This window comes from Hyaena hyaena, unplaced genomic scaffold (genome assembly GCF_003009895.1).
Source record: "Hyaena hyaena isolate Hyena2069 unplaced genomic scaffold, ASM300989v1 scaffold_1115, whole genome shotgun sequence".
Classification (NCBI taxonomy): Eukaryota; Metazoa; Chordata; class Mammalia; order Carnivora; family Hyaenidae; genus Hyaena; species Hyaena hyaena.
This window is the reverse complement of record NW_024081743.1, coordinates 310431-443184: the sequence shown is the minus strand read 5'-3', so window position 1 is coordinate 443184 and position 132754 is coordinate 310431. Positions and strand designations below refer to the sequence as shown.

At 37.6% G+C, this 132754-nt stretch overlaps 1 protein-coding gene across 2 annotated transcripts; it reads left to right on the top strand.

The window, feature by feature from the left end:
* Positions 1-36201: 36201 nt before the first annotated feature.
* On the top strand, positions 36202-98052 carry CHIC1 (cysteine rich hydrophobic domain 1). Of its 2 annotated transcripts, XM_039222355.1 has the most exons (6): positions 36202-36519; positions 53950-54004; positions 74176-74331; positions 95506-95562; positions 95815-95874; positions 97884-98052. In XM_039222355.1, exons 1-6 carry the CDS (start codon positions 36236-36238, stop codon positions 97932-97934), a joined length of 663 nt encoding a protein of 220 aa, XP_039078286.1. In that variant the 5' UTR covers positions 36202-36235; the 3' UTR covers positions 97935-98052. The 2 variants fall into 2 exon arrangements, with proteins under 2 accessions (XP_039078286.1, XP_039078287.1); XM_039222356.1 differs by lacking the exon at positions 95815-95874.
* Positions 98053-132754: the final 34702 nt, after the last annotated feature.

The following is a 132754-nucleotide window of genomic DNA, read 5'->3' as shown; positions in this document are numbered from 1 at the left end:
GGCAGAGAAGGACAAATATCATATGTTTGCACGTATAGGAGGATTAGGAGGAACTTGACAGAGGAACAAGGGGGAGAAGAAGGGGGGAAATGGTGGGGGAAAGGGAGAGAGGCAAACCATGAGAGACTCTTGAATGCTGACAAAAACTGAGGACTTATGGATGTTGGGGGTAGGGGGGATGGGCACGGAGGAGGACACTTGTGGGGATGAGCACTGAGTGTTATGTGGAAAGTAATTTGACAATAAACTATTTGTAAAAATAAATAAATATATAAAATAATAAAAATTTAAAAAAACAAAAGAAAAGATAAATCCCTATGATCCTGTTGATAGATGGAGAAAAAGAATTTGACAAAATATAGCATCCCTTCTTAATATAGACCCTTGAGAAAGTCGGGATAGAAGGAACTTACTTAAACATCATAAAAGCCATCTATGAGAAGCCCTCAGCTAACATCATCCTCAACGGGGAAAAACAGAGAGCTTTCCCCCTGAGATCAGGAACACGACAGGGATGTCCACTCACAACACTGTTGTTTAACAGAGTGCTGGACGTCCTAGCATCAGCCATCAGACAAAAAAAGGAAATAAAAGGCATGAGAATTGGCAACGAAGAATTCAAACTTTCACTTTTCGCAGAATACATGATACTCTACATAGAAAATCGGACAGACTCCACCAGAAGCCTACTAGAACTGATCTAAGAATTCTGCAAAGTTGTGGGGATAAAGTCAACGTGCAGAAATCGGTTGCATTCTTCTACACTAAAAATGAAGCAACAGAAAGAGAAATCAAGAAAATGATCCCATTCACAATTGCACAAAAAACCAAAAGGACCTGTGAATAAACCTAACCAAGGATATAAGACATCTGTATGATGAAAACTATAAAAACTTATAGAGGAAATTGAGGAAGACACAAAGAAATGGAAAAACATTCCATGCTCATGGATTGGAAGAATAAATATAGTTAAAATGACATTACTCCCCAAAGCACTCTACACATTCAATGCAATCCCAATCAAAATTGCACCAGCATTCTTCTCAAAACTAGAACAAATTATTCTAAAATTTGTATGGAACCACAAAAGACCCCGAATAGCCAAAGTCATAATGAAGAATAAAACCAAAACGGGAGGTATCACCATCCCAGACTTTAACCTCTACTGCAAAGCTTGTCATCATCAATACAGTATGGTATTGGCACAAAAACAGACACATAGACCAATCAACATAATTGAGAACTCAGAATTCAATACAAAAATATACATCCAACTAATCTTTCACAAAGCAGGAAAGAGTATCCAATGGAAAAAAGACAGCTTTTTTAACAGATGGTGCTGGGAGAACTGGACAGCAACATGCAGAAGAATGAAACTAGAATATTTTCTCACACCATACACAAAAATAAACTCAAAATGGATAAAGGACCTGAATGTGAGACAGGAATCCATCAAAACCCTAGAGGAGAAAGCAGGAAACAACCTCCTTGACCTCCACCGCAGCAATTTCTTACTTGACACTTTCACAAAAGCAAGGGAATCAAGAAGAAAAATAAACCTTTGGGAACACTTCAAGATGAAAACCTTCTGCAAGGCAAAGGAAACAATCCATAAAACTAATAGATAACCGACGGAATGAGAAAAGATAGTTGCAAATGACATATTAGACAAAGGGTTAATATCCAAAATCTTGAAGGAACTCCCCAAACTCCACACCCAAAAAACAAACAACCCAGTGAAGAAATGGGCAGAAGATATGAACAGACACTTCTCTAAAGAGGTCATCCAGATGGCCAACAGACACATGAAACGATGCTCAGCATTCCTCCTCTTTAGGGAAATACAAGTCAAAATCACACTGAGATACCACCTCACACCAGCCAGAGTGGCTAAAATGAGCAAATCAGAGGACTCTAGGTGCTGGTGAAGATGTGGAGAAAGAGGCACCCTCCTACACTTTTGGTGGGAATGTAAACTGGTGCAACCCCACTGGAAAACAGTGTGGAGGTTCCTCAGAAAGTTAACAATAGAACTCCCCTATGACCCAGCAATAGCACTGCTAGGAATTTACCCAAGGGATATAGAAATGCTGATGCATAGGAGCACATGGACCCCAATGTTCATAGCAGCACTCTCCACAATAGCCAAAACATGGAAAGAGCCTAAGTGTCCATCAACAGACGAATGGATCAAGAAGATGTGGTTTATCTATATGATGCAATACTACATGGCAATGAGAAAGAAAGAAATCTGGCCACGTGTAGCAACATGGATGGACCTTGAGGGTGTTACGCTGAGCGCAATAAGTCAGGGAGAGAAGGACAAATATCATATTTTTGCACATATAGTAGGTTTAGGAGGAACTTAATGGAGGACCAAGGGGGTGAAGAAGGGAGGAAATAGTGGGTTAGAGGGAGAGAGACAAACCATGAGAGACTCTTGAATGCTGAGAACAAACTGAGGAATGATGGGTGTGGGTGGGGAGGGGAGAGATGTGCATGGAGTAGGGCACTTGTGGGGATGAGCACTAGGTGTTATATGGAAACCAACTTGAGAAGAAACTATTTTAAAAAAGAAAGTTAAAATACATGCTACTAAGCAAAGAATGAGCCAACAAATAAATCACAGAAGAAATTCAAAAATCATGGGAACAAATGAAAATGAAAACACAACAGTCCAAAACCTTTCGGATGCAGCCAAAGGGTTTCTAAGAGGTAAGTTTACTGCAATATAGGCTTACCTCAAGAAGCAAGAAAGATCTAAAACAACTTAACCTCCCACATAAAGGAGCTAGAAAAAGAACAACAAATGAAACTCAAAACCACGAGAAGAAAGGAAATAACAAAGATTAGAGTAGAAGTAAATAATATAGAAATTAAAGAGATAATAGAACAGATTAATGAAAGCAAAAACTTTTTCCTTGGAAAGGCAAAGAAAATTGATGTGCCTTTAGTCACACCCATGAAAAGAGAGAGAGAGAGAGAGAGAGAGAGAGAGAGAGTAAGGACTGAAACAAAATCAGAAATGAAAGAGAAATAACAACCAACTTCATAGAAATGCAAACAATTTGAAGAGAGTATTTTGAAAAAGTGTATGCTAAAAAATTGAACAATCTAGAAATGCACAAATTCCTAGAAAAATATAACGTATCAAATCTGATGTAGAAGAAATGGAAAATTTGAATAGACTGGTTACCAGTCAGGACTTTGAATCAGTAATTGAATCACATCCAGGGGCAATTGGGTGATTCAGCCGGTTAAGTGTCCGACTTCGGCTCAGGTCATGATCTCACAGTTTGTGGTTTCGAGCCTTGCATTAGGCTTTGTGCTGACAGCTCAGAGCCTGGAGCCTACTTCAGATTCTCTGTCTCCCTTTCTCTCTCTGCCCCACCCCACTTGTGCTCTGTCTCTCTCTCAATGATAAATAAACATTAAAAAAAACACAACAACAACAACATCAAAAATTGTGGACCAGATGGCTTCACAGGGGAATTATACAAAACATTTAAAGAATTAACACCTATTCTTCTCAAACTACTCCACAAAATAGAAGAGGAAGTAAAACTTCCAATTTCATTCTTTGAGGTTATAGACACCAAAACCATATAAAGACACCACACACACACAAAAGACAACTACAAGCCTATATCTGTGTTCAACATAGATTCAAAAATCCTCAAAAAAAATTCTAGGAATCTGTATTATCCAACAATACATTAAAAAATCATTCACCAAAATCAAGTGAGATTTATTACCATGATGCAGCAGTGGTATAGTATTTGTAAATCAATGTGATACATCATATCAATAAGAGAAATAATAAAAACCACATAATCATTTCAATAGATGTAAAAAAGCATTTGACAGACTACAACATACATTCATGACAAAAATTCTCAACAAAGTAATGTTAGAGGAAATATATTTCAACATAGTAATTTCTTATATGAAAAACCCAAAGCAAACACCATACTCAAAGGGAAAAAACAGAGCTTTATCCCTAAAGTCAGGAAGAAGACAAGGATGTACACTGTCACCAATTTTATTCAACATAGCACTGGAAGTCCTAGCTCCCGCTATCAGACAGCAAAAAGAAATAAAAGACATGTAACTTGATAAGGAAGAAGTAAAACTTTTCCTATTTGCAGATGACATGATACTATGTTTAAAAAAACCAAAAGATTCCAACGAAAAATATTAGTACTGATAAATGAATTCACTAAAGTTACAGGATACAAAATCTATGTGCAGATATCATTGCTTTTCAGTATACTAACAATGAAGTGGCTGATAGAGAAATTCAGAAAATAATCCCATTTATAATGGCACCAAAAATAATGAACTACCTAGGAATAAACCTAACTAAAGAGGTGAAAGATCTGTATTCTGAAAACTATAAGACATTGATGAAAGAAATTGAAGATGACACAAAGAAATGGAGAGACATCCCATGCTCATGGAGTGGAAAAGTAAATATTGTTAAAATATCTATACTACCCAAAGCAATCTTCACATTTAATGCAATCCTTATCAAACTACCAATAGCATTTTTCACAGAACTAGAACAAAGAATTCTAAAATTTGTATGCAACCTCAAAAAAACCCAAATAGCCAAAAGAATCTTGAAAAAGAAAACAAACCTGGAGGCATAACAATTCCAGACTTCAAGTTATATTACAAAGCTGTTGTGATTAAAAAAGAATGATGCCAGTACAAAAATAGATATACAGGTCTATGAAACACAATTTAAAACAGAAATTAAACCACAATTATATGGTCACTTAATGTTTAACAAAGCAAGGAAGAATATCAAATGGAAAAATACAGTCTCTTCAATAAATCGTGCTGGGAAATATGGACAGCAAGAAGTAAAAGAATGATACTGGATCACTTTCTTACACCATACACAAAAATTAAATTCAAAATGGATGAAAGACCTATTTTTTCAAAACCCTAGAGGAGAACACAGGCAGTAACTTTTTGACATCAGCTGTGGCAATTTCTTACTAGGTACATCTCTGGAAGCAAGGGAAACAAAAGCAAAAATAAGCCATTGGAACCTAATCAAGATAAAAATCTTCTGCACAGCAAAGGGAACAAACAACAAAATTAAAAGGCAACCTACAGAATGGGAGAAGATATTTGCAAATAACGTATCTTATAAAGGGTTAGTATCCAAAATATATAGAGAACTTATCAATCTCAACACCCAAAAAACAATTAATCAAGTCAAGAAATGGGCAGAAGACATGAATAGACATTTTTCCAAAGGCATACAGATGACTAACAGATACATGAAAAGATGCTCAACATCACTCATCATCAGGGAAATGCAAATCAAAACTATAATGAGATATCATCTCACACCTTTCAGAATGGCTAAAATAAAAAATATAAGAAACAACAAGTGTTTGCAAGGATGTGGAGAAAAAGCAATCCTCATGCACTTTTGTTGGGAACACAAGTTAGTGCAGCCATTGTGGAAAACAGTATAGAGGTTCCTCAAAAAATTAAAAATATAACAACCCTACTGGGTATCTACCTCAAAAAAATGCTAATTCAAAGGGATATATCCACCCCTATGTTTATTACAGCATTATTTACCATTTGCAATGACACAGCTAGAGAGTATACTGCTAAACAAAATAACACTGTCAGAGAAAGATAAATATCATATGGTCTCACTCACATTTGGAATTTTAACTTCTTTTTAAGTTTAGTTATTTATTTTGAGAGAGAAAAAAACACAAGTGGGGGACAGGCAGAGAGAGAGAGAGAAAGAGAAACCCAAGCAGGCTCTGCACTGTCAGTATGGAGCCCTATATGGGGCTTGAACTCAGGAGCCATGAGATCATGACCTCAGCTGAAACCAAGAGTTGGACACTCAACTAACTGAGGCACTGAGGCACACAGGAATATTTTTTAAAACAAAGCAAGTGAACAAGGGAAAAAGAAGAGAGAGGGATAAAGCAAGAAACAGACTCTTAACTATAGAGAACAAACTGATGGTTACCAGAGGGAAGAGGGTCGGGGATGAGTGAAATAGCAGATTGGGAGTAAAGAGTATACTTATAATGATGAAGTAAAGTAAAGTAAAATAAAGTAAAATATAAAATAGAATAAAATAAAATAAAATAATAAAATAAAAATAAATCTTCATTTAAAAAAACACATCAATGAATGAAACAAAACCCAGAAACAATCCCCACATAAATAGTTAACTATTATTTGACAAGGGAGTCAAGTACACTTAAAATAAAGATGTTTCTAAGAAGTCTACTTGGTTGCTACATTGAGAACAGTATATCATCAATGAATGTGACAGCCACTGTGTAATCATGTTGAGGAGTTATTAAGAACATTTGTTAAAAACATGTTTGTAAGAGTGCCTTGCTGCATTTGGATCAGTGTTATATGAGTGATTGGATGAGACAGCTATGCTATAATTCGTGTAAAAACATGTTTAAGGACATCTGTAATAAGATGTTTCAAACCAGAAAAGACCCCGAATAGCCAAAGCAATCCTTATAAAAGAAAACCAAAGCAGGGGCATCACAATCCCAACTTCAAGATGTAGTACAAGGCTGTAATCATCAAGACAGTATGGTACTGGCACAAAAACAGAAACTTAGATCAATAGAACAGAATAGAGAACCCAGTAATGGACTCACAAATGTATGGCCAACTAAACTTTGACAAAGCAGGAAAGAATATCCAATGGAATAAAGACAGTGTCTTCAGCAAATGGTGCAAAGAAACTAAACAGCAACCTGCATAAAAATGAACCTGGACCACTTTCTTATACCATACACAAAAGTAAACACAAAATGGATGAAAGACCTAAAGATAAGACAGGAAGCTATCAAAATCCTCCAGGAGAAATCAGGCAAGAACTTCTTTGACCTCAGTCACAGCAATTTCTTACTCAACATGTCTCCAGAGAGGCAAGAGGAACAAAAGCAAAAATGAACTATTGGAACCTCATCAAAATAAAAAGCTTCTGCACAGCAAAGGAAACAATCAGCAAAATAAAAGGCAACCGAAGATATTTGCAAATGATATGTCAGATAAAGGGTTGATATCCAAAATCTATCATAAACTTATCAAACAACACCTAAAATAACAAATAATCCAGTGAAGAAATGGGCAAAAGACATGAATAGACAGTTCTCCAAAGAAGACAACCAGATGGCTAACAGACACATGAAATGCTGCTCAACGTCATTCATCATCAGGGAAATATAAATCAAACCACAATGAGCTACCACTTCATACAAGTCAGAATGGCTAAAATAAACAACTCAGGCAACAGCAGATGTTGGTGAGGATGCAGAGAAAGAGGATCTCTTTTGCACTGCTGGTAGGAATGCAAATTTGTGCGGCAACTCTGGAAAACCGTATGGAAGGTCTTCAAAAAATTAAAAAATAGAACTACCATATGACCCAGCAATTGCACTGCTAGGTATTTATCCAAGGTACACAGGTGTGCTATTTCAAAAGGGGCACATGCACCCCAATGTTTATAGCAGTGTTATTGACAATAGTTAAAGTATGGAAAAAGCCCAAATGTCCATCAACATGGACAAAGAAGATGTGGTATGTATATATAATGAAGTATTACCTGACAATCAAAAAGAACAAAATCTTGCCATTTGCAACTACATGAATGGAACTAGAGGGTATTATGCTAAGCCAAATTAGCCAATCAGAGAAAGACAAATATCATATGACTTCACTCATTGAGGAATTTAAGATACAAAACAGATGAACAGAAGAGATGGAAAGCAAAATTAATATAAAAGTAAGGAGTGGGACAAAACATAAGAGACTCTAAAATACAGAGAACAAACTGAGTGTTGCTGGAGGGTTTGTGGGTGGGGGAATGGACTAAATGGATAAGGGCCATTAGGGAGGACACTTGTTAGGATGAGCACTAGGTGTTATACATAGGGGATGAATCACTGAACTCTACTCCTGAAATCATTATAGCACTATATGCTAAGTAACTTGGATGTAAATTAAAAAAAAAAGACAACCTATGGAATGGGAGAAGATATTTGCAAATGACAGATCTCATGAAGGGTTAGTGTCCAAAATCTATACAGAACTTACAAACTCAATACCCCTAAAATAAATAATGCAGTTAAGAAATGGGCCGAAGACATGAACAGATATTTTTCTAGCAAAGACATGCATATGGGTAATAGACACATGAAAAGATGCTCAGCATCACTCATCATTAGTGAAATACAAATGAAAACCACATGAGATACCACCTCACCTGTCAGGCTAAAATTAACAACACAGGAAATAACAGATGCTGGCGAGGATGTGGAGAAAGGGGAGCCCTCTTAACCTGTTGGTTGGAATGAAAACTAGTGCTGCCACTCTGGGAAATACTATTGAGGTTTCTCAAAAAGTTAAAAATATAACTACCCTATGACCCAGCAATTTCACTACTAGATTCTTTCCCAAAGGATACAAAAATATAGACTTGATGGAGAACATGTCCCCAACGTTTATAGCAGCATTATCAACAAGAGCCAAACTATGGAAAGAGCCCAAATGTCCACTGACTGATGAATAGATAAAGAAGATGCAGTATGTATATACAATGGAATATTACTCAGCCATCAAAAAGAATGAAATATTGCCATTTGCAATGATGTAGAGGGTGCTAGGGTGTATTCTAAGCTAAATAAGTCAGAGATAGACAAACATCATATGATTTCAGTCATATGTGGAATTTGAGAAGAAAAACAGATAACTATAGGGGAAGGGAAAAAAGAGAGAAGCAAACCATAAGACACTCTTGAGGATAGAGAACAAACTGAGGGTTACAGGAGGGGAGGTGGATGGTGGGGTGGGTTAAATAGGTGATGGGTATTAAGAAGGGCACTTGTTGTGATGAGCTGTGGATGTTATATATAAGTGATGAATCATTAAATTCTGCTCCTGAAACCAATATTACACTATATGTTAAGTAGCTAGAATTTAAATAAAAATTGAAAAAAAGGTTTCAAAGAATGTTACTACCTACCTTGAAAATAGTGTTATATGAAAGAATTGAAGTGGAAACCATCTGTAATGCATGTAAAAAAAGAAGTGCTTAAAAACAGTTGTAATAAAGATGTTTCAAAGAACACTACTTCATTGCTACAATGAGAACAGTGTTAATGCAGTGAATGAATATGATGGGCATTTTGTAAGACATGGAAAAGTGTTTAAGAACACACGTAAAGAAGTTTTTGAAAGAGTGTTACTTATTTGATGCATTCAAACAGTGCTATATCAGGTGTATGAGACAGCCATTCTGTGATGCATGTAGAGAAGTGTTTAAGGAGTTGCAATACATATTGTTTTAAGATTACTACGTGATTACAGTCTTGAAACCAGTGTTATATCAGTAAATGGATGTATTAATGGTCCTGTATTGCATATACACAAGTTGAGACACATGTAAAAAACATGTTTGTTAAGAGCACTACTTGCTTCCTGCATTGAAATCAGTGTTATATCAGTGAATGGATGAGATGATCTATGTGTAATGCATTTAGACCGGTGTTAAAGAACAATTTATTATTTATGTACTTACGTATTTATTTATTTATTACAAACAGTTTATTGTCAAGTTGGTTTCCACATAACACCAGGTGTTCATCCCCACAAGTGCCCTCCTCCATGCCCATCTCCCCCCTCCCTCCACACACCCATCAGGCCTCAGTTTGTTCTCAGCATTCAAGAGTCTCTCATGGTTTGCCTCTCTCCCTCTCTCCCACTATTTCCCCCCTTATCCTCCCCCATGGTCCTCTGTTGAGATCCTCCTAATCCTCCTATACATGCAAACATATGGTATTTGTCCTTCTCTGTCTGACTTATTTCACTCAGCATAACACCCTCAAGTTCCATCCATGTTGCTACACAAGGCCAGATTTCATTTTTTCTCATTGCCATGTAGTATTCCATGCTATAGATAAACCACATCTTCATCCATTCATCCGTTGGTGGACACTTAGGCTCTTTCCATGTTTTGGCTATTGTTGAGAGTGCTGCTATGAACACTGGGGTACATGTGCTCCTATACATCAGCATTTCTATATCCCTTGGGTAAATTCCTAGCAGTGCTATTGCTGGGTCATAGGGGAATTCTATTGTTAGTTTCCTGAGGAACCTCCACACAGTTTTCCAGATGGGCTGTACCAGTTTACATTCCCACCAACAGTGTAGGAGGGTACCCGTTTCTCCACATCTTCGCCAGCATCTAGAGTTCTCTGATTTGCTCATTTTAGCCACTCTGACTGGCGTGAGGTGCTATCTCAGTGTGGTTTTGATTTGTATTTCCCTGATGAGGAGGGATGCTGAGCATCGTTTCATGTGTCTGTAGGCCATCTGTATGTCCTCTTTGGAGAAGCGTCTGTTCATCTCTTCTGCCCATTTCTTTCCTGGGTTGTTTGATTTTCGGGTATGGAGTTTGGTGAGTTCCTTACAGATTTTGGATATTAACCCTTTGTCTGATATATCATTTGCAACTATCTTTTGCCATTCCATCGGTTGCCTATTAGTTTTATGGATTATTTCCTTTGCCTTGCAGAAGTTTTTAATCTTGAAAAGGTCCCAATAGTTTATTTTGCTCTTGTTTCCATTGCTTTTGGAGATGTGTCAAGTTAGAAGTTGCTGCGGTGGAGGTCAAGGAGGTTGTTTCCTGCTTTCTCCTCTAGGGTTTTGATGGTTTCCTGTCTCACGTTCAGGTCCTTTTTCCATTTTGAGTTTATTTTGGTGTATGGTGTGAGAAATTGATTTAGTTTCATTCTTCTGCATGTTGCTGTCCAGTTCTCCCAACACCATCTGTTAAAGAGGCTATCTTTGTTCCATTGGATGTTCTTTCCTGCTTTGTCAAAGATTAGTTGGGTGGTAGACCTTTTAGTCCAGCTCTGAGTGCTCAATTCTGTTCCATTGGTCTATGTGTCTGTTTTTGTGCCAATATCATACTATCTTGATGATGACAGCTTTGTAGTAGAGGCTAAAGTCTGGGATGGTGATACCTCCCGTTTTGGTTTTCTTCTTCAATATTACTTTGGCTATTCGAGGTCTTTTGTGGTTTCATACAAATTTTAGGATAGTTTGTTCTAGTTTTGAGAAGTATACTGGTGCAATTTTGTTTGGGATTGCATTGAATGTGTAGATTGCTTTGGGTAGTAATGTCATTTTAACTCTATTTATTCTTCCTATCCATGAGCATGGAACGTTTTTCCATTTATTTGTGTCTTCTTCAATTTCTCTCATAAGTGTTCTATACTTTTCATCATACAGATCTCTTGTATCCTTGGTTAGGTTTATTCCTAGGTATTTTATGGTTTTTTGTGCAATTTTGAATGGGATCAGCTTCTTGATTTCTCTTTCTGTTGCTTCATTGTTGGTGTATAAGAATGCAACCGATATCTGTACATTGATTTTGACCCTGCAACTTTGCTGAATTCTTGGATCAGTTCTAGTCGGCTTATGGTGGAGTCTGCCAGGCTTTCTATATAGAGTATCATGTCGTCTGCGAAAAGTTAAAGTTTGACTTTTTCTTTGCCAATTCTGATGCCTGTGATTTCCTTTTGTTGTCTGATGGCTGATGCTAAGACTTCTCGCACTATGTTAAAAAGCAGTGGTGAGAATGGACATCCCTGTCATGTTCCTGATCTCATGGGGATAGCTCTCAGTTTTTCCCCATTGAGGATGATGTTAGTTAAAGGCTTCTCATAGATGGCTTTGATGATGTTTAAGTAGGTTCCTTCTATCCCGAGTTTCTCGAAGGTCTTTATTAAGAAGGGATGCTGTATTTTGTCAAATGCTTTTTCTGCATCTATTGACAGGATCATAGAGTTTTTATCTTTTCTTTTGCTGATGTGATGTATCACATGGATTGATTTGCGAATGTTGAACCAGCCCTCTAACCTGGGAATAAATCCCACTTGATCTTGGTGGATCATTCTTTTTATGTGTTGTTGGGTTCGATTGGCAAGAATCTTGTTGAGGATTTTTGCATCTGTATTCATCAAGGATATTGGCCTGTAGTTCTCTTTTTTTCTGGATCTCTGTCTGGCTTGGGAATCAGAGTGATGCTGGCTTCATAAAATGAGTCCGGGAGTTTTCTTTCGATTTCTGTTTTTTGGAATAGCTTGAGGAGAATTGGTATTAATTCTCTTTTAAACGTCTGGTAGACTTCCCCAGGGAAGCCATCAGGTCCAAGGCTCTTATTTGTTGGGAGATTTTTGATAACTGGCTCAATTTCTTCACTAGTTATGGGTCTGTTCAGATTTTCTATCTCTTCACGTGTGAATTTTGGTAGTGAGTGTGTGTTTAGGAATTTGTCCATTTCTTCTAAGTTGTCCCATTTGTTGGCATATAATTTTTCATGGTATTCCCTGATAATCCCTTGTATTTCTGAGGGGTTGGTTGTAATCAGTCCATTTTCATTCATGATTTTGTCTATTTGGGTGCTTTCTCTCCTCTTTTTGAGAAGCCTGGCTAGAGGTTTGTCAATTTTGTTCATTTTTTCAAAAAAAATGAACTCTTGGTTTCATGGATCTGTTCAGTTGTTTGTTTGTTCTCTATGTGGTTTATTTCTGCTCTGATTTTTACTATTTCTCTACTTCTGCTGGGTTTGAGGTGTTCTTGTTGCCCTGCCTCTAGTTCCTTTAGGTGAGCTGTTAGATTTTGGACTTGTGCTTTTTCTAATCTCTTGAAATAGGCCGGGAGTGCAATGTACTTTCCTCTCAGGACTGCCTTTGCCGCATCCCATAGATTTTGGATTGTTGTCTTTTCATTTTCATTTGTTTCCATATATTTATGAATTTCATCTGTAATTGCCTGATTGGCCCATTCGTTCTTTAGTAGGGTTTTCTTTAACCGTCATGTTTTTGGAGGTTTTCCAGACTTCTTCCTGTGATTAAATTCAAGTTTGAAAGCATTATGATCTGAGAGTGTGCATGGTAGGATCTTAATTCTTTTGTATTTATTGAAGGCTGCGTTATGTCCCAGTATGTGATCTATCTTGGAGAATGTGCCATGCACACTTGTGAAGAAAGTAAATTCCCTGGCCTCCGGATGTAGAGTTCTAAATATATCTGTCAGATCCATCTGGTCCAATGTGTCTTTCAAGTCCATTATTTTTTAAGTGATTTTCTGTCTGGTTGACCTATCCATTACTGTAAGTGGAGTATTAAAGTCCCCTGCTATTAGCACATTCTAATCTATAAACTTGTTTATGTTTGTGTTAATTGTTTTAAATATTTAGGTGCTTCCATATTCGGTGAATAGATATTTACGATTGTCAGTTCTTCCTGGTGGATAGACCCTGTAATTATTATGTAATGCCCTTCATCATCTCTTGTTATTGTCTTTAATTTAAAGTCATATTTGTCTGATATAAGTATAGCTACTCTGGCTTTTTTTTTTTTTATTTCCAATAGCATGATATATATTTCTCCATCCCCTTACTTTTAATCTGAAGGTATCTTCCAGTGTAAAATGAGGTTCTTGTAGACAGCATATAGATGGATTTTGTTTTTTTATCCATTCTGCTACCCTATATCTTTTGATTGAAACATTCAGCCCATTTACATTCAGTGTTATTATTGAAATATGTGGGTTTAGAGTCTTTGTGCCCTTTGTAGGGTTCATGTTTGTGGTGGTGTCTCTGGTATCTTTATTCTTTGCAACATTTCCTTCAGAGCGCCACCCTGAGGATTTCCTGTATGTCTGTCTTAGTGTTGACAAATTCTTTCAATTTCTGTTTATTTGGAAAGACTTTTATCTCTCCTTCTATGTTGAATGACAGGCTTGCTGGATAGAGGATTCTTGGCTGCATATTTTTTCTGTTCATCACATTGAAGATCTCCTGCCATTCTTTTCTGGCCTGCCAAGTTTCAGTAGATAGGTCTGTCACCACTCTGATAGGTTTCCCTTTGTATTTTAGGACCCTTTTCTCCCTAGCTGCTTTCAAAATTCTCTCTTTGTCCTTGTATTTTGCCATTTACTATGATATGCTGTGCCAAAGATCAATTCAAATTAAATCTGAGCGGAGTCCTCTGTGCCACTTGTATTTCAATGTTTACTTCCTTCCCCAGGTTGGGGAAGTTCTCTGCTATAATTTGTTCCAGGACTCCTTTAGCACCTTTCCCTCTCTCTTCCTCTTCTGGGATTCCTATGATACGGATATTGTTTCGTTTGACCATATTGCTGAGCTCTCAAACTCTTCTTTCATGTTCCTGGATCATTTTGTATCTTTTTTTCTCAGTTTCCTCTTTTTCTATAATGGTGTTTTGTAAGTCACTTATTTTCTTTCTGCCTCTTCAATCCGTGCATTGGAGGCCTCTAATTTATTATGTATCTCATTTACTGCATTTTTTTAATTCATCATGCTTATTCTTATTCTCCATGTTGTCTGTAGCTTAGTTTCTTTATTGTCCACTATGCTTTTTTTCAAGTCCAGCTATTAATTTTATGATTAATGTTCTAAAATCCTGTTCAGTTATGCTACTTATATCTGTTTTGAGCAGTTCATTAGCTGTCAGTCCTTCTTGGAAATCTTTGGAGGAGAGCTCTTTCATTTCCTTGTTTTAGTTAGCTTTCTGGCTTTGGTTAGTTTTAAAGACTTGTTATGCTCTCTGTACCTGTGAGCGCTGCTGTATCCAAGAAGGCTCTTTGACTGTCCAGGGCCTCTCCTTTCAGAGTTTTTTTGGAATGGTATCTTTTGGTCTCTCTTGTTGAGTCCTTGGTTATTTTATTTTCCTATTCGTAGTGATATTTGAAGACCTTGGTTATTTTATTTTCCTACTCGTAGTGATATTTGGAATTCTCCACCATGTGTACTTTGGCTTGTTTCTTGAGGTAGCCCTGCAAAAGAAAACAGACAGACAAACACACAGGGACCAGAGGCACACAAACATACAGACAAATCCAACTAACCTCTAAGCCAAGAAGGAAAATGCAAAAGTTAAGAGGAAAGAGGGAGGAGGTAAGATGAATAACAGAAAATAAAAAATACATAAAAAGGTTGAAAAGAAGAAAAGAAAAGGAAAAAAGAAGAAAACCAATGGACAAAGAATGGTTTAAAACATATAACCAGATTTCCCAGCTACAATTAAATAGCCGGGTGCATGCAGTGCTGGTTGAAGAGCATAGAGAAAGAGAGAAGACAGGTTGGGGATGAGCCAAAATTGGAAATAGAATGAACAGGCAGAAGGGATAAGATTTCTCCAAAGAGCTAAATGGTTGAATATGTTTGGATAGGTGAGAGAATGACGCTTGTGTTATCCAGAGAAACTATATAGTCTAATTACTCCTGAGAGACAGAGATGAAAAGTTCGATAGGTGTAGAATTTACATCTACAGAATGGACTAAATGTGACTGTTTAAGCAAGCCAGTGACAAGAGTCACTCAGGTCAGTGTTCCGGGAAAAAAAAAAGAAAAAGAAGAAAAAAAGAAAAAAAAAGTGGAGGGCAGCTCTGAAGCAGGGATGGGCGTGGTGTGATCCACTGAGTTAGGCGGGATTTCTGCCTTGTCGGTTGCGAGGAAAAGAGTGGCAGCACTCTAGTCCCTTCTTGAAGCAAGTGCTGCACCTCACTTTTTTGGGTGTGTAAACTCCCCTGGCCGGGGCGCAGCCTAAGTGGGTTGAGCTCTTTAACCCAAGCCAGGCCTAGTTTCCAAGTCCCAGTCCGCGTGCCCCACTGAAATTGCCGTAGACACAACCTCGCAGGCGATTCCCTCAGAGCAATTCCAAGCCTCTTGCCTAGCCCTGGAGGTGGAGCCAGAATCACTGCTACCTTCTCCTCTGGGTCGGGTTGGTGAGTATGGGCAGGGATCTGCCTGCGGTGTGCACCTGCCCACTGGAGAGAGAGAAACCAGGTCTCTCTGTGTCTCGTCACCCGAAACACGAATTCGTGAACAAATCTCCCAGTTTTTAAGCTCTTCGCCTTCCCTCCAGAGTTCTAGCCAGCCAGGAGTGTGGAAGCCTGGTACGCACGCTCCGCTCCTCCAGGAGTCCAGCCAGCCATGAGCACAATGGCCCGGAGGTGTGCAGCTCTTCTAAGGGTCTAGCCAGCCAGGAGCACAAAGAAGTGGTCAGCGAGCATTCCCTCCAGGATGAGTTGGCGCGCGGTGACCTGGTGCAGGGATATGGTGTGCACGGTCCTTCTGTGACCCGAGCAGAGGTTTCTCTGTTTCCTAGGGACAGGGACCGTGTCTTGAGCGGTTTCAGACTCTCTCTTTTTCCCCTCTCACTCCCCGCAGAGGGAGATCATCCCGGTCCCTGGAGTCTCCGATCCTGGCCCGATTTTATCTTCCCCAGTTCACACTCATGTTAGAAGTCTTTTTTGGTGGATTCTGCGTCCTTTTTCTCCCAATCTTTTGGGTTCTGTAAGGTTTCCTATGGCTTCAGATCTTTTCCGTGTGAGATATGTGGGCGAGTGCAATGTAGGGAGCTCCCTACTTCTCCGCCATCTTGCCCCACCCCAAGAACAATTTAAAGACAAAGATGTCCACAGTCATCACTTTTATTCGACATAGTATTGGAAGTCCTAGCCACAGAAATTAGGCAAGAAAAATAAGAGTCCTACAAATTGAAAAGGAAAGTCTCTACTCATGGATGACATTTGTAGATCACAATCCTACAGACTCCATATAAAAATGTTAGAACAAATAAACATATTTAATAATGGTACAGGACACAAAATCAACATACAAAATTAATAGTGTTTCTATTCATTAAAAATAAACTATTTGAAAAAAATTGAAAATCTTATTTAGAATAACAATAAAAAAATTATGGTGTTAGGAATAAATTTCACTGAAGAGGTAAAAGACCTTTATACTCACCCCTAAAATATATTGATAAAAAAAATTGAAGAAAACACAAATAGGGGTGCCTGAGTGGCTCAGTCAGTTAAATGTCCCACTTTTGCTCAGGTCTTCATCTCATGGTTTGTGAGTTCGTGCCCCCTGTTGGGCTCTGTGTTGACAAATTCTGTGTCTCCCTTTCTCTCTGCCCCTCCCATGCTCATGATCTCTCTCTCTCTCTCAATAATAAATAAAAAGCTTAAAAAAAGACACAAATAAATGGAAGGATACCCCATAGTCATAGATTGAAAGAATTAATATTGTTAAAATGTCTATACTACCCAAAGCCATATGTAGATTCAATATAATTCTTATCAAGATTCTAGTGGCACTTTTTACAGAAATAGAACAAACAATCCTAAAATTCACATGGAATCACAAACCCCAAGTAGCCAAACCAATTTTGAGAAGAACAAAGCTGGAGGCATTATACTTCATTATTTCAAACTACATTACAATGTTAAGTAATTAGTACAGTGTGATACTGCAATAAAAACAGACATGTAGACCAATGGAACAAAATTAAGAGCCCAGAAGTAAACCCATCCATATACGGTCAACTTATATCTGATGAGGAAGCCAAGAATACTTGATAGAAGAAAAAAAAAGATCTCTTCAATAAGTGGTATTCGGAAAATTGGGTATACAAAAGAAGGAAATTCACAACAATCTACTTGAAACAAATTGAAGACTTTAAATGTATGACCTGAGGGGCTCCTGCGTGGCTCAGTTGGTTGAACATTTGACTTTGACTCAGGTCATGATCTTGCAGTCCACAAGTTCGAGCTCTACACCGGGCTCTTTGAGAAGCTCAGAGCCTGGAGCTTGCTTCAGATTCTGTGTCTCCTTTTCTCTCTAGCCCTCCTTCCCCCACCCCTTCAAAATAATAAGGAAATATTAAAAAATTTTTTCTTTTAATTAAAAAAAAGTATGACCTGAAACCATAAAACTCCTAGAAAAAACAGGGAAAATATACTTGACATGGATCTTCACAATAGTTTCTTGGCTATGGTACCTAAAGCACACAGAACAAAAACCAAAAATAAACAAGTGGGAATATATCAAACTAAGAAGCTTCTTCACAGCAAAAAATAAAAAAAATCAATAAAATGTAAAAGCAAGCTATTCAATGGGGCAAAATATTGCAAACCTCATATCTGATAAAGGATTAATATCCAAAATATATAAGGAGCCCATGCAACTTAATAGCAACAAAAATTATCTGATTAAAAAATGTGCAAATGACATAGACCAATGGAATGGAATTGAGAACTCAGAGCTGGACCCAAATGTATACAGCCAACTAATCTGTGACAAAGCAGGAAAGAACATCCAATGGAACAAAGACAGCCTCTTTAACAGATGATGTTGGGAGAACTGGACAGCAACATGCAGAAGAATGAAACTAGATCAATTTCTCACACCATACACCAAAATAAACTCAAAATGGAAAGAGATCCTGAACGTGAGACAGGAAACCATCAAAACCCTAGAGGAGAAAGCAGGAAACAACCTCCTTGACCTCCACCGCAACAGTTTCTTACTTGACACATCCCTAAAAGCAAGGGAAACAAGAGCAAACATAAACTATTGGGACCTCATCAAGATTAAAAGCTTCTGCACGGCAAAGGAAACAATCCACAAAACTAACAGGCAACCGACGGAATGGGAAAAGATCGTTGCAAATGACATATCAGACAAAGGGTTAATATCCAAAATCTAGAAGGAACTCCCCAAACTCCACACCCGGAAAACAAACAACCCAGTAAAGAAATGGGCAGAAGAGATGAACAGACGCTTCTCCAAAGAGGACATCCAGATGGCCAACAAACACATGAAACGATGCTCAGCATCCCTCCTCATCAGGGAAATACAAATCAAAACCACACTGAGATAGCACCTCACGCCAGTCAGAGTGGCTAAAATGAGCAAATCAGAGAACTCTAGATGCTGGTGAGGATGTGGAGAAACGGGCATCCTCGTACACTGTTGGTGGTTATGTAAACTGGTGCAGCCCCTCTGGAAAACAGTGTGGAGATTCCTCAGGAAATTAACACTAGAACTCCCCTATGACCCAGCAATAACACTGCTGGGAATTTACCCAAGGGATACAGAAATGCTGAGGCATAGGAGCACATGTACCCCAATGTTCATAGCAGCACTCTCTACAATAGCTAAAACATGGAAAGAGCCTAAGTGTCCATCAACAGGCGAATGGATGAAGAAGATGTGGTTTATCTATATCATGGAATACTACATGGCAATGAGAAAGAATGAAATCTGGCCATGTGTAGCAACATGGATGGACCTTGAGGGTGTTATGCTGAGCGAAATAAGTCAGCAGAGAAGGACAAATATCTTATGTTTTCATGTATAGGAGGATTAGGAGGAACTCAACAGAGGACCATTGGGGAGAAGAAGGGGGGAAATGGTGGGGGAGAGGGAGAGAGGCAAACCATGAGAGACTCTTGAATGCTGAGAACAAACTGAGGCCTGATGGGTATGGGGGGAGAGGGGGGAGATAGGCATGGAGGAGGACACTTGTGCGGATGAGCACTGGGTGTTATATGGAATCCACCTTCGCAATAAACTCTTTGGGGAAAAAATGTGCGAATGACTTAATAAACATTTCTACTAAAAAGATGCAAATGGCCAATGGGTACATGAAAACATGCTAAACATTACGAATCATCTAGGAAATGCAAATCAAAACTAAAATGAGGTATCACCTCACAGCTATTAGAATGGCTACCATCAAAAAAAAAAATGAGAGCGATAACAAATGCTGGCAAGAGTATGAAGAAAAGGGAACTCTTGTACATTGTTGCTGGGAATGTAAATTGGTGTAGCCACCATGGAAAACAGTATAGAGGTTCCTCAAAAAAATTAAAAGTAGATTTACCATATGATCCAGCATCCCACTTCTGGATATATATTCAAAGGACACTAAATCAGTATCCTGAAGAGATATCTATATCTACATGTTCACTGCAACATTATTTACAATAGCCTAGGTTTGGAAACAATCTAAATATCCATTGATTGATGAATGGATAAAATATTGTGGTATACACAGAGGAATACTATTCAGCCATAAAAAGAAGGAAATATTGCCATTTGTGACAACATGGATGATCTCTGAAGGCATTACGCTTAAGTGAAATAAATCAGACAGAGAAAGACAAACACTGTATAATTCCCCTTATGTGTGAAATCTAAAAAACAAAAACAAAAAATTAAAATCCATAGATGTAGAAAAGAGATTCTTGGCTGCCAATGCAGGAATCATGGGTGGGAAGGTGAAGATGGTCAAAAGATACAAACTTCCACTCATAATATAAATAAGTTCTGGGAGTATAATGTACAACATGATGACTATAGTTAACAATACTGTATTGTATATTTGAATGTTGTTAAGAGAGAAGATCTTAAAAGTTCTCAACTGAAGGGAAAAATTCTAACTATGTGAGGTGATGAATGTTACCTAATTTTATTGTTGTAATAATTTTTCAACGTATACATATATTACAGCACTATATTGTATACCTTAAAATTGTACAATATTATGCATCAATTAAATCCCAATATAACTTTTAAAAATTAAAATGTATGTAACATCTTTTCATGATAAAAATCCTTCAACAAATTGGGTATAGACAGAATATATATCAACATAATAAAGGTCATGTCAACAAACGCACAACTAACATCATACTCAAAGGTGAAAGTTTATAATTTTTCCTTTAAGATCAGGAAGAAGACAAGGGTGCCCACTCTCACCACTCTTATTCAATATGGCACTGGAAGTCCTAGTTTGAGCAGTCTATCAAGATGAAGAAATAAAAGGCATCCAAAAGGAAAAGGAAAAGTGAAATTGTATTTTTGCAAATGATATAATCTTATATAGAGAAAATCTAAAGAATCAACCAAAGAAACCATTGGAAGTAACCAACAAATTCAGTGAATTTATAAAATATGAAATCAAAACAAAGAAATCACTTGTGTTTCTACCCATTAATAAGGAAATATCTTAACAAGAAATAAAGATGCTCAACTATAGGATTAAAAGTAAAATACTCAGAAATAAATTAACCATGAAAGTGAAAGATCTGTACATAGAAACAACAAGATTTTGATAAAAGAAATTGAAGAAGACAAAACAAATGAAAAGATATACTGTTTATAAATCAGAGGAATTAATATTGTTAAAATATCTGTACTGCCCAAAGCCATCTACCAGATTCAATGCAACCTTTTTCAAAATTCAAATGGTATTTTTTCACAGAAATAGAAAACAAAACCTTACAATTTATATGAAACCACAAAAGACCTAGAATAACCAAAACAATCCCAAGAAAGAACAAAACGGGAGGCATCAGACTTTCTGATATTAAACTATACTACAAATCTGTAGTAATCAAAATATTATGCTTGTGGCATAAAAATAGAACAATGGAATCAAGAACCCAGGAAGATGGGCGCCTGGGTGACTCAGTCGTTTAAGTGTCTGACTCCAGATTTCGGCCCAGGACATGATCTCACAGTTGTGAGATCAAGCCTTGTATCAGGCCCCACACTGGGCACGGGACCTGTTTAATATTCTCTCTCTTTCACCCCGCTGCCCTCTCAACACTCTCCCTCAAAAAAAAAGAAAGAAAGAAAGAAAGAAAGAAAGAAAGAAAGAAAGAAAGAAAGAAAGAAAGAAAGAAAGAAAAGAACTCAGGAATAAACCCCTACATATACGATCCACTAATATTTGACAAGGGAGCCAAAAATAATGTCGAAAAGATAATCTCTTCAATAAATTTTGTTACAAAAATTGGATAACCACATGCAGAAAAATGAAATTGAACTCCTATATTACACCGCTAACAAACATTGATCTGAAGTAGATTAAAGACATAAAAATGTAGGAGAGTGGAATTGTAATATTCCTAGAAGAAAAGAGAAACTCTCCTTGAGATTGGTCTTGGCAATAATTTTTTGGATATGACAGCAAAAGCACAAGCAACAAAAGCAAAAATAATTAAGGGCATCAGGAGAACTGGAAATGGCGGAGAAGTAGGGAGCTCTGAGCATTTCGCTTGCACCCATCTCTCAAACAGAGAAGGCCTGAAGCCATAGGACACTGAGCCACAGGAGTTTGGGAAGAGAAAGAGACAGAGTCCACTGGGAAGGAAACCTCATAAGTGCGTGAGTGCAAACTGGGGAAGATAAAAGCGGGACGGGACCAGAGATACGGACTGAGGGGAGTGAACCCCGCTGGTGGGCAGCCGTGGTGAGTTGAGGGGAAAAGAAAGAGTGGCTGAAATTCCTCATAGAACTGTTCCTTGAGAAGAGAAATACCTCGGCTTGGAAAGAGAGTGTTTTTAGTTCTAGCTGGGGTACTGACTTTGAACTGGGTGCTCCCGACCCAGATGGCACCAGGAAAAACTGCTCTCCTGCGCTACCTGCACAATCACTGGCAGCGTGGAAGCGGCAGGCCCCAGGCTGCATTCCCCAGACTTGATCCTCAGCAGCACAGAGGCGGATCTGAGGCCACTCGCCAACCACAACCACACCCGCCCCCCCTTTACCTCCCCTCGACCCCTGGCAGCAGGAAGCAGAGACCTGCAGGACTCTGTTTTGGGCGGTATCAATAAAGAACGTCAACTGCGGCCTGGAAAGGAGGCCTAGCGTGGGACATAGAACACAGCCCACCTTGGCTATGCCGCAGCACAGGGAGACTGGACCCAAAAAAGAGATTTGCAAGGCTTGGTTTGAAAAGGGACTGGGGCGCCACCATTTTTCTCTCCACAATCACCAAGGAGGGGCAGGACTCGTTGGAGGATAAGACCTGCCTACACCAAATCATGCCCATCCCTGACAGAGAGCTGTTTTTTTTTTGTTGTTGTTCGTTCGTTCGTTCGTTTGTTTGTTTGTTTTTTACCTGAGCCTGGGGCAAGACCAACATGGATACAGTGCCGTGACTAATTCTAGATCAATTCTTTCTATTCAGATGTATTCTCCCTTGTCTCATTCTTAACCCTCCATTCTGCTGTAAGGGGCACTCTGGTCACCGGTTTGCTTAAACAGACACATTTAATCCATTCTCTAGATGTACATTCTACACCTCCACCCCTAACTTTTTAACTCTCTATCTCTCTGGAGTAAACAGACTATACAGTTATTCTGAGTAACATTATCTTCATTTCTTTCGCGACGCCTCTAACCATATTCACTTCTTTCTCCTCTGCCTGGTCATTTCATCTCCAATTTCTCTTCCTCCCTACCCTGTCATTTCTCTTTGTATATGCTCTTCCATCAGCACTGCATACACCTGGCTCTTTATTTGTAGCTGGGAATTCTGGTTTTATGCTTGTAGACTGTCCTTTGTCTTTTGGATTTTTTTTTCTGTCCTTTTAAAATTTTTTTTATTATTTGTCTTCCCTCCTTCCACTTTTTTTTTTTTTTTTTTTTTTGCTTTTCGTCCCTTCCTTTTTTTCTTTTTCATTTTCCCTTTCGGTTTGCATGTTTGTTGAATTTGTCTGTGCGTTTGTGTGCCTCTGTTCCCTGCAAGTTTGTCTGCGTGTTTCCTTTTCCAGGGCTACCTCAAGAAACAAGCCAAAGTACACATGATGGAGAGTCCCAAATACCACTACGAGGAGTGAAATAAATAAACCAATGTCTCAGCAAGAGAAACAAACAGACACCATTCAAAGAACACTTCCTGAACAGATGGGCCTGTACAGTCAAAGAGCCCTCTTTGATATAGTAGCACTCGCAGGTGCAGACTGCATAACAAGCTTTCAAAACTAACAAGAGATAGAAAACTAATCAAAATGATAAAATGAAGAACTCTCCTCCAAAGAAATTCTAGGAAGAAATGATACCTAAAGAACTGCTGAAAACAGATATAAGCAACATAATTGAACAAGAATATAGAACAATAGTCATAAAATTAATCGCTGGGCTTGAAAAAGGCATGGAAGACATCAGAGAAACTATTGCTGCAAAAACTATGGAGCTTAAAATTAGTTGTGATGAATTTAAAAATACTATAAATGAGATACATAATAAAATGGAGCCATCCAATACACGGACTGAAGAGGCAGAAAGGAAAATAAATGATTTAGAACACATAATTATAGAAAAAGAGGAAGCTGACAAAAAGAGAAATAGACTGATCCAGGAACATGAAAGAAGAGTTCGAAAGCTCAGCCATACAATCAAATGGAATAATATCCGTATCATAGGAATCCAAGAAGAGGAAGAGAAAAGGAAAGGTGCTGAAGGAGTCCTGGAACAAATTAGAGCAGAGAACTTCCCTAACCTAGGGAGGGAAGTAGACGTTGAAATCCAGGAGGCACAGAGAACTCCCCTCAGACATAATTTGAATCGATCTTCTGGATGACATATCATGAAACTGGCAAAATATAAGGAAAAAGAGAATTCTGAAAGCACCCAGGGATCAAAGGGCCCTAACATACAAACGGAAACCTATCAGAGTGGTGACAGACCTATCTACAGAAACTTGGCAGACCAGAAAGTGATAGCAGGAAATCTTCAATGTGATGAACAGAAAAAATATTCATCCAAGAATCCTTTATCCAGCAAGCTTGTCATTCAGAATAGAAGGAGAGATAAAAGTCTTTCCAAATAAACAAAATTTGAAAGAATTTGTCACCGCTAAACCAGCCCTATAAGAAATCCTGAGGGGGGCTCTATGAGGGAAATGTCACAAGGAATGCAAGGTACCAGAGACACCACCACAAACATGAACCCTAAAAAGCACACAATGACTCTAAACCCATATATTTAAATAATAACACTGAATGTAAATGGGCTGAATGCTCCAATCAAAACACATAGGGTAGCAGAATGGATAAACAACCAAAACCCATCTATTTGCTGTCTATAAGAAACTCATTTTAGACTGGAGGACACATTGAGATTGAAAGTAAGGGGATGGAGAAATATATATCATGCTACTGAATCAAAAGAAAGTGGGAGTAGCTATACTTCTGTCAGACAAACTGGACTTTAAAGTAAAGACAGTAACAAGGGATGAAGAAGGGCATTATATAATAATTACAGGGTCTATCCTTCAGGAAGAGATAACAATTATACATGTCTTCGCACTGAATATGGGAGCACCCAAATACATAAAACAATCACAAACAGAAACAATCTTATCGATAAGAATGTGATAATAGCAGGGGATTTTAATACTCCACTTACAGCAATCGATAGATCAATCCGACAGAAAATCACTAAAGAAACAATGGACTTGAAAGACACATTGGACAAGATGGATCTGACAGATATATTTAGAACTCCACTTCCTAAGGCCATGGAATTCACTTTCTTCTCAAGTGTGCATGGCACTTTCTCCAAGATAGATCACATACTGGGACATAAAGCAGCCCTCAATAAATACAAAGGAATTGAGATCATACTCATGCACACTTTCAGATCACAATGCTATGAAACTTGAAATAAATCACAGGGAGAAGTCTGGAAAGCCTCCAAAAACATGGAAGTTAAAGAACACCCTACTAAAGAATGAATGGGCCAATCAGACAATTAGAGAAGAAATTAAAACATATATGGAAACTAATGAAAAGAAATATCCAACAATCCAACTTCTATGGGATGCGGCAAAGACAGTCCTAAGAGGAAAGTACATTGCACTCCAGGTCTAATTCAAGAAATTAGAAAACACACAAATACAAAATCTAACAGCACACCTAAAGGAACTAGGAGGAGAACAACAAGAGCACCCCAATCCCAGTAGGAGAAGAGAAATAATAAAAATCATGACACAAATAAAGAGTATAGACTCCCAGAAAACGTTGAACAGATCAATGAGACCAGGAGTTGTTTTTTTGAAAAAATGAACAAAATTGACAAACCACTAGCCAGGTTTCTCAAAAAGAAAAGAGAGAGCACCCAAATAGACAAAATCACGAATGAAAAAGGATTTATTACAACCAATCCCTCAGAAATACAAGCAATTACCAGGGAATACCATGAAAATTTATATGCTAACAAACTGGACAACTGAGTAGAAATGGACAAATTCTTAAACATGCACTCAATACCAAAATTCACATGGGAAGAGATAGAAAATCTGAACAAACCCATGACTAGTGAAGAAATTGTGTCAATTATCCAAAATCTCTCAACAAATAAGAGCCCTGATCCTAAGTGTCCATCAACAGACGAATGGATCAAGAAGATGTGGTTTATCTATACCATGGAATACTACATGGCAATGAGAAACAATGAAATCTGGCCATGTGTAGCAACATGGATGGACCTTGAGGGTGTTATGCTGAGCGAAATAAGTCAGGCAGAGAAGGACAAATACCATATGTTTGCACGTATAGGAGGATTAGGAGAGGAACTTGACGGAGGACCAAGGGGGAGAAGAAGGGCGGAAATGGTGGGGGAAAGGGAGAGAGGCAAACCATGAGAGACTCTTGAATGCTGACAAAAACTGAGGACTGATGGATGTGGGGGGGAGGGGGGGATGGGCATGAAGGAGGGCACTTTGGGGATGAGCACTGAGTGTTATGTAGAAACTAATTTGACAATAAACTATTTGTAAAAAAAAAAAAAAAAAAAGAGCCCTGATCCAGATGGCTTCCCTGGGGAATTCTACCAGACATTTAAATCAGACATAATACCCAGTCTTCTCAAGCTGTTCCAGAAAAATAGAAATGTAAGGAAAACTTCCAGACTCATTCCATGAAGCCAGCATCACTGTAATTCCCAAACCAGACAGAGACCCAGAAACAAAAGAGGACTACAGGCCAATATCCTTTGGGAATATTGATGCAAATATCCTCAACAAGATATTTGCAAATGGAATCCAACAAAACATAAAAAGAATTATCCACCATGATCAAGTGGGATTCATTCCTGGGTTATAGGGCTGGTTAAATATACGCAAATCAATCAATGGAATACATCACATTAACAAAAGAAAAGATAAAAACCAGATGATCCTGTCGATAGATGCACAAAAAGCATTTGACAAAATACAGCATCGCTTCTTCATAAAGACTCTAGAGAAAGTCGGGATAGAAGGAACTTACTTAAACATCATAAAAGCCATCTATGAGAAGCCTTCAGCTAACATCATCCTCAATGGGGAAAAACTGAGAGCTTTCCTCCTGAGATCAGGAACACGACAAGGATGTCCACTCTTACCACTGTTGTTTAACATATTGCTGGAAGTCCTAGCATTAGCAATCAGACAACAAAAGGAAATAAAAGACATCAGAATTGGTAAAGAAGAAGTAAAACTTTCACTTTTCGCAGACAACATGATACTCTACATCGAAAACTCAACAGACTCCACCAGAAGCATACTAGCAGTAGTCCATGAATTCAGCAAAGTTGCAGGATACAAAATCAATGTACAGAAATCGGTGGCATTTTGATGCACCAGCAATGAAGCAACAGAGAGAGAAATCAAGAAACTGATCCCACTCACAATTGCACCAAAAACCATAAAATACCTAGGGATAAACCTAACCAAATATATAAGAGATCTGTATAATGAAATATAGAAAACTTATGAAGGAAATTGAAGAAGACACAATGAAATGGAATAACATTCCATGCCCATGGGCCTGAAGAATAAATATTGTAAAAATGTCATTACTACCCAAAGAAGTCTACACATTCAATGCAATCCCAATCAAAATTGCACCAGCATTCTTCTCAAAGCTGGAATAAGCAATCCTAAAATTTGTATGAAGCCACAAAAGCCCCCGAATAACCAAAGTAATATTGAAGAAGAAAACCAAAATGGGAGGCATCAGAATCCCGGACTTTAGCCTCTACTACAAAGCTGTCATCATCAAGACAGTATGGTATTGGCACAAAAACAGACACATAGACCAATGGAATAGATTAGAGGACTCAGAATTAGGCCCACAAATGAATGGCCAACTAATCTTTGACAAAGCAGGAAAGAGTATCCAATGAAAAAAGACAACCTCTTTAACAGATGCTGCCGGGAGAACTGGACAGCAACATGCTGAAGAATGAAACTAGATCACTTTCTCACACCATACACAAAAATAAACTCAAAATGAGTAAGAACCTGAATGTGAGACAGGAAACCATCAAAACCCTAGAGGAGAAAGCAGGAAACAACCTCCTTGACCTCACCTACAGCTATTTCTTACCTGACACATCCCCAAAGGCAAGGGAATCAAGGGCAAACATGGTCTATTAGGACCTTATCAAGATAAAAAGCTTTTGCACGGCAAGGGATACAATCAATAAAACTAATAGGCAACCAATGGAATGGGAAAAGATAGTTGCAATGACATATCAGAGAAAGGGCTAGTATCCAAAATCTATAAGGAACTCACCAAACTCCACACCGGAGAAACAAAGAATCCAATAAAGGAATGGGCAGACATGATCAGACCCTTCTCCAAAGAGGACATCCAGATGGCCAACAGACACATGAAACGATGCTCAACATCCCTCCTCATCAGGGAAATACAAATCAAAACCACACTGAGATACCACCTCACGCCGTCCAGAGGGGCTAAACTGAACAAACCAGGAGACTATAGATGCTGGGAAGGATGTGGAGAAATGCCCCCCCCGCTACACTGTTGGTGGGAATGTAAACTGGTACAGCCCCTTTGGAGAACAGTGTGGAGGTTCCTCAAAAAATTAACACTAGAACTCCCCTATGACCCAGAAGTAGCACTGCTCAGAATTTACCCAAGGGATACAGGAGTGCTGATGCATAGGAGCACATGTACCCCAATGTTCATAGCAGCACTTTCAGTCATAGCCCAATCATGGAAAGATCAAGAAGATGTTGTTATCTATACAATAGAATACTACACGGCAATGAGAAAAAATGAAATCTGGCCATTTGTTGCAACGTGGATGGAACTTGAGGGTGTTATGCTGAGGGAAATAAGTCCAGCAGAGAATGACAGATACCATATGTTTTCACATATAGTTAGATTAGGTGGAACTTAACGGAAGACCATGGGTGAGGAGAAGGGAAAAGAATATTTGGGGAGAGGGAGGGAGGCAAACCTTGAGAGAATCTTGAATGCTGAGAACAAACTGAGGGCTGATGGGTGTGGGAAGAGGGGAAGGGGGTGATGGACATGGAGGAGGGCACTTGTGGGGATGAGCACTGGGTTTTATATGGAAGCCAACTTGACAATAAAGTATTAAAAAAATTTTAAATGTTTTTAAAAAAGCAAATCAAATCAACAAACAAACAAAGCTTTAAATACTGAGAAGAAATTGGTGTTTACCAGAGGTGAAGTTGATGGTTAATCTGTAAAATAGATAAAGGGGTACAAACTTCCAGCTCAAAATAAATAAGTCATGTAACTGAGAAGGATAGCATTATCATCAATAATATGGTAATAATGTATCATCAATCATATTGTAATAATGTATTGTATGGTGACTGATGGTTATTACATTTATAATGATGTATAATATATAGAATTGTGTAATCAATGTGTTATAGACCAGAACCTCATATAACATTGTTGTTAATTATACTTCAATAATAGATTTAAAAAATTGGGAAGGATGGGTAAAATAGATAAAGGGAATTAAGAGTACACTTATCTTACTTAGCGCTGAGAAATGTATAAATTGTTGAATCACTATATGGTATACCTAAAACTAATATAACAATGTGTGTTAACTATACTTGAATAAAAATTTTAAAAAACATATATACCATGCAAAGTGTAAGCAAAGAGGGTGAAGATGGCTATGCCAATAACAAAATAGGTTCTAAGTCAAACAATGTTGCAAAAGACAAAAAGGAAATTATATATTGCCAGTAGTCAATTTTCCAAGAAGATATAGCAATTAAAAACATATAAACACCAAATATCAGGGCTCAAAATCTATAAGGCAAATATTGACATAATTGAAAAAAAACAGACAGCCCTACTATAATAGTTGGAGATTTTAATAACCCAAACTCAGAATGCAGAGAATAATCAGACATTGTGGGGGCGCCTGGGTGGCTTAGTCGGTTAAGCGTCCGACTTTCGCTTAGGTCATGATCTTTCGGTTCGTGGGTTCGAGCCCCGCGTCGGGCTGTGTGCTGACTGCCAGCTCGGAGCCTGGAGCCTATTTCAGAGTCTGTATCTCCCTCTCTCTCTGACCCTCCCCTGCTCACGCTGTCTCTCTCTCTCTCTCCTAGAAATAAATAAAAATATTTTTTAAAAAAATCAGGCATTGTGTAAGTAAGGAGACAGAGGCTTGAACTGCACAATAAATCTACTAGACGTGGCATGTATATAACACTCCATGAAACAACAGCAGAACACATATTCTCATGTGCACATGGGAAATTTTCCAGGATAGATGACTTCTAAGTCCACAGAACAGTATTTTCCCATTTAAGAGAATTGAAATCATGCAAAGTATTATTCTGGTCACAAATGAATGGTAATAGAAACCAATAGCAAAAGAAAAAAACCCTGAAAAATTCTCTAATATATGGAACTTAAAAAACATTGAAATAATGGGTAAAAAAAGAGAACACAAGGAAAATTTTAAAAATATTTTGAGAGAATCAAAATAGAACACATGATACAAAAGCTTATAGAATGCAGTGAAAGCAGTATTCACTCACAGATTATGTAAATTTATATGTAGAAAATCTTAAGAATTTTACAGACACAGGCACAGATACATACAGACACACAGACACATACATTAGAACTAGCAAATGTGCTCAGGAATTAAGAGGCTACACATCAATACACAAAAATAAATTGTATTCCCATAAACTAACAATGTGCAACTCAAAAATGAAATTAATAATTCCATTAACAATAGTATCAAAAAGAAGAAAGACAAAAATAAATTTAACAAAAGAACTGCAAGTTTTGTGTGCTGGAAACTATAAAACATTGTTGAAGGAAATTTTAAAAGATTTAAATAAATGGAGAAATATCCCATGTTCAGGATCAGAAGACTTAACATCGTTAAGTTGGCAATATTTCCAAATATATCTACAGATTCAGTGTGATTCCTATCAAAATTCCAGCTGGTTTTTCTAAAGGAAATTGATGATATGATCCTAAAATTTATGCAGTAATGTGAAAGACTCAGGAGGTCAAAATAGTATTTAAAAAGAGCAAATTTGGTGGATTTACATATTCCAATTTAAAAACTTACTACAAAGCTATAGTATTCCTGATGGTGTGGTACTGACATGAAGATAGACCTAGATCAGTTGAATAGAATTAAGAGTCCAGAAACAAACCCATCCATACATTATGCTTAACTGATTTTCAACAGAGGTATCAAGGCATTTCAATTCAGAAAAAGGACAGTCTTCAACAAATGGTGCTGGGACAATTCAACAACCACATGCAAAAATATGAATTTAGACCCTTATACATACCATATACAAAAATTAACTCAAAATAAATCACAGACCTAAAAAAGTTTTAGCAGTAAACATAAGAGCAAACCTTTTTGATATTGTGTTAGGCAAAAATTTCTTAGATACATTATTAGAGGCACAAGCAAGGGTGCCTGGTGGCTCAGTTGATTACGTAAGTAATCTGACTTCAGCTCAGGTCACGATCTTGTGGTTCTGAGTTCGAGCACCATGTCAGGCTCTGTCTCAGATCCTGGAGCCTGTTTTGGATTCTGTGTCTCCCTCTCTCTCTCTGCTTGCTCGAGCTGTATCTCTCAAAAATAAATACACATTAAAAACAAGGCACAAGCAATAAAATTTGATGACTTGGATTTCATCAAAATTGAAAACTTTTTCAGTTCAAAAGACAGCATGAACAACATAAAAAGTGAAGCCACAGACTGGGAGGAAATGTTTGTACACCATATATCTAATAAAGGACTTCTATCTGGAACATGTAATGGGCAGTTTGTAACTCAACAAGTAGACAATCCAGTTTTTTTTTTTTTAATAAAAAAGCTGTACACAAACATTCCTGGCAATTTTATTTATAAAAGCCAAAATCTAGAAAAAAAACCCAGATATCTGTCAGTGGGTGAATTGCTAAACAAACTGTTGTACATCTGTGCTATGAATACCACATGGCAATAAAAAGGAATGGACCATGGATACACTCAGTAACGTAGATGATTCTCAAAAGTATGCTGGGTGAAAAAGGCCAACCCTCAAAGGTTACATACCATATGACACAACTTACATATCATTCGTGAAAGTGCAAAAATTATAGAACATGAACAGTTTAATGGTTCCCAGGGATGGAGGGAGGAATTGTTATAAAAAGATAACAGGAGGGGCGCCTGGGTGGCTCATTCAGTTAAGCCTCCACCTCTTGATTTCGGCTCACTTCATGAGTGCACAATTGAGTCCCAAGTCACTTGAGATTCTCTTTCTCCCTCTCTCTCTCTGCCTCTCCCCCTATGGCACTTTCTCTCTCTCTCTCTTTCTCTCTCTCTCTCCTTCTCTGTCTCCTTCTCTCAGAATAAATATTTTTTTAAACAGACAACAGAAGGAATCCTTGTAGTGATGTAAGTGTTCTTTGTCTATCGTTGTAGTCATATAAACCTACACCTATGCTAAAATTGCATAGAACTAAATTCACACACACACATGAATACATGAATGACTGAAACTTGGAGTAAGTTGAGTAGATTGTGTCATGTCAGTTTTGTGGTTGTAATAATGTACTATAGTTATGCAAGATGCTACCATTGACAAACACTGAGTAAAGGGTAAACAGGACCTCCCTGTATTATTTTCTACAATTATATATGAATCTCTAATTATTTTGAGAAAAAGCTTAAGTTAATAAATAAGACAAAATATTTGAACAGACATTTCATCAAAGAAGGTATATAAGTGAAAAACAAGCACATGAAAAGATGCTCCACATCATTAGTCATTAGGGAAATGCAGAATAAACCTACAATGTGAGATACTTCATACCCACAAAAATAGCTATAATAAAAAAGAAAATAACAAATGTTGGAGAGAATGTAGAGAAAATGGAACTCTCATACATTGCTGGTGGGAATGTAAACTGACTGATGTATCTTGAAAAACAGTTTGGCAATTGTCTTAAAATCAACAGTCTTACCATATGACCCAATAATTCCACTCATAGATATCTACCCTTAAGAAATTAAAACATTTTCACACAAGGACATGTATGTGAATTTTCGTAGAAGCATTTTCATAATTTCCATAATGTGGAAGCAGCCCAAATATCATCAATTAGTGAATGGGTAAACAAAATGTGATATATCCTTACAATGGCATACTATTTATCAATTAAAAGAAATGAAGTACTCATACAAGACACAATATAGATAAACCTCAAAAACACTGTACTAAGCAAAAGAAATTAAACAAAAGACCACATTTGTATTATCCAATTTATCTGAAATATCCAAGAAAAAAATCTATAGAGACAGAAAGTAGATTAATTATTGCCTGGAGCTAGGGGTCAGAATGGAGAATGAGTGAAAATGGGACAATGATTTCTTTTGGGTGTGACAGAAATGTTCTAAAATTAGCTTGTAGTGATAGTTGCACGACTGTAAATTTACTAAAATCACTGAACTGCACACTTTGACAGAGAGAGAAAAGGAAGTAAGTTACAGTTCTTTTCAGCTGTTCTATATTGAAACCCCCTCAGATGGCCTGTGACCTGTGACCTTTTGCCTCACATCCCCATTTAGACAGGGTAATTACCCCCATGCCCTGCTTACCTCATCAGACAGAAAGTTATAAGGCCTGCTTTCTTCTCTACCCACTCCTAGCTTTAGTATTTTTGATGGTTGCTAAAGTATCATTTAAGAAGCATGTTGCTCCTTGTGTTTACTGAAAAAATGTGTTTTTCTTGGCTTGCCCAATTCCAAATTCTCCTATAGTTTAGCAAAACAAATTGCTTCTGGAATTATATATGCATTTTCAGCACACTGCATATGCAAGAAAGCAGACAAGCAGATTTGTTCTTTTGATATCTGACTAAACGTCAGAGACCTGTTTCTGTTTTCACTGTGTAATTTCCCTCTCCCTCTCCTCTCCCATCCCCCACATCCATCATTTCTTCACTTTTACCAAAGTTCCCTTATCTCACTTGCACTTATCACCCCTTATATTCCTTTCCCTTTCTCTCCTTCAGATATTCCTTTCTAGCCTAATCCTGACTGGTGAAAAGGAGAAAGTACCATTTAAGTAGTAATCAGCAAAATACTTATCCCTAGAAAGTAATTTAGTGGAACTTTATGGATAATATAATATGTTTGGAAAATTTTTAGTATTTCCTATGGCTTTTTTTTTTGGTGTTTTTTCAATGTTTATTAATTTTTGAGAGAGAGAGAGAGAGAGAGAGAGAAAGAGAATGCACACAAGCAGGGGAGGGGCAGTGACAGAGAGAGAGAGGGAAAGAGTCTGAAGTAGCCTCCAGGTTGTCACTGCAGAGCCTGATGCTGGGTTTAAACCCACTAACTGTGAGATCCTGACCTTAGCTAAAGTCGGATGCTTAACCAACTGAACCACCCAGGTGCCCTAGCTTTTTTTGCTTTTTGAAAGGGAAGAACTGGTGTAAAATACTGATTCGATCTCAAGTCTGTTATTTCATTTCCATAAATGACACATGACACGTTTTTATTAATATTCAAGAAAAGCAGATATATTGTATCTGTCTTATCAGAAGGCAAAATTATTATAAAAAATTTTAGGCTAGCAGATTAAGTTCTCTATACTATGAAAACTAGATTTTATCGCTTATCGATAGTATTGCAACTTATTTTTAAAGTTTCTAAATAAACAAGGTATGGAATACAAAACATTTTCTTCACTTTAATAACACAAACTTGTTGATAATGATAATGGTTTGATCGATGCCTTTTGCAAACTAATTTCTTCCTCTTTCATACATCCTAAATGCTTTGTTCATATTGCTATACTGCTAATGTAATGCTCATCTTAAAGTGCAGCTATTTCTGTTTCCTCAGTCTTACTATCTAATTGGGATGGAGCTGTGGCAAAGCCCTCAGGATTTGTTTTCTTAATTAGCAGCTATGTGACTTTGCTGTCTTAATGATCCCTGAATTATGACATGGATTTCTGTGCTGCTGCTAAGTATTAAGTAGTTTGGGACATGGATTGGAAACTCAAAATATGTGATCTCTGCAATGTTTTAGCAGTTGTGGAGAAGATAGGAAACAATATTTGAATGGAAACTTTTGGACAAAATGTCACCACAGACCTTAACAAATTACTTAAACTTCCTGAAACTCAGTTTTGCCATCTATAAAATGGATATGATAATGCTTACCTCATAGGAGTGTTTAAGGGTTAACAGATATTGCATGTGAAAGAGTCTAGGTCAGTGTCTGGAAGATGGATGATATTAATTAATGTTTCTTTAAGTTGGAATGCTCCCTGCACCCCCTCCATGCCCCTCTCCCCTGTGAAACAAACAAAAACAAACACTCTCCAAACTTCAAACATCTTTCAAGAAACAAACCAAAAGGCAACACTCTATAAAGCCTTTCCAAACAACTTCAGACAGGGTAGCCCTTTGTTTAAGAGCACTGGGCTTTTGAAATCAGAAGAGATTCCCAAGTTTAAAACCAGGTCTGCAATTTAGGAACTCCATGACCTTGGGCACATTACTTATCCTCCCTGCAGCTAGGTTTCCCACCTGTAAGACGAGAACATCCTGGTACATAACCTCATTCAGTTGTGAAGTATTTAATGAGAGAGGCACAAAGAGTGCTTAGCACAGTCCCAAGTCCTCTATTAAGTATTACATAGTAGGAATAGAAGTAGTAATAGAAAATTTTCTCTTCAATGAAGTGTTTATAAAAATGCCTCCCAAGGTTGCAAAATTCTGATGCAAAAGTCTTTTAAACTCTAATGCTGAACAAACCTAAGGGATTGGTATATACCTTGTGATATTTAAAGCAAAGTTCTAACCTCACGTTATGGAATATGCATTCCCTGCACGGGAGGTGGGGGAGGAAATAATAGCTGCTACTAATTAATGGGAAATAAAACCAGAAAATACGTCCCAGGGCACGAGCAGCAGAAGCCCAAAGAACAGTATTAAGCACTGCACCCGCAAACCGGGCCTCAATAACTCCCTGGAATTCACCTCTAACGGCCCCCTTCCTTTCGAGCCGCGCAAGCGTACACAGATTTTGTTCCTTTCTCCCTCATGCCCCCGCCTCCAACACCCCTCATCTGCCTCAACACGCAGGCGCATCTCTTCAAATCCCGTCCCTTCCCCGTCTGCTTTCTCTTCATTTCGTTCCCCCTCCTCTTCCAGAACCTCCGCTGGTACAAACTCTTCTCCGCGAGGGTGGCGGCGATCGAGAGGTCACGTGATGAGCATCCTGCTGCCCAACATGGCGGAGTTCGACACCATCTCAGAACTAGAGGAGGAGGAAGAAGAAGCGGCAACGTCGTCGTCGTCGCCGTCGTCGTCGTCGTCGGTATCGGGGCCCGACGACGACCAGGAAGATGAGGAGGAGGACGAAGAAGAGGAGGAGGAAGAAGAGGAAGAAGAGGAGGAGGAGACGCCACCCCCACCTCGGGTAGTGAGTGAGGAGCATCTGCGGAGATGTGCCCCCGATCCTGTATTGGTGCGGGGAGCTGGCCACATCACAGTGTAAGCAAGAGGGGGGCATAGGGTTTGAAAACGCTGAGATTTGTCGACAGAGGCATGAGAAGGTGATCGAGGGGCCTGTGGAGTGGGGGGAGGGCTGACTGAGGCAGTTAGAAAAGGACACCTGGTCTAAATGGAGAAACCGAGGGAGATAGATACAAAGGAAGTGAGGAGATGCACTGACATCAGGTAAAGAGAGAGTATAAGATGGGGAAGCTAGAGGTTTGAGAGCCAGAGGGATAGGAGTAGAAGTGAGTCTCCTTGTTTCTGTGTATGCTGGCAAGTAAATAGTCTTTAAACTGCAGGATGTACCAGAGGATTCTTTACTGCTGAGATTGGTGTGTAGTGTAACACAGTGACTGCTGTGACATGTGACAAGACCTAGGCTTTCTTCAAAACAGAAACATGATATGTTTTGTGAATAATATTATAGAATATCCACCTACCCACATATTCATTCGTCCATTCTTCCTATCTAATCCGTGTATGAATGAATACAGTAATCCTTTCGATGGTTTAATAATTCCGCATTCTGACGTTCTGTAAATATCACAGGTAGAGGTTCAGATTAAGAGGCAGTTGTGAAAAGTAAAAGAGCAATGGATTGAGAGTAAGGACTCTTGGATGTTAGTCCCAGTTTTGCTTCTTACTGGCCCTGTGACCTTGCTCAGGTTGCTTTCTATTCCTGGGCCTTAAATTCTCCATCTGTAAAATGAAGGGTGAGGGTAGATGATTTCCAAAGCCTTTCAGTTCAGAAATAATTTAAGATACCTACAGGAGATTTTGTATGCCCAAATATAAATATGCAGACATTAAATACTTACAGAAATGAGTCTCCCAGGAGCTGAGGCTGATTTTTTGAAAACTTATGCAGAGTGACTTTAAAAAAAAATTGAAATCCTGGATCATATATAAGAAAATAAAAGTAGGAGAGACCTCATAGCATTGTGGTTGCAAAGCAAAAGAAAATTTTAATGCCTCTCTGGGCTTTAAAGAGTGCTTTTTCTTTTTTATGTGCTTGGGCTGTAAATACATGGAAGTTTGAGTGTGTGTCGCGTTCATCCTCTTAACTTTGCTGTCTTTTACTGCATTTTCCTGTCATTGCCTCTAATTTTGATAATGGCTCACCTGGTCCCTTTGACTTTCAATTGAGTTTGTCTTATCAGAAATCATATAATATGCAACACTTCCCCCCCATGTTAGCTTTTAATTTTAACATGTCAAATGTTTTGATTGTAATATACTTTAGTGATCTTTGCATGAAATATGTTAAGAAAGATTTTGAAATTGTGGAAGAGTATGGGGAGATTTTAGACGTGCTTTTTGTTAGGCAATTATTTTAACACAGTTTTTCTTGGTCCAAGAATTTTGCAGATAGACTACAATGATCAGATGCCAGCTTACTGCGCTGTTTTACTTTTATTCCTTTCATGACTAGGGAGACAATTTATTACTCAAACTAATTATGATTCTGGCACCAAAGGTTACTTTCATGTATATTATTTTACATGACTGAACAGAAAAAGGGTTTTTAATCCAGTCTATAATTTTATATTTCAACATTCCACCCCTTCTTATTTTCTAACATTCAGAAAACAGAGGAGGGGCAAGAAAACAGACTTTAAGTTACCAGAAACTTATTCGTGATTCCATTTTATTGTTTACACAATCATGGTGAAGCACTTATCAACCAACTTTCAAATAAAAGCAAAGCACTGACACTTGTCATATCCAGGCCCTTGTGACAGGTGTAATGTCCCTCCCAGCTTAAAAATTCTAGAATTGGGAGTGTGAAGTAGTGGTGCTGGTAGTAACTATTGGTATTAATGGAAGCCTGAAAAGCAGCAAACCAGTACTTGAATCACTAACCAATACATATAGTTTGGAAAGTTATTTGGCTGTATTCTATAAATTCTCTCAACTAAAAAGCACACTGGATGTTAAATGTGTGAGATTTGAAAAAATTAAATGTTTAGAAGAAAGTTCTACTGAATCTGAAGAACTCTCCTTTCTATGGTAATAAAACTTTCCTTACATCAGGTAAAGTAAGATCTTTATGAAAGTTAATCTAATTCTGAGATGTCTAAAATAATCAGCTTCTGTTAAATTTTTTCTGGCATGAGACAGTTGCCCTCTCTGAATGACGCTACCCCACCCCCTTTTCTTCCCATTTTCTGTGCAGTAGCCTAATCTCTAGAGGCCTTTGTTTCCTTTTCAAGGTTTAAAATTTGAGAACCATTGCTTTGAACTCAGTATATTTTTTTTTAAATATTTTTATTTATTTCTAGGAGAGAGAGCGAGCGAGCAGGGGAGTGTCAGAGAGATAGGGAGACACAGACTCTGAAATAGGCTCCTGGCTCCGAGCTGGCAGTCAGCACAGAGCCCGACGCGGGGCTCGAACCCACGAACCGCGAGATCATGACCTAAGCGAAAGTCGGACGCTCAACCGACTAAGCCACCCAGGCGCCCCTGAACTCAGTATGTTTTAAGCCATTATTTTCCCTCTGCACGTTGGCTGTGCATTCCAGTTGCCCCATTTCTGACTCTGATACCACTACTCTAATCTTCTGGGGTAGGTTTTCACATCCTTGAGTCATTTTAACTCTTCCTTCTCCTTGTCCAGTGCCACTCTGTCCCACAATTATGTCATTATATCTTTTTAAATGTCTATTAGATTTTTCATTTTCTCCATTTCTACTGGCACCACTCTAGGTTGCCATCATCTCCACAGTCTGCCACCTCTCGCCACTCCAATCCATCCTGCATGGTGTTCCAAACTAATTTTATTAAAATACAGTTTAATCATCTTACTTTCCTGCTGAAAAACCTCCTGTACTAGATCTTAATTCAGATCTGAATTGTTATGCTCTCTTCTTCCAGCCTCAGAGGTCAAGGAACTCCTTCACTTGTCCAGAGCTCACCACACCTCTTGTGCCTTCTATACCCTTCTCTTCCTGCCTCCTCCCAAATCTTGCTCCATCAGGCAGCCCCATCTTTCTAATATTACCTCTCTCTGCATCAGTCTATAAAAATACTCAGAGTCTCTTTCATTCTTTAAAAACAAAACAGAGGCACCTGGGTGGCTCAGTCGGTTAAGCATCTCAGGTCATGATCTCACAGTTCATGGGTTCAAGCCCTGGGTCAGGCTCTGTGCTGACAGCTAGCTCAGAGCCTGGAGCCTGCTTCAGATTCTGTGTCTCCCTCTCTCTCTGACCCTCCCCTGCTCTTTCTCTCTCTCTGTCTCAGAAATAAAACATGAAAAAAATAAATAAATAAAACAAAGCCTTCCTAGACCTATGGTCCCCTTTAGCTACTGTCTTGTCTTTCTTCCTTCCTTCTCCAAATTTCTTAATAGCTACATTCACCATATCTATTTCCTTTTCACCCCTCTCTAACCTGGATTCTGCCATCATGACCACAAATGGGGGGAACTAGCCTTGTTAAGATCACCACCATGATGACCCTTTGTTGCTACATTAGTGGGATTTTCTCATTCCCTGTCTTTCTGGTCCCCTCTGCTTTATATGATGCTTAAAATGACTCCCTCTTTTTTGGAGGCTTCTGTTCCAGGGGTCACAAACAAGCCTTCAGAGGTAAGACAGGTCACAGAAAATGGTGCAGCATTAATAATGATGGGGCTTTAGTTGAACTGGAAGGTGGTATATGTTTTGCCTAATGATATTCAGATTCTGCGTTTGTAAAAACGTTGTTGCAATCAAACAAACCTAGGAATTCCTTGGCCATTTTACTTTCCTGGGCTCCCTGTATTTTTCTGGCTATTCTTTAACTCTCTCATTCATGGGCTTCTCTTATTCTCTTGACCCTTGAATACCAGAGGTCTCTGAGGTTTTGTTCTCAACTTGCTATTCTCATCTCTGCCTAGATGATCTTATCTTGATTATCATGGTTTCAATTATCTGACATCTCCCAAACATGTATCACTGTGCCAGACTTTACTCAAAACTTCACCTGGGCTTCCTCACCTGACAGCCCACTATCATCCTAAATTCAACATATTCATAACAGAACTCATCCCCCTCACACCCCCTTATACCTCTATCCCAACCCTTTTTTTTTTTTATTTGGAGTTTATTTTATTTTATTTTATTTTTTTTTTTACAAATAGTTTATTGTCAAATTAGTTTCTACATAACACTCAGTGCTCATCCCCAAAGTGCCCTCCTCCATGCCCATCCCCCCCTCCCCCCCCCCTCCCTCCGTCCTCCGTTTTTGTCAGCATTCAAGAGTCTCTCATGGTTTGCCTCTCTCCCTTTCCCCCACCATTTCCGCCCTTCTTCTCCCCCTTGTTCCTCCGTCAAGTTCCTCCTAATCCTCCTATACATGCAAACATACGATATTTGTCCTTCTCTGCCTGACTTATTTCGCTCAGCATAACACCCTCAAGGTCCATCCATGTTGCTACACGTGGCCAGATTTCATTGTTTCTCATTGCCATGTAGTATTCCATGGTATAGATAAACCACATCTTCTTGATCCATTCATCTGTTGATGGACACTTAGGCTCTTTCCATGTTTTAGCTATTGTGGAGAGTGCTGCTATGAACATTGGGGTCCATGTGCTCCTATGCCTCAGCATTTCTGTATCCCTTTATCCCAACCCTTTTTAAAAAATCCCTCCTGTATCTGTTTTTTCCATCTCAGTTAAATGTACCTCCACCTATCCCATTATTTATCTTTGGTTCTTCTTCCTAACTTACACTTACCAGCAAGTAAAATAATATTGGACCTAAAAATTTCTTCTTTTCCTCCCTACTGGCACTTCCCTGATTTGGGCCCCTTTCACCACCCTAACTAATCAACTTGCCTTTATCGTCGTTACCTTCACATCCATTCCCCAGCCTGCTGCTAGATTAAGATACCACTGTACTGCTTAAGACTGTTCTGTGGTTTTCCGCTTACCTGCTGGACAGAATCCAAGCTCCATAACATGGCATATAGAACTGGACCTTGCCTATCTGTCAGCCTAATCTTCTGATATTTCCTCTATGGATCTTGTATTTTCCTGTTTTTAGCATGCTGTTTCTTTTTTTATGTTTATTTTGAGAGAGAAATAGAGCAAGGGATGGGCAGACAGAAAGGGAGAGAGAGAATTCTAAGCAGGCTCCACACTGTCCATGCAGAGCTCAGTGCATGGCTCAATCTCACAAACCATGAGATCACGACCCGAGCTGAAATCAAGAATTGGACTGTTAATTGACTGAGCCACCCAGGTACCCCTGTAGCATGCTGTTTCTTATCTCTTTGCCTCTCCTCCATCTAGAATTCCATTACCCACTACCCTTACCTCAGCTCTCCATATGTTACCATCTCCTGCAAGTCTTCTCTGCCCCCACTAAATTGTAAGCTGCAATGGCAGGAGCAAGTTTTAGTTCCCTCTGAATCTTCATTGCCTAGCATAGTGCTTGACCTGAAGTAGGCAATCAGTGAAAGTAAATTGAAGGAATATTGGTTCACTTTAGTAACACTCAATATGCCTACCATAATGCATGCTATATTACAGGCCCTCAACAAATACTAGTTACTTGACTCATGTGGTAGAGGATACTTGTGTTTCTGAGCAAAGATACTTATGGCTACAATAATATCACCAGTCCCAATGATGGGTGTTATGGTATGGCTTTACCTCTGAAATCTTTGTTAAGGTGTCAGAATACTCCTGTCTATTTTTATCATCTTAACATTTTGGATTTCTAATTAACGTAACAAGATACTAATCTTTTAACATGGAATTAATTATAATTTCTTAAGAAATAGAATGAACTAACCTTACTAATTGTAATTCCAGTTCTGAGAGGATGATGATGATGAATGGATATTTGGGTTTTTTTCCAATTAAAAAATTATATAACAAAATTAACTACACAGATTTGAGTTTATAGAAACAGATATAATGAAATGTCTCTTAGAAATAATACGTGTTTTAGAAATACTATATATCTGGGGGCTCTAACTTAGTACCTACCAGTTTTCTTCTTTATATTCTAAGATAAGTATTTGGATCCCATGTTTTGAAATATGAGGAAAATTCTATCCCATGAGATCTTTTATTTTTAGGCATTATCACAGTCTTTATATTACTTAAAACATAGAGATATTTGCCCTTGATAGTATATCTGTATAGAATTTAGTAGAGAGTTACCAATTCTCAGGGACTTATAAAATTGCCTTATAAAAATTAATCTATAAAAGCTAAAGTTATTGCATATAGAATTGAAAAAAGATGGCCATATTTGCCAAACAGTGCATTTCTGCAAAAACTTAGACAGCACTACAATTATTGGTACTTCTCAAATCAGTTAATGGAATGCCTTTTTGTAAACAACTGTCTTTGAGGAATTACAGTGATGCATTGTTAATATGTGTTTGTATAAAGTAAATATTTTATAAGATTTTAGGATTTCAGAATACTGAAATATGGTAACTTGCCATTTTGCAGTGTTGCAAGACATGATTATTTTCATACAAAAGATTAAAGAGATTTAACTGTAATGTTTTTGAAAATATCTTTGAATTTTATGGCATAGACTTTTTTTCATGGTATAGTAAATAAAGTTCAATGCACACATTTCAGAATTGTTACAATAAGTGCATAGTTTTCTAGTCAAACCATGTTTCTTGTTGGCAGAATTTTGCTAGTTTGATATGTTTTCTTAAATGACCTGAACACATAAAGTTTACATGAAAGTTTAATTTCTATAGGGTTTTCAAAGTTTGGTGTGTAGCAATTCCAAAAGGATTAAAAACAGTGAGGGGTATAGAGAGGGAGAGAAGAGGGAAGAGCAACTAAGAGGACCCATCCTTCTTTGCCTCAGTTTCCTTTACTCCAAAGAATCATACAAGAAATTAAAAATTTGAAGCATTGAAGACACTTAACAAATAAAATACAGTCATTAGGAACTATCAACTAGGACAGCTTCAAACACATAATAGGCTCTATATTTAATGAAGCTGATAAAATGGACAGTGTGAGAAGTTCCCAAGTGCCTATTTGTTTAATGCTGAAAAACTCCACATCTCAACTAATGCCTATCACTAATCAGTAATGGGTAGATGATCTTGTCTAACTTCTGTGGACTCACAGTTCTTAATAATTTGTTTATGAAATAGAGCTGAGGTGTTTATTCAGCAGCAGCTATTTCAATATTTTCCTAGTGGCTGTCAAGTGAAATGTTATGCCTAAGGTTATTTGAGTTAAGTATTCTTTTTAAGTGCCGAGTCTCTTAATGAGGAAAGATAAATTCCTGGTAGGCAGAAATAGTATTGCTACTGCCTTTTAGCCCAAATTATGAGAGTGTATCAGCCCTGGTTTGCCTATCTTTATACGTTTTGAAGTGTATATATATGTGTGTGTGTATATATGTACATGTATACACACACACACACACACACACACATATATGCCATAAAGGAATATTTTAAAAAGTAAAATTACACTTTCTTTACCATTTCTAATATGTGTTTTATATTTTAGAAAAGACAGTCCCTTTATATATTAAAGAAGAAAATTAGTAATATGAATATAGCAAGAATATATTGAGAACTTGGGCACTGGCCTAAGCACCATGGGGGAAAAAAACCCAAAAAATAAAGTACAAGCCATGCTTTACAAAACTAAAAGGAAAATTGCTTTTAAGATACTGATATAGAGCAGCAAAGAATAATGGAAAATATTTTATTAGCTGTTGAATTGTATAGTACAGATTTGAAGTGGCTGTGAGTATTCAGAGAAAGGGGGAATCCATGAAAGTTTGAACATTCAAGGCATTACAGCAGGGGTTGGGACTTGACTTGGTCCTTGAAGGTTGAATAGGATTTAAACTAGGGAGGGGAAGCAAGGGGAATCACCTGAGCAAAGATAGGAGCCAATATAGCAGTTGCAATGGAAAGGAAGGAATTGTTATGAGAATGATTTCAAAGGAACAAAGAACTTGGAGCCACCTCAGAGCAAGCAAGGTGGAAAAAATAGGAGAAGGAAGGTGCAAAACCAATACCAGGGTCTAGGTTGAAGAGAATCAATGTGCCACTGATAGAGACAAGAAATTTGAAAGGGGCTCTAGTTTCCATTGAAAAGATAATATTTAATTTTAGACATGAGTTTATGTGAGGTGGTATTATTTCAGCAAGATATCCAGATGGAAATTTTCAGTATGCAGTTAGAGATGAGGGACCAAAGAATGTTGGAAAATACAGAACTAGAGATATAATTTGATGATCATCAGCATAGAAGTGATGTCAAAGCTATTAAATATTAGATGAACTGTTAAAGCTCCTGTAGAAAGACAAGCAGTTGACTAAATGCTAAATTTTGGGAAAAGGCAAGAATGTTAGAGAGTAAAAGGGTGGGAGAGTGTAAAGCTGCAAAGTCAAGGGAAAAACTTCTAAGAAGAGGACATAAAATTGGCAATAAATAAGACACGATGAACTTGTCTTTCTGAATAAATTTACTCAGTAAGAGATTATTTTCAGTAAAATGACAGCATCATAAGGCAAATTCTGAATGGTTAATAAAGGAGGGAATATTAAAGAAATGGAAATAGGAAAGGAAAGTTCACTTGCCTGGTGACAAATGTAAAGAGAATAGCAAAGCTCAGAAGTTTTAAAATAATAAAAATATTCAATATACTTCAAGGGATACATCTGTCTATATATCCTCTACCTATTTGATATCTAGTAAAAGAATAGCAGCTTGGAAAAGCTGTAATGGCAGCAATCTCTAATGAGGTAGGAACGTATTTTTTTAATTGACATCTAATTACCATACATTGATATATTAGTTTCAGGTGTATAATACAATGATTTAATAGTTCTGTATATTCTCAGTACTTATCAAGATAAGTGTACTATTAATCCCCTATATTCATTTTACCCATTCCCCACCCACCTCCCCTTTAGCATCCAGCAGTTTCTTCTCTGTGTTTAACAGTCTGTTTTTGGTTTGTCTCTTTTTTTCTATATTCATTTATTATGTTTCTTAAATTCCACATATGAGGGAAAGTATATGGTATTCTGTCTTTGTATGACTGACCTATTTCACTTGGCATTATATCCTCTAGGTCTATTTATGCTGTTGCAAATGGCAAGATTTCATTCTTCTTTATGGCTGAGTAATATTCCTGAGTGTGTGTGTGTGTGTGTGTGTGTGTGTGTGTGTGTGTGTGTTAGAGAGAAAGAGAAAAAGAGAGGGAACTTCCTTAGCCATTCATCTATTGCTGGAAACTGGGTGCTTCCATATCTTGGCTCTTGTAAATAATGCTACAATAAACATAGGGTGCATTTATCTTTTCAAATTAGTGGTGGTTTTATTTTGTTTGGTCAAATACCTGCTAGTGGAATTACTGGATCATATGGTAATTCTATTTTTAATCTTGTGATGACCCTCCACACTGTATTCCACAATGGCTGCACCAATGTGCATTCCCACCAACAGTGCACAAGGATTCTTTTTTCTCCATATCCTTGCAGACACTTGTTATTTCTTATCACTTTGATTTTAGCCATTCTCACAAGTGTAAAATAATATTTCATTGTGGTTTTAATTTGTATTTCCCTGAAGATTAGTGATGTTAACCACCTTTTCATGTGTCTGTTGGCCATCTATACGTCTTCTTGGGAAAAATGTCTATTCAGGTCCTCTGCCTATTGTTAATCTGAGTATTTGTTTTTCTGGTGTTGAGTTGTATAAGTTCTCTACATATTTTGGATATTAACCCCTCATTGGATATATGATTTGCAAATATGTTCTCCCATTCAGTAGGTTGCCTTTTAGTTTTGTTGATAATTTCCTTCAATGTGCAAAAACTTGTTATTCTGGTATAGTCCCAAAAGTTTTTCTTTTGTTTCCCTTATCAGAAGAGATATATCTAGAAAACTGTTTCTAAGAGCAATGTCAAAGAAATTATCGCCAATGTTTTCTTCTAGGAATTTTATGATTTCAGGTCTCACATTTAGTTCTTTAATCCATTTTGAGTTTATTTTTATGTGTGGTATAAGTAAGTGATCTGGTTTCATTCTTTTGCATGTAGCTGTCTAGTTTTCCCAGCACCATTTCTCAGAGTCTTTTTCCCATTGTGTATTCTTGCCTCCTTTGTTGGAGATTAATTGACCATACAAGCATGGGTTTATTTCTGGACTCTTGTTCTTTTCCATTGATCTATGTGTCCGTTTTTGTGCCAGTGCCATACTGTTTTGATTACTGTAGCTTTGTAGTATATATTGAAATCTGGGATTGTGATGACTCCACTTTTGTTCTTTTTCAAGATTGCTTTGGCTATCCAGGGTCTTTTATGGTTCCAAACAAATTTTAAAATTAATTGTTCTAGTTCTGTGAAAAATGTTACTGCTATTTTGATAGAGATTGCATTAAATCTGTAGATTGCTTTGGGTACTATGGACATTTTAACCATATCGGTTCTTCCAAGCTGAGCATGAAATATCTTTCCATTTGTTTATATCGTCTTCAAATTTCTTTCATCAATGTATCAGTTTTCTGAGTACACGTCATTCACCTCCTGTGTTACGTTTATTCCTAGGTATTTTATTCTTTTTGATGTAATTGTAAATGGAATTATTTCCTTAATTTCTCCTTCTGTTACTTTCATTATTAGTATACACATGCAAAAGATGTCTGCTTATTAATTTTGTACCCAGTGACTTTATTGAATTCATTGAGCAGTTCTAATAGTTTTTTGGTGAAGTCTTTAGGGTTTCAGTATATATAGTATTGTATCATCTGCAATAGGGAAAGTTTTAAGTCTTCCTTACCAATTTGGATGCCTTTTATTTTTTATATGATTGCTGTGGGTAAAACTTCTAGTACTTTGTTGAATAATAATGGTAAGAGTGGGCCTTCTTGTATTGTTCCTGATCTTAGGGGAAAAGCTCTCAGTTTTTCACCATTGAGGATAATATTAGCTGTAGACCTTTCATATATGGCCTTTATTATATTGAGGTATGTTCCCTTTAAACCTACTTTGTTGAGAATTTTTATCATGAGGGTATGTTCTTCTTTATCAAATGCTTTTTCTTCATTTATTTAGATAATCATATAGTTTATCTGTTTCTCTTGCTGATGAGATGTATCACCTTGAGTGATTTGCAAATATTGAACCACACTTACATCCATGGAATAAATCCCAATTGATTGTGGTGAATGATTTTTTGAAGGTATTGTTAGATTCAGTTTGCTAATAATTTGTTGAGGATTTTTGCATAAATTTTCATCAAAGATACTGTTTTTTTTTTCTATTTTCTTTTTGTAGTGTCATTATCTGGTTTTGGTATTAGGGTAATGCTTGCCTTGTAGGATAAATTTGAAGACTGTCCTTCCTCTTCTATCCTTTGTAATACTTTGAGAAAATAGTATTAACTCTTCTTTAAATTTTTGGTAGAATTCACCTGTGAAATTCATCTGGTCCTAGACTTTAGTGTATTGGAGATTTTTTAATTACTAATTCAATTTCATTGCCGATAATTGGTCTGCCATATTTTGTATTTCTTCCTGCTTCAGTTATGGAGAGTTATATGTTTCTAAGAATTTATCCATTTACTCTAGGTTGTCCAATTTGTTGGCAAATAATCTTTCATAAATTCTCTTACAATCCTTTGTACTTCTGTGGTGTCAGTTATTTCTTCTCTTCATTTCTGCCTTTATTTAATTGTACCCTCTCTCTTCCTTTTTCAATGAGTATGACTAAAGCTTTATCAATTTTCTTGATCTTTTCAAAGAACCAACCCTTGATTTCAATGATCACTTCCATTATTTTCACAGACTCTATTTTTTTTTACTTCTGCTCTCCTCTTTATTATTTCCTTCCTTCTACCAACTTTGGCCTTTGTTTTTGTTTTTCCAGAATCTTTAGGTGTAAGATTATGTTGTTTATTTGAGATTTTCCTTATTTCTTGAGGTGGCCCTCTAATGGCTATAAACTTCCCTCTTAGAACATCCTTTGCTCCATCCCAAAGATTTTGGACCATTACATTTTCATTTTCATTTTCTGATTGTATGTTTTTAATTCCTTTTTGATTTCTTGGCTTCTTTTCTCTCTATTTTGTGTGTATCTATTATAGATGTTTGATTTGCGGTTACTGTTAGGTTCATATATAACATGCACATAGCAATCTATTAATTTGACATCTGCTTAAGTTTGAAGACATTTTAAAAGCACTAAATTTTTATTCCTCCCCCCATGTTTTATGTATATGATGTCGTATTTTAAATCCTTTGATTTTGTGAAACTTTTGACTGATTTTTATTGATAATATTGATTTTACTGTTTTTGTCCTTCAACCTCCATACTGGTTAAAACTGATTAATTGAATACTTTTATTATGTTGTATTTACCTGTGAAATTTTTCCATTCACAGTTTTCTTACTCTTGATAATTGCCTTTTCTTTCCATTCAAAGAATTCCCTTTAATGTTTCTTGTCAGGCTGGTTTCATTGTGATGAACACCTTTAACTTTTGTTTGTCTGGGAAACTGTCTCCTATTCTAAATGATACCCTTGTTGGGTAATGTATTCTTGGTTGCAGATTTTTTCCCTTCAGCACTTTGAATATATCATGCCACTACCTTCTGGCCTGCAAGTTTCTGCTGAAAAATCAGCTGATAGTTTATGGAGTTCCCCTTGTGTATAGCTCTTCTCTGTTTTTTTTTTTAATTCTTTTTATCACTAGTTTTTACCATTTTAATTATTATGTGTCTTGGTGTGCACCTCCTTTGGTTGATTTTGTTCAGGACTCTCTTTTCCTCCTGGATCTGGATATGTTTCCTTCCCTAGATTAAGGACATTTTCAGCTATTATTTCTTCAAATAAGTTTTCTGCCCCCTTATCTCTCTCTTCTTCTTCTGGAATCCCTGTAATGTAAATGTTATTATACTTGATGATGTCAATGAGTTCTCTTAACCTATTCTTGATAATTCTTTTTTCTTTTTGATGTTCACCTTGGTTGCTTCCCATTATTCTGTCTTCCAGGCTGCTGATAAATTCTTCTGTCTCTAATCTGCTATTGATTCCATCTAGTGTATTTTTGTTTCAGTTATTGAGCTTTTCATTTTTGATTGCTTGTTTTTTTATATTTTGTATCTGTTTGTTGAAGGTCTCACTGAGATCCTCCACTCTTTTCCCAAGTCCAATAGATACTTTTATGTCCATTACTTTGAACTGTTTATCAGGCTATTGCTTATCTCCTTTCATTTAGCTCTTTTGTGGTGTGTTTGTCCTGTTCTTTCATTTGGGACATATTCCTCTGTTTCCTCATTTTGTCTCTCTGTGTTTGTTTCTATGCATTAGGAAAGTCAGTTAGGTCTCCTGATCTTGAAAGCAGTGGTCTTATGATAAAGAGGTCCTATTGTGCCCTGTACCAATGTCCCCTGTTTACCAGAACCAGATACATCAGGGGTCTCTCGTATGTGGATTGCATGCAGCCTACTGTTGTTTGTGGCTGGATGGGCAGCATTTGCCTTCAGTCCACTTGGCCACAGTGGCCCACTTTGCCTGTTTTGGGCATGCACAGGGCAGGGTTTGGTCCCTATGCTGTTAAAGGGTCAGTCTGGAGCTACCCTGGGCTTATAGTTAGGTGGTGTCACGAGTCAGACCAGAAATCTGCCCTCCGCTTGTTTGTTGGTATTGTGATCACACCAAACTCCAGGACACTCTGCCTGTGTTATTCCTGGAGAGGCTTTTGTTGGTAGGCAGAGCCTTCATTCAAACCAAATGCCTGCTCCAGTCCATGTGTTGGGGCTGCAGTGACCACAAACTATAGGACCCTCTCTCTGTGCTGCCCCCTGAGGTTTTTGTTGGTGAGCGGGGCCTGGAATCAGATCAGATGCCTACCCCCAATTCATCTGCTGGGGCTACAGAGGCAGTGATCAACAGAGCACTCTGTCTTTCCTGCCAGTTATAAGGTTTGGCTGCTGGTGCTACATTTGAACTGGTGTGTGGTTATCTTTCCCTCTTCTCAAGTAGGAGTCATTTTGGAGTGTGGCTGGATCCTGCCAGGGCTGCTTACAGGATAAGATGTGGCAGGAGCTGCTTTGGGGAGTTCTCCACCTACCCCGCAGGTTGGATGGGGTAGATCCACAGGAGAACACAGGGGCAGGGTGCATGGTGTTAGTAAGGTAGGTGGAGGGTGTTCTCACTGATTTCCACAGGTCTCCTGCTATCTAGGGTGGGGGTGGGGATGATACCCACCAGCTCTTTTTTTCTTGGAAAGTCTCCTTTAGGAGACTTTAGATCCCTTCCCCAGATTAGTAAATAAATCTTCCCGTATATCACAGGTGCTTTTCAAACTTTTGTTTCAATGCTTTATCTCAGTGGGGTTGTTTGTTATGCTATGCTTGTCTCTTTAAGGGCAGGGAGTCAGTTTCCTGTTGCCTTTTGGCTCGCTCATAGCTAATCCTGCTGATTTTTAAAGTACCCAAAATTAAGCCTCACTGTATTTCAAAGCTAAATATTATGGGGACTTCTCTTCCCAGTGTAAGTCCCTGGGTCTGAGATATTTGGTAAGGGTCCTGCTCCTCTCACTTCTCAGTGCTTGTGGTGTCCTATCCATTTGCGGTTAGCTGCACCGGGAGTTTAGTTCCTGACCTGTCTCTGCCCTTCCTACCCTTTCCAAGTGTGGCCTCTTCTCTATAGTTAACTGTGAAAAGTCTGTTGTGCCAATCTTCTGGTCGTTTTCTGGGTTCATTGCACTGATATGGCTGTTATCTAGGTGTATCTGTAGGATGAGGTGGGATTCAGATCTTCCTACTCCACCATCTTCCCAGACTCTAAATCAGGAACATATTACTGACATCACATCTAAAAGTGTTCAGAGAAGATATGGAAATAGAGCTCTAGTTTAAAATGTATGTCTCCTTTAAAAAATGAAACCTATGGGGCGCCTGGGTGGCTTAGTCGGTTAAGCGTCCGACTTTTGCTTAGGTCATGATCTCGTGGTTCGTGGGTTCGAGCCCCGCGTCGGGCTCTGTGCTGACTGCCAGCTCAGAGCCTGGAGCCTGTTTCAGTCTGTGACTCCCTCTCTCTGACCCTCCCCTGCTCACGCTGTCTCTCTCTCTCTCTCTCCCCTAGAAATAAATAAAACATTAAAAAAAAAATAAAAAAAATTTAAAAAGACAGAAAGAACTTAAAGATCAGAATTTGAATTTTGGTCCTCCCCATCTTACTAGATACATGACTTGGGGCAAAGTCATTTAATTGGTTTTTGAAAAAAAAATCTTAGTGACAGCTTCCTTGTTTATAAGAGGGGGATGATTACCATTCTTGCAGGGTTGTAAACATTAGAAGTAATGTGTTTATCTAGCACAGTGTCTATCTAGCCCATGGTAAGTGGTAGCTAATGGTAACTGTCATCGTTATTGCCTGTTTCACCAAGAGTTCCCAGTAAATATTCCTGTTTTTTCATTTTTGCTTACAATCCATCATCCATTAATAATGTTACATTACATTACACTACACTACACTATACTTTATTTTTTTAATGTTTTATTTATTTCTGAGAGAGAGAGAGAGAAAGAGAGAGAGAGACAGAGTGAGCAGGGGAGGGTCAGAGGCAGAGGAAGATACAGATTCTGAAACAGGATCCAGGCTCTGAGCTGGCAGTCAGCACAGAGTCCGACGCGGGGCTTGAACCCGCGAACTGTGAGATCATGACCTGAGCTGAAGTCGATGCTTAACCGACTGAGCCACACAGGTGCCCCAACTATACTATACTTTAAAAGTATAGTCACTATGATATATCATCTAAGATGCAGAAAATGACCTTTGTTATCCCTACTGAAATCAACAACAAGTAGGTGATTAACGGGTAGTAAAATTCATCTTGAGTTCTTAAAACAGACTTCAGTGAGCTTACTTGAAGAGAGTCAGAGCTTTCAAGACTGAGACCTGTTTTCTGAAAACTAATTGAGTGTTTGTTTACATGAAAACCATCCATAAAGATCAAACTTTGAGTATCTGAATACTAATTGATCATAAGTTTTCAAACTATAGTTCCAAAGGTTATTCACTTTTATTAGGAAAATTTCATATATGCATAAAAGTAGATAGAATAGTATAATCCACTCCTACATACTACCAATCAGCCAGTTCTTTTTTTTTTTTTAGATTTTAGCTGTACAGTTTAATCAGTTTTGAGAAATATACACACCAATGTAACCAACACAACAATCAAGATAGAGAACACACCCATCAACCAAAAAGGTTACCTCATGCTACTTTCTGGTTAAGTTCAACCCACCGCAGCCAGGCACTGGTTTGATTTCTATCACCTCAGATTGGTTTTGTTTGTGATAGCATATCATATAAATGAGTTTGTTGATATGTGTTCTTTTGTGTGTGGCTTCTCTCACTTGCCAATGTTTTTGAGATCCATCAAGGTTATTATGTGTATAAATAGTTCATTCATTTTTATTGCTGATTTGTGCTCCATCATTTGTTTATGCATTGACCTGTTGGTGGACATCTAGGCTGTTTCCAGTTTGGAGCTATTATGAATAAAGCTGCTATAAGCATTCTTACATAAACTTTTTTGTAGACATATGTTTTCTTTTTGTTTTTTAAGTTGTTTATTATTATTATTATTATTATTTTGAGGGAGAGCGAGCAAGCATGTGCAGGTAAGGGCAGAGAGAGGAGAGAGAAAATCCCAAGCAGGCTCTGCACTGCTAGCACAGAGCCCAATGCAGGGACTCTATCCCACAAACCGTGGGATCATGACCTGAGCCAAGATCAAGAGTTGGATACTTAACCAAATGAGCCACCCAAGTGCCCCAACATATGTTTTCTTTCTCTTGGATGAGTACCCAAGAACAAGATTAATGGATCGTTGGGTGGATCTATGTATAACATTTTAAGAAGCTTCCCAACAGACTTCCAACATGGTTGTGTAATTTTATATTCCCAATTACTCCATAATCTCACTTGGTGGACCCACGCAAGTGTGAAACCTACTTAAAAAAGAAAAAGAAGAAAAAGAAACATATATAAAGAATAATAAAATTAGGTGAAAGATTTGAACAGAAACTACACTAAAATATATATATGAATAGTCAATAGACACCTTACAAGATACCAATCAGCCAGTTCTAATAGTTATCAACTGAAATGAGGTTTAACAGAAACATTTCAATCAAAAATTTTGGTTCCAGTTCTAATTTGTTATTGTTTAATCCCATATTGTGCCTTGACGTAGTTAGAATCCTTCTTTGAGATTTGCACCTTAAGTTTCTTTTACTGTTAATTCAGATTAATAGTTAAAGATTTATATTCTATAAATATTGTAAAGTTATTTTTAAGACATATTTTTAAATCACAGCATCAAAACAGAAGTGCATGGCTTTGTAACAGGAAAAGGGAGGGGGTAAAGAGTTAAATATGCTGAGTAGAATATATATTTTTTCTTTGTTTTTAAGGTTTGGCTTGAGCAACAAGTTTGATACTGAATTTCCCTCCATTCTAACAGGGAAGGTAAGTGAGAATTTGTTTTATAGCTGATTTAGTGTTATGACAAATGCTTTGACTCACTTGTAATGAAATCTAATAATGAGACCAGAGTTCCTGGAGGCTGTGTCATTAGTGACTGAAAGCTGTCACCATGACTCCTAGCCTATGACCATTTATCTTGTTCATTGTCCATTAATGCTGGCCATTAATTACTTAATTGTTCAGTTTTCTCAGTTTTGTCTTTAGTCTCAGCATTAGTAGCTATAATATTTTTCATTTATATCAATAATCCCAATGTTTTTATAGTTAACAAAGTTATCATTGTTTATCTTTTTATCACTCTATTTTTAAAGTGTCCTGCAGTATGATTTGTTATACATCAAAAGAATCAGATGTTTGGTTAGACATTTTTATGCCTTTTTAGATAGTTTGAGTTTCTAAAATTGGATTCACGGCAATAAATTATTACCTTTCTGTTCCCTGGCTTTTCTATATTCAGTAGTATGTTCAGCTTGAGGCTCAGTATTCAAAGATTTTCTAGGATTTAAACCTATGTTTGGAAAGTCCTCTTACAACAATAATGCTAACTTGTAGGTCCAAAGGAAAAGGCTCTAAGGCAAAAAGTTATTTTCACATTTGTAACTGGAGGAAATGTAGATGAAAGAGAAAGGCTATTATATTACAAAATACTTAATAATTTCCAAATGGTTAATAGCTGAATGCTTTTTGTATTTTGAAGCCTGGGATTTAATACTGTTCTGTTCAGTTTTAGTACTAGAACAATGCTATTTGTCAGTGTCAATTTGGGTCAGATTTTAAAATAATTCAATTCCCTAAAGGGCTTTTATGCTATTTTATTGTTAATTTTTCTCATATTGTTAGTGAGAAGAGCAAGGTGCAAATCGTATCTACAGTATGTGTAATAAAGGAGAGAAGTAAGCACATTAATAATTGTATAAAGAAATTCTAGAAGGGTACACAAAGAACTAAATAAAAGTGTCTAACCTTGATGGGAGAAAGGGAATGAGATGGATGGAGGCAAAGGTAAGGATCAGACCATTTTTCGAGTATATTTTAGTGTTGTTTTGATTTTTGAACTATGTTACTATATTACGTATTCAAACCTAAGTTTAATTTGTCCTCTCATTCTAAACTCTGAGAATGAGGTAAAATACATCTAATATTGGCTGTTTTTCTTCATGATACATTTTCCAGCTGCTTAATTTTCACTTTTGGCCAAATCCCACTCTTCTGCCCAGCTTTATTAGAAGGTGGTCGGGAAGGGGCGCCTGGGTGGCTTAGTCGGTTAAGCGTCCGACTTTCGCTTAGGTCATGATCTCGCGGTTCGTGGGTTCGAGCCCCGCGTCAGGCTCTGTGCTGGCTGCCAGCTCAGAGCCTGGAGCCTGCTTCAGTCTGTGACTCCCTCTTTCTCTGACCCTCCCCTGCTCACGCTGTCTCTCTCTATCTCTCCTAGAAATAAATAAAACATTAAAAAAAAAAAAAAAGAAGGTGGTCGGGAAGAGAAAAACAGCAGACCTATTTCTTTTTTCAAGGGTTATCACTAAAATTATAAGAAATTCTATTTCAGTTAACCCTGAGAGGTACTTTATACTTTATTTTCTTCCTTTACCCCCTGAAAAATGGGACCTAGCTAGAAATGGTATAGAGTGGTTAAACTTTGACATCAGTTCTGGGTTTTAATACAAGGTCTGTCACTTACTGGCTTTGTGGCCTTGGGCAAGCCACTTCTCTGAGCCTTAGTTCTTAATGTGAAAAATAGAGATGATGATGATAATAGTAACTCAGTTCTTGTCATAAGGATTAATTGAAAGAACATATATAAAACTTCTGGTATATTGTCAGGTACTTATTAGTTTCCCAGTATAAGCTTTTGGTTGTTTTTGACCAGTTTTCATCAGTGTATCCCAGTTTCATCCTCATTATTTATTTCTCCAATATTTTTCTTACCAATTTTCAATTTTTACCTGCTTTTGCTACTGTTACATTCTTTATTTAAGTAATAGTTTATTTACTGTTCCCACTAATAATCTGCCCTTTTAACTATTGATTTTTCTATCTCTCCTAAGGTTTAATATCAAATCAGTCCATAAAATTAAGCAGCTGGAAATAGTCCCTAGCTAAGTTAACAGAAAATATGTGTCCTTTTACCTTTTTAGGATAAAGGAGCCCTTTGGTTTGAGGTTTTGGCCTCACTCTCTAGAATGTTCTACCTTCCTATCCTGATCATTTAGAATAATTTGCCAATTGAAGCAGCAGTTAAAACTTACAATTGTTTTATATGAATTAATTATAAATCTGTTTTCTAAAAGAAAAATAGCTGCGGAAAAATCTCTTGAATAGTAATGTATTTGTGGAAAGATGACAAATTCAATATTAAAGAAAATGTGAATTAAAACATCTCCAATGGAAAACTTGTTCTTTATGTTTCTCTGGTATTGCTGCGTGTGTTGTCTGGGCAGTTGCATCCAGTTTTATTATTGGTTTGGTTTTTAAAACCTTGAATTATAAGTCCAAGGAATTCTAGAAAATGAATAATCAAAAATATTTCAGAGCATAGAGTTCCCAGGCACAAAATTTGTCCATCTTTGAAATTGGCCAGTTTTATATGCTCAAGCAATCTTCTAAATATTTGTTCACACTTCTTCATTTCTTTCCAGGCCTTCTAAAATTAAAAACTCCACCATCGCAAAAGATAGTATTGTTTTTTTTTTTTCTTGTTTTTTTTACAAATAGTTTCTTGTCAAATTAGTTTCTACATAACACTCAGTGCTCATCCCCAAAGTGCCCTCCTCCATGCCCATCCCCCCCTCCCCCCCACATCCATCAGTCCTCAGTTTTTGTCAGCATTCAAGAGTCTCTCATGGTTTGCCTCTCTCCCTTTCCCCCACCATTTCCGCCCTTCTTCTCCCCCTTGTTCCTCCGTCAAGTTCCTCCTAATCCTCCTATACGTGCAAACATATGATATTTGTCCTTCTCTGCCTGACTTATTTCGCTCAGCATAACACCCTCAAGGTCCATCCATGTTGCTACACATGGCCAGATTTCATTGTTTCTCATTGCCATGTAGTATTCCATGGTATAGATAAACCACATCTTCTTGATCCATTCATCTGTTGATGGACACTTAGGCTCTTTCCATGTTTTAGCTATTGTGGAGAGTGCTGCTATGAACATTGGGGTACATGTGCTCCTATGCCTCAGCATTTCTGTATCCCTTGGGTAAATTCCTAGCAGTGCTATTGCTGGGTCATAAGGGAGTTCTATTGTTAGTTTCCTGAGGAACCTCCACACTGTTTTCCAGAGGGGCTGTACCAGTTTACATTCCCACCAACAGTGTAGGAGGGTGCCCGTTTCTCCACATCCTCGCCAGCATCTAGAGTTCTCTGATTTGCTCATTTTAGCCACTCTGACTGGCGTGAGGTGGTATCTCAGTGTGGTTTTGATTTGTATTTCCCTGATGAGGAGGGATGCTGAGCATCGTTTCATGTGTCTGTTGGCCATCTGGATGTCCTCTTTGGAGAAGTGTCTGTTCATGTCTTCTGCCCATTTCTTCACTGGGTTGTTTGTTTTTCGGGCGTGTAGTTTGGTGAGTTCCTTATAGATTCTGGATATTAACCCTTTATCTGATATGTCATTTGCAACTATCTTTTCCCATTCCGTTGGTTGCCTATTAATTTTCTGGGTTGTTTCCTTGGCTGTGCAGAAGCTTTTAATCTTGATGAGGTCCCAACAGTTTATTTTTGCTCTTGATTCCCTTGCTTTTGGGGATGTGTCAAGTAAGAAGTTGCTGCGGTGGAGGTCAAGGAGGTTGTTTCCTGCTTTCTCCTCTAGGGTGTTGATAGTTTCCTGTCTCACGTTCAGGTCCTTTATCCATTTTGAGTTGATTTTTGTGCATGGTGTGAGAAAATGATCTAGTTTCATTCTTCTGCATGTTGCTGTCCAGTTCTCCCAACACCATCTGTTAAAAAGGCTGTCTTTTTTCCATTGGATATTCTTTCCTGCTTTGTCAAAGATCAGTTGGCTGTATACTTTTGGGTCCACTTCTGAGTTCTCAATTCTGTTCCATTGGTCTATGTGTCTGTTTTTGTGCCAATACCATACTGTCTTGAGGATGACAGCTTTGTAGTAGAGGCTGAAGTCTGGGATGGTGATACCTCCCGTTTTGGTTTTATTTTTCAGTATTACTTTGGCTATTCGGGGTCTTTTGTGGTTCCATACAAATTTTTGGATAGTTTGTTCTAGTTTTGAGAAGTATGCTGGTGCAATTTTGATTGGAATTGCATTGAATGTGTAGAGTGCTTTAGGTAGTAATGACATCTTAACTATATTTATTCTTCCTATCCATGAGCATGGAATGTTTTTCCATTTCTTTGTGTCTTCTTCAATTTCCTTCATAAGTTTTCTATAGTTTTCATCATACAGATCTCTTGTATCCTTGGTTAGGTTTATTCCGAGGTATTTTATGGTTTTTTGTGCAATTGTGAATGGGATCAGTTTCTTGATTTCTCTTTCTGTTGCTTCATTATTGGTGTATAAAAATGCAACCGATTTCTGTACGTTGATTTTGTACCCTGCAACTTGGCTGAATTCTTGGATCAGTTCTAGTAGGCTTCTGGTGGAGTCTGTCGGGTTTTCTATGTAGAGTATCATGTCATCTGCGAAGAGTGAAAGTTTGACTTCCTCTTTGCCAATTCTGATGCCTTTGATTTCCTTTTGTTGTCTGATGGCTGATGCTAGGACTTCCAGCACTATGTTAAACAACAGTGGTGAGAGTGGACATCCCTGTCGTGTTCCTGATCTCAGGGGGAAAGCTCTCAGTTTTTCCCCGTTGAGGATGATGTTAGCTGAAGGCTTCTCATAGATGGCTTTGATGATGTTTAAGTAGGTTCCTTCTATCCCAACTTTCTCGAGAGTCTTTATTAAGAAGGGATGCTGTATTTTGTCAAATGCTTTTTCTGCATCTATTGACAGGATCATATGGTTTTTATCTTTTCTTTTATTGATATGATGGATCACATTGATTGATTTGCGAATGTTGAACCAGCCCTGTAACCCAGGAATGAATCCCACTTGATCTTGGTGGATGATTCTTTTGATATGCTGCTGGATTCGATTTGCAAGGATCTTGTTGAGAATTTTTGCATCCGTATTCATCAAGGATATTGGCCTATAGTTCTCTTTTTTTGCTGGATCTCTGTCTGGCTTGGGAATCAGAGTGATGCTGGCTTCATAAAATGAGTCCGGGAGTTTTCCTTCGACTTCTATTTTTTGGAATAGCTTGAGAAGAATTGGGATTAATTCTGTTTTAAATGTCTGGTAGAATTCCCCAGGGAAACCATCAGGTCCAGGGCTCTTATTTGTTGGGAGATTTTTGATCACTGATTCGATTTCTTCACTCGTTATGGGTCTGTTCAGGTTTTCTATTTCTTCCCGTGTGAATTTTGGTAGTGAGTGTGTGTTTAGGAATTTGTCCATTTCTTCTAAGTTGTCCAATTTGTTGGCATATAATTTTTCATAGTATTCCCTGATAATTGCTTGTATTTCTGAGGGGTTGGTTGTAATAAGTCCATTTTCATTCATAATTTTGTCTATTTGGGTGCTCTCTCTTTTCTTTTTGATAAGCCTGGCTAGAGGTTTGTCAATTTTGTTTACTTTTTCAAAAAACCAACTCTTGGTTTCATTGATCTGTTCAATTGTTTCTTTGGTCTCTATGTTGTTTATTTCTGCTCTAATTTTTACTATTTCTCTTCTTCTACTGGGTTTAGGGCGTTCTTGTTGCTCTGCCTCTAGCTCCTTTAGGTGAGCTGTTAGATTTTGGACTTGTGCTTTTTCTAATCTCTTGAAATAGGCCTGGAGAGCAATGTACTTTCCTCTTAGGACTGCCTTGGCCGCATCCCATAGATTTTGAATTGTTGTGTTTTCATTTTCATTTGTTTCCATATATTTTTTAATTTCCTCTCTAATTGCCTGATTGGCCCATTCATTCTTTAGAAGGGTGTTCTTTAACCTCCATGTTTTTGGCGGTTTTCCAGACTTCTTCCTGTAATTGATTTCAAGTTTCAAAGCATTGTGATCTGACAGTGTGCATGGTATGATCTCTATTCTTTTATATTTATTGAGGGCTGCTTTATGTCCCAGTATGTGATCTATCTTGGAGAATGTGCCATGCGCACTTGAGAAGAAAGTAAATTCCCTGGCCTCAGGATGTAAAGTTCTAAATATATCCGTCAGATCCATCTGGTCCAATGTGTCTTTCAAGTCCATTATTTCTTTAGTGATTTTCTGTCTGGTTGACCTATCCATTGCTGTAAGCGGAGTATTAAAGTCCCCTGCTATTAGCACATTCTTATCTATAAGCTTGTTTCTGTTTGTGATTAATTGTTTTAGATATTTAGGTGCTCCCATATTCGGTGCGTAGACATTTATGATTGTTAGTTCTTCCTGATGGATGGACCCTGTAATTATTATGTAGTGCCCTTCTTCATCTCTTGTGATTGTCTTTAATTTAAAGTCCAGTTTGTCTGATATAAGTATCGCTACTCCGGCTTTCTTTTGATTTCCTGTAGCATGATATATATTTCTCCATCCCCTTACTTTTAATCTGAAGGTATCTTCCCGTCTAAAATGAGTTTCTTGTAGACAGCATATTGATGGATTTTGTTTTTTAATCCATTCTGCTACCCTATGTCTTTTGATTGGAGCATTCAGCCCATTTACATTCAGTGTTATTATTGAAATATGTGGGTTTAGAGTCTTTGTATCTTTTGTAGGGTTCATGTTTGTGGTGGTGTCTCTGGTATCTTTGTTCCTTGCAACCTTTCCTTCAGAGCATCCCCCTCAGGATTTCTTGTAGGGCTGGCTTCGTGGTGACAAATTCTTTCAATTTCTGTTTATTTGGAAAGGTTTTTATCTCTCCTTCTATTTTGAATGACAGGCTTGCTGGATAGAGGATTCTTGGCTGCATATTTTTACCGTTCATCACATTGAAGATTTCCTGCCATTCCTTTCTAGCCTGCCAAGTTTCAGTAGATAGGTCTGTCACCACTCTGATAGGTTTCCCTTTGTATGTTAGGGCCCTTTTCTCCCTAGCTGCTTTCAAAATTCTCTCTTTGTCCTTGTATTTGGCCATTTTCACTATGATATGTCGTGCAGAAGATCGATTCAGGTTACGTCTGAGGGGAGTCCTCTGAGCCTCTTGTACTTCCACATTTACTTCCTTCCCCAGGTCGGGGAAGTTCTCTGCTATAATTTGTTCCAGGACTCCTTCAGCACCTTTCCCTCTCTCTTCCTCTTCTGGGATTCCTATGATACGGATATTGTTGCGTTTGACCGTATCGCTGAGCTCTCGAATTCTTCTTTCCTGTTCCTATCAGTTTGTCTCTTTTTTTGTCAGCTTCTTGTTTTTCTATAATGGTGTCTTCTAAATCACTTATTCTCCTTTCTGCCTCTTCAGTCCGTGCATTGGATGCCTCCAGTTTACTATGTATCTCTTTTATCGCATTTTGTAATTCATCATAACTATTCTTAAGCTCAATGATGTTTATAGCCATAGTTTCTTTGATGTCCTTCATGCTTTTTTGAAACCCAGCTAGTAATTTTATGATTATTTTTCTAAATTCTTGTTCAGTGATGTTGTTTATATCTGTTTTGAGCACTTCTTTAGCTGTCATTTCTTCCTGGAATTTCTTTGGAGGAGAGCTCTTTCGTTTCATCATTTTGGTTAGCTTTCTATCTCTTGTTAGTTTTAGAAGCTTGTTATGCTCTCTGCACCTGTGAGCGTTGCTGTACCCAAGAAGGCTCCTTGACTGTCCATGGCCTATCCGTTCAGAATGTGTTCTTTGAATATATCTCTTGGTCTCTCTCGTTGAGACCGTGGTTATTTTATTTTCCTACTCATAGTGGTATTTGGGACTCTCCACCATGTGCACTTTGGCTTGTTTCTTGAGGTAGCCCTGGAGAAGAAAACAGACAGACAAACACACAGGGAACAAAGGCACACAAACTCACAGAGAAATCCAACAAACACGCAAACCAAAAGGGAAAATGAAAAAGTAAAGAGAAAAGAGGGAGGAGGGAAGGCAAATAATAAAAAAATAAAAAGACATAGAATAAAAAGAAGAAAAGAAAAGGAAAAAAAGAAGTATCCCAATAGACAAAGAACAGTTTAAAGCATATAACCAGATTTCCCAGCTACACATAACAGCCGGGTGTATGCCGTGCTGGTTGAAGAGCATAGAGAAAGAGAGAAATGACAGGGTGGGATGAGGCGAAATTGGAGATGAAATGAGCAGACAGAAGGAATAAGAAGCTTTTTTCAAAGAGCAAAAGAGTGGAATATGGTTGGAGAAGAAGAGAAAAAAATGCCGATGCTGTTATCCAGAGAAACTATATAGTCTAATTACTCCTGAGAGAAATAGCTGAAAATGTGAGTAGGTGTAGAATTTACATCTAGAGAATGGATTAAATGTGACTGTTTAAGCAGACTAGTGACCAGAATTAATCAGGGCAGTGCATCCATGTTGGTCTTGCCCCGGCTCCGGTTAAAAAAAGAAAAAAAAAAAAAAAAAAGGAAGAGGGCAGCTCTCTATCAGGGATGAGTGTGGTTTGATCCAATGCATCTGGCGAGAGTCCTGCCTTGGCGGTTGTGGAGAGAAGAGTGTCAGCGCTCCAGTCCCTTCTTCAACCAAGTGCTGCAACTCACTTTTTTGGGTTTGTAAACTCCCTGTGCCGGGGGCGCAGCCAAGGTGGGCCTGCTCTATATCCCAGGCCAGGCCTTTTTTCCAGATCCTAGTCTGCACGCCCCATTGAAGTTACCGGAGACATAAACTTCCAGGCCATCCCCTCAGGGCAGTCCCAAGCCTCTTGCCTTTCCCCTGGGGATTGAGCCAGAAGCTGCTGCTCCCGTCTCCTCCAGGTTTGGTTGGTGAGGGAGGAGCAGTTTCATCTCGGGGTCACCTAGGATGAGTGCATCCCGCCCAGGGTTAGCTGGAGAGCAGGAAACCGTGTCCCTCTGTGTCCCATTGCCCGAAACAAGAACTTACGGGCAAATCTCCCAGTTTTAAGCCCTTCGCCTCCTCTCTAGGGATCCCGCCAAGCCAGAAGCACAGAGGTGCGGCTGTAGAGCAGCCCCTGCAGGTGGCGCAGGCGAGCGGGGAGCAGTTTCCCCAGGCATTGCCTGGGATGAGTGAGACTCGCCTAGGGTCAGCTGGAGAGCATGAAACTGGATTCCTCTGTGTCCCGAGCGGAGATTTTTCTCTTCTCCAGGGACAGGGACAGTGTCTTGAGCAGTTTCGGCCACTCTCTTTCCCCTCTAGACTCCTTGAAGAGGGGGATCGCCCCCATCTCTCTGTGTCTCTGGTCCTGGCCCAATTTTATCTTCTCCAGTTCGCACTCACGCTATAAGGTTTTCTCAGCGGACTCTGTCTCCTCTTCCTCCCAAACTACTGATTCTGTAAGGGCTCCTATGGCTTCAGGCGTTCTCCGTGCGAGATATGGGGGCGAGTGCAATGTACGGAGTTCCCTACTTCTCCACCATCTTGCCCCCTCCTCCTCTAGTTTCTTGAAATACACCTGGAGAGCAATGTACTTTCCTCCTAGGACTTCCTTTGCCGCATCCCAAAGAGTTTGGATTGTTGTCTTTACATTTTCATTTGTTTATATATATATATATATATATATATATTTTATTTCTCCCCTAATTGCTTCATTGGCCCATTCATTCTTTAGTAGGGTGTTCTGTAACTTCCATGTTTTGAGGTTTTCCAGACTTTTTCCTGTGATTGATTTCAACTTTCATTGCATTGTGATTTGAAAGCATGCATAGTATGATCTCAAGTTTTTAATATTTATTGTGGGCTGCTTTATGACCCAGTATGTGATCTGTCTTTGAGAATGTACCATGTGCACATGAGATGAAAGTGAATTCCATGCCCTCAGGATATAGAGTTCTAAATACATCTGTCAAAACCATCAAGTCCAATGTGTCATTCAACTCCAGTGTGTCTTTAGTGATTTTCTGTCTAGTTGATCTATCCATTGCTGTAAGTGGAGTATTAAAATTCCATGCCATGAATCCCACAAAGGACACAATGACTCTAAACCCACATATTTCAATAATAACACTGAATGTATAAGGACTGAATGCTCCAATCAAAAGACATAGCAGAATGGATAAAAAAAAATGGATAAAAAAACCAAAATCCATCTATTTGCTGTCTACAAGAAGCATTTTAGACTGGAAGATCCCTTCAGATTAAAAGTAAGGGGATGGAGAAATATATATCATGCTGCTGGAATTCAAAAGAAAGCTGGAGTACCTATACTTCTATCAGACAAACTGGACTTTAAATTAAAGACAATAACAAAGGATGAAGAAGGGTGTTATATACTAATTACAGGGTCTATCCATCAGGAAGAACTAACAATTATAAATGTCTACGCACCAAATAGGGAGCACCTAAATACTTAAAACAATTAATGACAAACAGAAACAATCTTATAGATAAGAATGTGTTAACAGCAGGAGACTTTAATACTCCACTTACAGCAATGGATAGGTCAACCAGATAGAAAATCACTAAAGAGACAATGGACTTGAATGACACATTAGACCAGATGGATCTGACATATATATTTAGAACTCTACATCCTGAGGCCAGGGAATTTACTTTCTTCTCAAGTGTGCATGGCACATTCTCTAAGATAGATCACATACTGGGACATAAAGCAGCCCTCAATAAATATAAAAGAATTGAGATCGCACCAAGCACACCTTCAGATAACAATGCTTTGAAACTTGAAATAAATCACAGGAAGAAGTCTGGAAAACCTCCAAAATCATGGAGGTAAAAGAACACCCTACTAAAGAATAAATGGGCCAATCAGGCAATTAGAGAAAAAATGAAAAAATATAGGGAAACAAATCAAAACGAAAAAACAACAATCCAAACTCTATGGAAATCGGCAAAGGCAGTCCTAAGAGGAAAGTACATTGCACTCCAGGCCTATTTCAAGAAATTAGAAAAATTGCAAGTACAAAATCTAACAGCCTTCCTAAAGGAACTTGAGGGAGAGCAACAAGAGCACTCCAAACCCAGTAGAAGAGGAGAAATAATAAAAATCAGAGCAGAAGTAAACAACATAGAGACCAAAGAAACAATTGAACAGATCAATGAAACCAGGAGTCGGGTTTTTGAAAAAATAAACAACATTGACCAACCTGTAGCCAGGCTTCTCAAAAAGAAAAGGGAGAGCACTCAAATAGACAAAATCATGAAAGAAAATGGACTGATTACAGCCAAGCCCTCAGAAATACAAGCAATTATCAGGGAATACTATGAAAAATTATATGCCTTCAAATTGGAAAACTTAGAAGAAATGGACAAATGCCTAAACACACACTCACTACCAATATTCACACCGGAAGAGATAGAAAATCTGAACAGACCCATAACTAGTGACGAAATCGAATCAGTTATCAAAAATCTCCCAACAAATAAGAGCCCTGGGCCAGATGGCTTCCCTGGGGAATTCTACCAGACCTTTAAAACAGAATTAATACCCATTCTTCTCAAGATATTCCAAAAAATAGAAATCAAAGGAAAACTTCTGGACTCATTTTATGAAGCCAGCATCACTTTGATTCCCAAGCCAGACAGAGACCCAGCAAAAAAAAAGAGAACTACAGGCCAATATCCTTGATGAATACAGATGCAAAAATCCTCAACAAGATACTTGCAAATCGAATCCAACAGCACATAAAAAAAATTATCCACCAAGATCAAGTGAGATTCATTCCTGGGTTACAAGGCTGGTTCAATATTCTCAAATCAATCAAAGTGATTCATCACATCAACAAGGAAAAGATAAAAACCCTATGATCCTGTCGATAGATGCAGAAAAAGCATTTGACAAAATACAACATCCCTTCGTAATAAGGACTCTTGAGAAAGTCGGGATAGGAGGAACTTTCTTAAACATCATAAAAGCCGTCTATGAGAAGCCTTCAGCTAACATCATCCTCAATGGGGAGAAACTGAGAGCTTCCCCCTGAGATCAGGAACACAACAGGGATGTCCACTCTCACCACTGTTGTTTAACAGAGTGCTGGAAGTCCTAGTATCAGCCATCAGACAACAAAAGGAAATCACAGGCATCAGAATTGTCAAAGAGGAAGTCAAACTTTCACTTTTCACAGATGACATGATACTGTACATAGGAAACCCGGCCGACTCCACCAGAAGCCTACTAGAGCTGATCCATGAATTCAGCCAAGTTGCAGGGTACAAAATCAACGTACAGAAATCGGTTGCATTTTTATACACCAGCAATGAAGCAACAGAAAGAGAAATCAAGAAACTGATCCCATTCACAAAAACCATAAAATACCTAGGGATAAACCTAACCATAGATATAAGAGATCTGTATGATGAAAACTATAGAAAACTTATGAAGGAAATTGAAGAACACACAAAGAAATGGAAAACCATTCCATGCTCATGGATTGGAAGAATAAATATAGTTAAAATGTCATTACTACCCAAAGCAATATACACATTCAATGCAATCCCGATCAAAATTGCACCAGCATCCTTCTCAAAACTAGAACAAACTATCCTAAAATTTGTATGGAACCACAAAATACCCCGAATAGCCAAAGTAATATTGAAGAAGAAAGCGAAAATGGGAGGCATTACCATCCCAGACTTTAGCCTCTAGTACAAAACTGTCATCATCAAGACAGTATGATATTGGCACAAAACAGACACATAGACCAATGGAATAAAATAGAGAACTCAGAATTGGACCCAAAAGTATACAACCAATAATCTTTTACAAAACCGGAAAGAGTATCCAATGGAAAAAAGCCTCTTTAACAGATGTTGCTGGGAGAAAGGGACAACAACATGCAGAAGAATGAAACTAGATCATTTTTTCACATCATACACCAAAATAAAATCAAAATGGATAAAGGACTTGAATGTGAGACAGGAAACCATCAAAACCCAAAGGAGAAAGCAGGAAATAACCTCCTTGACCTCAAGCAATCTCTTACTTGACATATCCCCAAAGTCAAGGGAATCAATAGCAAAAATGAACTATTGGGACCTCATCAAGATTAAAAGCTTCTGCAAGACAAAGGAAACAATTCATAAAACTAATAGGCAACCAACGGAATGGGAAAAGATAGTTGCAAACGACATATCAGATAGAGTGCTAGTATCCAAAATCTATAAGAAACTCACCAAACTTCACACCCAAAAAGCAAACATTCCAGTGAAGAAATGGGCAGAAGAGATGAACAGACACTTCTGCAAGGAGGACATCCAGTTGGCCATCAGACACATGAAATAATGCTCAGCATCCCTCCTCATCAGGGAAATACAAATCAAAACCACACTGAGATACCACCTCACGCCAGTCAGGATGGCTAAAATGAGCAAATCAGAGGACTCTAAATGCTGGCAAGGATATGGAGAAACGGGAACCCTCCTACAGTGTTGGTGGGAATGTAAACTGATGCAGCCCCTCTGGAAAACAGCGTGGAAATTCCTTAGAAAATTAACAATAGAACTCTCCTATGACCAAGCAATAGCCCTGTAGGAATTTATCCAAGAGATAAAGGAGTGGTGATGCATAGGGGCACACGTACCCCAATGTTCATAGCAGCACTCTCAACAATAGCCAAAACATGGAAAGAGCCTATGTGTCCATCAACTGATGAATGGATCAAGAAGATATGGTTTATCAGTACAATGGAATAGTACATGGCAATGTGAAAGAATGAAATGTGGCCATGTGTAGCATCGTGGATGGACCTTGAGGGTGTTATGCTGAGCGAAATAAATCATGCAGAGAAGGACAGCTACCATATGTTTGCACGTATAGGAGGATTAGGAGGAACTTAACGAAGGACCATGGGGGAGAAGAAGGGGAAAAATAGTGGGAGAGATGGAGGGAGGCAAACCATGAGAGACTCTTGAATGCTGAGAACAAACTGAGGGCCGATGGTGGAGGGGGGAGTGGCAGGGGGGTGATGGGCATGGAGGAGGGCACTTGTGGGGATGAGCACTGGGTGTTATATGGAAACCAACTTGACAATAATCTGTTTAAAACTAATTTTAAAAAATGAATGAGGTCTGAGTATCTAATGTAAAACATAGTGACTATAGTTGGTAACACTCTCTTCTATAATGATATTTGCTAAGAGAGTAGAACATAAAAGTTCTCACCAAAAATAAAATTGAGGAGATGGATGTGTTAAGTAGTTAATTTGGTATCAAATCACCACATGTGCACTTTAAGTATCTTATAATTTTATGTGTTAATTATTCCTTAATAAAGCTGAAATAAACAGAAAAATAAAATTAATAAAATAAAATAAAATTCCCTGCTATTAGCACATTCTTATCAATAAGATTGTTTCTGTGGGGGGGAGGGGGGAGGGGCATGGAGGAGGGCACTTGTGGGAATGAGCACTGGGTGTTACGTGGAAACTAATTTGACAATAAACTCTTTGTAAAAAAAAAAACTTAGAATTATTAAAAAAAAATAAGATTGTCTCTGTGATTATTTGTTTTGTGTATTTGGGTGCTCCGAATTTGGTGCGTAGACATTTATAATTGTTAGCTCTTCCTGATTGATAGACCCTGTAGTTATTATGTATGCCCTTCGTCATCTCTTGTTACTGCCTTTACTTTGAAGTCCAGTTTGTCTGATAGAAGTATTTTTAATCCAGGTTTCTTTTGACCTCCAGTAGTATGATAGATATTTCTCCATCCCTTACTTTCAATCTGAAGGTGTCCTCCAGTCTAAAATGAGTTTCTTGTAGACAGCAAATAGATGGATTTTGGGTTTTTTTTAATCCATTCTGCTACCCTATGTCTTTTGATTGGAGCATTCAACCCATTTACATTCAGTGTTATTGAAAAACATGGGTTTAGAGTCATTTTGTACTCTGTAGGGTTCCTGCTTGTGGTGGTGCCTCTGGTACCTTGTGTTCCTTGCAACACTTCCCTCAGAGAGTTCCCCTCAGGATTTCTTGTAGGGCTGGTTTAGTGGTGACAAATTCTTTCAATTTTTGTTTATTTGGGAAAACCTTTGTCACTCCTTCTATTCTGAATGACAGGCTTGCTGTCATTCAGAAGGATTAGGATTCTTAGCTGCATATTTTTTCTGTTCATCAAATTGAAGATTTCCTGCCATTCTCTTCTGGCCTGCCAAGTTTCAGTAGATAGGTCTGTCACCACTCTGATAGGTTTCCCTTTGTATGGTAGGGTCCTTTTATCCCTAGCTGCTATCAGAATTCTCTCTTTGTCCTTATATTTTGCCAGTTTCACTATGATATGTCATTTAGAAGATCGATTCAAGTTATGTCTGAGGGGAGTTCTCTGTGCCTCTTGGATTTCAATGTCTGTTTCCTCCCCCAGATTGGGGAAGTTCTCAGCTATAATTTTCAAGTACCCTTTCAGTGCCTTTCCCTCTCTCTTCCTCTTCTGGAATTCCTATGATAGGAATATTGTTCTGTTTGATTGTATAACTCAATTCTCCGACTCTCCTTTCTTGCTCCTGGATCAGTTTCTCTTTCTTTTTCTCAGCTTCCTCTTTTTCTATAATTGTGTTTTCTGAATCACTTTGTCACCTTTCTGCCTCTTCTCATGCATTGGACGCCTCCATTTTATTATGTATCTCATTTATAGTATTTTTAAATTCATCACAACTATTTTTAAGCTCCATAGTCTTTGTAGCAATAGCTTGTTTGATGTCTTCCATGGCTTTTTCAAGCCCAGCGATTTATTTTATGACTATTGTTCTAAATTATTGTTCAGTTTTGTTGCTTATATCTGTTTTGAGCAGTTCTTTAGCTGTCATTTCTTCCTGGTATTTCTTTGGGGGAGATTTCTTCCGTTCCATCATTTTCGTTAGCTTTCTATGTCTTGTTAATTTTAAAAGCTTGTTATGCACTCTGCCCCTTTGAATGCTACTGTGTTAAAGAGGGCTCTTTGACTGTCCATGGCCTGTCTTTTCACGAAGTGTTCTTTGAATGGTGTCTCTTGTTGAGACTTTGGTTATTTTATTTCCCTACTTGTAATGGTATTAGGGACTCTCCACCCTGTGTACTTTGGCTTGTTGCCCTGGAAAGGAAAACAGACAAACAGGGAACAAAGCACACACATGCACAAACAAATTAAACCAGCAAACCAAAAGGAAAATAAGACAAAACAAAAACAAAACAGCAAAAGACAAAGGACAGTCTTAAAGCATAAAACCAGAAGTCCCTTCTACAAATAAAGAGTAGTGTGCTGATGGAGGAGCATATACAAAGAGAGAAATAACAGGGGTGGCAGGGTGGCTCAGTCAGTTAAGCGTCCAACTTTGATTCAGGTCATGATCTCACGGTTCATGGGTTCGAGACCCACATCGGGCTTTGTGCTGACAGCTTGCTCAGAGCCTGAAGCCTGTTTCAGATTCTGTATCTCCCTCTCTCTCTGACCCTCCCCTGCACATGCTGTCTCTCTCTCTCTCTCTCTTTCTCTCAGAAAAAAATAAAACATTAAAAAAAGAGAGAGAGAAATAACAGGGGTTGGGAGAAAGAGAATTAACATTGACCAGGCAGAGAGACTAAAAGGCTTAATTCAGATAAAGAGAAAGGAGAATATGGCAGGAGGTAAGGAGAATAGAAAAGACAAAAAAAAAAAAAAAAAAAAAAAAAAAGATAATGTTACCCAGAGAAACTATAATCTGATTATCTCAGAGAGAGAGAGAAAGGAAGGTAGTGATGGAGATAGAACATGCATCAAGCAAATGGATTATATATGCCTGATTAAGTGAACCTATAACCAGAAAACCGGAGAGAGGGGAGAGAAGGGGAGAGAAATAGATGAGGTAAGGGAGAATATCGAAATAGCAAGCATTGATCTAGAGTCAATCAGGGCAATTCGTCAATGTTGATATTGGGGGAGGGGCTGCTTCCATATCCAGGCTCGAGTAACCAAGCAACTACCTAACGCAGATGGGTGTGGTTTGTTGTAGGCGGATCTTGCCTCCACTATGAGTCCCTCGGGCCCACCTTGGCCCACCTTGGTGGTTGTGGGGGGAAAGATGGCGACGCACCAGTCCTCTCTCAAACCAGGCGTAGCAAAGCACTGTTTTGGGTCAAATCTCACTGTGCCATGGACGCAGCCAAGGTGGGCCGTGTTTTATGTCCTGTGCCCAGTGTCGTTTCCAGATCTTACTTGGTTTGCAATAATAATACCGCCAGGAGTGTAATCTCACAAGCCAGGCACTTCCTACCGGGGGATCGGGGGATTGAGTATGGGACTGGCTCCTGTTGAATCCGACTGCGACTCTGACCTCCTGGCACCGGGCCCAAAGAAATCTCCGCAGCTAGAGGCGGGATTTCTCTCCAAAAGCCCTGCAGCTAGAGATGGGATGATACAATTCCTCTCTGCCCCGGCTGTGCTTTTTTCTCCCTTCCAGGTACCCTTCTAAGACTCCCCAGCCGCTTTTTTCCCTCTTTTTGTCTCTCTGCAGACAGGGCTCCCTCCCCTCTGTGCCTCCGTGCCCTGGCCCGTTTTTGTCTTCTCCAGTTCACAATCACGCACCTATGAGGCTGTCTTTTTAGTGGACTCTGTCTCTTTTCCTCCCAGTCTCTTGCGTTCAGAGGGTTTTTTTGTTTGTTTGTTTGTTTGTTTTGTTTTGTTTTGGGTTTTTTTGTTTTGTTTTTTTTTTTGGCTTCACCCCTTCTTTGTTTGAAAGATGCAGGCAGGAGATAGCGAACTCCCTACATCTCCACCATCTTGCTGCCCCTCTCAGGTCTGTGGATTATTAATGGTTGCCTGATCAAACTCTACACAAACGAGAGCTTTGCTTTTCTTTCTCCAATCTAGTCAAGAGATAGGATTCACTGGCTTCTCTTTTCAAAGCATTCTGGTCACGAGGTTCTTTTTAGGATAAGATTTCTATTTCCTGTGAGATATGTAAGACACAGATTTTTATTCTCATTTTATTAGGTGGGAAGCTAAATCTTGGAAAAATTAAAATGAGTTTTCCTAGGATTTTTCATAGTTAATAAGTAATTAAAATCCGAATCTTGATTTATTGTCTAATATGCTTAGCCTCTTAGCATTTTCTGTTTTTCAGTCATAAGGCATGGTTCTCTGAATTTAGTTTGATATTTATCCCAGGAAGTTAGTCATTTGATTGGAATTCTTCTTACTCATTGATTGTAGGTCATACTGCTGACAATTTAGATGGAGAATAGATTAGCTTATTTAACCTATGTAAATACAGTTTTGGGCCTTGCAGTTTTACAGCTGTTGTTGGTTAACATACTAGGAAGAAAATAAAATTTATGGGTTAAGCAATTAACTTTATTGGATGGCATGAACAATCCTAATGTTATACCCCCAGATCACAGTATCCTCAACGACCAGAGACCACCGGGGAGACCGAGTCACGCATGCAAAGGCAAAGGGCTTTATTACGGGCTCGAGCTCGGTCTCTCAGACTTTACCATTGCAGTGGATCCTTGCTGTGAGTCTTGAACAAAGGTAGAGTAGGGTTTTTATTTGGTTTGTGACAGGGGAGTTACAGAAGTTGTGACGCAAGAACAGTGATCCAGTCATACAGCATTATTGACAGCGGGTTTAACCATACATTGTTATCCAGAGTATCTGTTACTTTTGGCAGGATCCAATTACAACATTTAGGGTACCCTTAAATTCAACCAACCATTGAGTTAGCCTTGAGTCTTGTTCGGTTACTAATTGGTTAACTTTTACATTAGGCAGCTGAGATTTATCTATAGTTGCTGGCCTTTCTTGATTGGGCGTTGCCAAGGTAGTGTGGTGGAGTGAAATGGTGGGCAGTTTCTTCGGCCTTGGGCAATGTGTAGCTGCCTGATAGTTTCGGGGAAGCTGAAACTTAGGCCTTCTAGTTTAGAGGGGAAACGTAAGGCCTGTCATGGAGTTTGTATGGTTTGGACTTGTGTCCTTACACTAATAAAGGTAGTATAACTAATGTCTTAATCATGATGGTGCTGAGTTCTTTGGTCATATATCTTTATAACATCTGCTAATGGGTATATGTTGGTAGTGTTGATTCTAAGACATGTTTATTAAAAAATTAAGTGTAATAAATTGATTTTTCTAGTACAATTTTTACTTGAAATAGTGGTAAAACTCCTCTGTTTTTTATACCAAACATGGTAAAGGGGTTTTTATTTCATAGCAGCTTTTTCCCCCTAATAGTTTCATAATTTTTGCTTTTATAGCCAGATGCTATAAATTTTTGCCATAGATTTTAGTGTGACCGTTTCTTAAGTGAAAGGGAATAATTTTTGTGATTCAGAAATGTGATTTCACTGAAAGCAAACTATTTTTATTATGCCTTTGAATTGTATAATCTTCAAGCAGAATTTTTGGTATTAATCTTATTATGCCTGTCATGCTCTTGCCTTTGAACTGACTTTGTCATTGTTTACAGAGAGGCACGAGCAGCTTCCAGGAATGGAGGTAGTGATTTAAAATATTAAATTTGTATATTTAAAGACCTTTCAAATTTCAAAATTTACAGCAGTTTTGAGTCCATTTTATGCTGAATATTAAGACCTTTTTTTAAATGTAATCACTCCTCATTGTCTTGTTAATATAGCCTTTTCCTTAAAAACAATGGGAAGTGTTAAATTTGTTACATTGCAAATTTGCCAAAGAGAAAAAGTTTCAAGAGTTGCTTTTTTTAAAAGTAATCCAGGAATATTGCCAAAGTCTAATTTTAATTCCATTTCCTCTTGTAGTACTTAGATTTTTATTGTTATGCTTCTAGTCTTACTAGTCAGAATGATTGGAGACTATAATATTGCCTAAATAATGAGAATATTTGGTAGGAAAGCTGCTTGACAGGTATTCTTTGACATAAATTTTGTTGTCACTTTATTGCTGGTAATTTCAGAAGATTATTTTTGAATATCAGAAAAAGTTATGTAAACATGAAATTCTATTGTTTTGCTTTCTAATATCATCCAAGAGTATGTAATAAGTATAGGGAGGAAATATTTTTAGACTTGTAATTCCTTAAAGCCTTTGTAATAAGACAGACATCTCCTTTAGGTTTAGAGATAAATAGTAGAAAGCTTCCCACAAACTGTTAAAATAAAGATTGTGCCCTTCTTGTAGGTGGCCCCAGAAGAATTTAAGACCAGCATTGGCCGTGTGAATGCATGTTTGAAAAAGGCTCTCCCAGTCAATGTGAAATGGCTGCTCTGTGGTTGTCTCTGCTGCTGTTGCACACTGGGTTGCAGCCTGTGGCCCGTAATTTGTCTCAACAAAAGAGTGAGTAACCATTTTATTGTGTAACCATAAGAGCTAACATTTATTGAACAGTTGTATATGCCAACTACTTTACATGATTTTTTAAATTCTCATAACAAGGCTATCCTCATTTGAGAGGCAGACCTGGGGACAGAGAGCTAAAGTCATGTGCCCAGCCTTTATTAACACTTTGTTAGTTAATATGAGTTCCCACTGTTTAAAATAAGTGAAATATAAATGGAGTACAGGAGTAAATACAAATGTAACTAGGCTACTTACTCCTTTTACAAAACCCAAAGCTGTGATTTAAACTGTTTCTAAGCTACAAATATGAGAGTGTGTCTTCTGATCTAAGGAAAAACAAAAGTGAGAGTCACCCTACAGAGTTGGGGGGAGATCCTGCTTCGTTTTAAACATGTTGAAAGAATATTATAAGACATTACTAGTTACGTCATAGACTTAAGACTAATATCTTAATTTCATCTTCTTTAGAACTTTATTTTTGTCTTCAGAATGCTTTTATTTTCATTGGAAAGAAGGAAGCTACCATGTACCACATTGATGACTTCATTTAAACTTTTAAATAGTAACTAGCCTACTGAACCATCTTCACAATTACAGTATCTTGTACAGCTTTAATTAATGGTACAGTTGTTTCATAAAGGCCAAAAATATTACCAGTTATTTATTCCTCTCCATTCTTTCTCCTGCCCTTTTTAATGTGTACTTCAAAAAGGAAAATAATGAAACACTGCCATCCCTATGACTTTTTGAATGGAAAAGTTAAACATTTTGTTGATTCTTAAGTACCAGTAGCTCAGAGCTTAACTTTAAGATTAGTTTATCATGTTTAAACGTGTATTCTGTATTTTCAAATGGCTTTCTAGAAGAGAAAAGAATTGACAGCATAAATTTACTTCATCGTCATATCTTTTAACAACTACAAAATAGTGATTCCTATCCATTCCCCTTATTTTAAAGCCTCAGTGTGAATTAATTATGATTTAGATTTTCTATCACACAAATACAGCTAATTTTAATTACTTAAGAACAGATTTTTTTGGTTTTAATATTCTCCAGGATCTATCTTTTTTATTGATGACCTGTTTGCTCTTGGCCTGTTTATTGTTACTTTCACTGCAGGTCCTGAAATAGAAGCAATTTTTTTGGTCATGTGCCTTTACTATGAGAACTTGTGATAGAATATTCATTGGAAAGTGAGATTAATACTGACCCTCTGATTTCACCCTAGCCCCCATTACTTTGGTTAATTAATTATTCATATTGAAGTTGAGGTATCAGTGCACAGATCTTCCTCAACTTACAATGGGGTTATGTCCAGATAAATTCATCAGAAGTTGAAAATATAAGTTGAAAATGCATTTAATACACATAACCTACTAACCGTCTTAGATTAATCTAGCCTACCTTAAATGTGTTTATAGAATTTACATTAGCCTGTGGTTGGGCAAAATTATCTAACGCAAAGTGTATTTTATAATGAAGTGTTAAATAGCTCATGTAATTTATTGAATACTGCACTGAAAATGAGAAACAGAATGGTTGCTTGGCTACAGAATGATGGTAAGGGTATCAATTGTTTATCCTTGTGATGGCATGGCTGACTGGGAGCTGTGGTTTGTTGCCACTGTCCAGCATCACAAGAGAGTATCATACTGCATATTACTAGCCCAGGAAAAGATCAAAATTCAAAATTCGAAGTATGGTTTATACTGAATGTGTACAGCTTTCACACCTTCAGGAAGTTGAAACATCATAAGTAGAACCATTATTGGTCAGGGACCATCTGTATTCTTAGATCACCAATCTGTCAATTTAAAAACATTTATTTAGTACAGATTTTCAGACTGTCATCCTGTGGGCCAAATCTGGACCATTCTATTTTTTAAATATTTGAATCAATTGCCAACATTTAAAAATTGGAATATTTAGGGGCACCTGGGTGGCTCAGTTGGTTAAGCGTCTGACTTCAATTCAGGTCATGATCTCACGGAGTTTGTGAGTTCGTGAGTTCGAGCCCTGCATCAGGTTCTGTGCTGACAGCTCAGAGCCTGGAGCCTGCTTCAGAGTCTGTGTCTGTGTCTCTCTGCCCTTCCCCCACTGGTGTGCTCTCATTCTCTCTCCCTCTCTCTCTCCCTCTCTTTCTCTCTCTCTCTCTCTCTCTCACACACACACACACACACACAAATAATCATTAAAAAATTAAAATAAATTTGAGAGAGCTAGCCTCTTTTTTTAAAATCTAAAGATCTGGCCATATTGGACCCACATACCTGTATTTCAGCAGTTGGCCCTAGGTGAGTGGTGGTTTCTGCCTTTAAATAGGGCATGAGGTCTCTGATTCACCACAGAACCACAACTTAGCATTTACATTATCTGTCTTGCTCTCTACACTTTATAGTTATGGCCCTTGATTTTGTACATGCTGTGTTGTTAACACATAGAGAAAACACTAAGCACATGTTGGTAACCTTGTGAAAGATATTGCCCTTTCTAGGACCTCAGTTTACTTACCTGTAAAATTGGGAAAATATTATTTACTTTTAAGATGGTGTGATGATAAAGAAATTTAAGGTGCCTCACTGTTTTTTTGTCCATGGAGAGAAATTTTTAGAAATTAAATACAATAATTTAAGAACTTTTATGCCTTCATTCCTGATTCCTAATCTGTAAACTAAGTTGTACAGACTCTAGTAGTTTAATTGGAAAGATGATTAGCATTCATTTGCCCAGATCCCTTATTTTACAGGTGTGGAAGTAGATCCAGAAAGATGAAGTGACTTTCTCAGTGTCACATAGTAAATGGCACACCCAGAAAAATATTTTTTTTCTATTTTGTTTGGTTTCTGTCTCTTGTAAGACTGTATTTTCTTGACTACAGCATGTTTCCTAGGTCATATTCTCTATTGCTGGGACAAGAAACATTAGGATAAGAGGTATAATAAAAAGACTGCTGAGTTTTATTTTTCTACCAGGGGTTGGCAAACATTTTCTTAAAGGACCAAATAGTAAGTATTTTAGGTTTTATGGGCCAGAGTCTCTGTTGCGACTACCCAGCTCTCCAGTTTGTATATGAAAGCAGCTATAAGCAATATGTAAATGAGTGAGCGTTGCTGTATTCCAGTAAAACTTTATTTACAAAAACTGGCAGCAGACCAGATTTTACCTATGGGCTACAGTTTGCCATCCTACTCTAGCCAACTCTAATGGGGTATCTAGGTTTATAAAAGTCATGCCTGTGTTTATCCATAAAATAAAATGGAAATAATGTAGTTATACTGCTCTATGTCACAAGGTTGCTATGTAAACTGATTGTAAAATGTTTCCAAGAAAGGGGCCGCCTGGGTGGCTCAGTTCGTTTAGTGTCCAAGTCTTGATTTCAGCTCAGGTCATGATCTTACTGCTTTGTGAGTTTGAGCCCTACATCAGGCTCTGTGCTCATTGTGCAGAGCGTGCTTGAGATTCTTCCCCTCTCTCTGCCCCTCACCTGCTCCCACCCTCTCTGTCTCTCTCTCTCTCTCAAAAAAATAAATAAACTTTAAAAATGTTTCCAAGAGAAGAACTTTGTAAACTGTCTACCTTAATGAACATTTTTTTAGCCAGTATACTTCATGGATATATTTTCTAGCAAATTAGGTGAAAAAGAAATACAGATCAGGGTGTCCTGAGTTCCTCCTAGCCACTCTTGGCTCTAATAGGATTCTATGACTGCATTGTATATGCATATGTATATTTCATTTACCCATTCTTACACTTAGCACTGAAACAACTGTGATATAATCAATAGGCCTATTCATGCCACCATTTTTAAATTTGAAATTACTTTTTAACTGTTACCTTTTTTTTTTTTTTTTTGCTATAATATTTGCTAAATTGAAAGTGTTGTTCAGAGGAAAGGGACTGTTCTCCCAGCCTTGCAACGTGAATATAATGTTGTTTTCCTTCTCCTACAATTTCTAGTTTTGTACATTATATGACTTCACTCTTTTTAAATTTATTAAGACTTGTTTAGTGGCATAATATATGGCCTATTCTGGAGAATACTCCATATACACCTGAGAAGAATTTGTATTATATTGTTGTGAAACACAGTGTTCCATATATATCTGTTAGGTATTGTTGGTTGATAGTGTTGTCCAAGCCCTATATTTCTTTATTGAAATTTATATGTTGAAGCCCTCCCCCCTAATCTGATGATATTTGGAGGTGGATGGTACATTAGTCTTTGAGACGTGATTAGGTTTAGATTGAGTCATGAGGGTGGGATCCTTATGGTGAAATTAGTGTCCTTATAAGAAAAGACCAGAGCTTGCACTTTCTCTACCATGTGAGGTAACAGCAATAAGGCAGCTGTCTGCAAGCCAGTAGCCAACGAAGCTAAGGAACTCAACAAACTGTGCTAGTTCTCTGATCTAAGATTTCCCATCCATTAGAATTGTGAGAAATAGATTTCTGCTGTTTAAGCCATTGAGTCTATGGTATTTTGTTATGGCAGCCTGAGCATATTAAAACATATACTGTCCATCTTTTTCTCTTGTAACATTTTTTTAACTTAAAATCTATTTTGTCTTATATTATTATAGCCATCCCAGCTCTTGTTGTTGTTGTTGTTACTGTTTACATGGAATAGCTTTTTCTATCCTGTCACTTTCAAATTATTTTGGTCTTTGAATATAAATGGATTCTTATGTAGACAGGATATAGACGGATTATGTTTTTAAATTCCTTCTGCAAATCTTTGCCTTTTAGTTGAGAGTTCAGTCTATTTATGTTTAAAGTAATTAATGGTAGTGTATTAGTTTGCTAGGACTACCTTAATAAATAGCACAGACTAGGTGGCTTAGATAACAAATTTATTTTATGACAGCTCTGGAGGCTGGAAGTCTGAGATCAAGTTGTTGGGAGAGGGTTTTTTTTTTTCTTTTCCCTGAAGTATCTCTCCTTGGTTTGTAGATGGCCGTTTTCTCTTTGAGTTTTCATCTGCTCTTCCCTCTAAACATGTATGTCCTTATCAGAAGTGATCACTCATAGTGGATTACAGCTCACCCTAATTATCTCATTTCAACTTAATTACCTCTTTAAAAACCCAATACCCAAATATACTCCCATTCTTTTTTTTTTTTTTTTTTTAATATACTCCCATTCGGAGGTTGTGACTTCAGTGTATGAATTGGGGGCAAGTCAGTCTGTAACGGATAAGGAAGGACTTTTGCCATTTTGTTATTTGTTTTCCATATGTCATATATATATTTACTCAGTTACTCTATTATTTCCTTATTTTATATTTGATTGATTTTGTAATGTTCCATGTACCTTCTCATTTCCTTTATATAATATATATATTATAAATATATATATATAATTTTAGTTATTTTCTTAGTTGTTACCTTGCAGATTGTAATTAATATCTTAAACTTATACTAGTTTCAATTACTATTACCTTAGTTTTGATAATACACAAATTCTGCCCCTGTGCATATCCATACTTCTCCATATGTCATTTTTTAAGTTTATTTATTTATTCTGAGAAAGAAAGAGAGAGAGCACGCACAAGCAAGAGAGGGGCAGAAGGAGAGGGAGAGAGAGAGCATGCCAACCAGGCTCTGCATAGACCCAGATATAGGACTCGAACTCACAAACCATGAGATCATGATCTGAGCCAAAACCAAGAGTCAGATACTTAACCAATTGAGCGACCCAGGCCCCCCTCCCCATATGTTATTATCACAAATTTTATCTTATATATTTCTGTGTCCATTAACATGGATTTATAATTATTATTTTACGCATTTTTAATCACATAGGAGAAAAGAGTTCCAAAACAAAACTACAATATTGTCTTTTACATTTATTTATGCAGTTACTTTTACTGGTGCTAACCTCATATGAGTTGAGTTGTTGTCTAAAGTTCTGTTATTTCAGCCTGAAGGACTCTCCTTAGCATTTTTTTTTACTTTCTGCTGTTTATTTTTTTCTTTTATAGTTTATTATCAAGTTGGTTTCCATATAACACCCAGTGCTCATCCCCACAAGTGCCCTCCTCCATGCCCATCACCGCCCTTACCCTCTCTCCTACCTGCATCAGCCCTCAGTTTGTTCTCCATATTCAAGAGCCTCTCATTGTTTGCCTCCCTCCCTCTCCCCCACTATTTTTCCCCTTCCCCTCCCCCATGGTCCTCCGTTAAGTTTCTCCTGATCCACTTATAAGTGAAAACATATGGTATCTGTCCTACTCTACCTGACTTATTTCGCTCAGCATAACACCCTCAAGTTCCATCCATGTTGGTACACATGCCCAGACTTCATTCTTTCTCATTGCCAAGTAGTATTCCATTGTATAGATAAATAACATCCTCTTGATCCATTCGTCAGTTGATGGACGCTTAGGCTCTTTCCATGTTTTGGCTATTGTTGAGAGTGCTGCTATGAACATTGGGGTACATGTGCCCCTGTGCATCAGCACTCCTGTATCCCTTGGGTACATTCCTAGTAGTGCTATTGCTGGGTCATAGGGGTGTTCTACTGTTAATTTTTTGAGGAAACTCCACACTGTTTTCCAGAGCCATAGGCCCATTTCTTAATTGGGTTTTGTTTTATTATTGTGGAGTTTTAAGCACTATTTATATGTTTTGGATACCAGTCCTTCATCAGATATTTGTTTTGAAAATATTTTCTTCCAGTCTGTCTTAGATTTTCATTTTTTAATAGCATCTTTTGCAGAGGAGTTTTTTAATTTTAATGGAGTCCAGCTTATCAGATTTTTCTTTTATTCCTTGTGCTTTAGGTTATATCTAATAATTCATTACCAAAGCCAAGGTCACGTAGATTTTTCTCATATTACCTTCTAGGAGTTTTATAGTCTTGGATATTACATTTAGGTCTGTGATCCATATTGAGTAATTTTTCTGAAAAGCCTGTCTGTCTCTGGATTCGTATTTTTGCATATAGGTGCCTAGTTCTAGCATGATTTGTTTTTTTTTATGAATATAACTTATTATCAAATTGGCTTACATACAACACCCAGTGCTCATCCCAACAAGTGCCCTCCTCAATGCCCATCACCCATTTTCCCCTCTGCCTCACCTCTCTATCTACCCTTAGTTTGTTCTCTGTATTTAAGAGTCTCTTGTGGTTTGCCTTCCTCCCTCTCTGTTTGTAACTATTTTTTCCCCTTCCCTTCCCCCATGGTCTTCTGTTAAGTTTTTCATGATCCACATATGAGTGAAAACATGATACCTTTCCTTCTCTGATTGACTTATTTCACTCAGCATAATACCCTCCAGTTCCATCCACATTGCTGCAAATGGCATGACTTCATTCTTTCTCATTGCCAAGTAGTATTCCATTGTATGTATAAACCACATCTTCTTTATCCATTCACCAGTTGATGGGCATTTAGGCTCTTTCCATAATTTGGCTATTGTTGAAAGTGCTGCTATAAACATTATGGTACACAGAACATGATTTGTTTTTTTTTTAATATTTTTAATGTTTTATTTATTTCTAGGAGAGAGAGAGAGGGAGAGAGAGACAGCGTGAGCAAGGGAGGGTCAGAGAGAGAGGGAGACACAGACTCTGAAATAGGCTCCAGGCTCTGAGCTGGCAGTCAGCACAGAGCCCGATGTGGGGCTCGAACCCACGAACCGCGAGATCATGACCTAAGCGAAAGTTGGACGCTTAACCGACTAAGCCACCCAGGCGCCCCAGAACATGATTTGTTAAAAAGACTACTCTTTTCACATTAAATTGCATTGATCATATGTCAAAGATTAGACAACTATATATGTGTGGGCCTATTTCTGTGGTCCCTATTCTGTCCTGTATTCTTTTGCCAAAAAAAAAAAAAAAACCCCACTTTCTAGAATATTGCATCTTTACAGTAAGCCTTAAGATTGGGTGGTGTCAGTCCTCTGACTTTGTTCACCTTCAGTATTGTTTTGGCTATTCTGGGTCTTTTGTATATCATAAAAATTTTAGAATTTGTCAATATCCACAAAGTAACTTGCTGGAACTTTGAATGGAATTGTGTTGTATCTATAGATCAAGTTAAGAAACAATGATACCTTGACAACATTGAGTCTTTGTTTCCAAATTCATGGATTATCTCATTCATTTAGATATTCTTTGATTTCTTTTATCAGAGTTTTGTAGTTTTCTTCATATAGATTTTGTATATATTTTATTAGATTTATGCCTGAGTATTTCAGCTTTCTGAACACTAATGTAAATGGTATTATATTTTTCATCTCAAATTCCATTTGTTCATTGTTCATATAAGAAAGTAAATTACTTCAGCATGTTAATATTGTATCCTTCAACCTTGCCATAATCTCTTATTAATTTCAGGGGTTTTGTTGTTTATTCTTTGGATTTTCTACATATGCAATCATGTCATCTATGAAGTAAGACAATTTTATTTCTTCTTTCTCAATGGGTATACCTTTTATTTCCTTTTCTTGTCTTAGTGCATTAACTAGGACTTCATAATGTCAAAATCAATGGTAAGGAAAGAAATATCCTTCCCTTGCTCTTCTGATCTTAACAGGAAAGCTTTGAGTTTCTTACCATTAAGAATGATACTAGGGGCACCCGGGTGGCTCAGTCAGTTCAGCGTATGACTTCAGCTCAGGTAGTGATCTCACAGTTCGTGGGTTAGAGCCCCGCGTTGGGCTCTGTGCTTGCAACCAGCTCAGAGCCTGGAGCCTGTTTCAGATTCTGTATCTTCCTCTCTCTCTGACCCTCCCCTGCTCACACTGTCTCTCTCTCTCTCTCTCTCTCTCTCTCTCTCTGTCTGTCTCTCTCTCAGAAATAAATAAAACATTAAAATTTTTTTTTTAAAAAGAATGATACTAGCTGTAGTTTTTTGGTAAGATGTTCTTCAGGAAGTTCCTCTCTTCCTAGTCTGCAGGAAATGAATGGGTGTTGGATTTTGTCAAATGCTTTTTCTGCATCTGTTGATATGATCATGTGATTTTTCTTTTTTAGACTGTTAATGTGATGAATTACATTAATTGATTTTCAAATGTTGGACTAGTTGTATAAATCCCACTTATTGTGGTATATATATTGTTGGTATTTGTTAATGTCTTTTTTGGGATTTTTGCATCTGTGTTCTTGAGGAATATTGATCTGCAGTTTTCCTTTTATATAATATCTTTGTCTAGTTTTGGCATTAGGGTAATAGTGGCCTTATAGAATGAGTTCTGCTTCTGTTTTGTGGAAGAGATTATAAAGAAATGATATAATTTCTTCTTTAAATGTTTGGTAGAATTTATCCATACACCTACCTGGGCATGAGAATTTCTGTTTGGGGAGGATATTAATCATATATTTCATTTCTTTAATAAGTTTAGGCCTTTTCAGATTGTCTATTTCTCCTTTTGTGAGTTTTAGTAGATTTTCTCTTTCAAGTATTGGTCCATTTCATCTTGCTTATCAAATTCATGGGCATAAAGTTGTTAATAATATTCCTTTATTATCCTTTAATGTTCATGTCATAATTAATGATAACCCCTATTTCATTTCTTATATTAGTAACTTTTGTCTTTTTTTCCTAGTTAACCTGGCTAGAGATTGACTAATTTTACTGATCTTTGCAAAAAAAAAGTTTTTAATTTTGTCAATTTTCTCTATTGAAGTCCTATTATCAATTTCACTGATTTCTGCTCTAATTTGTATTACCTTTTTCTTTTTAATTTGGATTTAATTTGTTCTTTTTCTTTTTTTTTTTTAATATTTTTATTTATTTCTAGGAGAGAGACAGCGTGAACAGGGGAGGGTCAGAGAGAGAGGGAGACACAGACCGAAATAGGCCCCAGGCTCTGAGCTGGCAGTCAGCACAGAGCCCGACGCGGGGCTCGAGCCCACGAACCGCGAGATCATGACCTAAGCGAAAGTCGGACGCTTAACCAACTAAGCCACCCAGGCGCCCCTAATTTGTTCTTTTTCTATTTTCCTAAGGTGTAAGCTTATATGATTGATTTTAGATCTTCTTTTCTACCATATGCAAATTTGGTGCTGCAAATTTCCCTCTAAGAACTGCTTTCACTGCATCCTACAAATTTTTAGTTTCATTTAGTTTTAAATATTTTTAAGTTTCTGTTGAGATTTCTTCTTGACCTGTATATTATTTAGAAATGTGCTGGGAGTGCCTGGGTGGCTCATTCAGTTGGGTGTCTGACTTAATTTTGGCTCAGGTCATGACCTTGCATTTTGTGGGTTTGAGCCCCTCTGGCTCTGCTCTGACAGAGCTCTGTGCTGTACGTGCATGAGAATCTCCCTCGCCCCCTGTCTCTGTCCCTCTTCTCTCCCTTCCCCCCCCTCAAAATAAATAAATAAACTTAAAAAAAAAGAAATGTGCTGTTTAATCTCTTAAGTGTTTGGGTATTTTCCAACTACCTTTCTGTTGTTGGTTTCTAGTTTAATTCCACTGTGGTCTAAGAGTATACATAGCATTTCTATTTTTTGAAATAAGTTAAGATGTGTTGCAGGACCTATAATGTGGTCTGTCTTGGTCAGTGTTCCATGTGAGCTTGAGAGTAATGTGTAGTTTGCTGTTATTTGATAAAGCAATCTGTAGATGACAGTTATATCCAGTTGATCAATGGTCTGTTGAGTTTTGTTATATGTTTACTGACTTTCTGTCTGCTTGATCTATTCATTTCTGATAGAGGGCTGTTGAAATCTCCAACTATAATTGTGGACTCCTCTGCTTTTCCTTGTAGTTCTATCAGTTTTTGTCTCACATAGTTTGATACTCTTTTGATATGCCCATATATATCAAGAATTGTTAAGTCTTGGAAAATTGACCTTTTTATCATTGTGTAAAACCTCTCTTTATATTTGATAATTTTCCCTACTCTGATGTCTGCTTTGTCTGAAACTACTAACATAACTCTGGTTTTCCTTTGATTAGTGTTACTATGGTATATCTTTCTCTATCCCTTTACTTTTAGTTTCTTTATGACTTTATATTTAAAGTGGTTTTCTCATAGACGATACATAGTTGAATCTTTTTTTGATCCATTCTGACAATAGTTGAATTAATTGAATTAATATCTACCATGTTCATTACAGTTTTCTATTCATTGCTCTTGTTCTTTGCTCCTATTTTTGTCTCCCAGTCTTTTTCTGCCTTGTCTAATTTTAACTGAGTATTTTGTATGGTATCCTTTTTTAATCTTCCCTTGGCATATCAATAATCCTACTTTTTAATCTTTAGTGATTGCTCATTAAAGTGAGATTGTAGTGTATATATATATATATATATATAACCAGTCCAAGACCACTTTCAAATAACACAATACCACTTTCCAGGTAGTGGGAGTACTGTATTACAGAGTATTTCCAATTTCTCTGTCCGATCCCTTATAACATTGCTGCCATTCTTTTTACTTATCCATAGGCTATAATCACTGAATACATTGTTAAATATTTTGAACAGGTTTTTGCCTGCTATATCAATAAAGAATCAGGAAGTACCCCAATTTAACCCTCAAATTGGGAAGCATGAAAACTTTTACTGAAAAAAAAAGAATAAAAGAAAGAAACTATTTTATTTTGCCTTCAGTTTTTTCTTCTTTAATGCTTCTCTAAGATCCAAGTGTCTCACATAGAGCATTTTTCTTCTCTCTGAAGAACTTCTTTTAACATTTCTTGCAAGACAGTTCTACTGGTGACAAGTTCCCTCAAATTTTTAACTGAGAAAGTCTATTTGTCCTTCATCTTTGAAGGATAGTTTTGCTCAGTACGGCCAGGTCAGTGGTACTTTTAACACTTTAAATATTTCATTCCACTCTCTTCTTGGCTTGCATGGTTTCTAAAGAGATGTCCAATGTAATTCTTATTTTGTTCCTTTGTATGTAAAGTATTTCCCCCTCTGGCTTTGTTAAAGATTTTTCCTTGATTTTCTTCAGTTTAGATATGAGATTACTAGGTATACGTTTTTGAGTATCCTAGCTTTGTATTCTCTGAGCTTCCTCAACCTATGGTTTGATGACTTTCATTAATTTTGGGAAATTATTTTATCAGTATTCCTTTAAATAACTTCATCTGTTCCCTTCCCTCTTTACCTTCTGGTATTCTATTATGTGTCTATTGATCCTTTTGTAATTGGCCCCTAGTTCTGAGATATTCTATTCATTTTTCTTTTTTTTCCTTTTATTTTAGTTTTGAAAGTTTCTGTTGATATATCTTCATTCTTCACTGATACTTACCTCAGCCGTGTCCAGTCTATTGATGAGCCCATCAAAGGCATTCTTTATTTCTGTTATGGTATTTCGGCTTTCTGCCATTTCACTTTTAAAATTTTTTTAAATCTTGATTTATTTTTGAGAGAGAGAGAGAGAGAGAGACATAGTGCAAGTGGGGGAGGAACAGAGAGAGAGAGGGAGACACAGAATCTAAAGCAGGCTCCAGGCTCCAAGCTGTCATCACAGAGCCTGACGCTGGGCTCAAACCGATGAACCACGAGACCATGACCTGAGCTGAAGTTGGGCGCTCAACCAACTGAGCCACCCAGGCGCCTCGATCTACCATTTCCTTTTGATTTTTTCTTACATCTTCCATTTCTCAGCTAACATTATCTACATCTGTTCTTTCATGTTGTCCACTTTTTGCATTACAGTATGTGGCATATTAGTTTTATTTGAGTGATATTCCCAGTCTGGTAATTTCAACTTTTTTGTCATTTCTGAGTCTGGTTTTGATGTTTGCTATATCTTGTAGTATTACTTCTACTTTTTGTTTGAAAGTTACACATAGGTGAAAGAAACTGAGGTAAATAGGCCTTTAAATAAGATTTTATGTTGTCAGGCTAGGCATTTCGCTTTACTTAGTATTTGCTATAGCTGTCAGTGTTGGAGGCTAAACTTTCCCCAGTGTCCTTGTTTTTGTCTGGCCTGTTTTCTTTAGATTTCCCTAGAGAATTCTTTTTTGTTTTTTAATCTAACATAATTTATTTAACAAATTGCTTGGTATAGGGGACCATGAGTAAATTATCTTCTTTTTTTGCTTGTTTTTATTCTTTACTTTTTGAAGTATAGTTGGCATATAATATTATATTAATTTCAAGTGTACAGCATAGTGTTTCAACAGTTCTCTACAGTTCACAATGCTTACCACAGTAAGTATAGAAGTATAGTTACCATCTGTCATCATACAAAATTATTACAATATTATTGACTATATTCCCTATGTCATCCATAGAATTTATTTATTTCGGATATTGTCTGAGATGCAGTTCTTTCCGTTGTCCTCCCATATTATAAGAAGCGTTATTGATGTAGTGATAAGGTGTTAGAGGACTAGAAGGGTTCTATAGTACTATGATTTGGCCTAAGTTCTTTAGTGACGCTGTGCCCCTAAGCTGTGCCCTTCACAAGTGCTTCTCAATTTGTTTTGTTTTTCCCTTTAGGTGGGACAGGAAGGCTAGAGGGTGCTGGTGTTATGTTTTTCCCTTCCCCAAGATTGGTTAGACTCTAGCACAGTAGTTTCTCTTAAGAGCAGACTTTAAGAACAGAATGTTCTGAGCATATTTAAAAGTGGCTGTTCTCTCCCTTCCCCTGCTAGAAGGATGAGAGGAGTTTTCTCCAGTCACTATGAGAACCTGATAGGGCTCCTGGTAATAAAATTCAAAATGTGGGAGTCTTCCCTGGGACTGGGTCCCTTTGGAATTTTTAGCTCTGAAACTTGTCCCCCCTGAGCTTCCAGAAATTCGTCAAGTTCAGGTCCTGCTACCCTAGTCCTTGTACCCATAGTTTCTCCTTCTGTGTTTCTACTCTGGTAAATTGTGCTTATTTGTATTTGTCTGTATCTCTGTCCAGTCTTGGGGATGCTGATATGTCCTATGACCTCACTTCTCTGATGAATTTATGAGGAGTTGGTTTCCAGGTTGTTCTAGGTCTTTTTTTCTTCTTCATATGTGGGTAGGAGAGACAACTTCCAAGCTCTTTACATGCCTAAATGGATTACCTTTATTTTTTTAAGCTAATTTTGATGCATATGGGATTCTTGGTTGGCAGTCTTTTTTTTTTCTCTCATCACTTTCAATTTGTTATCCTACTGCCTTCTGCCCTACATTGCTTCTAATCAGAAGTCAGCTATTTATCTTAATGTTGTCCCCTTGAAGTAATCAGTCAGTGAGTAATCTCAGTGAGAGTAATCAGTCTCAACTTGCTTTCATGATTTTCATTTTGAGGGTAGGGTCACCTATCATACAGACATTCCTTATTCAGCTAATGACATCCTTTCTTGGTTTCTAATGTGTTCACTGGATTTTTCTGAAAAGTTTTTATAGTAGTAAAACATATATAACATAAAATTTACCATTTTAGGAATTTGGGGCGGGGTGGGTGGAGAGAGAGAGAGAGAGAGAGAAAGAATCTTAAGCAGGCTCCATGCCAAGCACAGATTCCCAACGCAAGACTCGATCTCACAACTGTGAATTCATAACCTGAGCCAAAATCAAGAGTCAGATGCTTAACCAACTGAGCCACCCAGGTGCCCCCATTTTAGGCATTTTTAAGCATTCAGTGGCATTAATTACATTCACAGTATTGTATAACCATTACCATTACCTATCTTCAAATCTTTTTCATTACCCTGGCAGAAACTCTGTAGCCATTGGGTAATAATTCCTCATTCCCCTTCCCCGCAGACCCTGGTAACCTCTAATCTACTTTCTGTCTACACATTTGCCAAGCCTAGATACTTCATATAAATAAAATAATTCTGTATTTGTCCTGGCATTGTTTCACTTAGTTTATTTCACTTAGCATAATGTCTTCAGGGTTCATCCATGTCATAGCCTGTTTTAGAACTTCATTCCTTTTGGGACGCCTGGATGGCTGAGTCAGTTGAGCATCTGACTCTTGAATTCCATGCATCCGACTCTTGATCTCCACTATCATAAGGTGATAGTGTCATCTTATGATCTCATGGTTCATGAGATGGACAACACGAGCCTTGTGTCAGACAACACGGAGCCTACTTGGGACTCTCTCTCTCCATCACTCTCTGCCCTTCTACCACTTGCATGTGAGCTCTCTCAAAATAAATAAACTTTATTTTAAAAATAACTTCATTCATTTTTATGGATGAATAGCAGTATATTATTATGTATATTCTGCATTGTTAATCCACTCATCATTTGATGGATGGATACCTGAATTCTTTCCACCTTTTGTCTATTGTAAATAATACTGCATTCAGCATTGCCACACAAATATCTGTTCAAGTCCATGCTTTCAATTCTTTTGGGTGCATACCTAGGAGTAGAATTGCTGGTAATTGTTTCGCTTTTTGAGAAACTGCCAAACTTTTCCACTGGAGCTGTACCATTTTACATTCCCATCAGTAAAACACAAGGATTCCAATTTCTGCAGGTCCTTACCAACATTAGCTATTTTCTATTTTATTGGGAATAGCCACTCTAATGGGCACAAAGTAGTGTCTTAACTGTGGTTTTGATTTGCATTTCTATAATGACTAGTGTTGAGCATTTTTACATTTGCTGTTGGCCATTTCTAATATTAGGTACTTTGCTCATTTTGCAACTTAAGTTTATTTGTGGTTGAGTTGTGGGAATTTTTATATATTCTGGTTATTAATCCCTTATCAGATACATGATTTGCAAATATTTTCTCCTATTCTGTACATTATCTTTTTCCTCTCTTGATAGTGTCATTTGATGCATAAAAGATGAAAATTTTGATGAAATCCAATTAAACTATTTCCCCTTTTTGGCCTGTTCTTTCAGTACCATTTCCAAGAAAATATTGCAAAATTCAATGTCATGAAGATTGTCTCCTATGTTTTCTTCACAGACTTTTATAGTGTTCACTCTTATGTTTGGTTCTTTGATCCATGTTGAGTTAATTTTTAAATATGGTATAAATTTAGAGTCCAACTTAATACTTTTGCATGTGGATGTCTAGTTTTCCTTTGTAGCATTTATTGAAGACTATTCTTTTTCCCAATTGAATGGTTGGCACTTTTGTCAAAAAATAGTTGACCATATACATTTGAAGATTTACTTCTGGGCTCCATTCTATTCCATTACTCTGTATAACTGTCTTTATTCCAGTACTTTTTTTTTTTTTTTGGTTACTGTTGTTTTGTAATAAGTTATGAAATCAGGAAATGTGAGTCCTTCATATTTGTTCTTCATTTTTAATTGTTGCCTAATAATGGTCTCTTGATTCCATATGAATTTTAGGATGGGTTTTTCTATGCCTACAAAAGAGTCACTGGGATTCCGATAAGGATTACATTGAATTTATAGATCATTTTGGATAATATTGTCACCTTGGCAATACTAAGTCTTCTTATCCATGAACACAGGATCTTTACATTTATTTAGGTCTTTAAATTCTTTTAGCAGTATTTTGTACTTTTCTGTGTACAAGTCTTTCACCTCTTTGCTTAAGTCTATTAAATATTTTATTCATTTTGGTACTATTGTGAGCATAATTATTTTCTTCTTTTTTGGATTATTTACTATTATTGTATAGAAATGCAACTGAAGTTTCCATGTTGATTTTGTATCCTGAAACATTGCTGAATTTGTTAGCTCTAATAGATTTTGTGTACATTCTTTTGGGTTTTCTACACATAAGATAATATCACCTACAAACAGAGATAATTTTACTTCTTCCTATTCAATTTAGATGCCTTTTATTGCTTTTCTTGTGTAACTGACCTGTCTAGAATTTCCAGTAGTGTATTGAATAGAAGTGACAACTGTAAGCATCATTGTCTTTTATCTTTGGTATAATTTTATGATTTATGATTTTATATTATTTGGTATGATATTAGTGGATTTCTTTTAGCCCAGAGTCAGGGAAGGTGAGGTCTGGTAATATTCACCATCTGTCAAATCTACCCAAAATATTTCTGTCCTAGGAAGCTGGGAAGATGGGAACTTCCCAGCTTCAGTTGTCAAGCCAAGTATATCAGCTTTCACACAATTCAGATATGTGCCAGAAAGGGGGAATTGCACTTTTTACCAGTTGTTTTGTCTCTTTTGCAGAAGTTGGGGGCAGAGAAGTGGGTAGTGCTCTTCTGCCACAATCCACATGATACAGACTTTCTGCAATACAGAGTTGTGGAAAAATGGGATATGCCTATTTTCACCATGCCAAACCTACCCAGGAAAGCAGTTCCACTCCAGGGAACTGAGAGATATGGAGAACTGCCTGCCACTTAGCTCCCAAGCTTGTAAAATAGTTCCTCCACAAAGTAGAGCAGTGGAGATATGACTAATACTGCCTAGCTTCATTACCAAGGCCTCCCAGTGTTCTTACCTATTGTCCATAAATGTTGTTGAGTAAACGCTTCTCAATCTGTTGTAATCCCTTTGTTCAATCTCTGGAACATTTGATTGATTATCCTGCTAATACTAATCAGGTTAATAGTTCTGTCTACAAGAAAGAGATTTCCTTAAGGTCCTCACATGGTCATTCTGGAAAGGCTCTCACTTTCTTGATGGTATCTTTGATGCACAAAAATTTTTTATTTTGATTAGGTCATACTTATCGCATGTAAATTTTTCTTGCTTGTACTTTTTGCTCATATCTAAGAGGGATTTGCCTAACTCAAGATTGCAAAGATTTATTCCTATGTTTTCTTATAGTTGTTTTAAAGTTCCACTTCTTATAGTTAGGTCTTTGATCTATTTTTAATTCATTTTTGTGCATGGTGTGAGATCGGTGTTTGAGTTAATAATTTTTCTCTTGGATATCCAATTGTCCCAGTACGATTATTATAAATGCTATTGCATGAGTCTTCTGATTCATGAACATAGGATATCTCTCCATTTATTTACCTCTTATTTAGTTTATTTTAACAGTGTTTTTAGTTTTCAATTTACAAGTCTTATATTTCTTTTGTTGAACTTATTTCTACATATTTTGTTCTTAATTCTATTGTAAATGATCTGTTACTCTCATTTTCAGATTGTTCATCACTAGTGAATACAATTGATTTTTATATGTAGATCCTCATATTATTTTTCTGTTTAGTGTAACAAATCTCCACTAACTTAATGGCTCAAAACAATACCCTTTATTATCTCAGTGAGAAGTCAGGGTGTGGCTCAATTGGGTTCGTCTCTTAGGATCCCACAAGGCCAAAATCAAGGCGCTGGCAGACTACGTTCCTTTCTAGAGATTTGGGAAAGAATTTGCTTCCAAACACATTCAGATTTTGCCAGAAATTGTTTCTTTCTTAGACTTTCTTAGACTTTATGAAAACTAGCAATGGTTGTTTGAATTCTTGTGCTTCAGACCCCTCTGAATGTCCTTCCATCTACCAGAAAATGTCCTCTATTTTTAAAGGCCCTTGAGATTACATTAGGCCCACCAAAATAACCCAGGATAATCTCCTTATTTTAAAGCCACATAATTAGTAACTTTAATTACATCTGCAGCATCCCTTTTGCAATGTAATGTAACATGTTCACCAGTGTAACTCCAGGAGGTAAAGATCATGTGGGCCAGAATTCTACCTAACAAAATCTCATTTCCTGCAAACTTGCTGCACTTATTTGTTCTAGTAATGTTTTAGTGGATTTATAATCTAATAACTAACTAACATGAGTTCTCCCCTTGGTGAGTTACAGATAGAGACTACATCAGATGGAGTTGTCACACAAAGAAAACTTTACTTCAGCAAATGAGGTCATCAAGGGGAATAACTTCCAAAGCCCTGACTCCTAAGTGGGGGTAAATGGGTTTCTTTTATTTAGAGTTAGGATGAAGATTCAGAAAGGGAGGTTTTGTCATCACATGTAGAAGTATAAGGTCATATACATGTATTTAGGAAACATGTCTATACATGCATCATATGTTGTTAATGAGGTTTGTACTCTTCCTTGGGCAGAGATTATAATGAGGTAGAAGTTACTGTCAGACACTCCATGGTCCATCTGCGCAGGTGTGAGTCCTTGATCAAGCTCGAACTGGTCTAAGCCTACTCGATCTCTTCCTGCTGTCTGCCTCTAAAAGATAAGGTTAACATTCTTGTGAAGAGCTGAGTACGTGAGGGTCTTACTGGTGGCAGTTTTGACTTCATTAACTCTATGGAGCATTGTTTCAGATTCCTTAGGGTTTTCTCTATATAAGATCATGTCTGCAAATAAAGATGGTTTCACTTTTTCTTTTCTAATCTGGATACCTTTTCTTTCTTATTTTTGTCTATACCTTCTAGTACAAGGTTGAATAAAAGTAGTGGGAGGAAACATTCTTGTCCTTTTCTGATCTTAAGAGGAAAAGAGTCTCTCTCCATTAAGTATATTAACTGTAGTTTTTTGTAGATGCTCCGTATCAGGTTGAGAAGGTTCACATTTATTCCTAGGTTGTTTTAGGATTTTTATCATGAATGAATATTGGATTTTGTCCAGTGGTTTTTCTAAATCTATGAAGATGATGTCATCTTGTCCTTTAATATAATGTATTGCACCAATTTATTTTTGTGTTCCTGAAATAAATTCCACTTGGTTATGATGTATAGTCTTTTTCATATGTTGTTCAATTCAGTTTGCTAGTATTTTGTTGAGAATTTTGTGTTTATATTCATGGTATTATTTCCTCTTTAACTGTTTGGTAGAATTCATCATTAAAACCATCTGGGCCTGGGTTTTTCTTTGTGGAAAGATTTATAATTACTATTCAATCTCTTTATTTGTTACCCATATGATTTTGTTTACAGAGATTCTATCAAGTGCAGTAGCTCCACAATATACTTACTCTAGCTGGCATTGTTGCAGATCTGGCTCACTGTGAATTAGCTGAATACAATTGCCATTGATTGTTAATGTACATAGTTGAATGAGTAGAGTGGTTTCTTATGTGTTGGTGCTTTGGAAATCATTTCAGATACTGGTTTGTAAATCATTTAACTTTAAGAAGTAGTTTTAAATGTTAACAGTGCCTTTTTATCAGAAACCTAATAAAACTCTTCCAATTAAGAGCTGAAAATGTGGGGGCACCTGGGTGGCTCAGTCAGTTAAGCGTCCAACATCAGCTCAGGTCATGATCTCAAGGGCTCGTGGGTTCGAGCCCCACGTCAGGCTCTGTGCTGACTGCCCACTCAGAGCCTGGAACCTGTTTTGGATTCTGTATCTCCCTCTCTGGCCCTCCCCTGCTCATGCTGTCTCTCTCCCTCTCTCAGAAAAAAATAAAACATTAAAATTTTTTTTAAAAAAAGAGTTGAATATGTGTAATAATGTTCTATTTTAATTTTTTAAAGGTTTTGTTAACTTTTCTTCCTCTCTGCAAAATACATGCACTCCAAATAGAGAAATTCAGCCTCTGTCCCCTTGGTTAGGACAGTGCTACTTCTCCTTCTTATTTTTTCCTCTAAGTACAAGTTTTCTGACTGGCTGTTTTTTGTTTTAATTTTTAATTAATTTATTTATTGTGAGAGAGGTAGAGCACGAGCAGGGGTTAAGGGGTGGCAGAGAGAGAAGGAGAGAGGGAGAATCCCAAGCAGGCTCTGCTTCACCAGTGTAGAGTCTGACACAGGGCTCAAAGTCACAAACCACAAGATTGTGACCTGAGCTGAAACCAAGAGTCAGATGCTTAACTGAGTCACCCAGGCACCCCCTGACTGGCTACTTTTAACATTATTTTCCATAAAAATTCTGATATATGTTGACTTATATTATTTAACTTGTAGACCTCGAGTGACTACTATATGCCAGGCATTGTGCTAGGAGCTCTGAAAGGAAAATTTTCTGTAAGGACTCAGATTAGCTTCATGTCTATTGAAAAAGTAACCCTATAAAAAGGTATATGGAAGTCAAGATTAGGTCCTTAAGTGTACTGCTGACAACATTGGCAATGATTTCACAATAGTCCAGTGAATGGAATCACAGCACAGAACAATTTGTACATATTTCATTTTGAAAAGTTTATATTAAAAACCCATATACATGGATGTGGCTGTATGAAGAGGTGGGGAGAGAGAGAGACCTCATAATAGTATAATAATTGCTCAAAATATTACTCCTCTTTTGGAAGCTTCATTTACATTGCTTTTTTTTCTGATTTCTGATAAAAAAACAAAAGGAAAAAATAATGAGGTTTTATAAACAAGCAAAAAAATATAGATACACATATTTTACAAAGTTCTTCAGTTCATCTTGTAACCAAGTCTTGATTTTTTTTCTCTTAGACCAGAAGATCAATTCAGAAGTTATTAGAATGGGAAAATAACAGATTATATCACAAGGTAAGAAAGTTTAAGCAAATAAATGCCCTATTTATATATTTGCATTAAGTTGGAAAAAATAGGAATTTTCAGGCCACAAAAGAATGAATTAGAAAATTAATATTCAATTTTAGTATATATTCTTTACAAGTTATTTTTAAATGTTGCGTTATGCATTTTATGCTTATACCTGGATGGTTTTCAGTGATTTATTCAAATGTTATAGGTAATATAAATTAATATAGAAATTCTTAACAAACTGTACTTTCTTAGCTTGCTTTGCACTGGAAGTTGACTAAAAGGAAATGCGAAACTAGCAATATGATGGAGTATGTAAGTATGCAGTTGTTTTTAGTTACTTTCTTTTGGATCCCATTCTAAATTTTTTTAATGTTTTTATTTATTTTTGAGAGAGAGAGTGTGTTCACAAGCCGGGGAGGGGCAGAGCGAGAGGGAGACAGAATCCAGAGCAGACTCCAGGCTCCAAGCTGTCAGCACAGAGCTGGACATAGGGCTCCAACTCACAAACCGTGAGATCATGACCTGAGCCAAACAAAGTCGGACGCTTAACTGACTGAGCCACCTAGGCGCCCCTGGATTCCATTCTAAATGATATTTCACTATGCTTATCATTTGTCAGTTCTTCTTTTTACCTTTTTCTCCTCAGCCTGAACTTTTGTCAGTTGAAACATGGAGGTTTTTCCTTCCATCTTCTTTAGATGTGTAGCCAATATAAAATATCTTGAAAGCTAGGAATTACTTAGATCTTAGAAAAATCTCAGCTTGTGTGCTCCAGTGAAAACATTACACAGCCATAACCTTTTAATATGAGTGCAGACCATCACATATGATGATGGGCACAGCTGCTATTGAACAAAATATTTCTGAATATTATCTTGTCAAAACTTGCACAAAATAGGAATTGTCTTCTGAATTCTGGATTCATGTTCCTGGCTTTTTTTCTAAGCTGACATTTAATTTTTAATAAAGAAATTATAGGTTCTTTTTTTTTTAAATGAAAGCTATACAATCTTAATCACAAAACACAAATTCACGTATAGCCAATGTGGTAACTACGGCATCATTATCACTCAAAAGAATATGAAATTTATCTAAGCTTCAAGTTGCTGACATGTAGTCTCTATTTAGTATATAAATGTTCCATTTCCATTTCATAAATAATGATTATTACGTTATCTTTCTCCACTTTGAATAGCTTAGGGAAAAAAATGTGCAAATGACTGACCACAAATCTAAACTGCACTATAGACAAAAACCTTATTTAAAGTATTATAAATTTACACATTAAATTTATAAATAAAATATTAAATATAAATTTAATATATATTTATACAAGTTTATAATTATCATAGGTTTTGATTATGTATTTCCAACCTTTAATTAAAATATTTTAATCAATCCATTTGAGTATTTCATTATTTTTATACAAACAACTTATAAAAGTAAGAACCAATATCAACTGCTTTAATTGAAATATATATACGTGTAATATAGAGAAAAGGTATTTTTTTTCTAATCTGTACAATAGTTTTAATCTCTTATACTTTGTTTTAAAAAAAGAGGGGTGGAAATAGCTAAAACATGGAAAGAGCCTAAGTGTCCATCAACAGATGAATGGATCAAGAAGATGTGGTTTATCTATACCATGGAATACTACATGGCAATGAGAAACAATGAAATCTGGCCATGTGTAGCGACATGGATGGACCTTGAAGGTGTTATGCTGAGCGAAATAAGTCAGGCAGAGAAGGACAAATATCATATGTGTGCACGTATAGGAGGATTAGGAGGAACTTAACAGAGGACCAACCGGGAGAAGAAGGGGGGAAATGGTGGGGGAAAGGGAGAGAGGCAAACCATGAGAGACTCTTGAATGCTGACAAAAACTGAGGACTGATGGATGTGGGGGGGAGGAGGGATGGGCATGGAGGAGGGCACTTGTGGGGATGAGCACTGGGTGTTATGTGGAAACTAATTTGACAATAAACTATTTAAAAAAAAAAAGAGGGGTGGAGGTGAAGAAGGACATAATAATGTAAGAGGGTTTGCTTTTCTGTAGTTAAACAAATAATTATTATAAATTAAGTCATAGAAACTGTTAGCTACAACAAGTAGTTATGTTTGCCAGTTTAATTTAATTGCCAATCTAATGATACCTTGTAGTAAATCATTTTTATAACTTTTTTATATATTTAACTCACTTTATACTAGAGGACCAAAACACGGTCCTGGGAAAATGATTATAGACTTTCTGGGTTATATATGTTATAGTAAATGCAAATTATTTTAGCAATATATTCTTGTTTGTTTTTATTTTACAGGTAATACTAATAGAATTCTTACCAAAATATCCCATATTCCGACCCGACTGAGGAATTTTATTCAGTCACTTCTGTGTTACTTGTCATTTCCTACCCTTAGTGCCTTGTAGATGATTTTGGAATGAAGATGGTCTCCTTTGCTGTGTTCAACTTATTCTTTATTTCTTAATCTTATTCTTATTCTTTAGAATATTCTCCTTATTCTTTTATTTATGTTGGTTTCAGAAGAAAATTTGCACATCTTTTTTGTTGTTAAATGAGGCTTGTGTTTTGCACTCTCAATTTTTAAATAAATACACACACAGAGACATATATGTATATATATAGTTGCCACTAAAGATAAAAAGCATCAGTGCTGGTGTTTAAAAAGCAAAAACAAAAATTTGTTCTGAGCATGCTGCCTTATAATTTTCATACTCACTGTTTCTAAATATGCATCATTTTTCTAGTCTACTTAATGCTCTGTAATCCCTTACTGGACATAAGTAATTAAGCTTTTGGTAGCTTTTAGAAATGGTTTTACTCTTACTTGCTTTTAAAGGACATGCAATTAATAGCACTGGTTTTGTCCTGCACTTTGCTAAATTATCACTTATGTTAGTGGATAAAATATTTAAACTCTTAAAAAAAACTTGTAAATATTGTCTCTTTGCATAACAAAATGTGATATGCCATGGTTTACAGAATGTAATGTTACTTTTACTGTATTGCCAACAAATCTGCATAGATTTTAATATGAATGAAGACTACAAGCATCCTTTTGAATGTACAGACTGTTAACATGTTTTATGGCAGAGCCATAATGAGTTTGTTAAAATTTCAGGTGTAGGGCAGGATTGCCCTTTCTAATGAGTGGATTAAAATTGAAGTTGTTGTCTGAGATATTCTGCATTGCACCTGAAACCCAGAACCTTAGTTTTTCCATTTATTTTAATAATTTCCATTTTGTCCTCCACTCCAACCCCCAAAAAAATCATTTGATATCCGACACATTTCACAACCTCACTGTCCTTATTTATTACCCTTCATGTGTCCTTTCCCTCTTTTGAAAATACATACAATTATGCTCTTTAAGGAGTATTTCAAGATTTCAGATGTCTTGGGAGGTGGCTAGATTCTCACGAAAGCCACTGCTAATCCCTTTTTGGAGTTCTGATATTCTGCTTTGGGAAAGAGGGAGAGCTAATTGAGAAGCTGTACCTAAAGAATAATTAGTGGCTGATTCATAGTTGATAATATATTCTTTATATTTTTGAGAATTTTTTTAAACATGTGGATATTATTAATGAGGAAAGACAAGTATGTAGACAAAAGTATTTTAGTTTATAAATTCACCACACATGTAGCTTTTTCATTGATGTGAACATATTTCTCTTTTTCTCCTCACAAGATGAGTGAGAACACCACACTAAATTTGAATTTTTAACATAATTAAAGCTTTATATTGTGTTAATTCGACTGCAGATGTATGCCTGTATATAGGCATTATTTGTAATTCCTATTGATAAAAATAAATTAAAAGTACCTGGACTGAATAATATCCTATTTGTCATCTTACTACTTTTAGCAAAACTATTTAGACAAACATTTATCCCAGTGAAGAGAACAGTCATTTCTTCATAAAAGGTCTAGTCTTTAAAGCCATTTTAAAAATTTATGCCTAATTTGAAATCCACGGTCCTGAACCAATAATAGAGCAAAAAGAGACACTGTTTGATATATGACTATAATTGTTTGCACACTTTTCCACTTCCTTCTGTAGAACCCCATTATCCCCATGCCACCAAGCCACCCAGAGTCTCTAACTTTTAATATGTGTGCCTGCAAATATCATTTGTCTGCTGCAAAATTAAATACGTATTTTTATAGACAAGGTGGAAACCTCTGAAAATGCATACCAAATGTCTTGCTTTATAGCTAAGGTCAGGGCAAAATTGTATCTGTGGTTTATGCTCCAGCTAATATCATCAGGTTTATGCTTCAAACTGTGATTGTTTAATACCAAATTGATTTCCAGAATAATACAAAATTTCTAATTCCAATGATAGAATAATTTTAAGTGTCAGTCCTTAAAATCTCATTTTTTTTCTGTATACTTAGAATTTGGCCATGTGATAGTCATAGTAACTTTTCTGCCATGTATAAATCATACTTGGTTTTGCCCAAAGAAGAGCAGGAAGTGGTGAATTGTTTCCATGAAACAGGAGATGGAAATTGAGCGCATCTGGAGGTGACAGAATATAACTTGAGTTACAGTAACATTTGTCATAAAAAATCATTTGCCAGCATTTGTAAACTTTATTTTAATACTTTAGTTGCTTTTAAATGTGTTATTTTATTGTTCATTATGCTGGTTGACTCATTATTTTCTTGAACTACTCATAAAATACACATTTTTCTTTCTTCTCTCTCATATGACTGCCTTTTCAAACTATTTTCCTATGAAGCGGGCTGATTAGCAGTTGGGTATTTTGGAGTGCTTTGGAGGAGGGTGTTTTCTTTTCAATGAAATTGGCGGCAATGAATGATGAAATGGCAAAGCGCACTGTGTGGTCATTATTTACTCCCCCGTTGATTTTTTTTTTTCTTTCATCCTAAGGATACAGCATACTTGGATATTTCTATCAAGTTAGCAGAATATATTTGTGAAAGCTGTTTTTAAGTTGAAGAAAGTAATTGGGAATTTCTCTGTTACCTGATATTATTTTATGAAACCTGCTGTGGTAGTTTCCCGAGAAAATAACATGTATTTGCTAAAGTATATAATCACAGAGCTTTGAAATTGTGAGTTAAAACCATTCCTTCTCTGAATTCCGTTATGCATCTCCATCCCCAGTGCTCCTTTAAACACCTAAATTATGTATCAAATGAAATTAAGCCCTAACCTTTTTCAGCTACTCTGTTCCCTCCTACCCACTCTATTAATTTAGGAAAAAGACCATTGTAGTTGAACATTAGAAGTAGTTGGAGAAGTGCCTTCTCGTTTTTGAACAAAGATAACATTTTATGTTGAAGGAAACAGAATGGATGAATTGGTACATCATTAGACTTAAAATCATCTTTTTCAAGTATTAGAATATTTCATTAGCATATTATATTCTATTTATTATTTAAAGCATGTTTCTTTGTTTTCCCTCAATCATATTATGTTAATGTTAAAATATTACAGGACTATCAATCACTTACAAAACTGGTATAATTCTAATTCTAGTAAATATGTAATTCAACATGGTTCTGAAAGAACAATGGTCTTTGAAGCCGTACAAAAAAACCCACTTAAGTATTTAATGTACATACTATTTATATTATCTATAAACATTAATGTCTGATTAGTTAATCTGTGTTACCATTTAGCACTCTGCCATTTTTAATGAAATTCTTATTTTTTCATAATTTGAGTGACATTCCATAACGTTTGTAATGCTTAGAACAAATAGGGTTTTTCCAAATGTATGTGAACTTTTAAAAATTATTAGCATTTTAATTTTGCTTGCAAATAAACTACCACTTAAAAAAAATCAAACCTCACTACTTGAACATAATGCCCCCAAAAATAATTTCATTAGAATGAACTATGTTGACCTAAGGGAATGTAGAAATTATATACACTCATTTAAATGGAGCATTTTCACATATGGAAATACTTTTTGCTGATTTGACTATAAGATGCCCAAATTCATTGAAGCTAAGTCCTCTTATGCCTATAAAATTCTGCTATAAAAATTCATTTTTCAACGATTGTCAAATTGTTCAGGTTCCTTTAAATAATGAACTATTGGGAAATTTTCTATAGAAAAGGAATAGATGTTATTAATAATGTTCATGTAATATGGGGACTGAAAAGGGGGATATGTATATCCTTATCTTGCCCTAAATTTCTCTTTTCTGATTCTGAACTGGTCTTTTCATTTTGGTGATGGTAAACTGAGAATATATTCCATTTTCTGTGGACTTTGTCAGATTCATACTATATGAGGAAATGATCTACTATTAGGGGCTTTGGGCAAGTCACTTAAATTACATTTCAGTCTCTTAATCTATAATATCATGGGGTTGAACTTAGAGCTAGACAGAAAAGTAGAGATAACCTAATATTCTGTGATTCTAGGAATCCTTAGGAAATTTTTATTCTACAGAATCTCAGAATGATTTTTCTCAGATCTACTACCCTTGGTGGAAATTCTCACAGTGCCTTGCACACAGTAAATGTTTGATTTGCCAACCGGCTCCCAGCTCATGTGTGTTCATGTCACACTCAAAAAACTCAAAGACTCAAAGAACCTGATACCTGCTAGACCTGAGCCCTTCTATCGTAATAAAAATAAGTATAGTTTCCTTAGGAACCAAGGACTAAGGTCTGTGGGCTTTGCATATGTGGAATCTGATTATGCATTTGGTATCCAGGCAAAAATTATAACTGTGACAACAATGGAGATATGGGAGGACCCAATTTGACAATGATGTGAAAAGTTTCCTCTCCTATCCAATATTTGCTTCAGTGTCTTACCAAGTTCCGTATCCTCAAAAAGATTTTTTTGGAACAATTTGATATTAGATGAAAAGAAAAGTGGTGTGGAACTCAAACCCAAATCACTTCTGGTTTAATTCTTAGCTCTGCTGCTTAATTCCTCTGTACCTCATGTCCTCATTGTGGAAGTGGGGACAATAATCTGGGCCTACCTCACAGGGGAATTGAGGATTTTTTCCATATATTAATGTGCTTTTGAAGTTGGCTGAAAGATATACTGAATATCATAATTTTGTAATTTCTAAATAGATTCCTTTAAATCTATGTTGTTATATTTTCTTTCTCAGTCAAACTCTGCAGAATGAGTGTTGCAGTTAATCTATTTTATCAGTAGTAAATTTGTTATTAATCCCCTATATGTTAACATGAGTAATTGTGTTATGTTAATACTTGACTTAGGGAGGAAAAGCAGGTGGATGTAAACCAGTGTTTCCCAACTTGGGAAAGATAAAGATAGCAGTGGGGGCATCCTTGAACCTTTTTTATATTTCAGAAAGTATACCAGAAATGATACATTTACCCATAATATATCTGCCGCACAAGCCAACTAAGACATTGAATTTCCGTGCATTTTGCTTATATTTTTTCAATCCTGTCTAACATAACACTGGTTATCACCCACTGATCATAAGTTGTGAATGACAGTTCTGCCTTTGATTAGTAAAAGAATGAAAAAGCCTATTATTACCTGCAGTTTAGTAAATAAAATACTTGAAAACATGGGGAGGTAATAATAAAGGGATCTCTGTGGTAAAAATATTGGAAGCCACTTTTATAAAGGAACTAAGATTATTTGACCCTCTCCGTCAGGTTACTTACACAGTCCCTAAATAATGAAATGCTAGACTCCTGGGTGTGTGTGTTGGCTAGATTGGGCTACATAATTTCAGGTTAGAATCTGCCTTCTCTTTTCTTCTGTTTCAGGATCATAACTGAGCTAATTTATTTGGATTGCAAATGTGGAAAGTGTTGTAATATGTTCTAGCATTGGAGTAAATATCAACTTCTGAGTCTCAAAGTAGTTCTGTGAATAAACTCAAAATTATGAGTCTAGGCAATAATTTCTCAAGTGTCCCTTTTATTCCTTGCTTATTTGTTTTCTTTTATCTTGGCTTAATTTTCTTAATTTTCCATTTTTCTAGTAAGCAAATAGTGTAAAATTGTTTTAATGCCTGAACTTTGAACAAATTAAAGATGTTTGAAATTATATAATCTACAAACTAGTTCGCCCTCCTTGGATTAACCACATACAAATACGAATCTCAGCTGCAAAAACAGGAAATGCTGGTAGCTAGAAGGTGGGCATTGATCAAAGCATCCATTTGAAAAGCCTAAGATTTCTACTTTTTGGCAGAGGATTCCTATGGAGACAGCTTTATCAGAAAAGAATACAAGTGGATATGTCCATTTAAACCAAGAACATTTGTGCATCTTGTATTGTTACATAGCCTGAGGAATGAATTTATTTTTCTTCCAAGTTTGAGAGTGACTCCCCTGAAAGAACTCAACCTATATACAGCTGTGCCAAAATGAAGGACACCTGCCTCTCTGAAACTTTCAGTGCTGCTTCTGTTGTTCACTTGTCAGATACAAAATTTTATTATCTCAGGATGCAAAATTACAATAAAGCGCAAATCTATGTTAATGAATTGTGTGTTCTTTGGTGCATCCTTCCTTCCTTCTTCCTTTTCTGCCCTGTTTTCACCATTCTATGGTTTCTTCTTAAAAGCCTTACATAAGGCTTCCTTTTAAAAATTGTATCTTGGGGGCGCCTGGGTGGCGCAGCCGGTTAAGCATTCGACTTTGGCTCAGGTCATGATCTCATGGTTCTCGGGTTCGAGCCCCGTGTCGGGCTCTGTGCTGACAACTCAGAGCCTGGATCCTGCTTCGGATTCTGTGTCTCCCTCTCTCTCTGACCCTCCCCTGCTCACGCTGTCTCTCTCTCAGAAACTAATAAAACATTTTTAAAAATAAAAATTGTATTTTGGGGGCACCTGGGTGGCTCAGTCGGTTAAGCGTCCGACTTCGGCTCAAGTCATGATCTTACAGCTCGTGGGTTTGAGCCCCGTGTCGGTCTCTGTGCTGACTGCCAGCTCAGAGCCTGGAGCCTATTTTAGATTCTGTCTGTCTCTCTCTGACCCTCCCCTGCTCAGGCTGTCTCTCTCTCCCTCTCAGAAATAAATAAAACATTTAAAAATTTTTAAAAATTGTATTTTGTATATTGCTGCTTTCTGCATTTGCTGGTGTCATGTCTGACCCTGTTAGTACTTCACGCTGTCTTTTATTGTGCCCAGTGCTTGGTATTTGGCTAATAGGAATTTGTTTCTAAACTACTTTGCATGCCTACCTGTGAACTACAAAATTAAAAGTAAGGTGAAGTGGTGTTCCACCTTTCTAAGCATAATTTTTAGTGCAAGAAATGTTGACATGTGAAGCTACTCAGCAAAAATTTTGACTCTTCTTCTCATCAGATTGTTATAAAAGAAATTCAAGTTACTTGAGTCATCTTGAGTTACTACTCAAGCTCACTGTCATGCAACATTAGATTTTTTTAAACTATGCCAAACTTTTGCAAATTCACCAAAGCAGCAAAATGTAACATAACAAGAAAAACAATGTTTCCCATCCTCTTTGATAATTATACTGAATATTTTTAAAAACACTTCCAATTTTAAAACGTTAAAGCAGAGATGACACACTTAAACCTACAGGGAAGTTTCATGTTTTGCTTTAAAATTCTTTTTTGGGGCGTGCCTGGGTGGCTCAGTCAGTTAAGCATCTCTCTTGATTTGGGCTCAGGTCATCATCCTATGGTTGGAGCCCCACATAGGGCTCTCTGCTTACAACGTGGAGTCTGCTTGGGATTCCCTCCCTCTCTGCCCTTCCCCTGTTCACTAGTTCGCTCTCTCTAAATAAATAAATATACTTTAAAAATGAAATAAAATTATTTTTTGAAACTTTATGAATGAAGCAAAAATCTATACTTCTCATTGATAACTTCTTACGTGTGGAGTAGGATGTGCTCTATGGCAAGTACTTTCACATTACATTTTCCATTATTGAAGGCAGAAGCCACATACCTTTATATCTGTCATTAAGTAATATTCAATACATGTGGGATATTTACCTACCTAACTGTAGGAAATTCTCTGGGGGATACTAGAACTCTCCAGTTGTAAGTACCATAAGTCAGAGTTGTGATCCCTGTTCTGTCAGCTGAGTAACCTCTAGCAGAAATCAGGACACTCAGTGAGTTCAATATTATCCATCATCCCCAAGACTGGTTATTTTTTTTTAATATTTTTATTTATTTCTAGGAGAGAGAGAGAGACAGCGTGAGCAGGGCAGGGTCAGAGAGAGAGGGAGATACAGACTGAAGTAGGCTCCAGGCTCTGAGCCAGCAGTCAGCACAGAGCCCGACGCAGGGCTCGAACCCACAAACCGCGAGATCATGACCTAAGCGAAAGTCAGACGCTTAACCGACTAAGCCACCCAGGTGCCCCCCCCCCCAAGGCTGGTTATTAGAACAAGGTTGCAAACAAAGATATAGTCAGTCCTCCGACAGACATGTTTTGTTTTTTTAATTTTTTAAATGTTTTATTTATTTCTGAGAGAGAGACAGACAGACAGACACAGCGTGAGCAGGGGAGGGTCAGAGAGAGAGGGAGATACAGAATCTGAAGCAGGCTCCAGGCTCTGAGCTGGCTGACAGCACAGAGCCCGACGCGGGACTCGAACCCACGAACCATGAAATCATGACCTGAGCCAAAGTCGGTCCCTTAACCGACTGAGACACCCAGGCACCCCACAGGCATGTTCTTTTTTTTTTTTTTTTTTTTTTTGACTTGAGAAAATTTTTAACACATTTTGTTGTTTTTTTTAAATTTATTTTTACAAATAGTTTATTATCAAGATGGTTTCCATATAACACCGAGTGCTCATCCCCACAAGTGCTCTACTCCATGCCCATCTCCCCCTTGTCCCCCCACACCCATCAGTCCACAGTTTGTTCTCAGCATTTAAGAGTCTCTCATGGTTTATCGCTCTCCCTCTCCCCCACCATTTCCCCCCTTCTTCTCCCCCATGATCCTCCGTTAAGTTCCTCCTAATCCTCCTATACGTGCAAACATATGATATTTGTCCTTCGCTGCCTGACTTACTGGGCTCAGCATAACACCCTCAAGTTCCATCCATGTTGCTCCACATGGCCAGATTTTATTCTTTCTCTTTGCAATGTAGTATTCCCTCATATAGATAAACCACATCTTGATCCATTCGTCCGTTGATGAACACTTAGGCTCTTTCCATATTTTGGCTATTGTTGAGAGTGCTGCTATGAACATTGGGGTACATGTGCTCCTATGCCTCAGCATTTCTATATCCCTTGGGTAAATTCCTAGCAGTGCTATTGCTGGGTCATAGGGGAGTTCTATTGTTATTTTCCTGAGGAACCTCCACACTGTTTTCCAGAGGGGCTGCATCAGTTTACATTCCCACCAACAGTGTAGGAGGGTGCCCCTTTCTCCACATCCTCGCCAGCATCTAGAGTTCTCTGATTTGCTCATTGTAGCCACTCTGGCGTGAGGTGGTATCTCAGTGTGGTTTTGATGTGTATTTTCCTGATGAAGAGGGATGCTGAGCATCGTTTCATATTTCTGCTATCCATTTGGATGTCTTCTTTGGAGAAGTGTCTGTTCATATCTTCTGCCCATATCTTCACTGGGTTGTTTGTTTTTTGGGTGTGGAGTTTGGTGAGTGCCTTATAGATTGGATATAAAACCTTTGTCTGATATGTCATTTGCAACTATCTTTTCTCATTCCATTGGTTGCCTATTAGTTTTGTGGATTGTTTCCTTTGCCGTGCAGAAGCTTTTAATCTTGATGAGGTCCCAATCATTTATTTTTGCTCTTCATTCTATTGCTTTCGGTGATGTGTCAAGTAAGAAATTGCTGCGGTGGAGGTCAAAGAGGTCAAGGAGGTCAAGGTCACATTCAGGTCCTTTATCCATTTTGAGTTTATTTTTGTGTATGGTGTGAGAAATTGATCTAGTTTCATTCTTCTGCATGTTGCTGTCCAATTTTCCCAGCACCATCTGTTAAAGAGGCTGTCTTTTTTCCATTGGATACTCTTTTCTGCTTTGTCAAAGATTAGTTGGCTGTATACATTTGAGTCCAGCTCTGAGTTCTCAACTCTATTCCATTGGTCTATGTGTCTGTTTTTGTGCCAATACCATACTGTCTTGATGATGACAGCTTTGTAGTAGAGGCTAAAATCTGGGATGGTGATACCTCCCGTTTTGGTTTTATTCTTTAGTACTACTTTGGCTATTTGGGGTCTCTTTGGTTCCATACAAATTATAAGATAGTTCTAGTTTTGAGAAGTATGCTGGTGAAATTTTGATTGGAATTGCATTGAATGTGCACATTGCTTTGGGTAGTAATGACATTTTAACTATATTTATTCTTCCTATCCATGAGCATGGAATGTTTTTCCTTTCTTTGTGTCTTCTTCTATTTCCTTCATAAGTTTTCTATAGTTTTCATCACACAGGTCTCTTGTATCCTTGGTAGGTTTATTCTTAGGTATTTTATGGTTTTTTGTGTGCAATTGTGAATGAGATCAGTTTATAGATTTCTCTTTCTGTTGCTTCATTATTGGTGTATACCAATGCAACCGATTTCTGTACATTGATTTTGTATCCTGCAACTTTGCTGAATTCTTGGATCAGTTCTAGTAGGCTTCTGGTGGAGTCTGTTGAGATTTTGATGTAGAGTATCATGTCGTCTGCAAAAAGTGAAAGTTTGACTTCTTCTTTGCCAATTCTGATGCCTTTTCTTTCCTTTTGTTGTCTGATGGCAGGTGCTAGGACTTCCCGCACTATGTTAAACAACAGTGGTGAGAGTGGACATCTCTGTCGTGTTCCTGATCTCAGGGGGAAAGCTCTCAGTTTTTCCCCATTGAGGATGATGTTAGCTGAAGGCTTGTCACAGATGGACTTTATGATGTTATGTAAGTTCCTTCTATCCCGACTTTCTCTAGAGTCTTTATTAAGAAGCGATGCTGTATTTTGTCAAATGCTTTTTCTGCATCTATTGACAGGATCATATGGTTTTTATCTTTTCTCATGTCGATGTGATGGATCACATTGATTGATTTGTGAATGTTGAACCAGCCCTGTAACCCAGGAATGAATCCCACTTGATCTTGGTGGATCATTCTTTTTATGTGCTGTTGGATTCCATTTGCAAGTATCTTGTTGAGGATTTTTGCATCCGTATTCATCAAGGATATTGGCCTGTAGTTCTCTTTTTTTGCTGGATCTCTGTCTAGCTTGCGAAGTAGAGTGATGCTGGCTTCATAAAATGAGTCCTGAAGTTTTCTTTCGATTTCAATTTTTTGGAATAGCTTGAGAAGAATGGGTATAAATTCTGTTTTAAATGTCTGGTAGAATTCCCCAGGGAAGCCATCAGGTCCAGGGCTCTTATTTGTTGGGAGATTTTTGATCACTAATTCGATTTCTTCACTAGTTATGGGTCTGTTCAGATTTTCTATCTCTTCCCTTGTGAATTTTGGTAGTGAGTGTGTGTTTAGGAATTTGTCCATTTTTTCTAAGTTGTCCAATTTGTTTCTATATACTTTTTCATAGTATTCCCTAATAATTGCTTGTACTTCTGAGGGGTTGGTTGTAATAAGTCCATTTTCATTCTTGATTTGTCTGAGTGTTCTCTCTTTTCTTTTTGAGAAGCCTGGCTAGAGGTTTTCAATTTTGTTTATTTATTTATTTTTTTTCAAAAAATCAACTCTTGGTTTCATGGATCTTTTCAATTGTTTCTTTCGTCTCTATGTTGTTTATTTCTGTTCTGATTTTTACTATTTCTCTTCCTCTACTGGGTTTGGGGTGCTCTTGTTGCTCTGTCTCTATTTCCTTTATGTGAGCTGTTAGAATTTGCACTTGCGCTTTTTCTAATTTCTTGAAATAGGCCTGGAGTGCAATGTTTTTTCCTCTCAGGACCGCTTTGCCGCATCCCATAGAGTTTGGATTGTTGTATTTTCATTTGTTTCCATATATGTTTTATTTTCTTCTCTAGTTGCCTGATTGGCCCACTCATTTTTTAGTAGGGTGTTCTTTAACCTCCATCTTTTTGGAGGATTTCCAGACTTCTTTCTGTGATTACGTTCAAGTTTCAAAGCATTATGAAAGGTTGCATGGTATTATCTCAATTCTTTTATATTTATTAAGGGCTGCTTTATGTCCCAGTATGTGATCTATCTTGGAGTATGTGCCATGTGCACTTGAAAAGAAAGTGAACTCCTTGGCCTCAGGATGCAGAGTTCTAAATATATCTGTCAGATCCATCTGGTCCAATGTGTCATTCAAGTCCGTTGTTTCTTTAGTGATTTTCTGTCTGGTTGATCTGTCCATTGCTGTAAGTGGAGTATTAAAGTCCCCTGCTATTAGCACATTCTTATCTATAAGTTTGTTTCTGTTTGTGATTAATTGTTTTATATATTTAGGTGCTCCCATATTTGGTGCGTAGACATTTATAATTGTTAGTTCTTCCTGATGGATGGACCCTGTAATTATTATATAATGCCCTTTTTCATCTCTTTTTATTGTCTTTAATTTAAAGTCCAGTTTGTCCGATATAGGTATAGCTACTCCAGCTTTCTTTTGACTTCCCGTAACATGATAGATATTTCTCCATCCCCTTACATTTAATCTGAAGGTATCTTCCAGTCTAAAATTAAAGACAGCAAATAGATGGATTTTGTTTTTTTATCCATTCTGCTACCCTATGTCTTTTGATTAGGGCATTCAGCCCATTTACATTCAGTATTATTATTGAAATATGTGGGTTGAGAGTCATTGTCCTTTGTGGGATTCATACTTGTGGTGGTGTCTCTGGGATCTTCGTTCCTTGCAACACTTCCCTCAGAGAGTCCCCCTCAAGATTTCATGTAGGGCTGGCTCAGTGGTGACAAATGCTTTCAATTTTTGTTATTTGGAAAGGCTTTTATATCTCCTTCTATTCTGAATGACAGGCTTACTGGATAGAGGATTCTTGGCTGCATATTTTTTCTGTTCATCATATTGAAGATCTCCTGCCATTCCTTTCTGGCCTGCCAAGTGTCAGTAGATAGGTCTGTCACCACTCTGATAGGTTTCCTTTTGTATGTCAGGGCCCTTTTCTCCCTAGCTGCTTTCAAAATTCTCTCTTTATCTTTATATTTTGCCATTTTTACTCTGATATGTTGTGCAGAAGACCAATTCAAGTTACGTCTGAGGGGACTTCTCTGTTCCTCTTGAATTTCAACGTCTACTTCCCTCCCCAGCTTGGGGAAGTTCTCTGCTATAATTTGTTCCAGGACTCCTTCAGCACCTTTCCTTCTCTCTTCCTCTTCTGGAATTCCTATGATACGGATATTTTTGCGTTTGGTTTTATCGCTGAGCTCTCAAACTCTTCTTTCATGTTCCTGCATCAGTTTGTCTCTTTTCTTCTCAGTTTCTTCTTTTGCTATAATTCTGTCTTCTAAATCACTTATTCTCCTCTCTGCCTCTTCAATCCATGGATTGGACGCCTCCAGTTTATTATGTATCTCATTTATCGCATTTTTAAATTCATCATACCTATTTTTAAGCTCCATGTTGTTTGTAGCCATTGTTTCTTTGATGTCCTCCATGCATTTTTCACGCCCAGCGATTAATTTTATGATTATTGTTCTAAAATCTTGTTCAGTTATTTTGCTTATATCTGTTTTGAGCAGTCTTTAGCTGTCACTTCTTCCTAGAATTTCTTTGGAGGAGAGCTCTTTCGTTTCATCATTTTGTTTAGCTTTCTATCTCTATTAGTTTTAAAAACTTGTTATGTTCTCTCCACCTATGAGCGCAGCTGTACCCAAGAAGGCTCTTTGACTGTCCAGGGCCTATACTTCCAGAAAATGTTCTCTGAATGGTATCTCTTGGTCTCTCTTGTTGAGACCGTGGTTATTTTATTTTCCTACTCATAGTGGTATTTGGAATTCTCCACCATGTGTACTTTGGCTTGTTTCTTGAGGTAGCCCTAGAGAGGGAAACAGACAGATGAACACACAGGGAACCGAGGCATACAAACGCACAGACAAATCCAACAAACACGCAAACTGAGAGGGAAAATAAAAAAGTAAAGGGAAAAGAGGGAGGAGGGCAGACGAATAATAGAAAATCAAAATACATAAAAAATTCAAAAAGAAGAAAAGGAAGGGAAAAAAGAAGAAAGCCAATAGACAAAGAACAGTTTAAAGCATTTAACCAGATTTCCCAGCTACAATTAAATAGCCATGTGTAAGCAGTGCTGTTTGAAAAGCATAGAGAAAGAGAGAGATGACAGTGCGGGGATGAGGCAAAATTGGAAATGGAATGAACAGGCAAAAAGGATAAGAAGCTTTTTTCAAAGAGTGAAAGGGTGGAATATGGTTGAAGATGTGAGAGATAGACACTGGTGTTATCCAGAGAAACTATATAGCCTGATTACTCCAGAGAGAAAGAGATGAAAAGGTAGGTAGGTGTAGAATTTACATCTAGAGTATGGATTAAATGTGACTGTTTAAGCAAGCCAGTGGCCAGAATTAATCACGGCCTTGCTCTGATTTAAAAAAAAAAGGGGGGGGAGGGGAGGAGAGCAGCTCTCTAACAGTGATGGGCGTGGTTTGATCCAATGCATCTGGCGGGAGTTCTGCCTTGTCGGTTGTGGGGAGAAGAGTGGCAGGACTCCAGTCCCTTCTTGAACCAAGTGCTGCAACTCTCTATTTTGGGTGTGTAAACTTGCCGTGCTGGGGGCGCAGCCAAGGTGGGTACGGCTCTATATCCCAGGGCAGAACTCGTTTCCAAATCCCAGTCCGTGCGCCCCACTGAAATTGCTGCAGACACAAACTCACAGGCGATCCCCTTAGGGCAATTCCAAGCCTCTCGCCTACCCCCTGGGGATTGAGCCAGAAGCTGCTGCTCCTGTCTCCTGCAGGTCAGGTTGGCGAGCAATGACGCGGGTCAGGTCGCCTTTGATGAGTGCGTCCTGCCTAGGGTCAGCTGGACAGCACAAAATCAGGTCCCTCTGTGTCTCGTCACCCGAAAAACGAACTCAGGGGCAAATCTCCCAGTTTTAAGCCCTTCACCTCCCCTCTAGGGATCGAGCCGAGCAAGAAGCACAAAGGCGCGGTCGCTGCCCGGCCTCTCCAGGTCGAGTTGGCACGCAGGGAGTTGGCGCGCAGGCAGTTGGCGCACAGGGAGTTGTTTTCCTGGGGATTGTTTGGGAAAAGTGCGTCCCACCTAGGGTCAGCTGGAGAGCCCCAGACCGGGTCCCTCTGTGTCCCGAGTGGAGGTTTTTCTGTTCCCCAGCGACAGGGACTGTGTCTTGAGCAGTTTAGGCCTCTCTCTTTCCCCTCTCACTCCCCGCAGAGGGGGATCGCTCCCGTCCCTCTGTGTCTCTGTTCCCGGCTTGATTTTATCTTCCCCAGTTCACACCCACGTTAGAAGTTTTTTCTCAGTGGACCCTGTCTCCTTTTCCTCCCAAAATCCTGGATTCTTTAAGGGCTCCTATGGCTTCAGGCCTTCTCCGTGCGAGAAATGGGGGCGAGTGCAATGTACGGAGTTCTCTACTTCTCCGCCATCTTGCCCCTATATCCAAACTAGTTTTCTTTTAATTGCAGGATTGCTTAGTTGAATTTGCTTATTCAGGTAAACTTTGTGTGACCTAAAATTTACAATTTTAATCATTGTAAAGTCAACAGATTAGTGGTTTTTAGAACATTCAAGTTGTAGAATTATCACATTGTAATTTCAGAGCATTTTCATCATACTCTACCAAAATTCTCATACACACTAAGCAGTCATTCCTATTTTCCCTTCCTCCCAGCCCATGACAACCACTAATGGGTGTTTTCTGTCTTTATTGATTTTACCTATTCTGAACATTTCATGTACAAATGGTATCATATATAGCCTTTGTGTCTGTATTTTTTTACTTACCATAAAGTATTTCAGATTCATCCTTGATGTACCATATATTAGTAATTAATTCCTTTTATGGTTAAGAAAACATTCCATTGTATGGATTTACATTTTGTTTATTCATTAATCAATGGATGGAGATATGGATTGTTTTCATTTTTGCTGATGTGAATAGTGCTACTATGAACTTTTACATACAAATATTTTTTGAACATCACTTTTCAATTCTGGTTATATTTGTAGGAGTGGAGTTACTGGGTCATATAATTCCATATTTAACTTTTTGAGGAACAGCTAAAAGGTTTTCCACAGTCTAAAATGTTTTCCACAGTCTCTACAGAATTTTACATACCCACCAACAATATATCAGCTTATCAATTACTCAATATTCACGCCAAAACTTGTTTTCTTCCATCTTCCTTATTATATAGCCATCCTAGGGTGTGTGAAGTGGCATCTCATTGTGATTTTGATTTGCACTTCCCTAATGACTAATGATGTTGAGCATGTTTTCCTATGCTTATTGGCAATTTGTATATCTTCTTTATAGAGATATTTGTTCAATCTCTTTGTCCATTTTTTAATTGGGATATCTTTTATTTCTTGAGTTGTAGGACTTTTTTATATATACTAAATATTAAGCCTTTGTCAAATATAGGATTTGAAAATATGTTTACCCATTCTTTGGCTTTTGTTTTCTTCACAGTGTTCTTTGATGAACAAATGTTTCTAATTTTACTGAATTTCAGTTTACCTATTTTTTCTTTTGTTGCTTGTGTTTTAGATGTCATGTTTAAGAATCCATTGCCAAATCCAAGCTCATTAGATTTGCTTAAAAATCTTCTTCTAAATTTTTTATAGTTTTAGGTCTTAGCTAATTTTGAAATTGGTTTGAGATAAGAGTCCAAATTTATTATTTTCAAGGGTATATCCAGTTATCTCAGCACCATTTCTTAATTGTTTAATGGTCTTGACACCCTGTCAAAAAATGGGTTTGATTCTGTATTCTCAATTCTATTCCATTAATCTAAATTTCTATTCTTATGCCTACATTGCAAATCTTTGTAATTACTGTAACTTTGTAGTAAGTTTGAAAATCAAGAATTACGAGTCCTCCTTAAAGATAGAAAACAAACTGAAAGTTCATGGTGGGGGCTGGACTAGATGGGTGATGAGTATTAAGGAGGGCACTTATTATGATGAGCACTGGGCATTGTAATTGATGAATCACTGAATTCTACTCCTGAAAACAATACTGCACTGTATGTTAAATAAATAAATTTGAATTTAAATAAAATTTTGAAAAAAAAAAGAATTATGAATCTTCTGAGTATGAACATTGTTTTGGCTGTTTGGGGTCCCTGATAATTTAATATGAATTTTAGAATCAGCTTATCCATCTATGTAAAAATGGTAGTAGAGATTTAAAATTTTTTTTAAAATTTATTTATTTTTGAGAGACTGAGATAGACAGAGCAGGAGCAAGGGAGGGGTAGAGAGAGGAAGATACAGAATACAATATATTCAATATACAAGTCTTGGATCTCTTTGGTTAATTTTAATCCTAAGTATTTTATTTTTCTGAATGCCATTATTAATGAATCACATTTCTTAATTCATTTTCAGATAAGTCATTTCTAGTTTATAGAAAAACAACCGATTTTTGTATGTAGATCTTGTATCCTGCAACATTACTGAACATGTTTATAATTTAAATATATTTTGGATTTTTTAAAGTTATCTATATATAAAAATAGGTCATCGGTGAATTAAAATCATTTTACTTTTTCCTTTTAAAAGGAAATCTTATATCTTATTAATATATCTTATATATTAATATATACTATTAAGATATACTATATCTTATTAATATAGTACACTGGGTACATTGGAGTGCGTATACCAGTTCCAATCTGTATTTTTGTATTTTGGGGGGTAAATACCTAATTGTGCACTTGCTGGATCGTACAGTAGTTCCTTTTTAGTTTCTTGAGGAACCTCCATACTGTTCTCCAGAGTGGCTACACTAGCTTGCATTCCCAACAATATTTCAAGAAGGTTCCCTTTTCTCTGCATTCTCACCAACACCTGTTGTTTCTTGTGTTGTTAATATTAGCCATTCTGACAGATGTGAGGTAGTATATCATCATGGTTTTGATTTGTATTTCCCTGAAGATGAGTGATCTTGAGCATGTTTTCATGGGTCTCTTAGCCATCTGGATGTCTTCCTTGGAAAAGTTTCTATTCATGTCTTCTCCCCATTCCTTAACTAATTGTTTGGGGTTTTTTTAGGTGTTGAGTTTGGTAAGTTTTTATACTTTTGGATACTAGCCATTTATCAGATATCATTTGCAAACATCTTCTCCCATTCTGTAGAATGCTTTTTAGTTTTGTTGATTGTTTCCTTTGCTGTGCAGAAGTTTTTATCTTGATGAAGTACCAATAGTTCATGTTTGCTTTTGTTTCCCTTGCCTTCAGCGACATGTCTAGTAAGAAGTCGCTATGGACAAGGTCAAAGAGGTTTCTGCCTGAATTCTTCTCTGGGATTTTGATGGTTTCCTGTCTCATATTTAAGTCTTTCATCCAGTGAAATTTATTTTTGTATGGTGTAAGAAAGTGGTCCAGTTTCATTCTTCTGCATATCGCTGTCCAGTTTTCCCAACACCATTTGTTGATGAGACTTTTTTCCATTGGATTTTCTTTCCCGCTTTGTCAAAGATGAGGTGACCATATAGTTGTGGGTGTATTTCAGGGTTTTCTATTCTGTTCAATTGATCTATGTGTCTGTTTTAGTGCCAGGACAATACTCTCTTAAAGATTACAGATTTGTAATATAGCTTGAAATCTGGAATCATGATACCTCCAGTTTTCTTTCTTTTTGAGGATTGCTTTGGCTATTTGGGGTCTTTTCGGGTTCAGTACACGTTTTAAGATTATGTGATTTCATGCTACAAAAGAATCGGGTGGTATTTTGATAGGGAATACAATAAATGTGGAGGTAGCTTTGGGTAGTATAGATATTTTTCATTTTTATGCTTTTTTAAATGTTTTATTTGTTTCTGAGAGAGAGACAGAGAGACAGCGTGAGCAGGGGAGGGTCAGATAGAAAGGGAGGCACAGATTCTGAAGGAAGCAGGCTATAGGCTCTGACCTAGCTGTCAGCACAAGCCCGACGCGGGGCTCGAACACACGAACCGTGAGATCGTGACCTGAGTCAAAATCAGACGCTTAATTGTCTTAGCCAACCAGGCGCCCCTACAATATTTATTCTTTTTTTTAAAATAGCTTATTGTCAAGTTGGTTTCCATATAACACCCAGTGCTCATCCCAACAAGAGCCCTCCTCCATGCCCACCACTCCCTTTCCCCTCTCCCCCACACCCATCAGTCCTCAGTTTGTTCTCAGCAATCAAGAGTCTCTCATGGTTTGCTTGTCTCCTTCTCCCCCACTATTTCTCCCCTTTTTCTCCCCCATGGTCCTCCGTTAAGTTCCACCTAATCCTCCTATACGTGCAAACGTACGGTAACTGTCCTTCTCTCCCTGACTTATTTAGCTCACCATAACACCCTCAAGCTCCATCCATGTTGTTACACATGGCCAGATTTCATTCTTTCTCATTGCCATGTAGTATTTCATCGTATAGATAAACCACATCTTCTTGATCCATTTGTCCGTTGATGGACACTTAGTCTCTTACCATGTTTTGGCCATTGTTGAGAGTGCTGCTATGAACATTGGGGTATATGTGCTCCTATGCAGCAGCACTCCTGTATTCCTTAGGTAAATTCCTAGCAGTGCTATTGCTGGGTCATAAGGGAGTTCTAGTGTTAATTTTTTGATGAACCTCCACACTGTTTTCCAGAGGGGCTGCACCAGTTTATATTCCCACCAACAGTGTAGGAGGGTGCCCATTTCTCCACATCCTCACCAGCATTTGGAGTCCTCTGATTTGCTCATTTTAGCCACAAGAGTAGGTTTTTTGAAAAAATCAACAAAATTGACAAACCTCTAGCCAGGCTTCTCAAAAAGAAGAGAGAAGACTAAAATACACAAAATCATGAATGAAAGTGGACTTATTACAACCAACACCTCAGAAATACAAGCAATTATCAGGGAACACTATGAAAAATTATATACCAACAAATTGGACAACTTAGAAGAAATGGACAAATTCCTAAACACTACACACACTACTAAATTCACACGGGAAGAGATACAAAGCCTGAACAGCCCCATATGTAGTGAAGAAATCAAATCAGTTATCAAAAATCACTCAACAAATAAGAGCCCTGGGCCAGATGGCTTCCCTGGTGAATTCTTCCAGACATTTAAAACAGAATTAATACCCACTCTTCCCAAACTATTCCATAAAATAGATATCGAAGGAAAACTTCAGGACTCATTTTATGAAGCCAGAATCACTCTGCTTCCCAAGCCAGAGATCCATCAAAAAAAGAGAACTACAGGCCAATATCCTTGATGAATACATATGCAATAATCCTCAACAAGATACTTGCAAATCGAATCCAACAGCACATAAAAAGAATTATCCACCAAGATCAAGTGGGATTCATTTCTGGGTTATAAGACTGGTTCAGTATTCGCAAATCATTCAATGTGATCCATCACATCAACAAAAGAAAAGACAAAAACCCTATGATCCTGTCGATAGATGCAGAAAAAGCATTTGACAAAACACAGAATCCTTCTTAATAAAGACCCTCGAGAAAGTCGGGATAGAAGGAACTTATTTAAACATCATAAAGTCCATCTATGAGAAGCCCTCAGCTAACATCATCCTCAACGGGGAAAAACTGAGAGCGTTCCCCTGAGATCAGGAAAACGACAGGGATGTCCACTCTCACCACTGTTGTTTAACATAGTGCTGGACGTCCTAGCATCAACCATGAGACAACAAAAGGAAATCAAAGGCATCAGAATCGGCAACGAAGAAGTCAAACTTTCACTTTTCGCAGACGACATGATACTGTACGTAGAAAACCTGACAGACTCCACCAGAAGCCTAGTAGAACTGATCCAAGAATTCAACAAAGTTGCAGGGTACAAAATCAACGTACAGAAATCAGTTGCATTTTTATACACCACAATGAAGCAACAGAAAAAGAGATCAAGAAACTGATCCCATTCACAATTGCACAAAAAACCATAAAATACCTAGGAATAAACTTAACCAAGGATACAAGAGATCTGTATGATGAAAACTATAGAAAACTTATGAAGGAAATTGAAGAAGACACAAAGAAATGGAAAAACATTCCATGCTCATGGATTGGAAGAATAAATATAGTTAAAATTACATTACTACCCAAAGCAATATACACATTCAATGCAATCCCAATCAAAATTGCACCAGTATACTTCTCAAAACTAAAACAAACTATCCTAAAATTAGTATGGAACCACAAAAGACCCCGAATAGCCAAAGTCATATTGAAAAAGAAAACTAAAATGGGAGGCATCACCATCCCAGAATTTTAGCTACTACAAAGCTATAATCTTCAAGACAGTATCGTATTGGCACAATAACAGACACATAGACCAATGGAATAGAATTAAGAGCTAACAATTGGACACAAATGTATACAGCCTACTAATCTTTGACAAAGCGGGAAAGAGTATCCAATGGAAAAAAAGACAGCCTCCTTAACAGATGGTCCTGGGAGAAGTGGACAGAAACAAGCAGAAGAATGAAACTCGATCATTTTCTCACTCCGTACACCAAAATAAACTCAAAATAGATAAAGGACCTGAACATGAGACAGGAAACCATCAAAACCCTAGAGGAGAAAGCAGGAAACAACCTCCTTGACCTCCACCGCAGCAACTTCTTATTTGACACATCCCCAAAGGCAAGGGAATCAAGAGCAAACATGAACTATTGGGACCTCATCAAGATTAAAAGCTTCTGCACGGCAAAGGAAACAATCCATAAAACTAATAGGCAACCAACGGAATGGGAAAAGATAGTTGCAAATGACATATCAGATAAAGGGTTAATAATCAAAATCTAGAAGGAACTCACCAAACTCCGTACCTGAAAAACAAATATTCCAGTGAAGACATGGGCAGAAGATATGAACAGACACTTCTCCAAAGAGGACATCCAGATGGCCAACAGACATATGAAACGATGCTCAGCATCCCTCCTCATCAGGGAAATACAAATCAAAACCACACTGAGATACCACCTCACCCTGGTCAGAGTAGCTAAAATGAACAAATCAGAGGACTCTAGATGCTGGCGAGGATGTGGAGAAACAGGCACCCTCCTACACTGTCGGTCAGAATGTAAATTAGTGCAGCTCCTCTGGAAAACATTGTGGAGGTTCCTCCAAAAATTAACACTAGAACTCCCCTATGACCCAACAATAGCACTGCTAGGAATTTACCGAAGGGATACAGGAGTGATGATGCATAGGGGCACATGTACCCCTTGTTCAGAGCAGCACTCTCAACAATAGCCAAAACATGGAAAGAGACTAAGTGCTCATCAACGGACGAATGGATCAAGAAGATGTGGTTTACCTATACGATGGAATACTACATGGCAATGAGAAAGAATGAAATTTGGCCATGTGTAGCAACATGGATGAACTTGAGGGTGTTATGCTGAGCGAAATAAGTCAGGCAGAGGACAGCTACCATATGTTTGCACGTATAGGAGGATTAGGAAGAATATAACTGAAGACCATGGGTGAGAACAAGGGGAAAAATAGTGGGAGAGAGGGAGAGAGGGAAACCATGAGTGACTCTTGATTGCTGAGAACAAACTGAGGACTGATGGGGGTGTGGGGGAGGGGAAGGAGAGTGATGGGCATGGAGGTGGGCACTTGAGGGGATGAGCCCTGGGTTTTATATCGAAGCCAACTTGACAATAAACTGTTTAAGAAATAAAAATAAGTTTAAAATTTTTTCAAGAAAATAAAAAAAAGAAAGTTGCCAAATAATCAGAATTCAGTTAGAGAATATCTCCTGAAGTCACTGGGATCCACGGTGAAGGGAGATCAAAAGAAAGTACATAGTTGATAACGTCCAGGTAGTTGATAGTGTCCAGGTAATTGATAATGCCAGGACAAGGGAGGTTTGGTAATGAAAAGAGGCTAATGGTGGATGAAAAAAATGATATATTTCGCTTTTCCTTTTTTGGTTTACATTTCTGTACGTAAGTATTATAATTACATCATTAAAACTTGCCACACAAGGAAATTAAAAAAACAGAAATCCAGAAGTTTATAACTTAATAAAACCAGTATTAAACCTTAAAAATAAAACAAGAAAACAAAAAACCAACTCTTGGTTTCATTGATCCGTTCAACTGTTTCCTTGGTTTCTATATTATTTATTTCTGCCTTGATTTTTATTATTTCTCTTCTCCTACTGGGTGTGGGGTGCTCTTGTTGCTATCCCTCTATTTGGTTTAGGTGCGCTGTTAGATTTTGCACTTGCACTTTTTCTAGTTTCTTAAAATAGGCCTGGAGTACAATGTACTTTCCTCTTAGGACTGCCTTCGCAGCATCCCATAGAATTTGGATTGTTGTATTCTCATTTTCATTTGTTTCCATATATTTTATATTTCTTCTCTAATTGCTTGATTGGCCCATTCGTTCTTTACTAGGGTATTCTTTTTTTTTTTTTTTAAATGTTTTTATTTATTTCTAGGAGAGAGAGAGAGAGAGACAGCGTGAGCAGGGGAGGGTCAGAGAGAGAGGGAGTCACAGACTGAAACAGGCTCCAGGCTCTGAGCTGGCAGTCAGCACAGAGCCCGACGCGGGGCCCGAACCCACGAACCGCGAGATCATGACCTAAGCGAAAGTCGGACGCTTAACCGACTAAGCCACCCAGGCGCCCCTTTACTAGGGTATTCTTTAACCTCCATGTTTTTGGAGGTTTTCCAGATTTCTTCCTGTGACAGATTTCGAGTTTCATAGCATTGTGATTTGAAAGTGTGCATGGTATGATCCAATTCTTTTATATTTATTGAGGGTAGTTTTATGTCCCAGTATGTGATCTATCTTAGAGAATGTGCCATGCGCACTTGAGAAGAAAGTGACTTCCATGGCCTCTGGATGTAGGGATCTAAATATATCTGTCAGATCCATCTGGTCCAATGTGTCATTCAAGTCCATTGTGTCTTTATTGATTTTCTGTCTAGTTGATCTATCCATTACTGTTAGTGGAGTATTAAAGTCCCCTGGTATTAGCACATTCTTATCAATAAGAGTGTTTCTGTTTGTGATTGTTTTATGTATTTAGGTGCTCCTATATTTGGTGCATAGACGTTTATAATTGTTAGCTCTTCATGATGGAGAGACCCTGTAATTATTATATAATGCCCTTCTTCATCCCTTGTTAATATCTTTACTTTAAAGTCTAGTTTGTCTTATATAAGCACAGCTACTCCAGCTTTCTTTTAACTTCCAGTAGCATGATAGATATTTCTTCATCCCCGTACTTTCAATCTGAAGGTGTCCTCAGGTCTAAAATGAGTTTCTTATAGACAGCAAATAGATGGAGTTTGTTTTTTTATCCTTTCTGCTACCCTATGTCTTTTGATTGGGGCATTAGTCCATTTACATTCAGTGTTATTATTGAAAAATATGGGTTTAGAGTTATCGTGTCCTTTGTGGGATTTATGCTTGTGGTGGTGTTTCTGGTATCTTGTGTTCCTTGTAGCATTTCCCTCAGAGAATCCCCCTCAGGATTTCTTGTAGGGCTGGTTTAGTGGTGACGAATCCTTTCAATTTTTGTTTGTTTGGAAAGACTTTTATCTCTCCTTCTATTCTGAATGACAGGTTTGCTGCATAGAGGATTCTTGGTTGCATTTTTTTCCTGTTCATCTTATTGAAGATTTCCTGCCTTTCCTTTCTGGCCTGCCAAGTTTCAGTAGATAGGTCTGTCACCACTCTGATAGGTTTCCTTTTGTATTTGAGGGTCCTTTTATCCCTAGCTGCTATAGGACAAAGAGAGAATTCTCTCTTTGTCCTTATATTTTGCCAGTTTCACTATGATATGTCATGCAGAAGTTGGATTCAAGTTACGTCTGAGGGGAGTTCTCTGTGCTTCTTGGAGTTCAATGTCTGTTTCCTTACCCAGATTGAGGAAGTTCTCTGCTATAATTTGTTCAAGTACTCCTTCAGCACCTTTCCCTCTCTCTTCCTCTTCTGGAATTCCTATGATGCAGATATTATTCCGTTTGATTGTATTGCTGCGCTCTCGAATCTCCTTTCATTTTCCTGGATCAGTTTATCTCTCTTTTTCTCAGCTTCCTCTATTTCTATAATTGTTTCTTGTAAGCCACTTATTCTCCTTTATGCCTCCTCAATCCGTGCATTGGATGCCTCCATTTTATTTTGCATCTCATTTACAGCATTTTTAAATTCATCACAACTATTTTTAAGCTCCATAGTCTTTGTAGCAATAGTTTCTCTGATGTCTTCCATGTGTTTTTCAAGTCCAGCGATTAATTTTATGACTATTGTTCTAAATTCTTGTTCAGTTATTTTGCTTATATCTGCTTTGAGCAGGTCTTTAGCTGTCAATTCTTCCTGGAATTTCTTTGGAGGAGAGCTTTTTTGTTTTATCACTTTCGTTAGTTTTCTATCTCTTGTTAGTTTTAAAAACTTGTTATGCACTCTGCAGCTGTGAGTTCTGCTGTACCAAAGAAGGGTCTTTGACTGTCCAGGGCCCCTCCGTTCAGAAAGTGTTCTTTGAATGGCGTCTCTTTTTCTCTCTTGTTGAGACCTTGGTTATTTTATTTTCCTAGCTGTAGTGGTATTTGGGACTCTCCTCCATGTGTACTATGGCTTGTTTCTTGAGGTAGCCGCTGTAAGGTTTTCTCAGTGGACTCTGTCTCCTTTTCTTCCCAAACTCCTGGATTCTGTAAGGGTTCCTATGGCTTCAGGCCTTCTCCGTTTGACAGATGGGGGCGAGTGAAATGTACAGAGCTCCCTACTTCTCCGCCATCTTGCCTCCTATGAGAATTTTTGTATCCAGGTTCCTCAGGTATGTGGGCCTGTAATTCTCCATTTTAGTGGGGTCTTTGCCTGGTTTTGGAATCAGGGTAATGCTGATTTTGTAGAATAAGTTTCAATATTTTCCTTGAATTTCTATTTTTTGGAACTGTTTGAGAATAATAGGTATTGACTCTTCTTTAATTGTCTAGTAGAATTCCTTTGGGAAGCCATCTGGCTCAGGACCTTTGCTTATTGGGAGATTTTTATGACTGATACCGTTTCTTTTGCGGTTATGGGCCTGTTCAAATTTTCTGTTTCTTCCTGTTTCAGTTTTGGTAGTTTGATAGTTTCTAGGAATTTGTCCATTTCTTCCCGATTGCCCAGTTTGTTGACATATAATTTTTCATAGAATTCTCTTATAATTGTTTGTACTTCTGTGATGTTGGTTTCGATTTATCCTCTTTCATTCATGATTTTATCTATTTGGGTCCTTTCTCTTTTCTTTTTGATAAGTCTGCTTGGGAATTTATCTATTTAGTTAGTTCTTTCAAAGAACCAACTCTGTTTCATTGATCTTTTCTACTGGGTTTTTTTGTTTGTTTGTTTGTTTGTTCCTATATCATTTATTTCTGCTCTAATCTTTATTATTTCCCTTCTACTGCTAGGTTTAGGCTTATTTGATGTTCCTTTTATAGTTCCATAAGTGTAAGGTTATATTGTGCATTTGGGACCTTTCTTGCATCGCGAGATGAGCCTGAACTTCAATACACTTCCCTCTTAGGACTGCCTTCAGTGCATCCCAAACGTTTTGGACTGTCGTGTTTTCATTTTCATTTGCTTCAATGTACTTTTTATTTCTTCTTTAATTTCCTGGTTAGCCATCATTCTTTTCTAGGATATTGTTTAACGTCCATATATTTAAAGGCTTTCCAAATTTTTCCTTGTAGTTGGCTTCAAGTTTCATAGCATTGTGATCTGAAAATATACAAGGCGTGATCTTGATCTTTTTGTACTTGTTGAAAACTGATTTGTGACCCCGTTTGTGATCTATTCTGGTGAGTGTTCCATGTGCACTCAAAAAGAATATGTATTCTGTTGCTTTAGGACGAAATGTTCTGAATACCTCTTTATTTCATCTAGGCCAGTGTGTCATTCAAAACCATTGTTTCCTTGTTGATTTTCTGCTTACATGACCTATCCATTGCTGTAAGTGGGGTGCTGAAGTCTACTATTATGGTATTATTATCAATGAGTTTCTTTATGTTTGTTATTAATGGGTTTATATATTTGTCTAAGTTGAGGGCATAAATATTACAAGTGTTAGATCTTCTTGATGGATGGACCCCTTGGTTATGATATAATCCCATTCTTCATCTATTGTTACAGTCTTTGTTTTAAAGTTTATTGTGTCTGATATAAGTATGGCTACCCTGGTTTTCTTATGACATCCATTAGCATAATAGATGGTTCTCAGTCCCCTGAATATCAGTCTGTAGGTGTCTCTATGTCTAAAATGAGTTTCTTATAGGCAGCATAAAGGTGGATCTTGGTGGGGGTTTTGTTTATCCATTCTGATACCCTATGTCTTGGATTGGAAAAATTAGCTCATTAACATTCAGAGTAAATATTAAAAGATATTAATTGAGTGCCATTGTGTTATCTGTAGAGCTGGTGTTTCTGGTGATGGTCTCCGGTCCTTTCTAGTCTTTGTTGCTTTGGTCTTTTTTTTTTCACTCCACTCAGAGTCTCCCTTATTATTTCTTATAGGGCTGGTTTAGTGGTCACAAACTCCTTTACTTTTTGTTTGTCTGGGAAACTATCTCTCCCATTTTGAATGACAACCTTGCTGTATATTCTTGGCTGCATATTTTTTCCATTAAGCACATTAAATATATCTTGCCACTCCTTTTTGACCTCCCAATTTTCTGTGGACAGATCTGCTATGAACTTGAACTGTATTCCTTATAGGTTAAGGGCTTTTTTCCCTTGCTGCTTTCAGGATTCTTTCCTTGTCTGTGTATTCTGTGAATTTGATGATGATATATCTTAGTGACGACCAGCTTTTTAAAAATTTAATAGGGATTCTCTGTGCTTCTTAGATTTTGATGTCTGTGTCCTTCCCCAGAATAGGGAAGTTTTCAGCTATAAATTTGTTCATATAAACTTTCTGTCCCTTTTTCTCCCTCTTCATTTTCTGGGACTCCTATGATATAAATGTTATTACATTTTAGTAATTCTCTGAGTTCCTTAAGTTTGCCTTCATGATCCCTGACCTTTGTTTCCCTTTTCTTTTCAGCTTCAATATTTTCCTTAATTTTATCTTCTGTATCACTAATTCACCCCTTTGCCCCCTCCATCTTCATTTTTATGGCCTCCATTGAGTTTGCATCTTGGTTATATAATTTTTAATTTTGCCATGACTAGATTTTACTTCTTTTACCTCTGCAGAAAGGAATTCTCTGATGTCTTTTATGCTTTTTTAAGCCCAGCTAATATCCTTATAATTGTCATCTTAAATTCTAGTTCAGAGGCTCATGGGCGGCTCAGTCTGTTGAGTGTTGAACTCTTGATCTCGGCTCAGGCCATTATCTCATGATTTGTGAGATGGAACCCTTCCTCAGGCTGTGTGTGGAGAGCTGGGATCCTGCTTGGGATTCTATAAATAAATAAATGAATATATAAATAAATAAACTTAAAAAATAATAGTAAAAATATAAAATAAAATAAAATAAAGAAAAGAAAAGAAAAGAAATATAATAAAATAACTAATAAATAAAATAAAATAAATAGAACAGAACAGAATAGAAAAGAAAAGAAAAAAAAAGAAAAGAAAAGAAAGAAAGAAAGAAATTTGAGTTTGGACATCTTACTTATATCTGAATTGAGTAAATCCCTGGCCTTCATTTCTTCCTATTCACTCTTTTGAGGTGAATTCCTCTGTCTTTTCATTTTGGAGGAAGAAAATCAATAATAATAATTATTATTGTTATTATTATAGAATTAAATAAAAATTAAATTTAACAAAATAAAATAAAATAAAGGAAGTTAGATCCTAGCTGGGTTTTGGTCTGCTTGTTAAGAGAAGCTTGATAGAAAAAAGGGAAAATTTTTAAAAAGAGAGAAAAAATTAAAAATTAAAAAATAATAATAAAATAAAATTAATGGAAAAAATTTTACAGTTTTTGTATCCAAAAAGCAAAGGAAAAGAAAAACAACAACAGCCACAACAACAAAAACAAAACAGAAGCAACAACAGCAACAAAATAATGAACAAATGAACAAACAAAAAAACAAATGAAACTAAATCCAGTTTCCACTAGAGTTGAAATTTTTAGCAGTCTATGGTCAGTAGACTAAGCTCATGGAAAGGATTTATGCTTCCAGGGGAGAGACCTCCTGCTCTGATTCTCAGGTCAGCTTGCCCTAGTAGAAATGTGCCTAAAGAACATAACAGGGCAGGGATTGGTTTAACGGTTCCATTCTCCACTTGGTGGAACTGTTTGGCACACTGGGATTGATCACTATTTGTGAGCAATGGCTTTACCCCATTCTCTAATCTCCAGAGCGGGAAGTTTACACCCTCACAGATACACGATCAGCCGCCCCTCCTGTGTCCCCGGCTTCTCTGAGCTCCCTGCCTTCCCCCTGTCTGTGTCTGAGCTGTGCACCTACCAGGCAGTGCCTTTCTCCAGACTTTTATCTCAGGCATGGCTGTATTTCAGATCCCTACACTTCAGAGACCCCTGAAGTTCTTACCCTCAGTGATCTGGGGGAAGGTCTCGCCACACTGTGGCCAGGGCTGGCTTGTCTCAGAAAATACTTGAGTCAGTGTGCAGAGGCAGCTGCTCAGAGTTTATGGTAAATTGCAACACAGACCTAGCACTAGTGTTTGCTGCCTTCAGTCAACATCTTTGTCCCTATATGGGTGAACGGCTTGATGGTGTTCACCAACTCTTTTGCCTGCAGGGAGGCAGTATCACTTCTACCAAACACACTCCAATGGGTCAACCTCTTCTCCCTGAGCGACTTAGGGGATCCTCAGACTGCCCTGCCTGCTCCCTGGACTCCACCCTGCTTCTTTACCTGAGCACCATGAGGGGCTGAGTTCTGAAAATCTGTCTCCATGCTCTGCTATTGATAAAAAACTGGCAGTATTGAAACCCTCTTCTATTCCCCCATCAATGGTTTTGGGGAATCATTTTCTGGTGCAGTCTCTTGTGCGTGTTTTCACTCTTTTTCTCTAGCTGCTTTCAGGGGAAGCACTTTCTTGTGCAAACCTAATGTGTTGCTCTCTCTTCCCCTCCATCTTTCTCCTCTCAGGGAAAACAGCTCCCTCCTCTCTGTGGCACTGCTCTTCTGTCCCCCAGTTCACCTCTCCACAACACAAACTCGCTATGTTCTTTCTCTCAAATTATGCAGATTGTTGTGTTCATTCTCAGATTGATTTCCTAGGTGTTCAAAGTGGTTTGATGTTGATCTAGCTGTGGTTCGAGGAATGAGATGAGCCCAGGGTCCCCTTACTACTCTTCCATCTTAACACCTCCTCCCCATCTTGTACTTTCAAAAAACTTTTTTTTTTCTTGTATTATTGCATTAGCTAGTATGATGTTAAATAGGAGTGGTAAAAAACAGGCATTCTTACAACTCTAATATTTATTATTTCTTTTATTCTACTTATATTTGATTTAATTTGCTTTTTCTACTTTCCTGAAATAGAAGTTTAGATAATTGTTTTTAAATCATTTTTCTTTTCTAATACATGCATTTAATACTATAATTTCTCTTCTAAGCACTAGTTTTGCTACATCCCACAAATTTTGATGAGTTGTATTTTTATTTGCATTTAGTTCAAAATATGTTTTACTGTGGTAAGAACACTTAACATGCAATCTAAAGTCTTAAATTTTAAGTATACAGTATCATTAATGATAAGCACAATCTAGAGATAAAAAATCTCTAGAAATTATTCATCTTTCATAACTGAATTCTCATACCCTTTCAATAGCAACTCCCTATGTTTTTCTTCCCCTTAGCCTCTACTCTGTTTCTGATTGTGACTATTTTAGATACCTCATTTCAGTGGAATCATGCTGTATTTATACTTCTGTGACTGGTACATTTCATTTAAAATGTCCTCCAGGTTCATCCATGCTGTCAAATATGGCAGCATCTCTTTCAATTTTAAGGCTCAATAATGTGCTGTTGTATTTGTATATCATATTTTCTTTATTCATTCATCTGTTAATAGACATTTAAGTTGTTTCCATACCTAGGGATTGTGACTACTGCTGTAATAAACATGGAAGTACAATATATTGACTTAATTTTCTTCGATATACTCAGAAGTGGAATTGCTGGATCATATAGTAGTTTCAGTTTTTTGGTTTGTTTTGTTTTGTTTTGTTTTTAAATTTTTTTTAATGTTTTATTTATTTCTAGGAGAGAGAGAGAGAGAGAGACAGCGTGAGCAGGGGAAGGTCAAAGAGAGAGGGAGTCACAGACTCTGAAACAGGCTCCAGGCTCTGAGCTGGCAGTCAGCACAGAGCCCGACGTGGGGCTCGAACCCACGAACCGCGAGATCATGACTTGAGCATAAGTCAGTCTCTTAACCGACTAAGCCACCCGGGTGCCCCAGTAGTTTCAGTTTTGATTACTTGAGGAAGCCCTACAAAGTTTTCCATAGAAGCTGGATCATTTTACATTCACACCAACTGTGTATAACATTTCCAACTTCTTCACATATTCACAAACAATTATTGTCTTTTGCTTTTTCAGAAGTATTATTATAGCCATCCTAAGCTGTGTCAGGCTACATTTCATTGTGTCTTTGATTTGCATTGCCTGGGCGATTACTGATTTTGAATATCTTTTCATCCACCTGTTGGCAATTTGTATATCTTTTTTGGAGAAATGTGCATTCACATCCTTTATCAATTTTTCAATCAGGTAAATTGTTTTTTGATACTGAGTTGCAGGAGTTCTTACATATTTTGAATACTAATCCCATTTCAGACAAATTGTTTCCAAATATTTTCTCCATTCCGTACATTGCATCTCATTCTCTTAAACGTTTGTTTGCTATTCAAAAGCTTTTGAGTTTGATATATTTCCACTGGTCTATTTTTGCTTTTGCTTCTTATGTTTTTAGTGTCATAACCAATAAATCATTGCCACACCCAATATCATGAAGTTTTCCACATAATGTTTTCTCCTAGAAATTTTAGTTTCAGATCTTATGTTTACAACTTTAATCCACTGTGACCTGATTTGTGTTGATGGGGTAATACATATACCCAATTTCATACTTTTGATGTGGATATCCAGTTTTCCTGGTACTGTTTCTTGAGAAGACTATTCTTTCCATATTGTGTATTCTTAACACTCTTAAATATTCACTCTTGACATATGTATTTTTCTGGGCCTTATATTCCATTCCTTTGATCAGTATGTCTGTTTTTACAATACTATTTAAATTAATATAACTTCATAATATATTTTGAAATCAGGAAGTACGATGCCTCCAGCTTTAAAGCAGGCCTTATAAAATCACTTTTCAAGTGTTTCTTTCTCTGCAATTATTTGGAAAAGTATCAGAAGTATTTAAAACTTTGGTATAGTTCTCCAGTAAATAACTTTATTTGTTGGGAGGTTTTTGATTACCCATTCAATCCTGGACTTTTAATTGAAGGGGGGGGTGATTACTATTTCAATCTCCACCATAGATATATTTCTATTCACATTTTCTATTTCTTCATAATTCATTCTTGATGGGATGTATGTTTCAAGAAATTTATCCACTTTCTCTAGATTATCAACTTTTTGGTGTATAATTGTTCATTGCAGTCACTTTTTTTAAAAAATTTGGGGTTTTTTTAAATTTAACTTTGAGACAGAGAGAGACAGAGCACGAGTGGGAGAGGGGCAGAAAGGGAGGGAGACACAAAATCTGAAACAGGCTCCAGGCTCTGAGCTGTCAGCACAGAACCCGATGCGGGGCTTGAACCCATGAACCGTGAGATCATGACCTGAGCCAAAGTCAGACGCTTAACCGACTGAGCCACCCAGGCACCCCTCACTGCAGTCACTTTTGACCTTTATGTTATTTTGACATCAGTTGTAGCATTTTATCTTTCAGAAATTTTTGATTTTAGGGACATGTGGGTGGCTCACTCAGTGAAGCATCCAACTTTGGCTCAGGTCTTGATCTGACAGTTTGTGAGTTTGAGCCCCACACCTGACTCTATGCTGTCAATGTGGAACCTGCTTCTGATTCTCTGTCTCCCTCTCTCTCTGCTCCTCCACCCTCTCTAAAAAATACATAAAGAAATAAAATTATGATTTTATTTCAAAATTTAAAAATTTCTGTTGAGGGGCACCTGGTTGGCTCAGTCGGTTAGGCATCTGACTTCGGCTCAGGTCATGATCTCATGGTTTGTGGGTTTGAGACCTGCATTGGGCTCTGTGGTGACAGGTAGCTCAGAGCCTGGAGCCTGCTTTGGATTCTATGTCTCCCTCTCTCTCTGACCCTCCCTTGCTCACGCTGTCTCTCTCTCTCTCTCTCTCTCTCTCAAAAATAAATTTAGAAAATTAAAAAAAAACATTAAAATTTCTCTTGAAATTTCTTTGATAGGTGAGAGAGGCAAGGCGATGGAGAAGTAGGGAGCTCCGTATTTTTTACCCACCCACATCTCTCAAACAAAGAAGGGCTGAAGCCACAGAACACTGAACCCCAAGAGTCTGGGAAGAAAAGAGACAGAGTCCACTAAGAAGACAGCCTCATAGGGGCGCCTGTGTGGCTCAGTTGGTTAAGCGTCCGACTTCGGCTTAGGTCATGATACCATAGATCATGGGTTAGAGCCCCGCATCGGGCTCTGTGCTGACAGCTAGCTCAGAGCCTGGAGCCTGTTTCAGATTCTGTGTCTCCCTCTCTCTCTGACTCTCCCCTGCTCAAGCTGTCTCTCTTGTTTTCTCTCAGAAATAAATACAACATTTTTAAAAAAGAAGAAGAAGAAGACAGCCTCATAGGTGTGTTATTGAGAACTGGGGAAGATAAAAATGGTCTGGGACCCGGAGGCATGGAGGGGAGGGAGCTCTCTTAGTGGAGAGCGGACAAGAGACGAGGGGAAGAGAAAGAGCAGCTGAAACTGCTCACAGAACTGTCCCTGGAGAAGAGAAAAACCTCCGCCCAGGATGGAGAGGGACACTATCATCCCATCTCTAACTGGACGACATTTGGAGAGTGATCTTATTTCTAGCTGTGGTGCCTTCTTGGGGGAGCCCCGATCCCAGGCGGCGGCAGGAGAAACTGTTCCCCTGCTCCTCCTACTCCATTTCCCACTAGTAAGAGGCCGGGCCTTCAAGATTACATTTCAGGCAATATCATTAAAGTGTGTGGACTAAGATCTGGAAATGAGGTAGGGCTTAGGACATAGAAAATGGCCCACCTTGGCTATGCCTGCAGCACATGGAGATAGGACCCAAAAGAGGGATTTGCAAAGCTTACTTTGAGAAAGGACTGGGGAGCTGCCATTTTTCTCCCCACAACCACCAAGGCCGGGCGTCAGGGAGCTGCTTGTGGGATCCACAGTGGAGGCAAGACCTGCTTACACAAAACCATGCCAATCCATGCTGGAGAGTTGCCTTTTTTTTTTTTTTTTCTTTACCAGAGTCCGGGGCAAGACCAACATTGATGCATTGCCTTGATTAACTTTAGATCAATTCTTGGTATTCAGATATATTTTCCCTTCCTTCATTCTTATCTCTCCCCTCCAGTGGATTAGGCACTCTGGTCATTGGGTTGCTTAAACAGTCACATTTAATCCATTGCCTTGAGGCATATGATGGAACAATATCCCTATCATAGGAAATCCACAAGAGGAAGAGAGAGGGAAAGGCGCTAAAGTGGTACTTGAACAAATTATACCCGAGAACTTCCCCAGTCCGGGTCAGGAAACAGACATTGAAATCCAAGAGGCAAAGAGAACTCCTCTCAGACAAAACTTGAATCGATCTTCTTAATGACATATCATAGTGAACCAGGCCAAAGATAAGTACAAAGAGAGAATTTTGAAAGCAGCTAGGGAGAAAAGGGCCCTAACATACAAAGGGAAACCTATCAGAGTGGTGACAGACCTATCTACTGAAACTTGGCAGGCCAGAAAGGAATGGCAGGGAATCTTCAATGTGATGAACAGAAAAAATATACAGCCAAGAATCTTGTATCCAGCAAGCCTGTCATTCAGAATAGAAAGAGAGATAAAGGTTTTCCCAAATAAACAAAAATTGAAAGAATTCATCACCACTAAACCAGCCCTCAAGAAATCCTGAGGGGGACTCTACGAGGGAAATGGTGCAAGGATCTCAAGGTACCAGAGACACCACTAC

Excerpts from the sequence above, each read along its gene's own strand:
- CHIC1 (XM_039222355.1), top strand. The coding sequence starts at position 36,236 with ATGAGCATCCTGCTGCCCAACATGGCGGAGTTCGACACCATCTCAGAA. Across the intron at positions 36,520-53,949 it reads GGAGCTGGCCACATCACAGT|GTTTGGCTTGAGCAACAAGT; the intron begins GTAAGCAAGAGG and ends TTTGTTTTTAAG. Across the intron at positions 74,332-95,505 it reads TAATTTGTCTCAACAAAAGA|ACCAGAAGATCAATTCAGAA; the intron begins GTGAGTAACCAT and ends TTTTTCTCTTAG.